The following is a 121,896-nucleotide window of genomic DNA, read 5'->3' as shown; positions in this document are numbered from 1 at the left end:
AGGACTCAGGCCTGAAACATTGGTAATAATATCTTTACCTCTTATGGATGCTGTGAGACCAGCTGAGTTCCTCCAGCATTTCTGTGTTTTGATTATAATCACAGCAACCGCAGACTTTTGTGTTTGAATCTAAAGTACTTGTTATGTGTGATCAAATCGTTTCAGTGGGTTCACAGAGAAACGAGTCTATGCAGGCTAAACAAACAAAGGATGATCTTTATTGCACACATGGGGAAATCTTAACAGGGAAAACACAAAACAGCATTTGGTGCTTAAACAAAGCTCGCAGTCACATTGGATACAGTGACCTCTGATACCAATGGCGGCTTACACCCGTGCAGTAATATTCTGCAACTGGCACTCTTCTACATAGGGACTTCAACATGCACTCCTGGTTCCCTGTTCCAACGGGATGCGGCTTGATGCTAAGTATTCCCACACAATGCTATAGTCCACATTTTACCAACAACTCCTCCAGCAATATCCACAGTTTGCAAACTGGATTGAGCAGCATTCGAAGGCAGGACCAAGGAGCAAAGAGAAGGGGCTCCTGCACATGGTGGGCTTTTAAAGTGCAGTAAACTGGGGAATCTGGCTCAGGTAATAACAAAGTGATTCAAAGGGGCCAACAGTCAGGTGTCTACCAATAGGTGGGCAGAATTCAATCTTGATTGGCAGGTGATGTGACTTCCAACTTGGTTCCAGGTGGAAAGGTCAAGGGAACCTCCACAATCCACATTCTCACCTGGTTTCAGATACAATCCATATTCCCACTATGTTCCAAATGGAGAGGCCACATTACTCTCCACTATCCACACTACTTGGATTTTAAATCTGGAACTGGGAACTGCAGATATCCTAATTTTCAAAGTTATTTAATTTTTTGGAATTGTTCCTTCAGATTGTTAAAGTACTCTGCTATTTAGAAATGCTAAAGGAAAAGACCAGTGAATGATAAATCAGAAGCCTCACATGTTGTTGCAAAATAATTGGAGTATAATTAAGGAGACCTGTAAACTTCTCAAAATGTATTAGAAAAACAAAGCAAAATAACTATTATTTTTATGAACATCCAGAAATCTTTCTCTCTCATTATCTGTTATTTCTAATCTATGAATAGTTGTGGCTTAAGAAATCTTTTCCTGGTATCCCTCAACTCATCCCACCCATTGTCCCTGTATTTCGTTTCTCACTGTTTAGCTAATGCCCTAGTCACACCCACCTGTTCATCATCTGTTGAATAATAATCTCTTATGAAGGAGTTCATTTTGGCTTTTTGCTGGATGGCATATGTTGCCTGTGAAGATCATGCATATTCTTGATGCTGGTAACAGCAAGAATTTGCAACTCATCAAAAGGGAATAAGTTTAAACCAATTATAAGACATTCTATTCAGAGGTCCTGATGGTTTGTAATCCGTTTCGTTCATTAGCTTAGAATTTGAATTGAGGGTATGGAGTCAGAGTGCAGTCAGAGCTAAGGGTCCAGAGTGCATACAGACCTAGGATCGAGGTTCAGAACGTGATGGATCAGGAACATGGGTTGGGTTACAACAAGGACCAGGTCCAGAGGACTTTTTTTTCTGCTCCTTTTAAATTTTCTAGGTTCACTGGAAAATATATTGACTACTAATGAGGATAAAAATAATGAAAGAAGTGTTTTGAGGTGTTACTAGATTTAAAATCCAATGGTCTTGACACCACAAGTTCTGAGGGTACTCAATTATCAAGTTCAAATTTATTGTCATGTGTACCAAGCAGCAGTGATGGAGGTTTTACAAGCAAGGCAGTGACATTTCCTACATGGAATAACAAGCAAAATACATTACAAAAATGCAGAGTAACAGAGAGAGAGAGATCAGTTGGTACAGAGAGAGAGATCAGTTGGTACAGAGAAAAGACATCATAATTTTACTATTTTGGGGTTCATTCAGGAGTCCAATAGTGGTGGGAAAGAATTTGTTCTTGAACCTGGTGAAGCATGATCTCACACTTGCGAATCGTCTTCCTGACAGAAGGGGGAGTGCAGAGAGTGTGGCCAGGGTGGGTAATGGTTGTTTCTTTTCCAAGACAGCATAAGTTATTGATGGAGTTGATGGAGGGGAGAATGTATGAGGCCCTTGGAAAGGATAGATGGGGAGGGCAATAAAGATTTCCTGGAATATTATTAGGTTTAAAGTAGGAGAAAATATTATGAAATATAGGATTTAATTTCCTGGAATTTAGAAAAGGTTATGGGAAATATGACAAATTTCAAACTGACAGGGAAGAAATACTAATTGCTGGAATAGAAAATGAAAACTGAAAAATTGCTGATGCTGAGCAGGGAGCCTAGTGACCAAATTTAAGGCAAATATATGTGGATGAATATTTGAAGGGTGAGCAATAGGTGCATTAATATTGCTAACTGAGCAAATTTAATAAATTTGTGCATTGTGCAACTGTTCATCAGGAACAGACTGCAAGTAAATGCAGTATGTGCATTTTTTTTAAAATAATGTATTTAAAAGTTAATTTATCAGCCACAAATTGGCAGAATCATGTTAGGTCAACTTTTTCATTAACTCTTCCCCCCTCCCAGCCTTTGAGAATAGGAAACACATTAGACATTGGATAATAAACCCAGGGATTTGCATTATCTACAAATAATTGTTAACTATGACATGCTCACAACATTTGCTGTGACTTTTCACTCCTAAATGATAATGAACACCTACCGGAGTGTCTCTATGAAGAGACTTGGAGCCTTGTGTCATTGCAAATTAGCAGTGTGGCTGGTAATTAGTGGGTTGAAGCTTCCTACCTTTTCATCTCCAAATCAGCAGGTGTCAGAGAAAACAAAGCACTTATTAGACCAAGGGTGGAAGTGACAGGTGCTGATGAAGCACAGTCCTGTTGTGTGGAAAAACCTATTTTCCTCTCCATGTTGTCTTCGTTTTCTTAATTCAATAACCAGTTTTATAGCTCTCATTAATCTGGTCGAGATGGGCAAATACCAAATTGATCTCTGAATTCTGCTTTGTTAGAAGATATTCAATAATAGCAATATCCAATGACATGGCCTTTTAGATTTTAATAGAGGTTCAGACACTGGTTTCTGTCAGAGGGAAAACCAGTAACTGCATAGCATCACAGCTTCAGAGTTGTTTCAGTAAAGTGGCATTCAGCTCATTAAAACTAATAATCAAGTTTGGGGATCTGGGACTTGGTTCAACCCCTTTACAACGAGATCCTTGATTTTCTCATTGGCAGGCTCCACACAGTGCAGACTGGCAAAATCAATGACTATCAATACAAGGGCACCTCAAAGCAGTGTGATTAGCTGCACTATTCCCTCTACACTCATAAATGAACAGCTGATGTTGGCTACAATGCAATCTATAAATTTGCTGATGACACCAATGTTATTGATCGGTTAATGGGAAAATAGGACAGAGTTTGAGAAACTGGTTGAGTGGTAACAGAGCAACAATCTTGCTCTCAACATCAGCAAGACCAAGAAACTTATTGTGGACTTGAGGGGAGTCCAAGGAACCATGCATCTTCATTAATGGGACGGCAGAAGAGAGGGTTAGTACCTTCAAGTTTTTGGCCTCTCCTGTCACCAGTTCATAGAGGCATCTGTGAAGAAGGCACTTTCTAAGATGTCTGAGAAGATTTTGCGTGTCGCAGAATCCACCGAACTTCTACCGGTGCACTGCGGGAAGTATACTGAATAGTTGCATCAGAGCCTGGTTTGGAAACTCGAGTACCAGGAATGCAGATGGCTCCAGAAAATGCCAAACCTAGCCTAGCAAAGTTCATCAAGGGCACTGACATTCATCCATTAAAGATGCCTATGTGAGGTGCTGCTCAAGGAGGCAGCCAACATCATGAAGAGCACCCATCACCCTAGTCACATTAGAGTTAGGATTCTTTTATGAAATAAAGAGTATTGGCTGAAAGGAGAGGTTGGATAAACTTAGATAGTTGGAGGTTGATGGAAGAACAAAGGGTCTGTCCCTGTGTCATACCATTTTATGTTCTGTATTCTAGTGTCTATGTTCCTACATCTAACTTATAATCCATTTGCATAATTTAAATCTGAAGGACCAGCCGTAAATGGAGTACACAGTACCCATAAAGGAGCAATGAAGGAGGCACTGAATGATTAGGTTGATGAATGGAGTGGTGGATTGTATTTCAAACTCCTTTACAAACGAAGAGAATTTGTAGCTTTTTTTTTGTAGTTTCTCTATTTTATTTCAACCCACATTCTTCCAGGTATATTGGTTTACATATTGTCCCTCCAGATTGTGGTTACTTTTTGGCCTGTTGTTGACCAGTGGTGTTCTTGCTTTACTGTATTAATAGTGAACATTTTGTGATATCCACTGTAGCTTTTATCAAGTAAATCTCAGCAGTGGCATTACAGAGATGGCTTCTCTTCTTCCATTGAGGAATACCCTTCTCTGTCATGACCTGGCAACATATTAATTATGGTGTGTGTTATCACAACCTTTTGCCATATCTCACTGGTCAATTCTTTTTTTTTAAATTTTTTATTTTTCACAGCATAAATCACAATAGCCATGATATACACTTTTTCTTTTTCACACATTTACAGTGACTTTTGAGAATTTGTAGCTTAATGTTGACAATTATTTGCCAGGGTAGCCAGTCTTGGACATGTGACCAGTTTAGGAAAAACAACTCACTTTCCTGTTTCCAAGTGCCATTTGGAGGGAAAAAGTGATCAAATATGACTGAATAAAATTTAATGGTGATGATGTTTATTGTCATTCAAAATTCTTTAATGTATTTTTTAAAATTTTAATGGTACAGGTCAGTAGAAAGTCCTTCTGGCCATAACGTGTGGAGACCCATTACTCATAACTAATCTACCAACTCATATGTTTTTGGAGGATGGAAGGAAACGGGAGCATTTGGAGAAAACCCACGCAGGTCACAGGGAGAACATACAAGCTCCTTGCAGACTGTGCTGGTTTTGAACATGGGTCACAGACTTCCAGCTGGCAACTACATGGTGTAGGGGGTAGTAGTCGAGAGCTTCTGCCACCTTTCAAACATTTCGCATTCATTCAACTTAATTTTTTTTAAACCAAAGTAGGTTAAACTTTGTTCCTTCAATATTTTATATCTTTGTTTCTGAAAATGACGATGACTAGAGGGGCCAAGGCAGTGAAAAATGGTTTTTAAAAAAAGCAGCCCCTCTGACTTCAAACCTCATCTCAGACATGATGAAAAAAAAACAATCATGGGAGATAACAAAATAAATAACTGCGGCTATGAAAGAATGCCAACAAAAGATTGATTCCAGTTTTGAAAAGTTTCTATGATCAATGAAGATCGTTTGGATGCTGTAGCGCTTGATTTGGTATCTGTTAATAACTGAATTGAGAAGTTAGAAACTCGTTGTGAAGAAATGGCTGCGAGCAATTTCAAATGAACCTCCAGGGTGGTTGACTTGGAGAGCAGGAGCAGACATCAAAACATTTGAATTTTGGACTTAAAGGAGGATTCTGAGGAAGGCCAGTTAACTGACTTTTTTTTCTAAACTATTTATGGAGGTGTTTGGACAATTTTTTCATTACTGAGGCCATGCTTGATAGAGCACACCAGTGATTGATTCCAAAACTTAACTTGGAAAATCATCCACATTTGGTAATTCTTCATTTTCATTACTTTCAAGAAAAGGAGCGTGTTATCCATGAAGACCATTGCGACAGAAACCTGAGCTATCTCGATCAACAAATTAGATTTGTTGAAGATTTCTGCCCTGAAGTCATGAGATGCAGAAAAGATACAGAGATGTTATGGCTGCACTATACAACAAAGGAATCGGACCTGCTCTGTTGTACCCAGCTCATCTGAGGATCACTGTGGAAAATGGGAGCTAGAAATTCTTAGACTCGGTGGAGGACACTCGCAAATTCTGGCTGACTTTGTTTTAACTTCAAGTCCAATATGAGTTGATACTCTGTGTCTGAAGTTTTTTTTAATTCTGAAGGGTTTTTTTTTCTCTAGTAGGGGGAAGACTGAATATTATTTTCCTTTTATTAATTGAAGGGTAAATTGATCTAAAATTATGTGGGTTTTTAAAATTTTAATTTTGTTTATTCTTGATATTAAGATTTAAATAGATTGTACTAATTTTACTTTAGTAATTGATAATTTTCATCTCTTTTGCTTATTCATTTCTTAATTGTGTAAGTGATATAACATTGGTAGTTTATTGTTTGATCATTGGAAATTTGGCTTGCGCGGTTAGTTTAATTGTAGGACCGTCGGAAAATGCAGTCGGCGTCGAAATAATGTACGTGCATTTAATCTATTTTAAGTCTGGAAAAAATTTATAATAATCAAATATAAGGGTTAGTGTTTAACTTACTGAGTTTGGAAAATTAAATGTGGATTTTTATATTTTAAGGAGTTTTTAAATTTTTAATGAGTAGATATTATGAAAGTTTAATGATTAATGCTTTGCTGACATTAATGCAGCTGTATATGTTTTTTTTCCATCCTGGCTGATAGTGGAAATGAGACCTGGCTCTATTGGGCATGTACTTGCGGCAAGCTTGGTATTCTCACTTTGCTTAAACTTATTAATTATGCTGTTCTTTTTTTAATATGAGGATTATAAGATCTTCAGCAGAAGTGCATGGGGTTACAATATATTTTTGTGAGCTAGTTGCAACTTTGGCAACATTCAGACGTGGGAGGTTGTGAAGGAGGGCTTTTGTTTGGGTTTATACTGGATTTGCAAGGTTATTTGTATTTCATGGTCTACATATTTTGTGGTTTGAAGGTGACAGCTCTTTGAGTGGTGACAGATGCCAACTGGATCATTTTCACAACATTAATTAATATGAATTAGGACTCATGATGAATCCTATTAGGTTTATATTGCGGAATACGAAAGGTATAAATGGGGTAATTAAACACTAGGGCATTTAAAGGCTGATATTTTCTTCAAGAAACTCATAATAGGAATTCTGATAAAGATAGCCTTGTGACCAAATGGAAGGGACAACGTTTTCATTCTTCTGATGCTCAAATCAGGGAAGTTTACATTTTAATAAATCAAAATATTCCATTTATACTTCTTAAAACTATATCAGACAAACAAGATCATTATATTATTGTTACAGGTAAATTATATCATAAAAATGGTGGTGTTGGCTAATATGTACAGCCCGAACATTGCGGAGCCAGAATTATCTTGAAATAAGTTTTCAGTCCTACCTGATTTAAATCAATATTCACTGATTTTGGAAGGGAACTTTAATTGTTAGCGTAATACTATTCCAGACCGTTAATCCTCTAAACCAAGTAAATTTGCTCTGCAATCCATTCCTTTGAACAAATGTTGGTATTTCAGATGTTTGATGCTTTATATTAAACAGAGAATTTCTTTTCAAATGTGTATGGTTCCTATCCTAGGACTGATTATTTTCTATAGATAATTGATTTAATTGAACAAATTTTGTGATCACGCTCCCGTTATCTTGTCTTTGAACCTTTTTGATATTCCTTTTACAAAAAGGCATTGGCATTTTAATTCTACCTTACTCTCATATAATAATTTTTTGAATTTTATGGAAGGACAAATACAGTTTTTCTTCACTACAAATTCTTCTACAACTATTTCAAATTTGATTGTATGGAACATATGAAAGTATATCTGAGAGGGCAAATTATTTATTAGACAGCTAATATAAAGAAGAAGACTAATAAGGAAAGATTGGAATTAATTAATCAGATTAAACAAATTGATTTACAATACACTCAATATAAAAATCCTGATTTTATATAAAAGGAGAGTTGAACTTAAAACTTAATTTGATCTCCATTGTACTTTGGAATTGGAAACAATGTCTCCTCCTCACTGAACATCAACATTGGTGCTCCCCAAAGATGAACGCTTATTCACCTGCTCTACTCGTTGTACACCCATGACTCTGTAGCCAGGTTCCAATGCCAATGACACCACAGTTGTTGGCAGAATCACAAATGACAATGAGGAACTGTACAGGAGGGAGACCGATCAGCTCAGATTTCACTCCATTGAGGACATCTACATGAGCTTAAAAAAGCAGCCTCAAAGACCTTCTCCACCCACTCTGCTAACGTCGGGTAATAGGTACAGGAACCTAAAGATGAGTACTCAGCTGCACAAGGACAGCTTCTTTGCCGCTGCCATCAGATTCCTGAATAATCAATGAACCGAAGATACTGCCTTACTTTTCAAACACGATTGTTATTATTATTTTTTATAATAATGTCACAGTATGGTTATAAATATGTACATTTGCATTATGATGCTGCCACCAACACCAAATTTCATGAGAATAAATTCTGATTCTGATACTTATCCCAATGAACAGCAACTTTTGAGGAGTAAGAGTCAGTTCTATATTCATGGTGAAAAATCTAGAAAACCTTTGGCTCTCCAACTGAAAGGAATGGCTGCTAAAAGACAAATTAAAAAGATTCGGATGGGAGGGGGAAGTCATGTGACACGTAGGACGTGGGATCCTAAAACTCCCGGGAAAATAGAAGAAAATGATTATCCAAATGAAGTAAACAGAGATTAAAATATAAGAACAGTCCATTTACCTTTTAAAATGCCTCCAAAGAAAAGAATGATTGTTGCTGGAGCAATGAAGATATTGCTTTTAAATATGAATGGAGGCCTTTGATGCAGAGAAATCCCGGATCTGGAGTAATGGTTAGGGCCCATCAGAGAGTTGAGTTCCTGAGAATAGCAGCAAGTCTGACCAGCCTGCCGGCTGGGTAAGATGGTGCAGGGCCAAAGAAAACAGATTCTTTAAGCAAGGTCAGATCATTGAATTCAAGAGAGATGATTGATTTCGGTGATGAAGGGAAGTTTTCTTCATGGTCTCATCAATTTATGGAGAATTTGAAAAAAGACACCAAGAATTAAGGAAGAAGGACAAGAGGGGAAAAGTTACTTCAGTGTATGAAGATGTTAAAAAAATTAAATATAAATCTAAGGCTACACAAAGGATGAATTACAAGAGATGGTATGGGAAATGTGGAATTGTATGAAGATAATACAAAAAGAAATAACATATTTAAGATCTGAAGTTAAGGATATGAATGAAAAATACAAGCAGTTATCAACAAATATGATGTGAGTACAATAACAAAAGGGTGAGGAAAATCAGAAAGTTAATAAAATTCAACGAAAGGCTGGAAATGCAAAGGAGAAGCTGGAAAAATTAGAGTCTAAAGTTGAGAAAGAAATTATTGAGAGGAAGATAAATTCAGAAAAAAATGATAAGATGGAAAATTTTAGTAGGAGGAACAACATTAAAATTTTTGGTTTGGAGGAAGGAGAAGAAAAGTATGATATTAAGTTTCTCCGAGGATGGATACCTAAGGTTCTGGGGGTAAATCAATTTGAAGGTCCAATTGAAACTGAAAAAGCACACAGCCCTCAGACCATGCTGCAATCAAATGAGAAACCTCGCTGTGTAGTAATTAAGTGTTCAAAATATTGAGACAAAGAAAAGATTTTGGCCTCAGCAGCAGAAAAAATAAGAATAAAGAAAGGTCCACTTGAATATCATGGTTCGAAGATTTTCTTTTATCCGGGTGTAGAGTTCGTCGAAAGAACCAAAGACTTGTTGATCCAAACCAAGGCTTTTATTAGCAAAAGACAGGAGCTCTTCACAGGTGGCCGACCAGTCCGGAATGATCCGACCTGGCTAGGGACACAACCCTTTAAGGCCCAGACAGTAGGCGTGGCTTAGCTCTCAGCCAATCGCTGTAAGCTCAGTCTAGATACTGTAACTATATACATTGGTGATAGGTCTGTACTATCACGCAGGATATTACTACACAGTTGTTGGTTAAGAGGAGACAGTTTAATGAAGTCGAGAGAAGTCTTTGGGAAAAGGGATACCAGTTTATGTTACGTTATCCAGCGACGATGAAGATTGTATTACCGGAAGGCAAGAATGAAATTTTTTTATGGATTACAAACAGGCATCGGATTTTGTGAAACTTTACCTTTTGATAGGGCTGAGAAAACGAGGGGGAATTATTTGGAATGAGGCAATCAACTAGTACATTAGAGACTTTGTCCTGATGTAGCACCTGGGAGGTGAAGGGTGCTGAAGATCATTTGGCCGCTGTTCATGGGCTCGTTTCACGCAAACACCTTTATATCAAAACAAACTTTCCTTTTACTGTTAATAATCAAATTTTAAAGATATGGAATCAAATGGGGATTAAAACAATAGATGACTGTTTAGAAGTTGGTAAATTATTTATTTTCAATGAATGAAAGAAAAATATTTCTTAAATAATACTTTTTTTGTTATTATGTAGTAGGTTGTGAGTGAACGCAACGAAGAGACTGAGACAACAAGCTGTGTGCTCAAGTATCACAAATGCTATATTTTGAATTCCACACTGCAGCCTTTAAGCCTGTCTTTGGTCCTACCTGATGATGCAAGCAGGTACGTGACCTTCCGGTTTGGACCAGAAGAGACAGTCCCACAACGCCATCCTTGCCCCGCTGACCACGCATGACAAGTGGGGCCGGTTGGCCATAGTAAACGTGTGTGGCCACACAACCCCTCCCCCCCCCCCCTCCCACCCCAGAACCAGTACTGATGGTCTCGGGATGCATCAAGGGTGAGGTGTACTGTTTCAGTGTCCGACCCTTGTGCCCTGGCGGGGGAGCCTGTACTGGCTGGGACGCCCAAATGAGTTGGTTTTAACCGGTCCAGCATGAATAACTCTTCCTTGCCCCCAATGTCAAAGGTGAGCATCGATGCATTCCTGTGTAGCACCCTGTATGGACCTTCATAAGGTTACTGAAGGGGAGTCCTGTGCAGGGCGGTTGACCATGTCTCGATGGCAGGGATGGTGCAATGGAGCTCAGTTTGTCACGTAGTCTTTCGAGGACGACAGTGGTGTCGGTGTCTTGCTTAGTTGCTGGAGGGAGGAATTGGCCAGGTACTGCTATGATCTCTCTGTAGACTAGTTCAGCAGAGGAGACCCTGAGGTCATCCTTGGGTGCTGTGTAAATTCCCAGGAGAACCCAGGGCAGTTTGTCCACCCAGTTAGGCTTCTCGAGGCATGACATCAGTGCCGATTTGAGATGGCGGTGGAAGTGCTCAACTAACCCATTGGCTTGATGGTGGTAAGCTGTGGTGTGATACAGCTGGATGCCCAAGGGTCTGGAGAGTTCTGTCCACAGGGTGGAGGTGAATCGCACACCCTTGTCAGTTGTAATGTCTGCCAGAACACTGAAGGGGGAGGCCCAAGATGGCGCATGTCTCTGTGAAGGCATCCAGAATGGGTATGACCTCTGGCCAGTGAGTGGACCTGTCCACCACCAGGAGACTGGCAGAGGTCCAACTATGTCAAGATAGACATGTTGGAACCTGCAGGACAGGGGTTTGAACTGCTGGAGTTAGTGCTTGGTAGGCCGCTGGACTTTGGCTGTCTGGCAGTCTGTGCAGGTTTTGGTCCACTCTGTGACTTGTTTATGCAGGCCATGCCAAACAAATTTTTCAAACACCAGTTGCACTGTTGTGCAAATTGAGGGGTGTGACAAACCATAGATCACATTGAAGACTATTCTCCTCCATTGGACGGGGATGAGAAGTCGGGGTTGGCCAGTGAAAACATCGCAAAGGAGCGTAGTGCCATCAGGGTCAAATGGGAGGTCTTGGAGCTGCAATCCCGTGATTGCAGTTCTGGAGCTGAGTGTCTCAGGTCGTCCTGTTGTGCCCGAGGCAGATCATGGTAGTCGATGCCACGCGACGTAGCGTTGACTGCCAGCCTGGAAAGTGCATCTGCGACCACATTGTGCTTTCCTGATAGATGTCGGATAGCAGTGGTGAATTCAGAGAAGAGGATAAGTGTCTCTGTTGTCGGGCAGACCATGAATCGGAGGACTTTGAGAAGGCAAATATAAGTGGTTTGGATCAATGTAGACAGTGAATGGACACCCTTTCAGGAAGTGGTGGACGGCCAAGTAGAAAGAGATTAGTTTCCAGTCAAATGCATTGTGCTTCAGTTCAGGCGGCCACAGGTGTCAACTGAAAAAGGTGAGAGATTTCCATGAGTCATCAACAAGTGTTGCAAGACAATGCCCACTGCTGTGTTGGACGCATTGAAGCATTCATTCATTGGTACGTCCATTTGTGGATGTACTAGCATCATTGTGTGGGCCAGGGCCTCTTTGGTCTGCTCGAAAGTGCTGTGAGCCTCATCTGTCCATTCGAGCTCCTTCGACAAGCCCAACATTAATGTGAGGAGAGGGCGCATAATCTTGGATGCTGCAGGGATGAATCTGTTATAGAAATTTACTATACCATGAACTCCTGCAGGCTCTTCAATGTTGTCAGTCTGTGTGTGGCATCCATTTTGGTAAAGGGGTGGCACCAGTTTTGGTAATTTTGTGGCCCAGAAAGTCTATTTCTGTGAGGCCGAACTGATACTTCTGTGGGTTAATAGTGAGGCCGAACTGTGCGAGGTGAGTAGAACGCTGGCGGAGATATGCAATATGCTCCGCAGATGAGTTGCTGGATACCGGGATGTCATCGTGGTAGATGAAAAGAAAAGGTAAATCTCTGCCGACCGCGTCCATGAGGCGTTGAAATGCCTGCACTGCATCTCTTAAACCAAACAGCATGTGTAGGAACTTGAACAGGGTAAACGGGGTAATGATAGCCATCTTTCGACGTCATCTGGGTGTATGGGGATATGGTGGTATCTACGGATTAGGTTGACTTTGGAGAAAAGCTTTGCATCATGGAGGTTCACTGTGAAATCCTGGATATGGGTAATTGGATAGTGTCTGTCGTTGAGATGCCTGTAATCACCACAGGGTCTACAGCTGCTGTTGGACTTGGGCACCAAGTGGAGGGGTGAGGCCCACAGGCTATTGGAACAACGGACGATGCCTGAGCTCCTCCAGGCATCTAAACTTTTCCTTGGTGAGCTGGAGTTTGTCTGGAGCCAGGCGGTGTGCCCAGGAATGCGATGGTGGGCCAGTGGTGGCAATATGGTGCTGGATGCTGTGCTTAGGCATGGTTGCCGTGAACTGGGAGAGCAGAATGCAGGGAAATTCTGCAAGGAGGCGACTATACTGGCGTACACGACCTTCTGGTCTGGATTGGAAGAGATGGTCCCACGACGCCATCCTTGCTTTGGCTGCCCCGCCGACCACACATGACAAATGGGGCTGGTTCACCATTGCAAACCTGCTTTACCACAATTATCAAGTCAAAGCTTTTTTTAATTGATAAATTAAGTCAAAGTTTAAGATTACCTAGACAGACTGAATTAGAAATGTTGATTACTAAAGGAGGTACAAATAAATGTGTACTTAAAGGAAAATGTCCAAATCAGACATTCATAAATCAAGATTAAGATGGGAAATAGATTTAGATAGAAAAATAGATTCAAAATGATTGGAGAACATTATGTAAAGATAACAAATTATTATTGTAAGATATAGATTGGTACAAGATAATTTTTATATCAATTATATTTAACTCCTCAAAAATTAAAGATTTAATATAATCAGATTCATGTTTTAGATGTGGTAAAGAGAAGTTATTTTTTTCATCTGACCTGGCAATGTGCTAAGATCAAGTTTTTCTGGATACAAGTTAAAGTATTTATGAAGAAAATATTAAAGGTAGAACTCCTGCTTGACCTGATGTTATTTTTGTTGAGAAACATTAAAATGTTTAGTTTAAAATTAAGATTAACTATGTACCAAATTGAATTTTTTTTACGATTAGCTTTAGCTGTTTCGAGAAAATATTACTTGGAAATTCAGATATGGATTTAGGAATGCAAAGATAGTATATCAAAATGAGATCTTGTATTCCTCTTGAAAAAATAACATAGTTTACATGATAAATATTTTTTTCTGAAAATGTGGAGCCCATAGTTACAATATGTTGGTTTGAAAATTTCAGCTCTCAATAGCTTGTCTTGGTGGTGGTTTTTGGTTTCACAGTGGTTGATTTAAATTTGTATTTCTATTTTGATAATCTCCTTCTCTTTTTAGGGGGTAGATGGGAGGGAGGAGGGTGGTGAGGAGGGAAGGAGGGATTAGTTCATATACCACATGGAATATGGTATATGGAATAATCTCTTTTTAGGGGGTAGATGGGAGGGTGGAGGGTGGTGAGGAGGGAGGGAGGGATTAGTTCATATACCACATGTATTTCTTTTTATATATTATCCATTATTAATTGAAATGTGATTGTAGTTTTTAAAAATTCTTCAATAAAATATTCAAAAAAAATTGCTATCAATAGCTACTTTCAGGTGGAATAGCTGGGAGAATGCGACTCTGGAGCTGGTTGCGGGTGTGTGCGAAGCGACATCTAGGTGGCAGTGCTGAAGATGCTGTTCTGGCACCTGGAATGTCTGCAGCGGGGAGAGGCTCTGCGGAGCAAACGCCAGCTCCTGTCGACTGTGGCCATAGTTCCGCCCGCTTTCAAGTGCCTAGGGGGAGCGCTCGGAAGCGGAGAATACACCTACCCGAGGAGGGTTGGGTAAGTACTCCTCGGGTTATAGTTCTCTGCTTTCAGGTGGCCTCCCAATAGCCGCATTTGGGTATTTTAGGCAGCTTTACATTGGGGTATTCTGGCCACCTGATAGCAGTTAGCGAGGTAAAAGCTAAAATTTGCTTTTGAGATGGAGTCGGTAGTATTTCCGCTTCTTAAGAAAAACCAAATCAAGCAATTAAGGGACGTGGTTCTAATTTGTCCTTAAAATGACTGATAAAGTTTGAAAATATTTTAAAACATAATCTATTTTTAAAGTAAACCTAAAAAACTAATTTCAAGCCCCAAGGTCTAGTCAGTTGCAGAGGGAGAAAAAATATGAATTAAATGATGAAAGAAATATTGTTGCACAAGTAAATGGAGCAAGAATAATGAGATCATGTTTTATATCCTACAGATTCCTGCTTGTCACCATCCTCTTTCGTAAGCTGCATGAAAGAAAAACATCGCTAAGTTTGAGGAAAGCAGTTATCATGGCTTGTCTCTGTTTTGAATTGGAGCATGCGAGCTCTCCAACAGAGATAAGAAATCTTTCAGTGGGAAAGACAAAGTCCTCTTGCACCCTGTGGTGTTTCTCTGTGGAAGGTTTATCCAATATATTTGTTGCTATCACAACACTTGATTTTTGCCACTTAAAGATTCAATTAACAGAAAGGACCATGTTGAGGTGCTTGATTAATCTGATGATTTATGTTCTTAAAGGATTTGTTTGCATCCCTTCTGCAGGCATACTTCAACATTACCTCTTTTTTCGTTCAATAACACTGCAACAGACATCACCAGAACTTCATACTTTGGAAAATGGAATTTTAAAAGGACTTTCCAGGCCTTCATACAAGGTGCATTTGAAGTCACCTTATCCTATGACATCTGGATTATGATAGTCGAAATGTTACAGACTGAGACATTCACCCCACCCCCTTCTCTGAACCAGTGATCTGTGATTTTCTGGTAGGTGGTCCAAGACAAGTTGAGGAATATTGTAGATTGCCTGTCAGTGAAAAAAAGTTGAGAATCACTGATGCAAAGAATTCCAACCACAAATAACTGAGCACGTGATCGTACATTGTCAACATTAACTGCTGAGCATGTTACCAATGTAAAGGGAATAAAGAGCTATTTGTATTATCCAGTCCTTTGATAATAGACCTATACCACATTTTCAAAAGAGAGCATGTAAAAGATGTGTGGCTTGTCAAGATATACAGTAACTTGTCTATTCATAATGATTGCATTTAAATATTTGCATTATAGGATCAAGGATGTTTTGAATACAGAAGTGCTGGTTGTATATTCATTTATTGCAGATGACTGTAGTTTTGGTCTTTTTCCCCAATCAGTAATAGGATCTGAAATAAATTGTTAAAGCATATTTTGGCAATCCATCAATACCTGGGTTTATGCCATACACTAATGCAAGTTCCCTACTGTGAGAATATAATTTGTATTTAATTCTCTACGTATGCAGCATAATCTCAGAGCAATGACAGAAGGCCACATTTACCTGCAATTTGTATTGTGATACAAACAAAATTGCATTGCGGCTTAAAGCAAAAATGGGCTGTGGTTACTGGAGTAATAAATAGCAAATCCAAAACAGAAACTAAAAAATGTTGAATATCACAGGTTAGCAATCCTTCACCAGAACTGGAAAAACGTGAAAGAAAGGGGTATTTTAAGTTGATGGAGGGAAAGGTGCCGAAAAAAAGACAAAAGCAAATGTTTGTGATTGTCACAGGGCAAACTTATAAGTGACAATAAATCGAGATAATTAATTTGGTTTCCTGAATTAAACATTAGTAATGGGCCTCTTAGCCCAAAATCAGAAAATATTTTCCATTAATTCAGTCGTATATGGAACGAGTTGGCAAAATTCCAGGGTCATCCATTTGCATCTCCAGCAGGGGAGCTCACAGGAGTTAAATGGTCAGATGTTAGATCTGAGATCTTGGGTCTCAAGTACTCGAATGACAAAGCTAATTTGCAAATCTTAAAACAACCTTAAAGGATCAGTGGAGACAGCATTTATTTAAATCATGGTTCAAGGCTGTGGACATGATCTCCTCTCCCTGCAGAGCTTTGTGAAGACAACATTTGCAATAGTTCATTCCTTTCTGTGAACTCCGTTACAGTCCTCAGCAACAATTGAGAGGCACATAAACGAATGGGTTAAGTTTAGCGCAAAATTTATTAACAAACTAACAAGAATAGAATTAATCCAATAAACAACCCATGAACATCAGCCTTAATGGACACTCTACATAAGTAACATTATTATATGGCCTATGTGGGGAAAAAACCCCAGACCATTACAGTCCAAGCTGAAATTCCCCAAAAAAATCACCAAAATTCCTCAGTCAGTCTCATCAAGTCAGTCAGTCAAGAAGAATCAGCTTCCTGCCTCCAGGAGTGAAAATAAACTTACAAGTGTAATTACGGCTGTGAATAGAGGAAAAAGTGACTACCTAAAAATGTTAAGTTCATTAATGAGGGCTGTAATTTACCTAGATAAAAGATGAGCTGCTTGTGAGAAACACAAAAACTGTAGATGGTGGAATTTAGTGAACAAAGAGAAGCTGGAGGGTCTCAGCAGGTCAGGCAGTGTCAATAGAGGCAAAGAGTCAGTAACTGTTTTGGGTCAGGACCCTTTATTGGCCCATTAGCTTATGTTGACCAGTATTGGAAATATGAGGCCAAAGACCTGAGGTATATTCGTGGGAGTGGGGCAAAGAATTAAAGTTAGAGGCAATTGAGTAAAACATGCAAAAACTGTATTTACAAATATTTAAATTGGTATTGAAAATAATCTACACATTTGTTTAGAATGGAATATCCATTTACCTGGCATTTTTAGTTTAACTTGAATCAAAATAGCAATGTATCATTAGTTCCACCTAATGACTGATTCTGATCATGCACTTTAATTTTATTTTGTCTGTTCCTGTGGAGTTTGAATTTGAAATCAATATATCTAATTTATTCCGTTTGATATTCTCTTTCAAAATGTACACCTAATTTATAATAAATAAAAATGCCTGACAATTATATTTTGTACAAGCAACCTCTAGGTCAATCTCTCCCTGCTTCAGGTAGAAATACCCACCTGCTTCAAGGCACCATCATCCCAGGGCCAAAGAATAACATTGTGAAGAACTAAGTGATTATTGGTCAGTGACTCTGACATCCACCATCATGAAGCACTTCAGAAGGCTTGTCATGGCCCACATTAACTCCAGCCTCCCAGATACCATCTACCTGGCCCTACACATCTGGACAACGTCCACATCAGACTATTGTTCATTGGCTATATCTTTGAGTTCTTGACTTCAAGATATTGGCTTCAGCACCCCTCTGCTGTTGGATACATAGCTTCCTGCAGGCCACAATCAATGATGGGTTGAACAGCATTTATGAAGGAATTACTAACATTTCATGTCGAGACCCTGCATCAGGACCCTGAAAATTTTTGTTGTACTCTCTCACATCAGAGACAATGGTTAAGCATTCAGGTATGTGTTTTTTTTTAATGTTTAAGCAAAGAGCAGCATTTTCATTTTTTTTAAGATTAATTTCTATTCTGAATGCAGTAACAGCCAATAAGGAAAATCATAAACATGGTATAGAGATCTCATCTTGTAATTTTTTTAGGAGGTAAAAGTAGCATACAAAAATGACAAGGGACCCTTTCAACCAAACCACTTCAATTTTACGTAACCGAAGGTTTGTGAAGTGATAATCTTGTTGACAGTTTACGAATTGTAGAAAGACAAAGGAAAACAAATCTGTAAGGTTTCTGAATTTTGGAATGCATTTAATTTTAAGATTGTTATCAACAACTGTGTTAACCAGTCTTCTAATTCAAAGTAAACATCAAGTACTGTACTCCATTAGTAAATGATCACCTAACAGAAAATAGATATTACAAAATTTTGCAATTCAATTGAAATATGAGCTTTGCAGTATTCAATGTAATATACATCAAAATTTATAGCACAACTGGTGTTGCACATTTTCCAGTTTCTCCCCTGGAGAACCAAATACCTTTCAGTGGACAATATATAAAAGGTGCCGGAGAAACTCAGTAAATCCTGCAGAGACCATAGGAGGCAGATATATAACCAACATTTTGGACCCAAACACTTTGTCAGAGTATGAACAAAAAGCAAGCACCTAAATAAAAAAAAACATAGGGGAAGGAGGAAAGAAAGGGCAGGGAGAGGAGCACAAACCAACGGCCAAGAAGCCATTAGTGGACATGGATCGGAGGGCAGGATAGAAAAGCATTGGGGCAGGGGGTTGTTCTGAATGCAGAACTGGAGGAAGGGTAACAGAAGGAGAGGGATAGCGAAAGAGAGGGACAGAACCAGAGGAAAGGTGACATTAGGATAGGAAAAGGGAGTGTTGCGGGGGGGGTCTAACAGAAACCAGAGAGGTCAATATTTATCAGAGGTAGCCCAGACTGAATATGAGATGGTGTTCCTCCAATTTGTGTCTCAGTCTAGTAGTGTTTGAGACCATGGTCAGCCATGTTGGTATGGGAATGGGGCAGGGACCTGAAATGGGAGATGCCTGCTATTGCAACAGAGAAAAGATGCTCAATGAAGTGAACTCCCATTCTTTCTGATGTAGAGGAGGCCACAATGGGAGCACCAGATGCACTTCCAAAAATACCTTGATGAAGAGCTTGGGCCCGAAACATTGGTTATATATTCTTGCCTCTCATGGATGCGATATACCATTTCAGTGGCATACCACATTCAGCCTTGTGTTTTTATTTAGAGTCCAAGCAAGGTGAAGTGATGATGATGCAGTTACAAATTAAGTCTTTCAGGTGGTCTGGTTTTTCACTGTGACCATTGTAATACTGGCTGCAATTGCAGCACAGTGGTGGGGTCTTGGGCAATCTGGGGTGCGTGTTTGCAGTTGTTGGCATTGGGCTGGAGCGTATGTGGCAACAAGTCTGGGGTGTCCTCTTTTGTGGGTGAGATAATGTGCCATGGCCCTGGTGCATCATGGGTGGCTAGGGGGGAGGGGGTGTGGAATGAACAGTGGAGGTCTCCAGAGCCCCTGAGGGCACCAGATCCCTAACAGAGAGGGTCCTCAAGCCCAACAGGTTACACCACTTAGGAACATTGGGAGTTGGCGAGGAGGAGGTGAATCCTTTTGATCAGAAGGTCAGACTTGTGGCTCCTCACATGGTTCCGGTATAGGACTGGCCTTGGGGAAGTCAGCCATGCCTGCAACATGGTCCTTGTCACAATTTCCTGGGAAAGGAAAACGTATATGTTCGTGTGGTGTAGCACCTGATGGAGTGGAATGCCTCTGGGAGGACCTCTTGCCAGTGGGAGACTGGAAGGGTTGGTAGGACAGCCTTCCAGACCATGGCATTCTCTATTTCCACCTGGTCATTCCCATTGGTGGACCTTCTCAAGGCAATGCCTCAGGCAAGCAAGTATTGGTGTAGCTTGTTGTTCATAAAAGAGGCCTCCTGGTCTCTATGAATATAGCTGGTGAAGCCAAATAGAGTGAAGAGACTGAGGAGGGTCTTGATTATGGTGGCAGCTGTCATGTCAGAGCAGGCGATAGCAAATGGAAAATGGGAGTACTCATCAATAACATTGAAGAAGTACACATTGCGGCCCGTGGAGGGCAGGGGTCCTTTGAAATCGACGCTCAGGCGTTCAAAGGGGAGGGTGGCCTTTGGCCAGTAGAAGTGTGGTTTGCAATCTGCACAGACCTGGCAGTTTATGGTCAGTGACCTGATCTCTTCAATGGAGTGCATCAGGTTGAGGGCTTTGATAAAGTGGAAGAAACTGATAACTCCAGGGAGGCAGAGGTCATTGTGAAGGGCTTGTAAATGGTCAATCTATGTGCTGGCACAGGTCCTGCAGGATAGGGCATCAGGTAGCTCATTGAGTTTCTGGTTCAGTACAAGGTATCATAATTGTAGGTGGACAGTTCAATTCTCCACCTCAATATCTTGTTGTTTTTGATTTTACCCTCACTGCTGATTGTTGAACATGAATGTAACTCCACGTTGGTCAGTTAGCAGGGTAAATTGTTTACTGGCCAGGTAGTGTTTCCAGTGCCGCATTGCCTTGACAATGGCTTGGGCCTCCTTCTTGACAGAATAGTGTCAAATTTCAGGTCCCTGGAGGGTCTGGGAAAAGAACGCAACTGGTCTACCCGCTTGGTTAAAGGTGGCAGCCAGAGCAAAGTCTGACTCATCGCTTTCCACTGGAACGGGGTGGATTCATCATGGCATGCATTGTGGCCCTGGCAATATCTGCCTTGATGTGGCTGAAGGCTGCTCGGGCCTCTGGTATCAGAGGAAAAGAGGTGGATTTGATGAGGGGGTGGGTCTTCTCTGGTTAGGGACCCATTGGGCATAGTAATAGAAAAAACCCAGGCACCTCTTCAGGGCCTTAAGACTGTGGGGGGAAATTCCAGGAGCAGGCATATGCAGTCAGGGTTTGGACCAATGATTCCAGTCAAGGTTGGCAAGGCAGGTTGTGCGAAATACGCATGGCCTTGTATGTGAGATTGAGGGGCTTAGAGGTTTGGAAGAATTTTTGAAGGTTGGCGATGTGGTCCTGCAGGTCGTGGCCACAGATGGTGACATTGTTGCGATACGTGAATGTGGCCTGCAGCTCGTACTGATCCACCACGCAGTCCATCTCCCACAGGAAGACCGAGACTACGTTGGTGACACAGAAGGGGACCTACAGGAAGAGGCAGAGATGACAATCTGCCTCAAACTCAGTAATATTGGCGGTCCTCTAGGTGGATAGGTAGCTGATAATATGTGGACCAGATGCTGTGTGACTTGGTTCATCGTATCGGATATATGGGGAAGGGGATATGCGCCTAGTTGTATGTACCTATTAATGGTGTCACTATAGTTGATGACCATTCTGTTCTTCTCCCCATTCCTTACTACCACCACTTGTGCTCTCCAAGGGCTGGTGTTGACCTCAATTATCCCCTTCTTAAGTAGCTGCTGCACCTCCGCCCCAATAAAGGCCCTGTCTCTGGCACTATGCTGTCTACTTTTGGTGGCGATGGGTTTACAGTCGGGGGTAAATGGGGGGGGGGGGTGGATGGATGTGATTTTGAACGTGGAGAGTCTGCAGATCGTGCACGATGAGTGACTGGGTTGATAGCTGTGTTCATCTGGGGAGGGAGCTGAAGTGTGGGTGGTGTGCAGTGGGCAAATTGAGAACTGCTGTTTACAGATAGTGAAGGGTGGATGGGGCCCATCGAACTCCATAATTGCACTTTTAAGGTGACATTGAAATCAAGTCTCAGTAGCACAGAGCTGTGACATCACAAAAAGTTTAAAGTCTTTATAGTCTGTACCCCACACGATTAGAGTCACTACGCAGTAGCCATGTCCTGATTAATGGTGATGGATGCCAGTGTTAGAGCATTACTTGTTGCTGCAGCGGAGACATTGCGTGCTGAATCGGAAGATGGCAGTGTCCAGGATGACATCCCCCACAGCCTGCGCAATGCTGCTGAGTATCCAAGATGGCAGCCCCATGACTCGTATGTGGTGCTGTTAGTTTCCGGTGATGGTGGCATCCAAGATGGCAGCTCCCATGGTGCACACGTGACACTACTGGGAAGGTGTTGGGGTCTACACACCTTAGTGTAGTGTCCCTTCTTCCCACAGCTGGAGTGGACAGTATATTTTGCTGGGCAGGTGCTTCCTCAGGTACTTTCCCAGACTGCACGTGGTACTTCGGGTGCTCCCAAAGTACAGTGGCCTTGGTTGGGTCACTGACGGAAACCTTTGATGATGCGGGTGTTTGGATCATTAGCGGAGCGAGGGAGTGGTAGCACATCCAAGATGGCGGCCCCTGGGGCAACCACGAGACAGCCGCATTGTTGGTTGAGTAGGCCTCCATATTCTGAAGGGCTACTTCCAGTGTACCTGCCAGCTCAGCTCGACTGCTCTCTGCAGGCTGACCTTTCCTTGCTCCAATAGTGTTTGGGAGATGTAATTCAACCTGATCCCTGTAACATAGGCACCCCTGATCAGGTCCTCAGTGTACTTTGTAGCTGAAATGGCCTTGCCTTCACGGGCCCTACCGAGGGTTCGCAGAGCCCGGAGGTACTCGGGTTGCTGCTTTTGGGTCATCAGGAAGTGCCTGGTGTAGACTTCGTAAATCTTTCACAGGTACTGGCCCTTTAGAATGTCCATAGCCTCCTGATACGGTGCAGCATCCCTGATCATTGAGTACACAAGGGTGCCAACTTGGGAGGGCAATACCTCTCATTTGTCAGTCTCTGACTGCACGATGCCTGCAGGAATGCCTTGAAACAGTGTAGCCAGAGTTCAAAGTTGGTAGATGCCTCAGGTGATTGAAGGTCAAATTCCAATTTCTATGGCTTCAGGATCTGCTCCATTATATAAAAAAATATAGCAAATAAAATTGATGCACCATTAATGATTCCAAAAGTTGAGCAAATTGATAGGCTTTTATTTGCTATAGAACAAAGGCACGTCCATGCTGCTCGACTGTCCTGCTCTGGGGAGGGGGCTGTGGAAGTTACCTTTATTCAGGAGCCTGTGGGAGGGGCCAAAGGTACAGTCAGCCAATGGGTGTGCCCAAACAAATAAATATATACATAGAGGTTTATCACATATCACTCTTCTAATGGGTTTTGACACTGTTCAGACCCACTTGAGAGATGGTATCACCCACTTGCAATATTGCTGATTATATTGTAATGAGTCTGAACATGCTTTTTGCCTTTAGGTTACATACTAATATGTATGTAATATGTTGTCATACCCACACTCCTGTTCGGCTCCGAATCATGGGTCCTCTACCGGCACCACCTACGGCTCCTAGAACGCTTCCACCAGCGTTGTCTCCGCTCCATCCTCAACATCCATTGGAGTGCTTTCATCCCTAACGTCGAAGTACTCGAGATGGCAGAGGTCGACAGCATCGAGTCCACGCTGCTGAAGATCCAGCTGCGCTGGATGGGTCACGTCTCCAGAATGGAGGACCATCGCCTTCCCAAGATCGTGTTATATGGCGAGCTCTCCACTGGCCACCGTGACAGAGGTGCACCAAAGAAAAGGTACAAGGACTGCCTAAAGAAATCTCTTGGTGCCTGCCCCATTGACCACCGCCAGTGGGCTGATAACGCCTCAAACCGTGCATCTTGGCGCCTCACAGTTTGGCGGGCAGCAACCTCCTTTGAAGAAGACCGCAGAGCCCACCTCACTGACAAAAGGCAAAGGAGGAAAAACCCAACACCCAACCCCAACCCACCAATTTTCCCCTGCAACCGCTGCAACCGTGTCTGCCTGTCCCGCATCGGACTTGTCAGCCACAAACGAGCCTGCAGCTGACGTGGACTTTTTACCCCCTCCATAAATCTTCGTCCGTGAAGCCAAGCCAAAGAAGAACATACTAATAATCTTGTTGGTCTTTGAGAAGTTGTAACCAACTTTAATCAATACTTTAAAAATTGACAGGAATAAAATAATAATCTGTGGTGCATATTAACAAGAAAACAGATAGTTCTATTACTGAGTTCGAAATGTAGCTGATCATTCAGAATGGCAGAAGGGTTTCCAAGATTAGTCTTTGGTGGGATTATAGTAAATTAGAGCTGGTCTTGATAGTGAACAGCCAGCTCCTACACTCACTTTCAAATTTCATACTGAGAAGGGCATTTTTGAGTGGTGATGCAAGGTTGAGTTTGCATAGAGTGTTACATCTCAGCAGAACCTAATCCTGTTCCAGGGAGTCTTGAAAATTGTCATTTTCCAAAAGCCATTTGCTGAATTCATCGTGTTTCAAATGCAATATGAAGAACTATTTTAGCTTTTATGATTAAATTATTTACTACATAAAATTAAATGGATCGTGTTTGAATCTTCCACTTTTATAGATGACCAGTTTTATTTTGAAAGTATTGCTGAGAACGTTCACTTGATTTCAGTCATGGTGGTACAGTGCTTTGCCAGATATTTTGACTTCTCAAAGGGCTGATGAACGAAATATTCTGGAGTACAAGCACAAAGTTCTTTATCTCTTTGTTGACATTCACACCTCCAGTAGTGGGAAATTGGCTCCTGGTTTTTAGCTAAAATAACGCATTAAACTTTGGTTGGGCGGAAAGAGTGACTTTTTTTGAAAAATTAGAAAGCTGAGGAAAACAGCACACATTTCTTTATATGAGCGTGTGATTCTCAATTATCATGGTAGAAAACTAACAAAAGTATATCTTTAGTCTTTCAGAATCTGATGTATTCAAAATAAAGTTGACATAAATGAGAAGATATTTAATATAACTCTTGCTTGTAATAGGGAATGCAAAACTATTTTTAAAATTTGGTGCCTGTTAACTTTCACATTGGTCTCATGTTTATAATAAATGATTTGAGAATAGAGACGTGCAATATTTAATTACAATATATTCTTAGTCTACATATATTTCCACAGACAGTCATTTAAGATTGGTATCTATGAAGTGCAATGCACTGTGCCATTGACAAGGAAGTTTACATAAATGGAGATGACTAGTTTTTAAAAACTGTGCAAATATAATCAATAACGCTTTAAACTATAAAGTCACCATTAATTGGCGACTGAATTGATCAAAATGTGCAAGATTGCCTTCTGAGAAATGATAGCATTTGTCTTTAATAATCAATGTTGACTGAAGATTAAACATAAAAATAACTTTAACCAGAAATTCCTCCAAGTTTAGCAAAGGTAGACCTCTATTTTACATTATGAAAGTAATGTCAATTTGTTCAATGAATTAGCCTTGCCTTCGTGTATCAGGTAGTGACTGTAAGGTGCTATAAAAATGCTGATTGTTGCATCAGTCTTAAGTATTTCTACAATCACCTTCTGGTATATGACCATTAGCTCGACTCCGTCATCTTCAAGTAAAATGCTCTGATACTGAAACTATTGTTTCGAACCCCAAACGGAGTTTGTCTGCGGTCCAACTGGGGGCTGCTTTGATTCTGTCTTTTCTGCAGCAAGATCTTTCTCCTCTTCACCAATGATAGGAAATTGATGCTCAGGTGATTTGCCTGCAAAAATAGTAAATTAGAGCTAAGTAGGGTTAGTTAAAATTCTACTTTGAATATATAGTTGTGTGGTATTAAAAACTAACAAGTTAAACACTTAAATTTATGACAGATCTTTAAAAAAAATTGCAAACTTTTGCAACTGCTCAGCTTGTTCATAAAATTATTTTGATGTATGTAAGCAATTATTTATATGGTACAATTTTATCTGACTTTTTTCAACATTTAAGTACACATTAGTTTATAGTAAACACTATGCAAAAAAAAATCATTCAACATTTACAGCATTTTGAGAATGGTTAGCTGTTATAATAATGCAGGCTTTCAATTTAGGTGATCACTGGTGTGAAAGTACTAAACTCAGTACTACAATAATAAAGTGATTGTCGATATAGTCTCTGATTGAAGACAATTGGTATTTATGTACATCCAGTACTATTAAGTTGTCAGTTACATGGACCAATGCAGCTTTTGGCAAATGCTTTCTTTTCTTTTAGAGAGAGTGTGATTTGCTGACTCGCAGGATTCTCATTCCCTCTAGCTGCGCAATTTCTGTCACTCCTCCCACAATCTTTGTCTCCTATTCTCTGCACATTGAAAAGGAATAAAATGAAGCAGCTCATACCCAATGCTCCCCTCTGAGCCAATTCTTCTTCAATGGCTAGCAGACGGTTGTATTTTGCCACCCGCTCTCCATGGCATAGACCTCCCAGTTTGATGAACCTGGCCCCTAGACCAACAGCCTGTGGGGAATGAAAACCAACAAATGTGTTTAGTTGGAAGTTTTAAGAATTGAAAATAGACAAAAGCTGGTTAATGATGTGTGTGTCTGGGGGTGGGGTGGATTGTGGAATTATTTTTAAAGTAAGATTTCAACACTAGCCTGTTCAAAATAAGTATTGATACATTGAAGAATTCTCCTTATTGGCACATATACTGTGTTTAAAAAATGTTTTTTTTAAAAAAAGGGAAGTCCTGTTTTAGTATCTTCCACAACAGAAGGAGCATAAAGGATATGGACAGATATTGTCAATAAATTAGTTCACTGAAAAGCACAATGAATTGCAAAGCTGGGAAACTATCTATTCATTCTATGCTTTACACTTGATTCAAATACTTAGCTCGTTTTAAAAAAAATTCTAAACATTTTACAGAAATTTGACAAAAATTACATGATATAAAATAGATCTAAAATATTAACATAGATGAAAGATTAAAGTACAACTTCAGCTGTTTTTTAATCTGAAAATGAAAGATATTTTATGAATGTAGATGAAGCAATTTAATACACCATTTAATTAATTTTGACCTTGCATGAGTTTTCACCTTGACTACCACTGATGTTTAAAGATCTATTATATTATCCCTAGTAAATGTAAAATGTCTGGTACTGCAATTAATTAGTTCAATTGATTTAAACCAGCCACTAGACTTAAATAAATGGCAATTTGTCTCTAATTTGTATAGACTCTACAATTTATTTATGTGGGCTTTGACAGAAGCACTTTCTCTGGGTGAACATCCTAAATGATTACCAGCTTAAAAACTCAAGGTGATCACAACTTTGTTGCAAAAATGTTGACTGTCTAATGTTATAGTGTCAGAATGTTCTTAAAATAAATTCATTCATTCTCATTGTTGGAGATGCATAGAAATCGAGTTCCAAAAGTAATGTCTGAGTTTAAATAATATAGATCATCACAGAGAGAAAAAAAATTAAACATGAAACTAGGCAGAAAAAAAACATCTTCCACTGATCAAAATCATGGAATATTTACAGACCGGATTAATATTTTGTACAAATGTTCGAATTTAAATTCTGGAAAGATGTGAGAAAAATCAAAAGAGATAGCTGAAAGACTGTAGTTGATTATATTATATGGAAGTTCATTTGCCTTACTATGTCAGCTATGCTGTCATCAATCGTCTCTTCATCTGTTAGACCTGGTATAAACCTGCACCCATGTTCTGGAAATGTGGACAAACTTTGATTAGTTATATAATAATTTTATTTCTTTTAACATACATTTCCTATAGCTGATAGCCTTGAATTACATGGTCATCAATTTGATCATCTTAAACATTATTTAACAAAAAATATGCATATATTATCCATATAATACTAAATTGTGTAGCACTAGAAAAAAAAAGATGTGAAGATTAGAACATTCAAGTAAGAACGGGACTCTACAACCAATGCAGGCAGTGTGCTATTTCACGACTACAACATTGGCTGTGCTTTTTTAAAAAAAAAATCAAATCAACTATTTTTTGAATGGCTAACATCAGTTCAAACCAGCCTGCTGTCTTCAAAAGTAAAATCCATACAAGGGAAAATGTTGTAGCAATTGGTGGTGGTGGACCTCACTGTGAAAACAATTCTGACTTGGTAGAAGCCATGATACAATGTAGTTGGGAGCTGGATCTAGAACCCTCAGCTGCTTCACTGCAAGCTTGGATGGAAAAAGTGAAAAGGAGAGTTGAATTTTATCCAACAGGTTTCATGAGAATATCTGACCTTTAGTAAAATGACAAGCAAGTACCTGGAAGTAGATTAACTAGCTAAATGCAGTGCTGTAAGGTCCAATTGACAGGTCTGCCTGTCCCGCATCGGACTTGTCAGCCACAAACGAGCCTGCAGCTGACGTGGACTTTTTACCCCCTCCATAAATCTTCGTCCGCGAAGCCAAGCCAAAGAAAGAAGAAGGTCCAATTACTTGTGCAGAGTCAAAGTCAGGTTGAATGCAAGCAATACATCCCATCAGTGGCACAGCTTGATCCAAAAGAAAGCATCTCTCTCAGATAAAGATCAAAATCTGCAGATGCTGGAGTTGAGTGTAATTCACAAAAATGCTGGAGAAACTCAGCAGGTCACAGAGAATCCATGGGAAGAAAAGCAATCAAAGTTTCAGGACAGCTGGACGACCTGCTGAGTCGCTCCAACATTTTTGTGCATTGAATCTCTCTCTGTCTGGTTCTGGATTTTGTGCTCAAGTCTAAACAAATTCTTGACACCACAATCTTCTGACTTGGAAATAACCAATCCACTCTACAACTATTCATGACAAACTACATCAATATTCCTGTTGAATTTTAACTGACACAAGGTCTAACTCAAACAGAATTAGAAACAATCATCCCATTTGAATCGGCAATTCTGTGCCCGTTTTTTTAAACTATTCTACAATGTGATCTCCTCCACATAAGAGAAATCATTTGCTTTGCTTCCTGTTGCATGTCTCTTTAATTATGAATCAGAGAATTTGCAACTTGCTGAGGACGAGAACAAGGGCATTTAAGGCCAGGGATCAGAATCTTTACAAGAAATCCAGGCACAACTTGTGGAAGGCCATCTCTGACGCAGTGGCAATTCTGGAGGAAGCAAGAAATAGAGGCAGATACATGCCAGCTATGGCAGGGAATGCAGGGTATTACAACCTACAAAGCGAGGGCGAACACTGTAGATGGCTGCGATGCTTCACTACCCGATGAGCTGAACACCTTCTATGCCTGCTTTAAGATGAACCAAACAGTGCCTACTAGAATCCCTGAAAAGGCTGAGGGAACCTGTGATATGTGTTTCTGAGGGTGGTGCCAGAACATCCTTCAAGAGGGTGAATCTTCACAAGGCATCAGGCCCTGATAGCGTACTTGACAGTGTACTGAAAATCTGCGCCAACCAACTAGCTGGAGCGATCAAGGCCATTTTCAACCTCTCATTGCGGCAGTCAGAATATCCCACCTGCTTCAAAAGGGCATCAATCATCCTAGTATTCAAGAAGAGTAGTGTGAGCTGCCTCAATGACTATCACCCAGTAGCACTAAGTTTTACTGTGAAGAAATGCTTCTTCTGGTCATGGCCAGAACTAACACGTACCTAAGCAAAGATCGAGACCTACTGCAATTTGTCTATCTTCACAATCACTCCACAGCAGATGCAATATCACTGGCTCTCCACTCAGCCCTGGATCACCTCGAAAACAGCAACTCATACATACGGCTGCTCTTCATTGACTACAGCTTGGCCTTCAATACCATTATTCCTTCAGAATAATGGTCAAGAAGCTAAAAACTCTAGGCCTCTGTACCCCACTCCTTGACTTTCTCATTGGAAGACCAGTCAGTACGAATTGGAAACAATGTCTCCTCCTCAATGATTATCAACACAGGCGCACCCCAGGGATGTGTGCTTAGCCCACTGTTCTACTCATTATACAGCCACCACTGTGTGGCCAGACACCACAGTTGTCAGCAGACTCATAAATGGCAATGAGGAAGCTTACAGGAGGGAGATAGATCAGTACATTGAATGGTGTAATGACAACAACCTTGCACTTAATGTCAGCAAAACCAAGGAGGTGATGTGGACTTCAGGAGGAAGTTAGGGGAACATGGCCCAGTCCTCATCAGGGGTTCAATAGTGGAGAGGGTCAAGAACTTCAAATTCCTGGGTGTCCACATCTCTGAAGATCTGTCCTGGAGCCACCATGTTGATGCATTCACAAAGAAAGCTTGCCAGCGGCTATACTTTGTGAGGTGTTTGAGTAGATCTGGTATGTCACCAAAGACCCTCCTAAACTTCTACAGGTGTACCATGGAGAGCATTCTGGCTGGTTGCATCATTGTATGGAGTGTGGAGGGTCTCAGGACAACTCCAGAGGATTGTTAACTCAGCCTGCGGCATCACAGGCACCAGGCTTCACTCCATCGAGGACATCTACATGAGGCGGAGTCTTAAAAAAGCAGCCTCTATTCTGAAAGACCCACTACCCAGGCCATGCCCTCTTCACTCTGCCAAGACCAATGCTAGACTATTTTGCGCCCTAGGCAAAGCCTACTACTTGCAACCCCCCACCCCACCGATTTGCCAACTTCCACTTTCAAAAACAGATGTTTTGCAGAAAAAAATGAATCTGCTAAATTTATTTTAAATTTCAATAATAAAAATAAGTAATACACCAATACTTAAACCTCCCTCCCTCTTGCCCTGTGATGCTTGGGCTCCATGGCTTGGGAATTTCTCGGGGTTGGCCAGACAGGAGTGGTATAGGGACCCGCGCCTTCACGCTCATTGCCCCCTGCGACCAAACCACAGGAACCTCCAGCCAGTCAGATCCCAGCCAAGGATCCACAATCCAAGATGACCTTTTGCCTGGGCTGATAAAGGGGTTATTTATGGTGCTAGCTAATGCCAAGCTGCTACACAATAATATTAGTGCTATTAAATTTAATTAATGTATTTTTCAGTTTGCAAGTAGAGTTGTGAAAGCCTAAAATATTTCTCAAAAGGGGGGGGGGGGGGGGGGGGAGATGGGTGGTCAACTTATAAGCTGGATAATCATTTGAAACTTTAAATTCACTGGAAAAAAAACTTGACGTCAATTCGGCATATAAGTTGTTGATGGAAGTACCTCTCGGCGCGGTCGCTCCCTGACACCTCCCCACTGCTGGGTGCCAACGTAACCATTCCTACCTTGGATCCTGAATTGCTGTCACCGCTCCTGCCTGGTAGGCCGAAGTTTCTGCTCCCACCTGGAGCACAATGTTGCTGCTTCAGCTCCTTGGGCCAACTTCATTGCTGCCTGGTACGTTGAGGTGTTTTTTTACTTACTTAATTTACAGTTTTGTTATTTGTGATTGGGGTGTTTAAAAAAAAATAAAAAAAATTGGGTTGTTTCTGGGAGGACCAGACAGCCTGAAAAATGGGTGTCGACTTATATGCTGAATATACCATAAAACCCTTAAAATTAGGCTGAAAAATGGGGGTATACTTATACGCCAGTCGACATACATTGAAATATATGGTATTTACAATCTTTTCAGTCTGCCCAGTTCTCTACTCTCTGCTGATGGTGCCTGCAATTGCTTAAAGGCTCCAGGGCTGGCAGGTGGTAGCATGGAGGGTGTCTGGTCTCTGGCTTCAGAGAACAGGTACAAGCACTCGTCCAAGACATCAAGCAGCACGTGGATGATGGCTGCAGCCAAGCCGGTGTCGCCAGCCAGTGAGCGCCAGATGTGGTGGGTGTTGGTGTCAAGAGGCCACAGGGAGAAGAGGAGGCAGGGGACTGCCTTGGCTAGGTTGTGTGCAGCCAACAAGGAGATGAAGTGGATGATGATGATCTGCTCTCCTGCCATCCACTGCAGGCACACGGGCAAAGTCTTGTAGATGTTGGAGACCTGGCCCCGGAGAGCAGAGCTGAAGGATGGGACAACGGCGTTCATGACAGTGGATGTGGCTCCAGAGCAGTCGGGGTAGTGGTCATAAAGAGGAGAGAGCCGTTCTGGTGGCAAGGGAGGAGCTCACCTGCGGCTTTGGCCAGGTTGGTGCAGAGCTGCAGGAGGAGCGGTCCGTTGGGTGGTGGAGTTTGGAGCCAGTGGCTTTTAGGCGTTCCACCAGCTTGTCGGGCTGGCCCTCAGTTACACCTCGGCTGCGCAGGTGGATGTGGAAGAGGGTGCTGATGCTAGCTATCACCAAGGCTCTCACCCTGGTTGCTGGGTCCGGTAACGCACTGGATGTCTGGCCACCCTGGCTGCGCCCTGAAGTCCGCTATCATTGGGTAAAAGGGATAGGAGCCTAAAGACGAGCATTTAATGGCACAAGGGCAGCTTCTTCCCCATTGCCATCAAAGTCCTGAATAATCCACGAACCAAAGACACTGCCTCACTTTTCATGCACTATTATTTTTATTTTTTTAATAGTAATGTTGGAAGATGGTTATAATATGAATGTTTGCAGTATGTTGCTTCCGCAGAACACCTAATTTCATGACTTGCTCATTACAATAAATTCTATTCCAACCTCCTTTCAGCAACTTGCACTGTCTTCATGAGGTCCAATGTAAATGAAAGGAACAGCTTCTTACCTTCTAATTACACTTTTCAGTCTTCTAGAAAAAACACAGAATTTTCCATTTGCACTCTCATTGTTTCCTATTATGCTTGATTACCTTTCTCACTTCATTTCTATAAAATCATTCCTTAATGTTCAGTATTCATGGTCCTAATCTCCTGAACTGTCTCGACTTATCTCCATATATCTTTTGTAATCTTAATTTCACTCTATTCCCCTGCTCTGTTATGAAAACTGTACCCCTTCAACCTTCTCCAAAATTTGAGGATCTCTGCCCTAAAATGTTAACTAGTTTCTTCTTCAATAGATGCTCCTTGACTAACTTTTGCCAGAATGTTTTATTTTTGATAGAATATTCCATTCATTTATCATCCAAGTTTTTCCTAACCTTCACTAAATTACAGGGCCTCCATGCATTGATTTTTAACTTTTGTAATCAAATATCTCCTCAATCTCACCAATTCTTGCTTTGCAATTTTAATCAGTTTTTCCCAAATCTGTTTGAAATGTCATGTAATTATACTAATAGCCTGAATACACCTGGGATTGTCTTATCTCAGAAGCTAAGCAGGTGCAGGACTGGTCAGTACTTGGAGGGGAGATTGCCTAGGAACACTCGGTGCTATAATTTTCAGTGAGGGGCACTGAACAAAGTGGCATCTGCCTCTTGATAATATAAACTTCCTGAATTCACTCAAATGCATCAAATGTATTTTCAATCATACTTCACTGTTACCTGGGAACATTTTACAAGTGCGGCATGAATTTCATTTGTTAATGTGTTGAATTTTATTGTTGGGCAGTGTTTTGAATTATTTTATAAAGTGTAGGCAACAAACTTGCTGGTACCTGTATGTTCCTAGCTCATAAATAACATACCTTCCATCATTTGAGCAACCCGAATTAAATTTGAAATTGTAGTTTGATTGGTGTGTTTCAAGATCAAACCACTGTATTGGTTTGTACACAGGCCATCTGACAGGAGCTTGTCTATTAACCTTGAGGCTGCATCAGCGAAGATATAGCACCGGGGACTAAGAAGACTGCATAGTTTACTCCATTGTTCAGTATCCTGAATAGGAAAATGAATGGATTATCATTTTGAGGTAAACACATAGATTAATTTTCTTAATTAGCCCAATTTTCATTATTTTATAATCTAATGTTGTAAGACATATAAAATGCTTCGAGGGAGATTTATCAAACTTTAGAAGAATGAGGAGTTATTTTATTAAAGAGACTAGAGGGGCCAAATGGCCTGTTTTCTGTGCTGCACCATTCAATGCAAGATTCCAAGAGGCAATTACAAGATAGATGTTCAGATGTTTCCACTAGATGGAGGACCTCGAACAGATTGAGGTAAGTAACATAGGCAGAAAAAGGGCAATTATTTAAAAATGAAGACAGTGGTAATTTCACCTCATTTCTAGATTTTTTTGCAAAATTGGGGTATTGACGCATTGATCATATTGGATGGAGGAGAAACTTGAGGGAGCAGGTGCTTACTTTCAATTCTACTTCCTTGTTTGTATTCACTTCAAAGTTCTGGCACTATTGTTCCCCCTCTTCTGTCCACATTCATTTCCTTTTTATATCCCTTTGGATCATCTGCAAATTTCAAGCCTCTACCCTCCTTCTTCACCCAGCAATATCAATATACTGTTATTCGCTTTGTTCTTTCCTTCTTTGTATCTTAAATCATGCTTGCTTTCTAAATTTGTCCAATTCTCAGGAAAGATTATCAATCTGAAGTGTTGATAGTTTTTCTCTCTCTATAGATGTTCATTGACTTGCTGAGAATATCCAGCATTTTCTCTTTGAGTTTACAAGATGGGAAGTCAGCCAAATGATAGCTCTTAGGGCAATATTGTGTTGTTTCTAAAAATTATGCATTTTTTTTCTTGAAATAAACCATGAGCTTCCTGTTGCCTCTCCTCCTACTTTGACCTATCAAGCAGGAATTTTGGTGCATCTATATTTTACACCGTATATGACACGAACATTTAATCTCATTTCAGTGTCTAGCCTCAATCCTATTAAAATAAGGCTTAAGAAACAGCACCCCATCTTCTGAATGGGCACCTTACAATCTTCTGGATTGTATGATAAATTTCTGAACTTCAGGTAACTTGATTTCTCTGTATTCTCTGATATCGGCTCATCTTATTTTTTTCTCTCTCCCTTTATTATCCTCTGAGAGGAGGACACATGCAGTCTGATTTGCTATGCATTTTTTCTCCTCTGCATTTTTCAACTCCATGCTCTTTTGTGTATGTCCTATCTTTCTAACTGTCCCCATTAATTCATTGACCAGATAACTTTGTTTACAGATTATCCACATAGTTCTGTCAGAGATATCTCCATCTATCCTGCATATTATCAAACTTCTTTTACCTCCTGTCCAGTTCTGAGAATGTCTTTAACCTGAAAGGTTAACATGATTACACTTCCAACAATATGCATTCTGACCTTAGTATTTCCAGCATTTTCTATTTTTATCATGGGGCATGAGTCCATTGTATATAAAGTTTGAACTGTACATGAAGTCGAGGAGATTATTATGAATGTAAAATTGTTGCATATTTTCATGTTCAAAGACAATAATTGTTTATTAATTAAAATCAGTAAATCTACAGCACAAAAGTGAATGTAGTTTTCTCAAGTGCACAGTGGAGTGTTTACAATTAGTTTTCATAATGGAAAATGACTGCAATTATCTACTAATTCTTTCTTTACAAGCAGCATATTCCAGGTCAGGGCTGTATTGTAGATGACTACCCTGTTTGGATGAAGTGGATTCTTGGACTGATCGGAATGTATTGGACTCTACCACTTCCTTTTTAATATTAGATTTGCAGAAATCATTAAGCAAGTTCCTTTTCATTCCCTGGTTTCAAAAATGAAAAAGTTTCAACTTTTAAAAGGACTTTCTTTTATAGAAGGTCTTTCATGGTCTCAGGATACACTGAAGAAAATATGGTGCTTTTTTAAATTGTTGCATTGTAAGAAATGAGCACCCAATTTGATCAGGTACAAACACTCCAGCAAATGATAACATCATTTAACACAAATCATCTGTTATTGTTGAAGGATAGATATTAGCCAGGAAATAGAAGATATTCCATGATTGTCTTTAGAACAATGTCAACAGATCTTTATTTTCCATCTGAATGGATACAAGGGATTTTAGTGTCTCAACTAAAGGAATTATGTCTGGAGTGAAGTGTAAATCCGCTAATCTTTGTGAGGTTTTTCAGTTGGTTGTTTCTCCAGACTCTTTTGTGTAGTCTTCCAAAGGCGCTATTTGCCTTGACGAGTCTGTTGTCTATCTCGTTGTCGATCCTTGCATCCGATGAAATGGTGCAGCTGAGATAGGTAAACTGGTTGACCGCTTTGAGTTTTGTGTGCCCGATGGAGATGTGGGGGGGGGGGGGGGGGCTGGTAGTCACGGTGGGGAGCTGGCTGATGGAGGACCTCAGTTTTCTTCAGGCTGACTTCCAGGCCAAACATTTTGGCAGTTTCCGCAAAACAGGACGTCAAGCACTGAAGAGCTGGCTCTGAATGGGCAACTAAAGCGGCATCGTCTGCAAAGAGTAGTTCACGGACAAGTTGCTCTTGTGTGAGCTTGCAGGCGCCTCAGATTGAAGAGACTGCCATCCGTGCAGTACCGGATGTAAACAGCGTCTTCATTGTTGAGGTCTTTCATGGCTTGTTTCAGCATCATGCTGAAGAAGATTGAAAAGAGGGTTGGTGCGAGAACGCAGCCTTGCTTCATCCCATTGTTAATGGAGAAGGGTTCAGAGAGCTCATTGCTGTATCTGACCCGACCTTGTTGGTTTTCTTGCAGTTGGATAACCATGTTGAGGAACTTTGGGGGGCATCCGAGGCGCTCTAGTATTTACCAAAGCCCTTTCCTACTCATGGTGTCGAAGGCTTTGGTGAGGTCAACAAAGGTGATGTAGAGTCCTTTGTTTTGTTCTCTGCACTTTTCTTGGAGCTGTCTGAGGGCAAAGACCATGTCAGTAGTTCCTCTGTTTGCGCAAAAGCCGCTCTGTGATTCTGGGAGAACATTTTCGGCGACACTAGGTATTATTCTATTTAGGAGAATCCTAACGAAGATTGTGCCTGCAATGGAGAGCAGTGTGATTCTCCTGTAGTTTGAGCAGTCTGATTTCTCGCCTTTGTTTTTGTACAGGGTGATGATGGTGGCATCACGAAGGTCCTGAGGCAGCTTTCCTTGGTCTCAGCAGAGCTTGAAAAACATGCAGTTTGGCATGCAGAGTTTTGCCGCCAGCCTTCCAGACCTCTGGGGGGAATTCCATCCATACCTGCTGCTTTGCCACTTTTCAGTTGTTCATTTGCCTTATATGTCTCTTCCCAGGTGAGGACCTCATCCAGCTCTAGCCTTAAGGGCTGTTGAGGGAGCTGGAGCAGGGCGGATTTTTGGACTGAGCGGTTGGCACTGAAAAGAGATTGGAAGTGTTCAAACCATCGTTTGAGGATGGAGATCTTGTCACTGAGGAGAACTTTGCCATCTGAGCTGCGCAGCGGGCTTTGGACTTGGGGTGAGGGGCCGTACACAGCCTTTAGAGCCTCGTGAAAACCCCTGAAGTCGCCAATTTCTGCGCTGAGCTGGGTTCGTTTGGCGAGGCTAGTCCACCACTCATTTTGGATCTCCCGGAGTTTGCGCTGATATTAGCGTATACAGAGCCGTTGTCATACCCACACTCCTGTTTGGCTCCGAATCATGGGTCCTTTACCGGCATCACCTACGGCTCCTAGAACGCTTCCATCAGCGTTGTCTCCGCTCCATCCTCAACATTCATTGGAGCGACTTCATCTCCAACATCGAAGTACTCGAGATGGCAGAGCCCGACAGCATCGAATCCACGCTGCTAAAGATCCAACTGTGCTGGGTAGGTCACATCTCCAGAATGGAGGACCATCGCCTTCCCAAGATCGTGTTATATGGCGAGCTCTCCACTGGCCACCGAGACAGAGGTGCACCAAAGAAGAGGTACAAGGACTGCCTAAAGAAAGCTCTTGGTGCCTGCCACATTGACCACCGCCAGTGGGCTGATATCGCCTCAAACCGTGCATCTTGGCGCCTCACAGTTCGGCACGCAGCAACCTCCTTTGAAGAAGACCACAGAGCCCACCTCACTGTCAAAAGACAAAGGAGGAAAAACCTAACACCCAACCCCAACCCACCAATTTTCATAGTTCCTCTAATGGTGTTAGAACAATCGTCTGCCTCAGGCTGAAGTTTCTCCTTTCTGCTCTGAAATATGTACTTTTTTTCCCCCTTCTGGGTGGGCACTCATTAAAACATCTTTCTTTGGGCAAGCTGTTAATTCCTTATCATTTCTTTCTTTTTTGGCTTCAGTTTTAATTTGGTATTTATTTGATCCTGAGAAGTGATTTGGAATATTTTATTATGATCTTGCCACAACATAAATGTAAATTGTATAGATTAGATTTAGAAATATAGCACGATAGCAGGGCTTTTCAGCCCTGTCAAGCTCTCACCACCCAAATACATCCATGTGACCATTTAATCTACTAACCAGTACATCTTTGGAACATTGGAGGAAACCCACGCTGTCACAGGAGGACATACAAGTCGTGTCACATCCCATGATATATCACTCTAGTCTATTTGCGACTGAAACTTCTGAATCTTATTACATGAATAAGAGTGAGGAGGGATATATTTGGATTAACTTCTTTATGGTATGTGTGCATATTGTCATTGGATCTGCAGTGTGTTTTAGGATCAGAATTAATTTCCATGAAACTTGTTGTTTTGCGGCACCAATAGAGGTGCAAATATTGCCATAATTTACATTTTAAAATCAATAAATTAGTGCAAAAGAAGAAAAAAATAGGTAATAGCTGTGCTTCATTGTCCATTCAGAAATCTGATAGCAGAGGGGAATAAACTGTTTTTGGGCTGTTGGGGTTCATCTTCAGGCTCCTGCACCTCCTTCCTGATGGCAACAGTACCAAGAGGGCATGGCCTGGATGGAGAGGTTCCTTGATGACCGAGGCTGCTTTCTTGAGATGCCGCCTCTTAAAAGATGTCCTCAATGGAGTGAAGAGTGATGCTCTTAATGGAAACTGCCATGATTCCTTCATTGTCGACATTAATTCCCCATTCTATCAATATCTCAAGAATCCTGTGCTTATTTCCAATGCCTTCTTTGGACTTGCTATTGTCTATTTTTGTATCTTATCCATGACCCATGTACTCACACTCTCTTTTCCTAATGTGTATTCTTTCTTTTTCTTTTCAACCAATTGTTGTCAGCTAATTTTTTCATGTTCTGGCAATCCTTTCATAAACCCTTCTATTTCTCAACTTCCCTTTGCACTTATAAATAAAGTGGATTTCTCCAGTTTCCTCCTACACTTAAAAAAACCAAGAGTTGGAAGATAATTGGAGTGTTTGGATGGGCTGTACATCTAAACTAAATTAAAATTTCCCAAAACAAATCTAGTTGTTTAAGATGATACTCATTTACACATGAACTATTATTATTTGTCTCAGTAGCTATGAAAGGGCAAAGGAATATTTATCCATGTTAAATACATTGCCATTATGTTGATTTTCTTTCTATCAGTTAAAAAAAAATTAGTGCTTTGGGCCAAATGAATCAGGTTCACATGCTACAGTAAAATCCCCATTATTTGGCATCAAATGAAATGGAAACTCAAGGAATTGGCAAAAAATTGTGGAAATAAACAAGCAAATAAATTTTAAAAATACATAAAAGAATGAATAAAGTTTAAATAAAAGGATAACATTGAAAAAGAAAATATTCTCTGAACCCCTTGGGAGGAAACATTCAGCCAGCAGAGCACCAAGGGGGTACCTCACCGCAGCAGTTGTTTGAATAAAATAGCAATGCCCTGGATGAAGAACTGGCTGGTGCTGGTCACTGCTTGGGCAACTCTCCCAAAGTGTCTCCTTATCCCTGCCTGGTAAGAATCTTTATTAGTATATTAGAAAGACTTTATCTGTAAACATGGGGGAGGGGAGATCAATTGTGACATGGTTAGGGTAGCGATTAGTGCAACACTGTTACAATGCTTGCGAATGGGGTTTGAATTTAAAAGAAGGTGTGCTGAGGGCCTGACCCAGACACTTGTGTAGAGATGAGTCAGATTGCGCTGAGGGTCTGACTGGGACGCTGGTGTGGAGGTGATTCGGGTTGCACCAATGGTCTGACCAGGACACCTGTTCACCGCTGGGGCAACTCTACCAAAGTGTCTCCCTATTCATGCCATAAGATACCTGTATATCTCTATATTAGTAAGATATATATTTATATCTTTTTTGTATTAGGCATATTTGTAAGGCTTTATTTGTAAACTGGGGAGTGGGGGTTAATTATGAAAGTGGCATGGTTAGCTTAGTGGCAAGCACAAAACTATAACAGCGGCACCAACTGGGATTCAAATTTAAATTTAGTAAGTTACAGAAATCACTTGATTAAAGTCAACTTTACATAATTAAAGACTACAATACTGATTTTTTTTCACATTACTTTACATTTTGTACTGTCTTTTGTCTTCTATAATGGTACATTCTTAATGCAGGTGTATTAGTTAGGCATTGCAAGAGCAAGTCTTGGTCAACTGGAAAATTCACATTTCTGGCATATGCAATCCTATAGGGTGTTGGAAAAGGATTTCACTGTATATTCACAATTAATGTATCCTACAAAAATTTCTAAAATTGTAATAATCTTTTAGATTTATAGATATTATAGTTACTAACCTCTTTCCGAAGAGGGTCTATCAGACCAATAATTGATGGGTATTGTTCCACCAAGGTTGAGTAAAATTCTATCATTTCACCAGGATGTTTTAATATTCCAGTCATAACTTCATATTTCTGTTTTTCCTACAACATACAAAATTGAAAGGTTCATTTGTTATCTAAGGGCAAAAAACACACTGAAAGAAAAGGAGAACTCCCAGCTTCCTCCTGAAATTTCCTGAAAAATAATTCAGCAAAATGCTACACAGTGGCAGCTACTTACTAATAACCTAACAAACTCTGATTTTTGACAAGGATAATTTGGTTCCAAATCTCATCACTGGTTCATTCCAAACACAGACCAAAGAGGTGAATTCCAAAGGTTGGATGACAATACCATTATGGCAGAATTTGACCAAATGAGGTCAAATGAAGTTGTCTTAGAAGAGCCAAAGTCACCAAAGAGAAACATTCCACACACTAAGAAAGATGGTTGTAGTTAATAGAATTTTATCTACCCTGCTCCATTAAAGGAATCTTTTGGAGTAGTCCTGGACCCTACATCAATATATGCTGATAATTACACAACATTTGAATTTATCAGCGAAGAAAGCAGCCTAACATGCCATCAAGGCATGGGGTGCAAAGTTGCAAGCAGCTTTCACAATACGAAAGTGCTATGGAGTGACCACCTGAAATTAAGTGGTATACTACTGACGGGACTCTGCCATCAATATTCCGTAGGGAGGGAGGGATAGCATTAATCAGAAACTGAATGACTAGTGGTTACAAGAGTGGATGACAGGCTGAGTATTCTGTGATGAATGACATGCCAAACTCTTTCCTAACCTACAGAGCACAGTGGTAAGGTGTGTCTTCAATTGTCTGGAAAGTGCTGCTCGAATAATACAAAAATTTGATAGCATCCAGGATTGTAAATGTTCAAAGACAAAGAGTAGGGATAATAAATAAACAATTTGATGATCACAATGGATAAAAATTTAAATAAAATGTCAATTCAGTCATAACAGTGAATAATGAATACCATTAGGTACAACTTTAAGAGGAACAGAAGGGTTCATGGTACCTCAGCCAAATGTTATCCAAGATAACAACTGAATGTGGCATTATAGAGCCATGAACTCCAGTTCAAAATTGAGGAAATGTGAGCTTAAAGAGGTCTGCATATGGAGGAAAAGAATGCCCAATTAACAACCATCAAATTCTGGCAAACTTATTTAGTCAGAAGGCCTTTGACACAGTTTTCCTTGTTCTGAATGAACTGTGCAAAGAATATTGATTTACAATGAAAAATATTAAGGTACAAAAGGCAGACTAAAACATACTCCAGATACACAAAAGATAAAATTTGAAAAGAAAACAAAGAAGACCTCAGGACGAGTTTGTGAAAAGGCCAACGAAGGAGATTACGAGTAGTATAAGCACAGAGCCATAGAGTTGATTCCACAGAAGGGCCAAATGACACCATTAAGTGATGTGTACACAAGAAAAATTTTGATGATTTGTATGAATCATAATATATATTGTAAATCAAAAATAAACTCACATAATCCATTAATTCATGTGCACCACAGTTGAGCATCAGATGCAGATCTTCCCCCAGTGTTAACTGTAGTTTATTACAAGCCTCTTGGATCACCTCAAAAGGTTGCTCTATGCCATCATATCCTTTCTTCCAGCAGCCCGAGTGAGATATTTCTGCAGACTGAATGCAGAAATAATTCTTTGGTTTGTTTGTTTTGATCTGCATATACCCCTCCTTCCATCAACAAAAATACAGATTAGGCTTGTTTAATTTTTACTTGACTCCTAATATTTAGCATGAAAAATATTGAGTGCTAAATTTGAGTAAATAGACTTCTCTTCATTTTTTTTCTTACTCCCGATTTTGGTGCAAAGATCCATTTGGTGATTTCTTGCTGAAGGTCTCTCATCATTTTGAGACTCTGCAAGACAATTTCAAACAGCTAGAATTATAATCTCACATCATGCTCAGGTAGAAATAACAATAATCTGTTTTTTTATTCATGTCAAATCATCAATCTTTTCAGTTCTCCAACAATGTTTTTTTCTCTTGGTTTTGGAGGAGGCACATTTAAAAACCCAGTAATTTATGTAGTGATCCTGGAAATTTATATTTATTCCGGTGTATTCCCAGCATAATTACAAGAGGAATAACATGAAAATGTTTTTTTTTTAATCTAAAGGCAAAAATCTTAACTTCTATCTGATTTCTTCATGACAAAGCGGGAAGGTTGGTGTAGCCTTGACAGTGCCAGTGATTGGGACTGGAGTTTGAATCATGTACTGTAAGGAATTTGTACATTCTCCCCATGTATGTGTAGGTTTTCCCTGCAGGCTCTGGTTTCCTCACAACATTCGAAACATATTGGGGGTGTAGGTTAATTGGGTGTAAATTGGGCGGTATAGACCAAAGTGGCCTGTTACCGTGGTCTATGTCTACATTATGAGACTTGGATTATCAGAATATACAGGACCTTCACTGAAAAATATATTGAGCAGGAGAATTATTAAGGAAATAACAACTCTTCAACACCTTTACAAACAAAGAAAAACATTTGATTGTTTAAGTCTGGACTATATACCTGTCTTTTTGCCTAATGAAGTACAAAAATATTTTACAATGCATAGTCTGATGTCTTACCTGTTTATAATTACGACCAGGTTTTGGAACTGCAATAACTTCTTTCAGCAATCTTAATTTTCCCCCGGATGTCTTCCCACAGTCAAGTAAACTTATCAAGGGAAGTGGCATTCTCATCTCTGTTGGGAGTTCCTAACATTTAAAATGAGAGTTTCAGGCTGTATTTAAAACCTGGAAATATGAAGTTATCTTTACAAAGTTATAAAGTACATTTCTGGTACACACATAGTTTGGATTGAACATGCAGTAACTTAAACTAAATAGGAATCATAACTTACTGTTTATTAATTAGATACTGATATAAACTACTTGACAATATAAAAAAAGCACAGGAAGCATATATAAACATATTTTCATAAAAATGGAAGGATATATGGTGCTCTACAGTTGAGGTAACTTACTTTATTCATTCCCAACAACTGGATCACCTTGGAATGGCTGGCATTATTGCAAAATTTGTAAGCTTGAATTGAGAGGGTTTCTTGTCCACTTCAGAAGGTAGTTAAGATGTAACCAAATTGTGTAGTGTCAGAGAACTGGACAATTGCAAATTCTACCCTTGTGCTCAAAAATGGGAGTTAGGATAATCTAAGCAAGTACAAGCAAATCAGTTTAACCTCAGTGATGGGAAAGTAAATAAAACATTGATCTGAGACATGACATAGTCACCTGGAGGAAATGGATTCATTAAACCAAACTGATTTATTTTAGGTAAATAGTGTTAAACTAATCTGATGAAAATTTGATGATGTAATTGATATAGCTGGTGAGGTTATGTCATCAATGTGGTGCGTATGGACTTTCAGAATGCTTTTGATAACAGCAAAGTTGAAGTACATGATACAAAAGTATCTGAAATTGTATGGTATGAAATTGGCCAAATAAAAGACAATGGAGGGTTTTGGTTTTTCAAACTGGTGGAAGGTAAACAGTGGTATTTCCCAGGGAGCATTCTATATCCACTGTCTTTTTTTGGTGAAAAGGGGATAAACCATAATTTCTAAATTAGGAGTAATGAACTGCAGAAAAGACAGTGGCAAATTGCAACAGAACACAAACAGGCAGCATGGTTGGCATAGCAATTAGCGCAATGCCTTTACAGCACCAGCGATTGGGACCAGGGTTCAAATCCTGCACCGTCTGTAAGGAATTTGTACGATCTTCCCCTGTCTGTGTGGGTTTTCCCCAGGGGTTCCGGTTTTCTCCCATCATTTTAAACACACCGGGGTGTAGGTGTAAATTCGGCAGCACAGACTCATGGGCTGAAATAGCCTGTTACGTGTTGTACATCTAAATGTTTAAAAACGGGGAGAAAATGACACTGTGTATATTCAAGAGGGAAATGTTTGTGTGTATTTTGATTAATAGTGTGAAAAATAAAATTTTTTAAAAAACATGCATTGTTCAAATTTACCCTTCAACGTTAATGAAAGGTTTTCAATTCTCATCTTGACGGAACTTTATGTTACAATAAATGAGTGAGCTGCAAAGAGATGAGATGGTAATGACAATGTAATTACAAACTTTCATGACATTATGCTTTATAAATCTAAACCCTTTCTCCCATTACTTTTATATCTCCCTCAGATGCCATCTTCACTTCCTTTCATCATTCTGGATTAATCTCCACAAGATAGTCATTCACCTCAGTTATCAAGAATTCTGTAATACTAAATAATGAGCAGTGTGCCTGACAGTACTAGTTACATTAAAGTCTAACCAATATAACTCTCAAAATTATTAACATCTAATAAGTTAGTGGTACAAATGGGTAAAACCTGATTGCAACAAGGTAAACAACCTTTTGCTACTTTGATGCAGAATTACAGTTTTTTCTGTTGCAACTTTTAGCTTTTATATAAAATAGTAATGAGGAAACACAAAACACAAAGAAAATCCTCCTACCTCAGTTTGGTTCAGTGAAGCAATATGTAAATACAAGAAGGTGTCCTGTAGTCTGGCTGCAGCCCTGGCGATTGCCAGCGATGCCACTCCAATTGCTACACTACCAGGAAATGATGGTTCTGGTGGGTCACGCAGATTGATTGGTTTTCCTGGAGCAATACTTTTTTTGCCTGTAATATGAATTATCAATATGGTAATTGTCACTACTTTTGATCATTTAATTAGAGCTACCATGACCCTTGGGAAAATGCAACAATATCTTTCTACAAATGGACCCGATTTCACGGACCACTCAGCTTTGCACTTATTCATTTTATCAGTAGAAAGCAAATGCTAATGGACATGAAAGAAGATCGAGAAATACCATATAACAATTACAGCATAGAAACAGGCCAACTTGGCCCTTCTAGTCCATGCCAAACACTTTCTCCCACCTAACCCCACTGACCTACACTCAACCTGTGACCCTCCATTCCTTTCCCGCCCATATACATATCTAATTTCTCCTTGAATGCTAATATCAAGCCTGCCTCCGCCACTTCATCAGAAAGCTCGTTCCATACACCCACCTCTCTCTGAGTAAAGAAGTCCCCCTCACATTTCCTCTAAACTTTTGCCCCCTAACTCTCAACTCATGTCCGCTCATTTATATCTGCCTCTTTCTTAAAGGAAAAAACCTCTCCACATCCACTCTATCTATACACCTAATAATTTTAAATATGGTACCTCAATCAAATCCCCTTTTAACCTTGTATGCTCCAAAGAATAAAGACCTAACTTATTTAACCCTTCCCTATAACTTCGGCCTTGTAACCCCGCCAACATTCTAGTAAATTGTCTCTGTACTCTCTCCAATTTGCTGATATCTTTCCTATACTTTGGTGACCGAAACTGTACACAATACTCCAAATGTGGCCTGACTCATGCCTTGTACAAGTTTAACATAACATCCCAGCTCCTATACTCAATGCTCTGATTTATAAAGGCCAACATATCATAAGCTTTCTTCACCATTCTATCCTTTAGGGAACTATGTACCATTATTCCTAGATTCTTCTGTTCTACTGCACTCTTCACCATTCTCCATGTATGTTCCATTTTGATTATCCCTACCAAATGTAATACCTCACACTTACCTGCATTAAATGCCATCTGCCATTTTTCAGCCCACTCTTCTAACTGGCCTAAATCCCTCTGCAAACTTTGAAACCCTTCCTCACTATCCACAGCTCCATCTATCTTAGCATCATCCGCATACTTACTAATCCAATTTACCACCCCATCATCCAGATCATTTATGTATATGACAAATAGTAATGGACCCAATACTGAACCCCAAGTCACCAGCTTTCAATCTGACAAACAGTTATCTACCACTACTCGCTGGCATCTCCCATTCGACCATTGTTGATTCCATTTTACTACTTCAATGTTAATACCTAATGATTGAATCTTCCTAACTAACCTTCCCTGAGGAACCTTATCAAAGGCTTTACTAAATTCCACTGCCTTATCCTCATCAACTTTCCTTGCAACTTCCTCAAAAAATTCAATAAGGTTTGTCAAACATCATCTTCCCCTCACAAATCCACGTTGACTGTTCCTAATCAAACCCTGCCTATCCAAATATTTGTATTTACCATCTTGAAGAATACTTTCCATTAACTTACTCACCACTGATGTCAAACTTAACAGGCCTAGCATCTTTTTTAAACAAAGGAACTACATGAGCTACCCGCCAATCCTCGGTCACCATTCCTGTTACTAATGACATTTTAAATATCTCTGTCAAAGCCCCTACTATTTCTACACTATGGATGGAATTGATAGGAATGTTCCGGAAAGCCGACACAGACATGATGGGCTTAATCACTTCCCTCTAATTTATAAGAAAATAATATATAATAAAGTTCCCTACCTCTCAACAGAAGGGAGGTTAAAAATCTGCTGCTGCAAAATGGAAATGTCTACGTAACCTGCAAGAACATGTTTCTTGTTTTTACACAACAAACTCAGCAGGTCACGTAGCATCTATAGGAAGTAAAGAGTAACCAACGTTTTGGGCCTGAACCCTTTGCTGCAAGACTTCCTGAGATTTTCCAGTACTTTTGTGTGTTACACCACAATCCCAGTATCTACACAATCCCAGTATCTTCAGACGTTCCTGTTTAACTTCTTGATTTTACACTTAAAAAAAAACCTCTTCTCCTGTTCCATCATCATCAGCCATGAAGGTGGTTTATAAGGTCATATGAGCACAGCTATGTGCTGTGGTGTGGGTAGCTGGAGCATTAGAGTCATCCAATAATCATCAAGCAAATTAAGAATGCACACATTTTTGTGTAATTTGTTGATGCAAAGTGTCCCTACAGAATGGTAAAATTCAAACTCCTGCACATGCAGTTCAGTTTGTACAAAGTCCTCTAAAGCAAATGCCAAACAAACCTTTAGGACTTTTCTTTTTCTTCTCTCCAACAGGAACACTGGCAGCTGGTGGGAGCAATTCAGGTTCAGTTCGTTTTTGTTCTTCGTCATGCTTTTTTCTTTGCTCTTCATCTTCTTCCACTTTTCTCTGAAAGTAGTCACTGTGCAATTCAAATTCAGAATTGATAATTGGTATGTTTCATATATTAGTAATACAGTATCAAATTCTACATTTCAAGTGATACACAACTTTTAAACTGGTGCAATGCCTGGACTGTACATATCTTATACATTACATTTTATTCATTTTCCTAGTTTTCAGTTTTATTGTTATCAGTTGCCTACAGGAAAAGGAAATCTTAGGCTTGTATGTGATGTCATGTATGTACTCAAACAATAAATCTGAATAGTCCCAAACACTATTCTGCATCAATACAAAAGTGCCTGTACATTTTTCATTGTGTCAAATTACTCCACTAATATCATCACCAATACTTCACTCTGGTATTTATTGAACAAAATACCCTTTTAAAATACATTTCAGTTTAACAAGAGCAAAATGTATTTGTATATTTGTGTTGGGATACTTTTCACAATTCAATTGCATTGTTTTTCCAAAATGTAACTTGAAGAAACATTTTAAAAGAAGTCCATTCCATCTAAGATGAAAATTTCAGGTTTTATTTTTGGATTTTCATTAAAATAAAGAAAATTTCTAACCATTCACAATCAGTGGCATGCTTTAATGTAGGTAAGTAGGATCATTCGTTTCTAAGTCCCTGAAGTGCCAATCTCTTTAAGGAGGGCAAAATGTACTAGGCATAGTTATGAGATTTGGCAAGAAGTTGTCATACAGGAAAAAAAATTGAACATGATAGTCCAAGAAGATCATCTTCAGAAAATGACATATCATCTGTCCAAATATAAATGACAAAAAGATCTAAAGGGACAGAAAATCAGGAATGATATCCTTCAATTGATGCCAATATCATTCATTTTAAATATAAATCTGCTACAAGGCAGGATCAAAGGACCAGAGACTCAACCGCTCCTAAAATCAGATGGAAACCCACAAATTCAGATTTCACATCAAAATATAGTCCAGAAAAGTCTCTGCCTCATTGCCACACACCCTGGTCTAAAAAAAAAATCACGTCTCTATCCTCCCTCAATCTGGAAACTTCTGAATCTGATTGTAGGTTTACAGTTGAAGAATGATCAAATTTGAAAATCTAATTTAAATAAATAGGAAATGGTTAATCACTGGAAGAATAAAACCAGTTAATTCAGAAAGCTGGGTTTTTTTTCTAGATATTAATGTGAAGCCCTGGTACAAATCATTTTATTGTAAATAATTGGAGAAACAGAATACTCAAAGACTAGTACCTCAGCAGTTTGTCCACATGTGTCTGGTCAGCTGGTAAAAGCCCTTTCAGGAGGGAGTTCAGAGGTTCATTGATCCATTCTAAGGCAATTGTGACAGATTGATTTTTTTGTTCATAATCATCACCAGTAACTTTGCTTTTATAATTCGGGTCACTACAACAATTCGACATTGCAGCAAAACATACACTCTGGAAAGAAACAAGAGATGTTTTAAATATATTTAAATGTATTTTCAAGTTTGTTTTATTAAATAACAGGCATAGCAAATAAGATTTTTCTACAGAGTGCACAGAATGACCACAATAACAATCTCTAACAAAAATAGTCTAACCATCTTTTGTTGGCGTTCAACGATGTGCCCAACACAGAGTTCTCCACCAGTAATAAGAAACTCACCTGGACCAGCCACATAAATAGTGAGGCTACTAGAACAGGTCAAAGGCTGCATATCATGAGGTCTATAACTCACCTCCTGACACTCCAAATTCTTTCTACAAAGCACAAACCAGGAGCATGATGGAATACCCCATCATTAAAAAGTCACTAACAGGGTTATAATTTATTTCAAAATAAAGGGCTGATCATTTAAGACCGAGGTGCATAGTTTTTTTTCTTTCAGAGATTAGTGAATCTCTGGTATTCTCTGCTCCCAAGTGTGGGGAAGACAAGATTATTAGTTATTTTCTTAACTGGCACCCCACCTACTACCTTAAAAGTAATTTCTTCCACCACCGCCATGTCATCTATAAAATTTGCTGCAACAGCATCCCTCAAATTCATTGCCTCACCATCAGAAAGATAAAGGTGGCATGCACATGCAAACATGATCATCTGCAGGTTCCTCTCCAAGTAATATACCAACAAAACTTGAAAATAAATTGCTCATCAATGCTTTGTCTAAATCCTGTCTATTCCTAAGAGCAACATGGAAAGACATTGACCAGGACTGCAACGAAACAGGATAATTTATAAACTTTCCAGGTTTGGATGAAAGTTCAACAGTAACTTGAGCTTATTTCTCTTTCTGGAGATGTTTCTTGATTTGCTTGGTATTTTCAGCATTTTCTGCTTTTATTTCCAGTAGCTGTGCAGTCATTTGTTTCTTAAAATGAATCTCCTTCCTTGAAAGTGCCAGTTTTTTCTCCAAATACCATTGTAAAAATATCTTAAATGGCACACGTTACCTCAAGCTTCATGTCCAGAAGCAACTTTATGCGTTATCTTGCTCAAATGCAACTGTTGCTATGGGGTCCACTGCCTGGAAGAGTGGCAGACATAGGAGGAGGAATTCTGCTACTCTGATAAAGCCAGAAGGAGCACAGAGGCTGAGACCAAAGATGGGGATTGGGCAGCCGAGGGGCTCAAAATATTGAAAGCATCATCTGAATATAACATACATTTTATTTTGTTGGAGTTTTGTTGTCAGTTGCAATAGATTCCAAATAAAACTGCAACTTGTGTATAGTTCTAAATATTACCGGGCAGAATAGCTACCGTACATTTCGGCATATAACTTGACCTTCAGATAAGTCAGGTCCCCATTTTCATGGTTATCATCATATATCGGGCTTACAAGAAAATCTCCCATTTTTTAAAGAAATAAAAAAAAGTTTTAAAAAATCTTTGCTTCTGGCCAGGAAGTTTGCCAAGTGGAGCTGGGTCCAAGTCTTTAGCATTAGCTCCAGCTGGAGTCGGCGACTCCATACTCAACATCAAAGAAGTCACTTCGCTGCCTAAGTGTGCTTGATACAAGAGCCATGGCTATATGTCGGCTCCTGGGACAGGAGTGGAGAACTTGGGCTCCAGGCGGGAGCAGGGACCTCGGCCTACTGGGCAGGAATGGGAATCTTGGGCTCTACAATTGTTAAATTTCTGGGTGGGTTTTCGCGGTGCTTTCAGGATCATTTTATATGCTGAATCTACATCGAGTGGTTTTCTTGAGTTGAATTTAAGGCCTCATTTTTGTATTTGGTGTGCAAGACTTAACTTATACACCAAAATATATGGTATTGTTACGGGCCCAGAGGACCCCAAAACCCAGCAGCAATAGAAATTAATAGAAAGAAATTAATTTCCTTTAAACATAAAAACAGGATCAAACTTTAACTTATTACTATTAACTTAACTTAATCCCCTTCTGATTCTAAGCACAAGTATATGTAATGTGTGTATAAGTTCAGAAAAGTTCTTCTATTCACAGTCCAATCTCACTCTTCCAAGTATCAGGCAATTCTTATACTGTGCACAGAATTTAACATTTATGAATCTTCACCAGGCTTTGGTGCTTGAAAGGTAAATGGTTACTGCTCAGGAAGGTTCTTGTGGGTTTTCAAAGCAAGATTTGACACAAACTGATTCCTTCCGATCATTGCTTCAGTGTCTTGCTGAAGAAACTTCCTCCATCAGGGTTTTCCAGACAATAACCTCTTTCTTTCAGGTCACCACAGAGTTCCTTTTCGTTTCCCTTATTTCAAGTAAAACTTTATGCAGCCAGTCCTCTCCTCTTGTATGGACCACAAGGCCTTCGACGAGGCTAAACTAAGAACTCAGCCCATCTTCAAAATGGGGTTTTTCCACAAGTTTGCCTGCTTGTCATGTTCCAGACCCAGCTGCTACTGCTGAACTGTAGAACTGAATTCTCTCTTTCTCTCTCTCTCTGAGAAAACCACATTAGAACAGCAAACTGCAATCAGACAGACTATTGCACCAGACCCATTCTTCTGAGTCTGTTCATCCATTGCTTTCCACAGCATGTCCAATTAACATCTATTTGTGAAGACCTTCAGCAGAGCAGTTTCCATTGTACTTAAAAAGGCATAGGGAGCCTGGAGTGTTTGGCTTGAGATCTGTGTTGTGAAGTGTTTGTGACCTACAATTTAAAAAAAAACCCACAATCTATCTTCCAAAAGCATATCTATATATAATATAAAATATAATATAATCTGTCACACTTTCCCCTGCAAAGAAATTTTAACTCGAGTTAAAATTCAGTTATAACTAAATTGACTTTACAATCATTAAAAATACACAATATATAACATGTTATAACAATGTAACACAATATTGAGAGTATATATTTCTATATATGATCAATTTTGACAAACAATCTGCTATATTATTTGTACCTCTGATATGATTAATTTTCAACATTAAACTCCAGTTTAACAATCTTCTGTTTTTATTCTTCATTTTATTTGAAAACACCAGAGAATTGTGGTCAGTAAATATCACAATTGGTTCATGAATGGTACAGAGATATACATCAAAATTCTGCAAAGTATTATAGATGACAGTTCCTTCTCAATAGTGGAATAGTTCCTTTGATGAACATTGATTTTTATTTTGAAAAATAGGCATCTGGATGGTCAATTTCATATTGTTTTTTGTAATAAAACTGCTCCTGCTCCCCCCTCACTGGTATTCACTGCTAAAGAAAATGGACTATCAAAATCAGGAGATTTTAAAACAGGGTAATGGCTTAATAGCTCCTTTAAATTTTCTAAAGATCTCTGACAAATTTTTGTTCACACAAATTTCTCCCCTTCAAAAGATTGGTTAAAGGTAGAGCAACTTCAGCAAATTTCTGCAAAAATTCCTATAATATCCTGCCATTCCTAAAAGACTTCTCACCACTTTCTTGCCATTGGAAATAGGATTTTCAGAAATTGCATTCACCTTAGTTTGAATAGGTGGAACTTTGCCATGACCTAGGTATGTCACAGTAGCACGTCCAAATTCATTTTTAGCTAAATTAACAGTTAAGTTTGATAATATTGCGAACAATTTGTCCAATTCCCTCAGATGGTGTTCCCATGTGACACTTTTTGTGACCAAGTCATCAATATACGCATCTGGATGTGCCAATCCTTGGATTACTGAATTAATGATCTTTTGGAATGTTGTAGGGGCATTTTTCATGCCAAAAGGTAACACATTATAAACCAGATGAAGTTACAAAATCCGAAATATTCTTTCCTCTCTCAGTTAGAGGCACACACCAGTAACCCTTCAACAAATCCACCTTAGTAAGAAATTTAGTTTTCCCTATTTTATCAATACAGTCATCGATTCTCAGAATAGGATAAGCATCGGTTTCAGTTACTGAATTAACCTTCCTGTAATCTGTACAGAACCTAACAGTTCCATTTGGTTTTGGTACCAGAATACAAGGAGAACTCCAATCTGAGTTCGAAGGTCTAATAATCTCATTCCTCAACATATATTCCACCTCCTGATCCATGATTTTACTCTTCTGAATGTTTATTCTATATGGGTGTTGTTTTATGTGATGAATTGCCAGTTAATGAAGTAGGCAAAGACGATGTAGTCAAACAATAATCATGGCCTTTTTGGCACATCAGGAAACAAATGTGCATATTTCAAAATGAATTCTTTCAACTGCATCTGTTCTTGTGACTAACGAAGGTCCAACTTTCCTCCAGATTTTCCAAAATTGCTGAGTTAGACAGCACCGGAACCATGGTTTCTTTAAGGTTACCCTTACAAGATTCTATTTAGAGAATCTTATGATCCATAACTTCCTCAACCCTGTCAACAACGAACACCTCTGAAACAGACTGTTCTCCACTACCCTTATGCTCATAAGGTTTCGACATATTTATGTGACAAATCTGAGTTTTATACCTATTATCATCATTTTCTTAGACAAAGACCTTGTTACAGCACATACAGGATATATCTCACAATCCTCTTCAACGTCATCCTTACTGGGATGATTTGTTAATCTCAAAACTGACCCAACTTCTTTCTTTGGCTTGGCTTCGTGGACGAAGATTTATGGAGGGGGTAAATGTCCACGTCAGCTGCAGGCTCGTTTGTGGCTGACAAGTCCGATGCGGGACAGGCAGACACGGTTGCAGCGGAAAATTGGTTGGTTGGGGTTGGGTGTTGGGTTTTTCCTCCTTTGCCTTTTGTCAGTGAGGTGGGCTCTGCGGTCTTCTTCAAAGGAGGTTGCTGCCCGCCAAACTGTGAGGCGCCAAGATGCACGGTTTGAGGCGATATCAGCCCACTGGCGGTGGTCAATGTGGCAGGCACCAAGAGATTTCTTTAGGCAGTCCTTGTACCTCTTCTTTGGTGCACCTCTGTCACGGTGGCCAGTGGAGAGCTCGCCATATAACACGATCTTGGGAAGGCGATGGTCCTCCTAGTCATGGTGGGGAGCTGGCTGATGGAGGACCTCAGTTTTCTTCAGGCTGACTTCCAGGCCAAACATTTTGGCAGTTTCCACAAAACTGACCCAACTTAATCCTCTATCAAATCATTCCCTCATAAAAATGAGACACCCTGGATGGGGTAAATTTGAAATTACTCCTACCACAACAGGTTCTTTAACTGAATTCAGCACTATGTTGTTAAGAGATGTTGACTCTACCTCACCTCCAACACCTTTAATCAAAGTCGTCTCCTCTGTGGCAGCCTTTTAAAACATTTTCCAACAACAATGACTGGACAGTTCCAGTATCTATCAGAATTTTAACTGGATCCTGTGATTCTCACTCCTTTACTGAAATCAATCCTTCTGACACAAAAGGTTTGAAAATGTTAGAAATAGAAGTACCTTTAAAGAAATTGCTTGAGACAAAAATTGAGAACAAAGAACATTTATTTTACAACAATGCAAAGTTGGGTGCTTCCCCTTACCCTGGGAATACACACATACACTGGGGCTCACCCAACTTTTATACAGTTGATTTCAGTATAGGAATACCCTCCCCCTTACATTCTTCTGCCTCCTGCTGGAGAGGTTTGGCATTAGGCAATCCTTCCTGCCTACTTGCAGTTTCAGTATACTTGGAGGACCAGGGGGTATCCTGTCGGTGTCCCTTCATGTTATTGTCCTTATTCACACCTTCCTGATTCTCGGGGCTACAGTCTCTTGGTATGCAGAGTTGGCTCATCCTGTCTAGGGTTGGCTAATTTAATATGTATAAATCTGTGTAAGGTTAGCTAATTAGATATGTAGGACTTGGTAGTTCTGTCCAGGGCTAGGAGACCCTTATCTGATCCAGACTACCTCAACTTCCTACATTCTATTGTTCCTTACCACTCCTTATCTTAGTCTTATGGTGGCTCTTGTCACAAAGACTAGAAGATTCTTATGTTAATCGTGCTGACTCTGCTTTCCTGCATCCTAATCCCCAAGCTCATCCTGTTTGTACTGGTTACAGCCATTAACTGATGTATGAATTTTAGTTTCCTTCATGTTCATAATTTTAGATCAGTTTTCCCATCTCTCACAAAAACATCCGTAAAACCCTTACCAGGTGTGGAACATCTGCTCTCCTTAAATTCAACTGTCTGAATATATGCTTCTGGTAAAACCTCCTTTTCTCATCTCTTTTTCAACACTAAACAATATGCAATAACATGACCAGGTTTCTTACAAAAATGACATACAAATCCAGAAGTTCTGTCCTTTCCCACCTTACCTTCATCTTACCTTCAAATTTATTTATGTGAATCAGAGCACCCATTATCCTTGCTGTTTGCTGCCACGCCCCACATCTCTCTAATCCAGGTATTAATTTAATCTCATTTGGAACACACCTTTTAATTTCCTCAATTAATATCAATTGTCTTATCAATTGTCAACATCATTATTTATTCCTTTTTGAGGCGCACCAACAGTCAAAACATACAGATTTTCCCAGAGCAAAATCCATACAAAATTGGATCCATGTTTTCACCAAACTCCTGAATTTTTGTCTATATGTTTCTGGACCAACTCATAAGCTTTCAATACTGCTTGTTTAACAGTATCTTAATTTGCCACTTGCTCTATAGTCAAACTTGAGTGTGCAATTTGTACTTTTCCCTTCAATAAACTTTGGAGCATAAGAGGCCATTTTTCTTTTGGCCATCTTGAGCTCTCAGCTTTTCAAAAAGCTGAAAGTATGTATCTATATCTCCCTCATCAAAAGGAGGAACTAGATTTACCTCTCTGCTCGTCAAAAACCTCTCCCCAGGAGTTACAGCCTCAATTCTCTTACCTCCCTCCATCTCAATTTTTAACCTCCAATGGAAACTGTCTGTCCCTTTCAATCTGTTCCAAGTCATATTTTATTTGTCTTTCATCATGCTCCCTCTGTTTTTCAGCTTCCTTTAACTCATATTTCCTCCACTTTTCATCCTCTTCTCTTTGTTTTTCAGCTTCATCTACCTCATGTTGTTGTCTCTGCAACTCAAAGTTCCTTATGATAGGATCTACTTTTCTGTGAATGGACAACACTTCTTATGACAGATGCACATACCAATATGGTTACAATGGTGATAACTGCCTGTTACAAGTTGATCGTCACTGTTAATGAAATTTATTTTGGTTACGTGCACTATACACATATGGAACTGTATAATAGAAATTTTGGTGTGTTCAGTATGTGCATCCTGTATCAGGTACCAATTTTCATTTCACAATTGCTTCTGTGCAATAATTTGATCCCTTTCAAATCACTCACAAAACAATCAGGTTTCTACCTCAATATCTTCAGTAGATTTTCTATTCCCTCGCCTTAAATCTTAAAGATAAAGCTTATTATATAAAAGCAAGTCATTATATATTAAGACTCCTGTAAACATCATTTCTAAATCCAACTTTTAAATAGATCAACAATGAAAACATCCACTCAGTTTTAACTTATTTGTTTTTCAACTTTCACTATCTGCAGTTTCTTGTGTGTCTCCAATTTATAAGAAAACCCTGTTTAGTTTTATTTTTTTTATTATTTAATGAAGACATACAGCAAGGTAACAGGCCCTTTAGGGCCTCATGCTGCCATATGACACCATATTAACCTACAACCCTCGGTACATTTTGAAGAATGAGAGGAAACTAGAGCCCCTGGGAAAAACCCATGCAGACTTGGGGAGAACATATAAACTCCTTACAGGCAATGTAGATTCGCTATAACAGTGCTGCACTGACCACAGTCCTGTCTACGTTATGTGACTCTAAAATGTCAATGCGATGATTGACTTGAAAAATATCCTGTCACTAGCTCTAAACTTACATTATAATGATAACTGTGCTTTATATTCTGTTTCTAACACACATTAACATTTTACTTTAATACAAGTGTATTTTGCCACTTTAGAACTTTATAAAATTAAACCAAAGATTTGGGGAAAAAAAACATACATGGATGTCATTTGACACATTTCATCCAACACTTCTCCCAAGCCCTTCTTAACAAAGCCTTCCTTCTCTACTTAATTGTTATATTACTCAACCTTGTTTGCTTAGTCCATTGCCATTTTCCATTTTGGTGTTTATAAAAGGTAATCTCTATCCTAATTATCAACACAACATGTCAGCTGTAATTTCTTTCTCAACGTTTTCAGATACAAGAGTGAAAAGATTTAAAGTACCTATCTTATCATAAATGATGACAATAACTGTTCATGAAAAGGACTGAAGAAAACAAGAAATCTGGATTGTGAAATTATTTTCAAGTGCTTAGTTTATATATCATTTTGTAAATGTAGTTCTAAATCAGAACCGTTTCGAATTAATTGAAAACGCATTACCTGTATACACCAATACTAACAATATTTTCAATCACTACCATGGCTATTGTCGAAAAAGTCAATTTCTCTTACTATAAAAAAAGTAGAGGATTTCAGTGTAGCTACACAATACAAAGCAATCAGTTTGATTATTTTTTTCTGAAATTGGCTCTTCAGCTGTGTTCACTTTCAAATATTTTATGACAGGCTTCTCTAAGAGGCTTTGCAAGATAGGCATGTCAGGAGGGAAATGCATATAGTAGACTATCTAGAGCAAAACTGTTACAGTACTTCACCTTTCACCAAGTGCTCTTCAATTCTACTGCCATGGTCCATTTACATGACATTAATACTGAACAATTACTTTCAATTATATTTTTCAATGGTACTGTATATTGAGCATATTATTGCACACATTCACAATGCCTAAATGCACTTTTTAAACCAGCAGTAGCAAATTAAATGGCAGAAATGACTTCCCTAAATTTTGTTTCCCTGAAATATTATAGACAGTGTTCAGGATGATTTTATGTAAACTCACAACCAATACATTTTGCAACACAGAAAAATCTGAGGTTCTAGTTCATTGTGTGGAAAATAGTTAAGGTAAGCTTCATTACACAAGCTTGGAGCGCAAGAAAAACCAAGTTTGTTGTAATTGGCAAGGCCACAACTTGTATATCAAACTTTGGTCTTCTTGTCGAAGGAATGACAACTTATAACAGATGCAAAAAAGTGAATTGATTTTTGGAATTTTGAAGCTCTTCCATGAGGAATTACTAAAAAAAAGAACTTGCATTTTAAAGTTCCTTTCATGATCTCCAGCTGACTCAAAGTGCTTCATACTGCAGTTAATGTGGCAAATGCAGAAAATAGGCCAAAATGCTTTGGTATTTCGTTGAAATGAATCAGTGTTTATGGTGCTTGATGAAATAAATGCTGAAAAACTATTTCCTTTGCAAGAAACTCGACAATTATGAAGTGCTAAAATATTGGGGGCCAAGATGAAAAATTCCTGGAGGCTGCACAAGCTGCAATCTGTAGCAGGAACTTATCTAGTCAAGCAGCATCAAGTGGTTTCTAACCAAAACCATTTATTGAAAAAAAATATCCTCATTGTGAATCTTTGAAATTCGCCTCCCTGGAGGGCTGTAGTTGGTTTGAGCCCAGGAACAATAAAGCCCCCAGAAAGAGGTTCAATGTTGGAAAACTGCAGTCAGACGAAGCGAGAGGAAACTTCCAGGCAAACCTCAAAGCAAAGCTCGACGTTGCAACCCGCCTCCCGGACCCGTCCCCTGAAACCCTCTGGGATCAGTTGAAGACTACCATACTGCAATCCACTGAAGAGGTACTGGGCTTCTCCTCCAGGAAAAACAAGGACTGGTTTGACGAAAACAGCCAGGAAATCCAGGAGCTGCTGGCAAAGAAGCGAGCTGCCCACCAGGCTCACCTTACAAAGCCGTCCTGTCCAGAGAAAAAACAAGCCTTCCGTCGCGCATGCAGCCATCTTCAGCGCAAACTCCGGGAGATCCAAAATGAGTGGTGGACTAGCCTCGCCAAACGAACACAGCTCAGCACGGACATTGGCGACTTCAGGGGTTTCTACGAGGCTCTAAAGGCTGTGTACGGCCCCTCACCCCAAGTCCAAAGCCCGCTGCGCAGCTCAGACGGCAAAGTCCTCCTCAGCGACAAGATCTCCATCCTCAACCGATGGTCAGAACACTTCCAATCTCTTTTCAGTACCAACCGCTCAGTCCAAGATTCCGCCCTGCTCCAGCTCCCTCAACAGCCCCTAAGGCTAGAGCTGGATGAGGTTCCCACCCTGGATGAGACATATAAGGCAATCGAACAACTGAAAAGTGGCAAAGCAGCAGGTATGGATGGAATCCCCCCAGAAGTCTGGAAGGCTGGCGGCAAAACTCTGCATGCCAAACTGCATGAGTTTTTCAAGCTTTGTTGGGACCAAGGTAAACTGCCTCAGGATCTTCGTGATGCCACCATCATCACCCTGTACAAAAACAAAGGCGAGAAATCAGACTGCTCAAACTACAGGGGAATCACGTTGCTCTCCATTGCAGGCAAAATCTTCGCTAGGATTCTACTAAATAGAATAATACCTAGTGTCGCCGAGAATATTCTCCCAGAATCACAGTGCGGCTTTCGCGCAAACAGAGGAACCACTGACATGGTCTTTGCCCTCAGACAGCTCCAAGAAAAGTGCAGAGAACAAAACAAAGGACTCTACATCACCTTTGTTGACCTCACCAAAGCCTTCGACACCGTGAGCAGGAAAGGGCTTTGGCAAATACTAGAGCGCATCGGATGTTCCCCAAAGTTCCTCAACATGATTATCCAACTGCACGAAAACCAACAAGGTCGGGTCAGATACAGCAATGAGCTCTCTGAACCCTTCTCCATTAACAATGGCGTGAAGCAAGGCTGTGTTCTCGCACCAACCCTCTTTTCAATCTTCTTCAGCATGATGCTGAACCAAGCCATGAAAGACCCCAACAAATGAAGACGCTGTTTACATCCGGTACCGCACGGATGGCAGTCTCTTCAATCTGAGGCGCCTGCAAGCTCACACCAAGACACAAGAGAAACTTGTCCGTGAACTACTCTTTGCAGATGATGCCGCTTTAGTTGCCCATTCAGAGCCAGCTCTTCAGCGCTTGACGTCCTGCTTTGCGGAAACTGCCAAAATGTTTGGCCTGGAAGTCAGCCTGAAGAAAACTGAGGTCCTCCATCAGCCAGCTCCCCACCATGACTACCAGCCCCCCCACATCTCCATCGGGCACACAAAACTCAAAACGGTCAACCAGTTTACCTATCTCGGCTGCACCATTTCATCAGATGCAAGGATCGACAATGAGATAGACAACAGACTCGCCAAGGCAAATAGCGCCTTTGGAAGACTACACAAAAGAGTCTGGAAAAACAACCAACTGAAAAACCTCACAAAGATAAGCGTATACAGAGCCGTTGTCATACCCACACTCCTGTTCGGCTCCGAATCATGGGTCCTCTACCGGCACCACCTACGGCTCCTAGAACGCTTCCACCAGCGTTGTCTCCGCTCCATCCTCAACATCCATTGGAGCGCTCACACCCCTAACGTCGAGGTACTCGAGATGGCAGAGGTCGACAGCATCGAGTCCACGCTGCTGAAGATCCAGCTGCGCTGGATGGGTCACGTCTCCAGAATGGAGGACCATCGCCTTCCCAAGATCGTATTATATGGCGAGCTCTCCACTGGCCACCGTGACAGAGGTGCACCAAAGAAAAGGTACAAGGACTGCCTAAAGAAATCTCTTGGTGCCTGCCACATTGACCACCGCCAGTGGGCTGATAACGCCTCAAACCGTGCATCTTGGCGCCTCACAGTTTGGCGGGCAGCAGCCTCCTTTGAAGAAGACCGCAGAGCCCACCTCACTGACAAAAGACAAAGGAGGAAAAACCCAACACCCAACCAACCAATTTTCCCCTGCAACCGTGTCTGCCTGTCCCGCATCGGACTTGTCAGCCACAAACGAGCCTGCAGCTGACGTGGACATTTTACCCCCTCCATAAATCTTCGTCCGCGAAGCCAAGCCAAAGAAGATTTCAATGTAATTAAAGTCAGGAATACATTGGAGCACATATTTCATATTCAACTATTACTTCAATATGCCATCCATCTCAAACACACATTCAACAATTGTCATCACTTTAGCGGGAACCTTGCTCCTGATGCTGGCCACAGATTTTTTTTATATTTGAGGGACTAATTTTGTTAGTTTCAACCTTAAATCTCCACGTTATGTAATTTCCAGTCGATTTCTCTTAGGTTGTAGCAAATCATAAACAGCACTGAAGCTGCATTCTACTAAATAAGATGATGAAAAATGTATCAATAGTTCCCTTGCTAAAGTAGTAGTTTGGGTACTTCTTTTCAATCTCGTTAGACAGCCACATCATAGTTTTTTCACTTTGAACAGTTTTCACAGATTCATCATGTTGCAACTCAGATAACTTCTCTTGGTATTGCAATGGAACTTCAGATAAATCCACCAGCAATGGCTGAGTTAACCTAGAGGAAAAATCCATTGCCTTTAAATCACAAAATCTATAATTGAAGTCAGTAACCAACATTTCAAATGATCAACAATGACGTTTGTAGCAGCATTAGTTACCTTACACTTATTCAACCAATTGAATTGACTGAAATTTCTTGCAGAAATATTCCTTTGTAATAATTCTACAAGTGTCATGAATCCAAATATCTTTGTTTTTGCATCAATGAGCACATTATATGCAACTCTGAGTTGCTTGTTCAATGTACTTAGTTTCTCAAAAATGCCCATCAAGTAACTCACATAAGCTTTGCCATCTATTGTTAGCAAGAACTTGATTTCAGGTTTGTCCTTCAAAAACTTGCTGAGGAGATCAAATAGTTCCCTAAACCTTTTGAAGCAGTTTCCCTTTGACAACCACCTTACTTCATTGATTCATTTGTCAGAGCCTGTTGATGCACATTCATAGTGTGCAGGTATAAACCCAAACTTCAAGAACTCCAATGAATATTGATGAACCTTTTGCTTGCTTGGTCTGCTCAATTTGAATATAAAACAGCGTGAGCTCCCTGAAACAGATTAATACAACAGCGCAAGCTCCTTGAAACAGATTGATCAATATTTTATTATGGCTTAGAATGAAGAATGTAATAAAAGTTATGATTGAATCAAAGGAAGAATACTGACCCTAAAAAAAAAACATGAAAAGAAGCACTAGTTGGTTTCGGACATTTTTTCCCCTCGCAGAGTACATCAAAACTGCGCTAGCCTCATGCTTTACTTTCTAGGGTCCCTATTTTTTTTTCCAATTTTGGCATCTCCTTTAGGCTGGCGCCTGGGGCGGACCCATCCCTCCCCCATATCAATATGCTAGTGCACAAAGATAGATACAGGTCTCACTCACTACTGAACTGAAAAAGTAAGAGTGTGGACAGAGACATTATCGTTAAGATCATTTGGAATCCTCATTGCCAATTAGATAATTTGGAATGAATGATAAGACCAGTCAGAAAAAATACAATTATCATGTTAACCAAGGATAACAACAGTTAAAGAGAACAATGGAGAAACATCAGAAGAGCAAAAACACATGATAGGAAAATAAAAAGAACGAAGTGATTTTACTTGAAAGTTACCACAACTGACAGTGTGGCTAAGTCACATCTTTCACACCAACATATAATGAGTTTATTTTTTCAAACCAATTTTTTAATTATTTCCCAAAACATTCCTATGCCCACTAAAATATTCTTAAGCCCACACACCCCACCTTGAGAATCTATATCTATCCTAAAGGATGAAAAGAAGCTTACTTCAGCCAATTCAAGGGCTTTGTGGGGAGAACCAGAGTCAAAGGATTTTCCCTACTACCGGATATTGAAGGCTGAGACTAGTGGGAAGGGAAGAGTAACTACCAGGGATCATATTAGGAGCAATGATGTTTTGTGGTAAAATAAAGTATTAGTACCACAATGTAACGTAGATATAGTTGCGGCTCACCGGAGGCGTAATCGAACCGGCTTGGGAGGTTCCAAGTGACTTCATGACATCACAATGAGATGATGTCATTTGGAAAGTGGTGGGGGGGGGGGGTTTCAAAAACTGCATGTGACTGTTTGCGTTAACAACTTTAACTGAACTTGACTCGACTACATCTGATCATTTTCTCGCTCTTCATTTTGCAACAATATGAATATGACACTAAGAATGTGAAAAATCTTTGTAGTATTTCTTTGTAAATACTTCAATTGTGAATAATGTTTATTTTTGGAAACAAAAAGTATTTATAATAATGAAACAACCTGAACGTTGTAAAATTGTTGATAGGTTCCATTAGGGAAGAATATCTGATGGTGGGAAAAGTAAGAGAGAAGGTGGTGAGTGAAGGTAGAAACAGAGAAGAAAAATGGACAGATAAAGCCAGGTGGGAAGAGGAGATGGGAATGATAGAAAAGATGCTGGAATTTTCTTCTGTGCATCACCCACACAAGCGTGCACCTGGACTACTTCTCCTCTGCCCTACCTTTCCTATCCCCTCTTCCATATAGTGACATGTGCCTACCATCCGTCTAACAGTCAGGGGGTGGCCAATCTTTAAATTTTTAATTTAGACATACAGCATGGTTACAGGCCATTTCGGCAGGCCCACAAGTCCGTCCCACCCAATGAACCCCTGGTATGCACTTACAAGATGAAACGGCCTGTTACCATGCTGTATGTCTTAATTAAAATTAAAATGTTGGCCACCCCTAACTAGTTCCACTTATCACTGACTCTTGTATATGGGAAGTTGTTCATGATTTCATTATGGATCTTTATTAATGAAAAGCATCATCAAGAATGCATCTCACCCTAACTATGGACAATGACAATAAAGATGGAATTTAATCTTTTAAAAAATCTATTGTCAGAAGACGTAGAGTAGAGGCAGGTTGGTAGTGGACATCATCTTGTGACTAAGAAGTGCAAGGCAAAATCTGATGCGTGATTGAGTTTGATCTGATATTTTTTTCCATCATGTCTAGATTAACATACTTTACAATTTCACTTTGCTACTGGAAAGTCATTTTTCCTCATGGCCTCTTGAATATGAACTACCACAAGACTACAAAAATTGAAATGATTGTTTAGAATAACACCTGGATAATTTTTTTTTACTATTGTTAAAATAATTTTCCCTCTCATCTCTGGAGAACTTGTAATTGAAGTTCAGAAACTTCCATTAAAAATGCTGTTCTATAAATTTTACTTTAAGTCTCACTTGACATTTCAGTATTACCCTCATCTTCATTGCAATCACTTGCCATGTGTCAAATAAATGGTAAAACTGCTATCTCTTGTCCTATGGAACTGATGACAGACATGCGCTTTTAAATTTTGCAATCTAGAAATTGCTGGCTGATACAAAATTTTTCTTAGTTAAAACTATTGAAATAGTGATGCCATATTTTCAGTGTGAGGAGGTGGAAGTTTTTGATAATATTCAGCTTTATTGTATGCAATGTAAATCAACACTTCATAGAGAGCCATATCACAGTTGCTGCTTAATAACTTTCCCAACTCTGAAAACACCAATTTACATGGGTGGATTCTTTCCCTTGGATAAAACATTCAAAATTTAAAGGATCTGAAAGAATTTCTATAATTCATAAAAAATTGGGATGGGGACCACCTGGGACGGCCATCGACCAACCACATGGGACAGGGACAAAACCCGCGCTGTTATAGTGTTAGATTAATTTTTGTTTTAAATTTGCATCATTTTTCACTCTCTCAATTTAATGTGCATTTTCCAAGCCATTAGTAATATTGAACTTTTACTTTATGGTTTACTAGGGATGAGAATTTTTATGAGTGATTATCTGTTTGCACTCCTTGACTCCATGTAGATCTTCGTATTAGCATTTGACAACTAACCTATTCTCAGTGAGAGGAGGTGATAAAAAACAAACTGTGGTTTCCTGGTGGTGAGAATTGTGTCAAACTCCTTTCTCCAGATTACTAGTCTAAATATTAGGCTAATGGTACTGCAATTTAAACCACTATTGCTAATATACATTTTAATGACGTTGAAGGACTTGTAGGGCTTTACAAAGCAATCATCAGCCAGTGATTTTCTGTTATTTGAAGTTAAAAGGCAAAACCAGATACCCTCATATCTGTAGCTCTGGAAAATACAACTACAACACATCAACACTTCTCTAGCAGTTTAAAGATATATATCTTTTGCATTAATTTTAATTTCAAAATCTAATACTTTGCTATTCCAAATGAATGCTGATGGAATTCTGGAAGAATTCACACAGTTATGTGAATAATTTTAGCACCATTGGGATATCCAATGAAAGGTAATACAGTGTATTTCTGAAAACATTTAGTTCAGCAAAATATTGTAAAGATTTGTCAAAAATGCTTTAAGGGAAATTTTAGTTGTCCAAGGTTGCATTGCAAAGTAATTCTTTTGAAAGGAATTAAATATGAAATATAACAGAAAGTGCTGGAAAGATCAACAATGTTTCTCTTTCCACAGATGCCACTTGGCCTGCTGACTATTTCCAGCATTTTCTCTTTATAAAATCAGCTGACTTGTTGCCCATAGTTAATGAATACCTTAAATTTCTTGACAGATCACATTTTCAGGAGTTTTAATGAGAGAAAATTGCATGTCAGCCAGCAATTTCTAGATTGCAATGTTTAAAACCACATGCCTGTCCTCCAGCATAATGGCATCAATTTCACAGTGTAAGAGTTGGTACCGGTAGTTACCATTGTTGCAGCTTCAAAATCAAGGCTAGTAAAGTAATGACTATTTCTCATCTCTGAACCACATTACTTCTAATAATAACAGGAGAATTCTCAAGGTTACAACATACAAGCTGAAATGTGATTAACAATGGGAAATTGATGATTAAAACCCCTGCATTTGCAACATGGCTAAATTTATTCTTCATTTACTTTAAAAGTAGAAAGAAAAAAAAATGAAAGAAAATGTGTCACAGAACATTGGCACTATTTCAGACATAAAAAATCCTCTGTAATTTGTCTCCCATACATGGTTCCAAATTACTTAAGTTCAAGTTCAAGATTATTATCATCCAATTGTACAAGTACAACTGGACAAAACAGCACTTTACGGTCCTCAGTGTAAAAACATCCAAACACATACTGTGTATTGACATAGCACACATATTTACAAGCAATTTATAGGCATATACTGACAAAAGGCAAAGGAGGAAAAACCCAACACCCAACCCCAACCAACCATTTTTCCCCTGCAGCCGCTGCAACCGTGTCTGCCTGTCCCGCATCGGACTTGTCAGCCACAAACAAGCCTGCAGCTGACGTGGACTTTTACCCCCTCCATAAATCTTCGTCCGCGAAGCCAAGCCAAAGAAAAAGATATATATATATATATATATATATATAAATATAAATATATATATATATATATATAAATATAAATATATATATATATATATATATCTATATCTATAGAAATAAATATCATTAAATAAATAGTAGAGTCTCAGAGGGATTGAAGAAGCAGACATCATTCATGCAGCAGTTTAACTCTCCATGGGAAGAGGCTATTTCTCATACTGGTAATTCTGGCTCTGATACTTCTGCATCTTGTTCCTGATGATGAGCTGGCAGATTCTGTTTGTATGGGGTGGTTGGGGTTTTTAACCATTTTTCAAGCCCTCTTCAGATTATCATCCCAGTAGATCACATCAATGGGGGGTGGAGAGTGGGAAAAGACCACTCCAATGATCCTCTCTGCCGCTCTTATGGCCCTGTGGATTGAGTTCTGCAGCAATGGTTCCCAAACTTTTTCGGGCTGCCATCCTGTAGAGCTCGTCGAAAGAACCAAAGACTTGTTGATCCAAATCAAGGCTTTTATTAGCAAAAGACAGGAGCTCTTCACAGGTGGCCGACCAGTCCGGAATGATCCGACCTGGCTAGGGACACAACCCTTTAAGGCCCAGACAATAGGCGTGGCTTAGCTCTCAGCCAATCGCTGTATGCACAGTCTAGATACAGTAACTATATACACTATGTACATTGGTGATAGATCTGTACTATCACACATCCCCTTGACTCCCAGGCCACATCCCTAATGCCCCTCCACACCTCACGCCCCCTTGGATCTTTCCATTGTCCACTTTTGGGAATTACTGCTCTACAGCAACCATACCACACTGTGATACAGTCAGCCAGAACACTCTTGATAGAGCTCCTGTAGAAGTTGACAGGATGGTGGTCAGACACATAAAATGAACACAGATCTCTTTCTTGGTATTAGGTCTACTGCAAATTTAAAACAAAAATTAATCTAACACTATAAACAAGTACATGTATTTCACGGTTTTGAACAGCGTGAGTTTTGTCCCTGTCCCATGTGGTTGGTCGATGGCCGTCCCAGGTGGTCCCCATCCTGAGCGATCCCATCCTGAGTGGTCCAGTCCTGGCTTATCACCATCCCTGGCTGTCACCCCCACCTGAAGGATAGAGCATGATGAGTGTTGCAGGCTGAATTTACTGGAAACGTTCAGACTGCCCCTTTTTCTTCACTGCCCCGGACTGCTCCATTTTTCCTCACTGCCCTCTTTTTCCTCACGCCCCCTTGGATCTTTCCATCATCCACTTTTGGGAATTACTGCTCTACAGCAACCATACCACACTGTGATACAGTCAGCCAGAACACTCTTGATAGAGCTCCTGAAGAAGTTGACAGGATGGTGGTCAGTAGCCTTGCCAACCTCCATCTTCTCAGGAAGTGCAGTTGCTGTTGTGCCTCCCTGACAAGTGAGGAGATGCTGTGTATTCAGGATAGGTCACTTTTTAAGTAGACTCCGAAGAACTTTGTGCTCTCTACTCTCTCCACTACTGATCAATGTGGAGGGTGGTCATCCCTAGTACATCATAACATGAGATTTTCCACTTCTTTGTAGTGTGACTCATTGTTGCTGTTGATAAGGCCGTGTCATTTTCAAACTTGATGACTCTGTTGCAGTTGTGGGTCAGTAGCATGAACAGGAGCGGGTGACCACACATCCCTGAGGTTTGCCAATATCCAGCATAACAGTGACTGATGCCTATCTAGATAGGTTGTTGCCTTTCTGTTAAGAAGTCTAGAATCGAGTTGCAATCAGGGTTGTCAAGTCCCAGTGAGGACAGCTTCTCCATTAGGGAATGATATATTAAATTCCAAGCTGAAATTGAACAACTGCTGCCTGGTGTATGTGGCATCATTTTCCAGGTGGGTCAGGATGGTGTGGAAGGATAAGGCTGTAACATCACCGGTAGAATGGTTCAATGAAGCTTAAGCTCCATTTTGATTTTATTTATTCACTCCTTTTGAAACAAATTGTAGTATAACTAATGAAAAGACCAATAAACTAAGCAAAATTCATAATTGAATTTTCAAATCAATCACATTTTTAATAACTGGCAAGAAGAAAATCAGAAATTCCTTACATTTTGGCTTACTGCAAGAAAATGCCAGTTTCTGACAATAAAATGTATTTTAAATTATTTCTCCTAACTTGCTTTTCTACTTTTTTCCATTCCTCCACTGCTATAGACCTTGTGCCAGTTGCCTTACCAAATAATATTATTTTAAGAGTGTTCTTTAAAACTCGAGGACATAACAGAGGGTAGCAACAATGCTATTGCAGCATCAGCTACCCAGATTGGAATCTGGTTCTGTCTGTAGTAAAGACATTCTCCCCTTGTCTGCGTGAGTTTCCTCTGAGTGCTTCGCTTTCCTCCCACCTTTCAAAAAATTACAGGAGTTGTAGATTAATTAGAGTATTTGGGTGGCATGGGCTTGTGGGCTGAAAGGACCTGTAGCCATGCTAAATCTCTAAATTAAAACTAAATTGATACTGCAACTATCCACATACAAGGTAATTCTGTGCTAGGATCGGGAATGAGAATTTTAGTCAGAGATGTCATTAGCACAGTTGAGAATATCCAAGACCAAAAAAAACTTGGGAAATGTGTTGGAGGTATCCTGGATTAAAGAATAATTTAAAAAGCATTAATGCTTAGTTATTAGGAAAGTCCAAATATAGGGTAGTCCACAAAATATAGCATGTTAATATCTAGATAAAAAATTCTAACAATCTGAACACCATCAGTAATATATTAGCAGTGCAGATAAATTCAAATCATCCAAATTATGAAAAGATATATTCACACCTTCTCAAAATTGTTTATAGTACATAATACCTCCACCTCGACTGTTGGATGGCTGTTCATATCCAGTATTTCTCTTCCAGTGATTCTGCTTACTGCAGCTGGCTTTGCAAAGCTGGCAAAATAATTTGCCTGTTAAAACACAAATATAGCTTTACGTTTCTCGAATTAGATTTACAAAATAGAAAAAGCTTTCTATTTGAGTATGTGAATCTCAAAAAAATGCTAAAAAATATCAATACATGTGCATATTGGATCATTCAGCTGCATGAACTGTAATGCTTTTGCAAGAGTGGATCTTAGTTTAATATTATAATTATTGAATTATAGAACTTATAATTCAGACTTTGGGTATAGTTTTGTGCTGCCTTACATTGTGATATCATAGCAAAATAATGAAGTTTATATTAATTGCACCTATTTAGAGCACAAAGCTAATTTTCCTTTGGCACACAGCTAATTGCATACGTGATGGAAGCATTTGTTATTTGGTCTTTCTCCAATTGACATAACAAATAGAAAGCAAGAAACACACCATCTTTATGAAACATTCCACATTTGCAATATTACAAAACCTGACAATGCAAGCAATCAAGCAAGAATTATTTCTTCAATCAAAAAATACATTCAATTAAATTTCAAGCAGAATACACATTACAATTGATACAATGATCTCAATAGAGAAGTATCACAATGCTCCCTTCCTAAAACAATTGTCTTTATTTTTCCTTTAACAACAGGAAGTCATATAGTAAAATATTCAACTATGATACCTGCATGGTACTGTTACATTTGATTATTACTGAAGTGTAATTATTCAACATTACCAGATATCACATGCAGGCAGGATATGGCCTTCATTAAATATCCACATTAGTACATGTACATTGGGATTAAAAAAAACAGAACGGTCATAGATAGGGACCTCTTCTTTCCTATTTTTGTTTCACTCTGATTCTCAGGTACATACTTCAGATTCAGATCAAACTGGTACAACTGCAGTTTTTAAATGGCAAATCTTTTCTTCCTCACCCCCCACTCCCCAAATCATCGTCTTGCACCATACCTACACTAAATCATTCTTTGCCACTGACAGAAATTGTTTTAAATTGCTTTACTATCATCCACAGCTGTTGTAAATTATAGTAATCAAATCTTGTGTCAAATTTCTGATCTCCAATAGATGAGTGACAGCATTCTCATGTTTTAGAATGTTATTGTGACTGCATAAATATTTGGTAATATATAGAATGTTTAGCAGATTTAGTTCTTAAGGTTAATGAAAGAAATTAAATTTTGTGTTGAATTGCAAATAGTAATGTGACAAGTGGATTGGATCCAAACTAAATTCTCTTGTTGATACCAAAGGTGAAGCAGTAACAGTCTTAGAGAACATTCAAAATTACCATCAGCACATTTAAACTCCCCTCCTAAAGTTCCTGAATAATATTCCAATTGAGGCATTCATTTCTCTTATACTGCCCATGTGGCTTTGACGTGTCGATGTCCTCAGTGAGCATGAAACTATTGACCAACCACTTTGACAAAAGTAGTTCATTAAGTAATTTTAATTATTTTCCATTTTGGAATGCAACTCAACAAACAAAAGAGAATGTTTACATTTCACACATATGAGCAATGATACAGAATAGTGGGACTTCCTGTGAGACACAAAATATGACGCAAGTGTCAGGATACTTTGTTATTTTGATTTTTAACTTGGTGCCTTTTACATAAAGGAAGGGCAACCTATGGATTGCCACATGTTGGAGTATCTTAATAGGATTAGATTAAAAAAAAAGTTACTGAATTCTGGGGCTATGGTGATTCGTTGTGGCCAAGAAGACATATCTTTCTTTGTTGGCTCTGCGATATTTGTCATCAAATGGGATGTCCTTGGACTGTCCTTTCATGCATTTCAGAAAATGTTACAGTATTTCTTCTCACACATAATTGAGTACCTGATAGCATCATCTGAGAATTTAAAGTGTGCTCTCAAGATTGGGTGACCAAATTATGATATGGACTCCAAGTGTCATGTTATGGCATAGAGGACAGCTTGAGGGAATGAATTAGAATATATAGGTGGCAACTCTAATTTATTTAAATATACTGACACATGGGTATCCTAGTGAAAACTTAAATTTGGACAAAATACTTTCAAGATCAGTAATAGGACCAATCTTGATCAGTTATTTCTTTTGACAGCAGCAAAGTTTGGTTTAAATTAAATTAATGCCATTAAAATTTTAGACTCAAAAGCAGTCTTTTTATGCTTCTGATTCTTTCTGCATTCATTCAGAAGGGGTTCCTCCAGTTGATATCTAAAATTCAATCCAACACTAAAGAAAGGTCAGAAGGACTTGAATGGATTGCTGGGAAGCCTCTAACTTACACTGAATTGAATTGCTTATTGTGGCACCTACTAAGATATAGTGAAAAACTTTGTTTTGCTCACTATCCAGACATGTCAATCCATACTCAAGTACAATAATAAAACCAAAGTACAGGGTACAGTGTTACTCAAAACATGCAAGCTATAGAAAAAAGTATAATTAAGCACAAAAACTGCAGATGCTGCAATCTTGGTGAACAAATAGATGCCCCCCCCTCCTCCCTCCCCTCCCCCCCTCCCCCCTCCCCCCTCCCCTCCCCCCCTCCTCCCCTCCTCCCCCCCCTCCTCCTCCCCCTCCTCCCCTCCTCCCCCCCTCCCCCCCCTCCTCCTCCCCCTCCCCTCCCCCTCCCCCCCTCCTCCTCCCCTCCCCCCCTCCCCCTCCCCCCCCCTCCCCCTCCCCCCCTCCCCCTCCCCCCCCTCCCCCCTCCCCCCCCTCCCCCTCCCCTCCCCTCCCCCTCCCCCCCCTCCCCCCCCTCCCCCTCCCCTCCCCTCCCCCTCCCCCCCCTCCCCCTCCCCCCCCTCCCCTCCCCTCCCCCTCCCCCCCCTCCCCCTCCCCTCCCCCTCCCCCCCTCCTCCTCCCCTCCCCCCCTCCTCCTCCCCTCCCCCCCTCCTCCTCCCCTCCCCCCCTCCCCTCCCCTCCCCTCCCCTCCCCTCCCTCCCTCCCTCCCTCTCTTCCCCCCCCCCCCCCCCTTCTGGATAAGCTACCTACCAGGTGACCGTAGACGTCGTCAGGTTTCTGGCGAAACGTGGAGTTGAGCGCCTGCTGCATTCGCTGCGGCACCGCGTTGCTCCGGTAGTACTCGGCCGCGCTCTGCTTGAGCCGCGCTGCCCTGGAGTGCCCTTCCTTCACTGACATCCCGACGCCCTGAGTCAACCCGCGCTCGCTTCAAACCCCTTGCTCTCGCGCAAGTCTGCGTGCCCCGCTGCGGCGTCGCCGCGCGCGCCGGTTGCTGGGCGACCCGGGGGCGCGCGGCGCGCGGCCGAGGCGGGCCAGCAGATCATGACCCCGCTGAAGCTGCAGCCCGTCGACTGGGCAAATCTGGGTGGGCCCAAAAGTCTCCCCCTGGTCCTAGGATGCCGGTTGGCTTTGAATGGTAGGATTGACCAGAAGGGCTGCCATTTGGATGAGAGATCACACACAAAAATCTTCTTGGTTCTCATAGATTGTGTGACTAGCAGGGTTCATGGTTCATGGTTGGATACTTAACAGTAGAGGAACAGAAGGACCCTGGGGTCCAAGTCCATACCTCTCTCAAGGTTTTTGTGCAGGTTGATCGCCTAGTTTAGAAGGCCTAGGGGATGCTGGGCTTCAATAGCCAGGGGATTGAATTCAAGAGTCCGGAGGTGATGTTGCATCTATACAAATCTCGACTGGGACCACGCTTCTGGTCACCTCATTAGAGGAAGCTATGGAGAGGGTGCAGAGGAGATCGACCAGGATGTTGCCTGAATTGGAAATCTTATGAAGCAAGGTTAGCTGAGCTAGGACGTTTCTCTTTGGGGCGAAGAAGAATGAGCCCTGACTCCATAGAGGTTTACAAGATTCTGAAAGGCATTAGCCCCTTTTCCACTGGCCCATTGACCCAGGAATGAACTGGGACAGGGTCCAGTGGGAAAATCAGCACCCCAGAGTCAAGTGACGTCATTTCATGCCAGGGATTGAAGTGGAGGGCATACATTTAAGATGAGTTTAAGAGTGTCCGGAGGAGCATCGTTTTCATTCCGAGGGTGGTCCATATCTGGAATGAGCTGCGGGAGTAGAGTGTAGAAACAGTTACATTTTGGGCAGATGAAGGGTTTCAAAGATGAATAGACCGATGGATCAATGCTGCAATGACTCTGATGCAACAAATATGACTTGACTTTAGCAGCAGGAACAGGACTGATCTTCTGTACTTTCAGCTGATGCCAGCATGCCGATTAAACCAGTGGGAAAAGGACAGCAGAAAGTCAGTTGAAGAAATTTGCAGTTGAATATAGAACGCTCTGATCCCTGGGGATGAGTGTGTTCCTGGAAAAGTAGTCACTGTCCCAGTTAAAGGTGGCCCAGTGGAAACAGCTCAAATGGCTTCCTATCCTGGGACACTGCATGGCCAATTAACTGGCATGCCAGTTGAAAAGATGCTATACCCAGGGCAGGCAGAGCAAATACCAGAGGACATCTGTAGAAAATGAAGGGAGGAAAGTTTAGGGGACACCATCAGGGGTAAGTTTTTTTACACAGAGATTTATGGGTGCCTGGAATGCCTTGCCAGGGTGGTGATGAAGAGACTGAAATATTTAAGAGACATTTAAAGGATTCTTAGACAGGCAGATGGACAAAAGATAAATAATGGGTTATGAAGCAAGAAGGGTTTCGTATTTTTTTGGTAGGAATATATAGATCGGCGCGACCTCTAGGGATGAAGAGCCTGTACTGTGCTATAATGTTCTATATTGACCATTAGAATAACTACCCTGTGTTCAGGACAACATTTATCCTTAGAGCAACATTAAGGATCATTAGAAACAAGTATAAAATCCTGGAAGCACTCAGCAGGTCAAACGGCAGCCATGGGAAGAGGTAATTTTTAGGTCAAAGTATCTTCATCAGAAGTGGAAAAGTCTGAAAATAGTTGTGCTTCCAAGTTGCAGGGAAGACTGGAGATACAAAGAATGGAGGAAATGGCAGGGAAATTATTACAAAGGCTCAACTGTTTGAAGAAACTGAGTTATTCCATTCAACGTTGACTTCCTTGGGCTGCAATATGCATGGATGGAAAAAGAGGTTCTGTGCTCTAAAAATATATTTGGCCTGCAATATTGCTCCAAAACAGAGAGATCAGAGTGAGGGTGAGTAGAATGAGGGTTATTGACCACAAATGTAGTTACAATTGTAATTGTATTTTTGTTTGTCATTGTATAGGCCAATGGTTTTCAAACTTCCCTTCACTGTAAATAATCCCTTACTAATCATAGAACATTTATGCCATGGGGATTACTTAAGATGGTGTGAGTGGAAAGAAAAAGTTTGAAAACCATTGGTTCAGCAATTTATAGTGGATTTATCTTTCTGTCTTGGTTAAAGAAATTTATTTAATGTATCATGAAGAACTTCACCGATGCTTTTCCATAATTTCTATGATGTTGCACTTATGGCAGAAGAGAGTTAGGCATTCTCACAGTTCTGCCACATTAACACACATGCAGAGAGTCATTGGTAAAGGTATGTTAGAGCACTTGTTGAAAGAAAGACAACAGAACTCAATATTGTTGTAGTTTGACATTTTAGCTAAAAGGAGCATGGATGGAATAAATTACAGTACAACTCCGATTATCCGAAATGGTGGGACTGGGCCTATTTCAGATAAACGATGAGGGAAAGCTTTTGAAGCATGAAATAATATTTAATTCTCACCAAAAAACAGACTGAACAAAATAAAATAAATCCAACACCAAAAACTTGAAATTGTATTCAGAGTTAATTTACCAAAATTCAAAATTTCTTCAACCTGTGATGTCAGTTTGACTGTGAAAAAAATTTTGGATAACTGAAGATTTCTAATTGTTTCGGATATCTTCATTTATCCAATATTTTTCCGAGGTGAAATGACATCATTTCGGCTTCCAATTTTTTTCGGATAAATGAGGATTTCTGATTTTTCTGAAATCCTCAATTATTAAAAAAAATTATTTGGAGCGGAGCAGATGTCACTTCCAAGTCCAAAAAAATTTGGATAACTGAGGATTTTGGATAATCTGATATTGGGTAATCGGAGTTGTACTGTGGTTAATAAATGGAACATTTTCCACTTGGGGTGAAATATGAACTTGAGGACATGGGTTAAGGTTGAAAGTTGAAATGTGTAAGGGAAACATTAGGAGAAACCTTAGTATGTGGAATGAACTGCCGGTGGAAATGGTAGATGTGAGTTCTATTTCAACATTTAACAGAAGATTGGATCACTACATGGGTGTGACGTGTGCAGAGGACTATATTTCAGGTGCAGGTTGATGGGACTAGTTTGGCACAGACAAGATGGGTTGAAGTACCTATTTCTGTTCTGTCGTGCTCTTTGGTTCTGGCCAAGGAAATGGCTGGGCAGTGCTTGAAAAATTGTAAATTTTTTTCTTAAGCTATTAGCAGGACCTATGAGTTTAATTCAATGAACTGTCCCTATCCAAAGTACCTTTGATTCCATTTTTTGCTTCTCATTACAAATTAATGAATTGTTCTGTTGTCATGTGTACCGAAGTACAGTAAGTACATTTTGTTTACTATCCAAACAATACAACTTATACAGCAGATAGTCCAAGAATAACAAGTAAATAAATAGATAACTAAGTAGGACAAAAGTATAAAGGGTAGTGTTACAGTTATCAAATCGTGCAGAATATAGGGACAAGTGCAAAACCATAATACAGAGAATAGGAAAAAGTCCAGGGGATCATCTTTTGCCAGTGTGAGGTCCAATGCATTTTCAATGTGGATAATTTTGTCATGTTTTTAAAAGTACAGAATATGAAAATTAATTAGAATGTTTTCTGAAATTACCAGTATATCGACCTCAATTATGGAGGGTGGCCTGGAGACCGTAAAAATTACCTATAGGAATTCTGAAACAGCAGATTATTAGATTATATCCAGAAAATATCCCCTTCAACAAATACTTTCGCTGAATATGTTGTAAAATGTATTGTCCATCGACACACTTGATTTTGTTTGGTATTTATCCATTTAAAATCAATTCTTGTGAAGTTTTGACATACACATTACACATTTATATAATGATATTCTGTACTATAATATCTGTGTTGTAATCAATTCTTTTGTTCACTTTCCTTTGTCTAAATTGTGTTGATTTCTAGCCAACATTGCTAAACAAAAAAAAAATTTTACAGATATTGAAAAAGTATCAGAGCTTAAAAACTATATTTTGATACTATGTTATTCAGCCATTTTTTGTCGTTTTAATATAAACCTTTCAAAGACAAGCTGGCATCAATCAATTAAGAGAAACACTTTTCCTAATAGCTTTACTCTTACAATTTCCAATAATTTGTTCTTGATCACAATTGCTGTTCTAATTAAGGATTATTGATTTTCTTTAACATAACATAACATAACAATTACAGCACGGAAACAGGCCATTAGGCCCTTCTAGTCCGCACCGAACCAAACACCCCTTTCTAGTCCCACCTCCCTGCACAATGCCCATAACCCTCCATCTTCTTCTCATCCATATACCTGTCCAACCTTTTCTTAAATAATACAATTGACTCCGCCGCCACTATTTCTCCCGGAAGATCATTCCACACGGCTACCACTCTCTGAGTAAAGAAGTTCCCCCTCATGTTACCTCTAAACCTCTGCCCCTTAATTCTTAACTCATGTCCTCTTGTTTTAATCTTTCCTCCTCTTAACGGAAATAGTCTATCCACATCCACTCTGTCTATCCCTTTCATAATCTTAAATACTTCTATCAAATCCCCTCTCAACCTTCTACGCTCCAAAGAATAAAGACCTAATCTGTCCAATCTCTCCCTATACTCTAGATGCTTAAACCCAGGTATCATTCTGGTAAACCAGTGATTATAAATAATGGTATTAGTTCCAACAGCTTTAGCAGGTGCATCATTAATTATGTTCCAGGCTGAAATGAATTTTTATATTACAGGAAAATTTAAAGATCAAGCAAGAAAATAAAGTTGAGGTCGATGTCAGGTTATATTAAATAGCAAACTTTGAGAGACCGAATGGCTCACACCTGTTTCTGATTTTTTTACGTTCTTGTATAAACATTTAATTATTTCCAGAGGATAATTGGTTGAAAGGAAAAGTAAGGGAATTAGGACTTTTTATTCAATCTGGAAATGTAATCTTTCCAAACAATATATATTGTCTTCTGTCTTGAAAATATGATGTATTGCTGCCTGCTTAAATTGGTATTGGATAAAACAACATTGCTTTTAGATTGATTCAATATTCCAGTTCTATGTAAACCTTGTTGCAGGGAACTGAAGTCATAGGTAAGTCAGAGGAAGGACAAAAGTTTTTTAAAAAGGCAGCGAGTTTTATCAGCACTTGATGTTGTGATAGAGTTTGGCTTATTCTTGACTTCATCTTTGATAGACAGTTTAACATCTTAGAAATTGCAGGGGTAAAGGAAACTAACCCATTTTGCAGGGAAATTGGTACATTGCTGGGGGTTTTGAGGTGGGGGCAGAGCAGTGCTACTGCATTACTTTGAAACCATGGACTGCAGCTGTTTCAGGGAAGTGGGCACCTACAAAAGGTCACGTAAACATTGAGGAGGAATGAGCACCTCTAACGGACGTGTAAACATAGGAGTACAGGAGCTCGGTGACTAGCGACACCAGCAAGTGCATTGAGGATGTCACCAAGTTCAAATGCTTCCAGAAATCATGCCAACCAGAGGTCCAGGCACTTCTCAGAGCTTGTGATGCTGCCTTCAGGACAGAAAACAAGGTGGCACTAAGATCATCCAGCGCTGAACTCTCCAATGCAATCTGGAAAGCAAAGCGTACATATGCTAGGAAGATCCATAGATAGTTGTGTGATACCGGTGACATGAGGCACATGCAGGAAGGGATCTAAACCACAACAAATCACAAGGAAACCTTGCAAGTCAAATATGATGCCTTCCTTCTGGACAGACGGAATATCTATGCATGGTTTGATGAGAAGAACAGACTGATGCAGAAGAAAGCTCCTTGTCTCCCTAATGAATGAGCCCCCCTTCATAACCACAGCTGAGGTGAGGAGAGCCCTATCCAAGGTGAACCCACACAAGGAAGCAGGACCAGACAACATACCTGGTCAGGTACTGAAGGACTGCACAGACAAACGACATCTTCAATACCTCACTGCTGCAATCCATCGTCCCCATGGGTTTCAAGACAGCTACCATCATTCAAGTACCAAAGAGGGCAACTATGGCAGGTCTTAATGACAACTGCCCTGAGGCACTGACCCAGGGTCGGCTCAGAACATATGTCAGAGAGGGGTATTGGCAATTTTATGGGGGGCTTATTCAGCAGAGCAGAGGGCTAGTAGGGACCTACCTGTCATTAACACCATCCACCCCTCCGATGTGGGGCACGAGGACACTCTTTTTATTGCGTCAAGCATCACTAGACACTGCTGACACTTGATACATGCTAGTGGCACAGCCGGGGGCAGGTGGAGAGTGTGCCAACCTAGACTCTACTGACGTGGGAGGGATTGGGGCAGGTCTGACGACCAGGGGTTAAGGATGGCTGCGACCGTATGGGGGGGGCATAGCACCTTGTTTTGGGGGGCAATGCCTGTGGATGCCCTCCCTTGGTGACAACCCTGCACTGACCTCCACCATTGTGAAATTCTTCAAGCATCTGGTAATGGAACTCATCAAAGTGCACCTTTCAGAAACACTGGACCTATTTCAGTTCACCTATCGAAGAAACTGTTCCATTTATGATACTATAGCCTTGTCCCTCCACTCCATCCTGATCCACTTGGAAAATGATGCCTCGTACACCAAGCTGCTGTTCATTAATTTCCGTTTGGCATTAAATATGATCATTCTGCAGAGAAGGATGGGAGCTTTCCTCGCTGGGACTCAAAACCCCTCTCTACAATTCAATTCTAGACTTCATAATGGAAAGACTAAGTCTTTCGTTGGCAGCAGAACATCGAGTACTGTCATACTGAGCACTGGAGCACTGCAGGGCTGTGTGCTCAGCCTGCTCCTGCTTATTGCTAACCCACAACTGCAATGCTAGATCTAGCTCCAACAAAGTCATCAAATTTGCAGATGACACAACAGTGGTTGGCCTCATCAGCAACAACGATGAGGCAGAAAATCTCGTTATACGGGGCGAGAACAACAACTTAGGTCTCAACATGGACAAGAACAGGAATAACCATCCTCCACTACACATTAATAATTCAGTAGTGGAGAAGGTAGAGAGCACAAAGTTCTTCAATGTCCACTTAACAAGTGAGCTATTCTGGACACATGACATCTCACTTATCAGGAAGGCACAACAGTGACTGCACTTCCTGAGAAAACTGAAACGGGCAAGGCTACCAGCCACCATCATGTCATCTTTCTATAGGAGCTCTATTAAGAGCATCTTGTCTGGCTGTGTCCTGGCAGTGTGCTATGGTTGCTATTGAGAATTAGATTGGAGGTCAACCCACAAGACCATAGGAGCGACAGAGAGGATCACCGGGGTCTCCCTTTCCCCATCTACATGATCTACCATGAATGTTGTCTGAAGAAGCTGCGCAAAATTGTTGATGACTACTGCTATCCCACAAACAGCATCTTTCAGCTACTCCTGTCATAAAGAGATGCAGGAGTATCATAGCTAGTACCACCTGACTGAGAAACAACTTCTTCCCATGGGAAGTGAGAATGCTGAATGACTAAATGATCTGCTCACATTAATTCTCTGTGATTCTACTATTTATTAAACAATATTTATTTATCTTTGTATGTGTCTATTTGTTTAGTATATGTATTGCTTGTGCGCATATGTGTTATGTCCGGTCGTGTGTTTGGATATTTTTACACTGAGGACCGGAGAACATTGTTTCATCAGGTTGTACTTGTGCAATTGGATGATAAATGAACTTGAAATAATGCTAAAGAAAAACTGAGAACAATTACATTATGTGTAAAAGGTTTTCAATGTGTGCACATATGCCATTACAACAGAATGAAAATGAAAAGGAGGAAAGCTAAATATAGTTCTTTCAAGATTCAATAGGTACATGGCTAAAGGTAGATTTTTGGATAGGTGCACATCGATACATTCTGTTTTTATTATAAATGGACGAAGTTTTTATTAAATGTATTTATGACGATGTTCCTGGTTAAGCTTTTTAGGTTTTTGATCTAGCGCTGGAGCAGTTCAATTCAGACGGCTTGGCTGAAACAAAATTCAAACTTCAGATATATTGTCAGAGTTCATGCATTACATCATATGCAACCTGAGATTCCTGCAGGCTAGGCAAAATTTCTATTTATCGGTACTGCAAAACAAAAGTACTCAAGAAAAGATAAGTGTACAAAAGAGAGAAAAGTAAAGAAAGAAATGTAAAAAACTGTGCAATACAGAAAATAAATATTCAATAATAAATAACATGCAAAGTAAGAATCCTTAAATGAATCTCTTGCTGAGTTTGTTGTTTAGAAATCTGATAGTGGAGGGGTAGCAACTGTTCCTGAACTTGATGGTACGAGTCGTGCAGCCCCTAAATCTCTTTCCTGATGGCAGCAGTGAGAACAAAGCACATCTTGGTTATCCTTGATAATTTCTGCTGCTCTCCGACAGCAATGTTCCATGTAGATATTCCTGATGATGGGGAGAGTTTTGCCTGTAATGAACTGGGTTGTGTCCACTACCTTTTGCAGAGCTTTCCACTCAGTGGTATTGATGCCCCATACAAGGCCATGTTGTCGTTGGCCAGCACACTTTCCACTACACTCCTGTAGAGGTTTGCCAAGGTTTCTGATGCGGTACTGAATCTCCACAAACTCCTGAGGAAGTAGAGGCACTGACATGCTTTTTTCATGGTGGCATTAGTATAATGGGTTCAGAAAAGACCCTGCAAGATAGTGATTCCCAGGGATTTAAATTTGCTCTCCACCTCTGATTCCCCATTGATCACTGGATCATACACCTCTGGTTTCCTTGGTTTTGATGACACTGAGTGCGAGGCTTTTGTTGGTACATCATTCAGGCAAGTTTTCAATCACCCTCCTGCATGCTGATTCATCACCCTTTTTATACAAACCACTACCATGGTTTAATCATTCTTAAATATATTCTACATTGTTAAGTATACTCCATGCGTTTTTCTACTTTAGTATCTAATAAATAAATATAGTAGGAAATTGGGAGAGACGCTGGCAATAGTTGCAGAATTTTGATGGGAATCTAGTGCAAATCGCAGATTTCCAGTTCCGATACATTTACCAGGTTCTCTGTTCTGAATGATCAAATCTAGAATATACTGAACAGATAGCATTATTAATCTAAATGTATTAGATTTTTGTCGTCACTAAATATATATTTATGAATTAAGGGCATAAGAATTTCACTATCAATTCAATTATTTGCATTAAAGTGCAAATTTTACTGTTATTGAAATATAGATATGAGAATAAAAGAAAGATGTTCCATGTTTCTGCACTAAATCCACATAGCGTCAAAAGGTGAGAGCTTCTTTAAATGGATCTTCCACTGTACATTTGGCTTTTAAACAATGTGTTACAACACAACATCAAATGTTGCCCTTTTCTTGCTAAAACGCTTTTCACACCTTACAAACAAAACATCCCTGGTGTGATTTTTTTTTCTCTAATTGGCTTTCACCTTGGCTATTGGTTGCTTTTAGTATGGGGGAAAAAGTAATTTGCAGGGGTATGCCAAAAATATCACTGAAGACATTGACAAGTAATTGACTGTTATTTTACAGTTGAATTAACAAGACTAAAAATAACACATTTCCATCTTGGTAGCACAATGGCAATGTTTCTGAATCACCACCCTGCAATGCACATTGTGATTCTGTTTTCAAATAGTGAGGATTATTTTACCAATCACTTGGCAGCAATAGAACTGAAGAGTCCCAGAGCCAATAAAAGAACCATTCATGTCAACTGCTTTATTTTACCTCCAAAATGGAGTCTGATACTTTTGACCACATGGAACAAAGTGCTGTGCAAATAGAACAAATGAGATCAGCTGGTCGTTTTTAGGAACAAAGAGGGTCCCCTCATTAACAAAACATCTAATGAGAGTCAGCGGCAGAAAGGTGTTTTAATATTCAACACATCTGGAAATTAGCACTGGACAATGAAGGTTATGGTTTCAGTCTTTCCAATCTTCAGAGAAATATGAGACCAGAAATAGGATAAGTTGGCATTAGATATAATTAAGTTTTTCATAAGTAGTAAAATACCAATAAAATCACAAACATTTTGCCAATCCTCCGCCTAGGAAGTCTGTTGAACAACTAGTTTCAGCTTCAATGCAATGCAAAATATTCATTGCTAAAGCAGGAATAAGGTGTACATTTATTTGAAGGTTGTAATTAAACTTCTTCTGCTTCACGAATACTAGTTCACTATTTCTTAATAATAATCTGTAAAGTGTAGAAACTTTAAGGTGGTTTTGGATGGGCTAGAATCTCCAATCTTACATTACCATTTTGGTATATACAGTAGAGAGCTTCATTTGACAGCCGATTGATGATATTAACATTTCACTCGCATTTCATAATGCATTTTCCATCTGAGAGATGTAGAACACTCACAGCAGGTATCACTTTTGAACAGATATCTTTAGGATAATGATGCTGTGAAATCACATAGTACACTCAGTCACTTCTACATCACTGCCTTAGTGCGAATGTCGTCTTTGGACTATTGACAGACTATTTTACAAACTATTGAAAACATAGACATTTTAGATAGGAGACAAATTTATGCAATTGCATCCAGCCATTAGCACTAAAAATTCTGATACAGCCATTTACTGACATGGTTACTTCAGTGAACAAATGTAAAAGATTGAAAAAATGGAGAAAAGCAAAAGGTTTTTTTTTCTGTGAACCTCAATGATAACATTAATATCATAAACAGTAGTAAATTATTTTATTTGGTGAAAAAGCAAATATAGCCCCCTAAAATGACAATGCATCTTTGATAATTATCACTCTTGTATTTGAATTTCTTTGAGTTATACTGATGTAATTATGGCAATCCAGGATATTGTGTTAATTGTTTGGAAATATTGATCTTTAATCAATATTTCAAATTCAATATTTTCTAAAAACTTTACACAATATCCTGGATTGCCATAATTACATCAGTAAAGCTGAAGGAAATTTAAATACAAGAGTGATAATTATTGTAAATTAAAAAATGAATAAAATATTTGGTTGACCATTGAATTCAATTAGTAAACATTTGTGTAAACATTAGTAAACTATTATATGAAAGGTGGCAACTCTTCACGTCTGAACTGTATGGTAAATGTAATTTTCTAATTACTTCAATAGTTTATGGAGTATTTTTGTTGTGCTCTTTAGTAATTGTTATGCCAAGTTTTTTTTAGCAATGATTTCATAAAGATCATGGGTGTTATTTTTAAACAGAAAAATTATGTTATTGCTCCCATCAGTGCCATTATTGATTCCATGCCCTGTACTACAAAGGCAGAGGGGAAAAAATGCTTAATCATACATAACCAGAAAAGAAACTTCAAAGAGCTCAATAAATATAAGAAAATTGGGAATTCATGTCCAAAATTACATAATTTGGTTGGCAGAATTCAAAGATTTTTTTTCCCTGAACTGCTCAGAGTAGGAAAGAATATTTGGGAATAAAATTACTGAAATAATTATAGCAATTTGGTTTTGTAATTTTGCCCGAAAATTGGTGGGGAACTCCTGAGAAAATGTATTTGTCCAAAAGAATAAGAAAATATAGGAGCTTATTTTTTCATGTAACACATTTTTAGCATTTCATTTTACACAATTTTAATTCGATAAATACAATTAAATTCCAGACAAGAAAATAGGTATCCTGTATACTTTCTAAGTTTCTGAGAAAATGTAATAATCTCCACTATCAAGCTAATTCTAAAATCTACATTATCAACCATAAATATATATCACATATATATATATATATATATATATTTGCATTTCTCAAGGTGAGAAAAACTATCTAGTTTAGTTGAATATTGGATTATCTTTTTAGGAATATATTATCTTTGTTTTTTTTTCTAATATAAATTAATGATCAAGACCAAAATGTGGGGTATATGTTGAAGAGTTTTCAGACAATACAAAAATGATTGTCAGTGAGGAGGAACATTTTGTCCCCAACAGAGAAGTGGCAAGTGAAATTTAATCCATAAAAATTCAGAGTAATGGATTTGAGGTGATGCAGCGAAGCAAAGGAAAATACAATGTAGGAAGTTATCAAGTGGAACAGAAAACAGATGGATGTTAGAATTTATGACCACAAATCCACAAAAGTAGCATCTCAAGTCAAATATCTTAAAAGGGGTACAGAATGATTTCCTTCATTGGCTGGGGCATGGCATGTAAGTACAGTGGGGTCATGTTAGATCTGTGCATTACACTAGTTAGACCTTTACTGGTCAGCATATGACAGGAAGGATGTACTTGATCGGAAAAGGGGCAGAAAGATTTATGAGAATATTGCCAGTGCCGGAAATTTTAATTACGTAAGAAAGAATAGCAGGGTTTTCTTTGGAACAGTGGAGTAATAAGGAAAAACAATTGAGGTATGTGAATCATAGATAATAGTAAATAAAAAGACCCATTTCATTCAGTAGAAGTGTCAAAAACCAGGAGCATTGATAGAAACTAATTGGGCTTAGAGAGAAAATAAAGAATTTGATTTTCACCGAGAGGGCAGGGGGGTTCTAGAATTTATTAGATAAAATCTTAGCAGGTTAGACAGCATCAGTGGGTAGAAATAGTCAGTCTGTTTCAGATTGTCACCCTTTACCGAGAAAGGGTTCAGATCTTAAATGTCGACAGCCTATTTCTAACCTTAGATGCTGTCTAACCATTTGAGTTCCTCCAGAAATTGTTTTTTTTTCCACAATACATTGTCTGAAAGGGTGACATGGACAGAAACTTTCAGCCCATTTCAAATGAACTCGGGGATATTTCAAGAGACACAACTCACCCGGATGCTGATACGGACACATTGGGCCAAATTATTTAATTTTGTGTCATAATTTCTGTATAAGTCTACCAACATTTTTCTTTATCCTCATAAACTTCTTTCCTGCTTTTGATCAAATATTAACCCGAATGTGTTAACTGTGCCTGTTAATTTTTGTGAGGAAAAAAACTCAAGCTTAGTTTAAGACTAGTCATATTCTGTAATTATGTGTTGGTTGCAGCTAATTTTTTAAATCTTTCTCATCATTTGGAAGACTTGCTTCCAATTTATGCTTGGATAATATTTTACCATAAATTTCACAGGCAAAAATTCCAGTGTAATGATTGTTGTTTTCTCAACTCTCATCAGATTTTGAAGCCCAATGTGCTTCTCATATTCAGTGTTTCATTGACCCTTTGGATGGCTTGAAATAGCTTTAAGGAACTATGGTGATAATTTCACATTAGTTTACTTTTATTATACAACCAATTATTCTCTTATTATTTTCCTTATACATGCTTAACAAGTCAATGATTATTGGCATTAAAGATCAATCCATAATTCTACCCCACAAAGGATATTTAAAAAAAATATTATATTTAATTTGCAATGATCCACCTCAGGAGTGGAATTGGTGCCTATGGTGTTCTGAAGCAGATTTGCAATGTCAGCCTGCAGTATTGAATCCTAGTGAAACCAAAACCTTTGGGGTTTTTTGGCAGTTATTAGTGTAATGGATTGTGTTAATATTAATTTTTAAAGTTAACTTATAGAATTATATATATATTTTAGTGAGGGAATTGTGGGCTGCAACAGGTTCACTCAGAGACACACAGTTGCACTCAAAGAGAGAGGTCATTTTCTGAGTCGACGAGTCTTGAAAAACAGAACCATAAAAACTGAAGTAGCTTCTTAATTGAAACTCAAGAACAATGTTTGTTTGCTTAAAAGCATTTGTGTGTACACACAACATTCTGCTGGCAGCAGTTCAAACAAGCAAATTCTTCCTTAAGTGACCTGCGCAGATTATCCGGAGTCATATCCACATAATTTTGGTCGGAGATGAGGTCAGATGCTTTTAGCATATGGGTGTGAAATGGCTTTGAAGGAACAAGGAAGAGGCCATCTGCCATGATTTGTGCTTTTGGAGAAATTAAACAAAATTAGTGATGATGTCATGTCACATGATTTTGAGAAACAATATTACTGAAAAAAGAGACATTTTGAAACCAGAAGAAGTAAGTTGACCATCCTGTGGAAGGCAGGATTGAAGATATAGTAATCAGAAAATGTACTGTTGCATGTCACTCCTAGTCAAAGGAGAACACAAAATAAGTGGGGGGGGGGGGGCTTTTGAAAGACGAACACTACTTCTGACTGTCTCTTTAAAATAAAGAGGGCAGGCTTGTAGTGACAATGGAAATGGTCACTTTTGATCTTGCATTTGGAACATAACCATTTTAGATGGTTATCAACATGGAAGAAAATAGCCACTCCACTGTCTCTTTGGAAAAGAGGACAGATTCATCCTGTGGAACACAGATTCCAAAATTTCCATGCAAGTGAGAGGAAAATAATTCATATGAAGAAACAATGCTCTTGAGCAACAATTTAAAGAAATCTCACCTTACTCCATAATTATTTTTAAACAGCATTAAAGACTTTGAGTTTTATCACAAAAGCTTTCTTAGACTGAACTTTAAAATAATCTCTTCAGAATCAAGCTTAAACTGTAATGGTTTGGATTTTAACACACACATTTGCACATAGTGGAGTTAAGTTTAAAGTAAGAAGAGTTATGTCATTAATAATTAATAATAAAATTGTTTTGAAAATACCATTGTCTTGGTGTATTCCCATTGCTGCTAGTTTAGTACATAACATTAATGATTCTCCAAGTCTTCATAAAACCTATAATAGTTGACTCTGAGAAAGGAACAAGCTAGACATTGGTAAACATGAATGGCAAGTTATGTTTTTTCATATGTATTTATGAAATTGTGGAATTTGCTAGAACTTTGCAGAAACCCTTTTTTCTGACCTTTTATTTTCATTCCATCGTATTAAGCATAGTTACAATTGCATAGTCATAGATAATGTTAAAGAATCTAACTGGACCTGGAGTTCACAGTTATATAACATTTTTATGCTTTTTGTAATTGCTTTGTTGAACTTTTTCAAACAGAGGTGGTGTGCATTATGCTGTGGCAGTAACATTATATTTAATAATAAACTCCAAATTTCATAGTACTGCTTGTGTGAGAAAATAGTGGTAGCTGGTGTTCATTGAATGAGATGTTAAAGACAATTGTGATTATCATGCAAGTTGGAAGAATGCAGATAATAGATGAGCTTTTTACACAGCCATTGAGTTCCAGGAAAATACTCCCATTTTCCAGGAAAGCATGCTGCGCAAAAAGCTTGGAACGGGAATGAGGGTGCCATTCCTCTTCTGACATTTTACCTCCTCGACCCCTTGTCAACTTCCCGGAATGTTAGCAATCTGAAGTGAATTCCAGGAATTCTATGAACAACGGGCTAGTAAATAGGACATCACCATAAGGGCATTTCAAGTCCCACCTCTTGACTTACCACACTTCCCGTATGCTGTCATATATGAACGACCAATGCCAAGATGCCAGACATTCTTCAGACCGGTAAAATCATACAAAGTCTATCTAAAAAACATAAATGACACAGAGACTGCAGATGTTGGACTCTGGGGCAAAAGATAAACTGCAGAAGAACAGCATCGAAGAGGTAAAAGGATGGAGAACGTTTTGGTTGTCGGTTGAAGTTTTCTAGCAGTTTGTATTTTCTTCCTGTAAATAGAAGGTTGGAGGGAAATTAATCCTGTGTGACAGACTTGCCATCCAATTACAGATGTAGCCATTTGTGATAAATGACTCATTGTACTTAGATCCACTATAATAAATTGAAATTAACAATTCATCATTAGCTGCTTTCCACCCAACAATCTACTTGTTAGGATGGCCTTAGACCGATCATAAGTTTGAAAATTTCCTAAATTCCACATCTAGAAATCTGCATCGGCGTAATTGGCTTTGTTCAACAATAGAGCTTCAAAGTGGATTTTACCAGTCTACAATTTAAACTGTTATTATCTGAAAATGGCATGCAGGTTGCCTTGAGGAGGGTGAATCCAAGGAAAGCATCAGTCCGGATGGAATACCCAGCCAAGTACTGAAAACCTGTGCAGATTAACTGGCCAATGTATTCATGGATATTTTTAACATCTCACTCCAACAGGATGTAGTACGCACCTGTTTCAAACAGGCCTCAATCGTATCAGTACACAAGTAGGATATTGTAACCTGCCTTCATGACTACCAACCAGTGGCACTCATCCACAGTGATAAAGTGTTTTGACAACCTGGTGTTGAAGCAGTGACATCGATGCATTTCAATTTGCCTACCACAGATACCACCTCACTGGCTGCACACAAAACTGTGGAACACCTGGACAGCAAAGATGCATGCATTAAGATGCTCTTTATTGACTATAGTTTGGCATTCAACACCATTATCCCCTCAAAACGGATCAGCAAACTCCAGGACCTGGGCCTAATACCCTATTATGTAATTGGATCTTGGATTTCCTCACCTCCAGTCCCCAGTCAATGCGGATTGGCAAGAATATCTCCTCTACAATCTTCATTAGTACTGGAGCACCACTGGACTGCATACTTATCCATCTGTTCTACTCGCTTTACACTTATAATAGCGTGGCTTCACATGACAACACCCTTTATAAATTTGCTGACGATACTATGGCAGTGGACTGTATAAAAGGGGCAATGAATCAGCATATAGGAGGGAGATTGAAAACTGCTGAGTTGTGTACTTAGAACAACTTTGCAATGTTACCAAAGCAAGGAGCTGATTGTGGACTTTAGGAACAGAAAACCACGGGATCAGAGGTGGAGAGGGTGAGAAAATTTAAATTCCTGAGAATCACCATCACGGGAGGACTTTTCCTGAACTCAACATACTAATGTGATTGTAAAGAAAGCACACCAGCACCTCTACTTGCTGAGGAGGTTCTGGCAGTTTAGTATGGACATCCGTAACCATGGCAAACATCTGCAGACATGTAGTGGAAAGTGTGCTGAATGGCTGCATCACAGCCTGGCATGAGGGCTTTGATATCTCTGAGCAGAAAGCCCTACAGAGCCTAGTACATCACAGGCCAAATGCTCCCCACCATCCAGAAAATCTACTCTTTCTGCTGCCACTAGGAAAAGGGGTATAGATGGAACAAGACTCGTGCAGCCAGATTCAGGAAGAGTTGCTACCCCTCCACCATCAGACTACTAAACAAACTCGATCAGAAAATCATTTAAGGACTCTTACCTTGCAGCTATTTATTACTGAATATTTATTTTTTTGGGATGCATTGTCAGTTTGTTTATATTTGTTTGCGTTTCTCTCTTTTGCTTTGGTATGTTTTTTTTTCTTGAGTACCATGTCCAGTTAACTTTAAGTAGAAATTCTGCTTGGCTTGCAGGAAAAAGAATCTCAGGATTTTATGCAGTCATATGTACTCTTGACAACAAATAAATCGAAACTTTGAACTCTTGAGTTAAATTGGGGGATTACAATTTCTGTTTATATTTGAATTTTTTAAGCACTTTTGTGGTTTTTGCGCTCAGCAGAAGAAAATAAAATGCCTGACATGAATGTTATATAATGTTGTTTTATTTATCTAGCTGCATTGATTTATGGTATTCACAAACCTGCAATATTACTGGTGAGGAATTCATAATCTTGGTTTCCTTTGGTTGGTGCAGCATCGCATGAGAAAATGTTACACTTTAGGGCCGAAATTCCCCATGGCATGAGTCCGAGAATGGATGTGCGCTTGCGAACAGAAAACATGGCCCTTAGAAGTAAATATCTAAATATTCACTGACAGATCTGTTTGTGGTTTTCACTCCAGTTATCCCATTCATTTGCAAAGTCAAATTAGTTGTTGACAAAAACAAGTTATTTGAATCTCTTTGGCTCGACGCTATAAAACGTGAATAGAATGACATGCATGACCAGTGAACCCTGGTGATTAAACAGTGCCACGTTTTCACCACATTCTAAGACGCCAGAATGAATAAAAACGCCTCGATTACATTCATTTACCTTATCGAATTTTAAAAAAAGATACTGTTCTACAAAGAGTAGCAACAGACATTTTACCGCCCAAAATACTTAGGTGCCGTTTTGTTTTCTGAGATACAAGTGGTCATTAGCCTTTTGCAATATTCTATTTCTAGGTCCAGGCTATCCAGAGACGCATACCGTTATTATTCGAAAATGCAAATTGGGTATTATTCTCAGCCTAGACCTCAAAGTAGCGCTGTAAAATATTTCCCATTGGCGATTTTCGATACATGTTTAGAATCGTTTTTGTTCGACATTATAGTTGACACCGCTTGACGAGTAGAATGATGCACAGTGTCAATCTTGTCGAGGGCTTTTTTTTCCGTCCAAACACCCGTCTTTCGATCCCTGTTTCTGAAACAAGGAAAATCAAACACAATGGGATATTAATCTGTAATAGTCGAATATATAGGTTGTATTATAATCTAGCGAGCAGAAGCATTCAACGTTAAAAGTACGATTGAAACAATAAAGGCATTCACTCGTGCCTTTGGTGCATTTCTTCCGCAGTGTAATCCAAAGTTTATGACCTTGATCACATGGGACGTGTCTTGAACTTTTAACCCCTTATTCTGGGCCATCTTCGCGGCGAACGGAATGCAAGGCACCCCATTCTCGTATCCTCGCGAACACGGTTGCGCCATGAGCAAGCTTGTCTTTTGGAGACTTTTATTTAGCAAATTCTAACAGCAGTTGTCAGTTCTAATAACAGTAGTCTCGATTACATTTACTCGCTTGGACTTGCGAGAGGGCAAACGGTGGGGAGATGTCTGCAGGCAATTTTAGGTTCGCAGCATTTCGTGGATCTCCCCACGTCCTATGATTGGGATAAATTGGCATTTAAAATAGATCTTAAGCAGTTTTCAAATGTAAATTATGTGATTGTAATTTAATGGAAGACAATCCCACCAGTCATGGCAAACCCAACTCTTATTTCAAATAGTCTTAAAGATTATTGAATGGTTAATATTAAAACCACGCGGTAATTATTTCCCTTCCACGTTAACAGAACTTCTACTTTGTATGGCCAGCCGTGCTTATTAATAAAATTTAGGACTGCATCCCGTCTTAATTGCTAATGGGATCATGGTCGGAATGGCGAGGGTGATTATTTTAATGTGAAGCGACTCGAAGTCCTGCATGTGGAAACATGTGAACAGCGATTTGGTCGTCAATAAATGGCAGAGCATTAGTTTGTTTGGATTTTGTTTTGGAATGCCACGCTGCTTTCTCGACGAATGGGTGAAAATTAAAACTGAAAGATGGCTGAAACTCTGCCAACCTCGCCTCGTTTTAGCGCCAGTACCACTTCCCTCACATACCCCTCACCTCCAATTATATTCTCCAGAGTAGACATTGAGCATCCTGAAACCTATCTCCGAACAGATTGTAGGACAAATATTATATCATATAAGTAACACGATTTGGTAGGTTTGAGTGCTCATAAGCAAATTGCATGGTCTCTATTTTCATTTTATTACAGTAGAATGACAAGATGACATTGCATGGAGCTCCTTTCATTTTCCTTATCTGACTGATTATTTATTAGTATTAAAATCAATTGTAGTAATTCTAAATTATTCCTAATATATAACTCGAATTTGTTTTTCATGGAGCCACGTGGAGTGCACTAACCTATGATAAATTGGTCCTTGTATATGCTAGAATTTGAATGAGATAAGATCATTTTTCTTTACTTTAATGGAAATGCCTTTAAAGCATTGACGATATTACGACAACCGGCAATGTGAATGAGTGCTGCAATAAAAGGATCGCAGTAGTAAAAGGTTAATATATCTCAGTACCAGAATATTATATAGCATTGACTTCATTATATGCCGGAACTACAGAACAACGGGAGAAGCAAGTTTTAGTCCAGGGCGTAAGCACTGTGAATTGTCTCTTACCTTGTTGGACAGCAGCGAAGCAAAAGGCAGGAAGAGATAGTTATTCTGCCCCTTTTGAAACAGTAAAACATAAAACATGTGCCCCGTCCAAAGATGCTGAAAGAAAATATTTGTCTTTTCAATGCAAGTCAGGGGATATGTGTAACTTGTGTATGAAGGTGATCATCCACATTTGATCTGCGATTAAGGTACTGGACAGGTTTTTTTTCTCTCTATGTATTGGCAACGTGCGTGTGTATACTGTTGCTCCTCTATTCATTCTTCTTTTGCTTGGAGACTTCTTCGAAAGCAGCTGGTCTAACCTGTTTGTGTGTATCAGTGGTCCTGCGGGTTGATTATTAAGGGCATCGTAATAAACAATAGGAAAAAGTCCGGTTAAAATGTTCATATGCACACGACGAAGTTATCCCACTACAATAGAAATGATATTTGATTTATACGTTATGTTTTCTGGTGGGTTATTTACCTAAATCACCATATATTTATGGTTTTATTCTGGGTTTGACTATTTATTGTTTGATGTTTAATCAAATTTACTCTCTTAATTGTCCTTACTAATATCCATTTTAATTACATCTATCTCTCTGTATCACCTCAAACAACAATAAACATTTCTGTACAGTTTCAGTAGTGTGTATGGAATATAACAAGTCGAGATACTTTATTTATGATTTCATAACCTGGAATGCGGATGCATTCAAATTTCTAATATCAGCAAGGTTACTTGAAAGCAACTGAGAGCGAGAAGAAAAAAATGAAAGTCTAAGACTACATCAATTCCTTAGTAACTGCAAAGAAATGTATGGTTCCCAACATAAAAGTTTTCTTTTGAATATTTGTGTGTCAATTACTTAACTAGGCATTCATTGTTAAATTGTCTCATGCGTCACTTTTGGAGTCTGGGTGCTATGTCTTAAGTTTGAAATGGACTCCAAAGTTAAAATTATTTGGGTTAATTGTGTTTGCAGACCATTGAACTATTTTTCCAGATCTTTTGGGCATAAATATGACAGGGAATGGGGTTACTTATCCAGAGCCTGTCTCCGTTCACTTTATCATCCCACGCCGATTGAATAGCGAAGGGTATTGAACACGTTAATATTATAGGCTTTATTTTAAATTTATCGATTTTGTTTACTTCGTTTCCATTTTCCACCGAAATGCTTCTGAATAGGGACAAAAGGGTTAGGGAAATAATGATTCTCAGGTGCATATTTTTATATAAACAAATAGATGATTTCAGTGTTTTCTCCTTGTTATCTCATCTTACCTCTGCATTTGAGATTATATAGGCCAATATTTCATCTGTGACCTGTGTTTTGTCAATTTTCAATCTTCTTTAAATTCTTTGCTCATATTTTTGTAAATTTCCCACAACGCTGTGGGATTTACGAAATAATCTACCCAAGCATAGCATATTAAAGTGATGGCACCTTGTACAATTCTAAGAACAATGAAAACCTTTCGTTTTCGTGAACAACTGGATTCGCATCTGAGTTTGTTCATGAGATCCAAAGCAGTTCTTTATATCGTTAATAAACCTTATAGATTTGCACAGGGCTTCATAATATATGTATAACGTAGCGAATAGAATTCTCTTAGACTAATTGACATTTCTCCTTTAAAAGATCTCATTGGGCAAGATGGCTTCATGGGATTTTCCAAACTTTGTAATCAGAAACTTCCTAGTCAGAAGTTAACCTTTTAAAATGTGGGGACCAGCGTGCAATACTATCAACGTAATACTTTTGAGCTTTTACATGAGTTTCAGAGGAAAGCAATGTAACACGGACGCCTCGTTACTAATTTAAACGATTTACAATGTATCAGAGAACTTCGACAGGTTCATTCCAAGAAATAAGTTAGGGTATAATTCGCATTTACACTTTGCAACTGTGAATAATTGAAATACTTTAATAAATAATCTGTAATGAATATTTGACCTATAGTAATTATGCAGTTATCACAGTTGAGCAATTTACTCATTACAATGACAAAATATCAGTTTTTATTGTATTTAAACATTCCATGTTCTTCTGAAAATTTCCTTGAGAGATTGCAAGTTGACCAGTGGTTCACGATGACGAAATATCAAATTTAGGCCATCTTGGTCGGAATTACGGGACATATTCAGAGTAGTGATGGTCCTTTCTTTTTTCCTGCTCAATTCGTGTTGATTTTGAAATAAGGTTACATTATATTAAATTTATTGATATACTTTTAAAATATTTTCCAAATTATCAACAATTTGAACACGGCAATTGTTGTTTGAATTGTTATCTCGAACTATTGCTATAAACAAGTCAAATATTTCACACTACATCAAATAGAGTGGTATTCAATCTTGTCGTCATAGCTAAGACCCCAATTCCAAGTAGGAAACAAATTTATGTTTGGGGCGTGGCGCCCCATGTGGTCGACAGGCAGCACCAAATTTAAATAATTAGCACACTGCACCAATTGTTTCAGGTTGTGAATTTTAGGGAATTTCGATCCAGCACGTGAATAAACTGATCGGTTTCTGTATATTTTCAAAACGTTCTGTTAACTTTAATGAAAACCTAATTGCATTAGATTAATAACAAAAATAATGAAGCCCATACACATTATTACAAAACATTTTTGCCCTCAAAATATTTATAATTATGGTATATTCATTGCCATTTTCGGGAAAAAAATAACCAATATTGCCTGAGACACAATTATAGAATTGTCTATTTTACCCTTCCAATGTGAAGCTTTAAGCAAGAGAAATGCAAAGATATGTGGATGATTAAATGTGAGAAATGTAAGGTCAAGTACGTGGTGTTGAAATAAGTATACACTGAATAATTTGACTTATTTTTTTTGGTACTGAAGATTACATTTCTTAAGAGTACAGGTTTAGCGATCAAATGCTATATTATTTAAAACTTTTCAACACTTGAATACATCATAAGTTCTTCATTAGTTACAAATACTTAGGGCTCCGAGCAATTGTGAAGGCATCATACGTTTCCACCCCCCCCCCCCCTCCCCCTTCACTAACTAACTATTTTGGAGCCAAGTAAGATAAGAGAGTGAAGTTAAATGAGAAGTATTTTACACGTAATTCAAATTATTAATTTTCCTATCCATAAACAGCCACAAATTCTTGAATGCACGTGATTTTTAAGTATGTCTAATCTGTTCTAACCTGAGTGGAAATAAGACGTGTACAGATAAATGGAACGTTTGTGAACGACGATGCAACACAGTTGTACTGCCATCCCATGGTTCATATTAGTACTGTATTTGGTTAACCCTAGTACTGTATTTTAATCCCATTATTTGCGTGCAGGACGCACAATTCAGACTGGGAAGAAAATACCAAAATTTACATACATGATTCAAACTTGCATGCTTTACTGTTGTAGAGCTGTTGTGTCCTCATGTACTTCATTAAGAACAATCAATATAAACTTCTATAGAGATGGTTCGATTAATGAATAAGCGCTCTGAATCCAATCCTGTTACCTTTTTTTCCCCCTTTAAAAGACGTATTGTAAACTCATACAATAAGAATGGCCATAACTTCTAAAGAGTGCTTCAGAGCGTGCCTAAATGAAAGATGTGCACTTAGATGGGAGTCGCTTGGAGCTTCTTTAAGTTTTGACTAAGTGCTTTTGAATTACTGTGACATTTTCAGTCGTGGAATGGTTATTGGATGAAGGATTTACAGGCAATTATTATCTGATCTTTCGAGCAATCACATGTAACCAAAGCGATCAACTTAAATCTCTGGAAGAAAGACTTCATCTCATTAAGGGAATATCGGGGCTGCAGTGAGTAGCTCCACACAATGATGCAAGGACTTTTAGGCTGCGCTGGTGTCTGCCCCAAGCAGTTAATAGGCCTAAATCTCCCTCATTGTCATTGTGGCCACAGTGGGGGCACCAGCAGAAAATGTGTCAAGGCGCTGCAGGAAGCAACAGCTTTTCAATACTTAACGCAGCTGGAAAGATTCTAGGCAATACCACACAACTATACTTGGGAGAGACATGTGATTGGAAGAGGTCAAGACGGCCACCTCCCATCAAGGTTCAAGCTAATGTGTGTTTCAATTTCGGTCCCATCTCTGACAACGCAGCTCTTCCCTACCCCAACCCCCTCCTCCATCCGCCAGTCGTGGGCTAATCCTAGACTGAAAGCTTTGATTGCAGCTGTTGGTGTCTCCTCACACATAGTTTGAGCAAAGTAAGGGGAGGGGAGCAGTGTTTCCCGTGGGCAACGCGCTGTGTCGACATCTTCGGGAATATACAAATGCGATTTAAGTTAAAAAAAAATGGTATTTTAAGCTGTAATACCACTTTCATTCTGTGAGCAAATGCCAGGCAGAGTGAGCCAAGGAGACGCACTTCGTCCTGGTCACAGAACAGAATCCTGAGATCAGATTTATTATACCCGACGCTTCGATGATTTCAGCACCCCGTCTCTAAAGATGAGTGAAAGTGAGTTTGTAAAATTCAGGAGGGGTCCAGGTTGCCCCTCCTGAATTGCGAAGAGGTTAGATTTCATATACACATCGGTAGATAGTTGTGTTCATGCAGCAATCTCAATACGGATTGCACTGACAAAGTCCTTCATTGTTGGGAAGACGAATGTGGTGGGAATAATAGAGAGGATATGGAATCCACAGTTCTCATTGAACTCTTGTCAAAATTGGGATTCTTTTTAACATAGACAGAAAGTTGGATCATTATACACTGCTTTTAGCTTGACAACGCAGTGGAACCAACTCTTCTGCACGATGTAATACATCCGGTCTCAAGGGAAATGTTTTGAGAAATGAGGGAACTTTCTACCTCCGTGTTCCAAACACAACGCATATTCTAAGTGTGTCAGTTTTCACAGCTGAGAGCGAGCTAAGTTCACCACTGTATCCTTTCAGGCACACATCTCTCCAAGGCTAGTTACGTCCAGGCGGGCAGATGTCACGTGCACAAAGCCACCCCAAAAAAGGAATTGTTAAACAAATCAGGCTGCGTCTGTGGAGAGAGATTCCGTCTATTTGCCAAATAGTTCCAGAAATTTCTAGTTTTGAAATTAAATTCCAGCAACTGCTATATTTAGTCACATTTACAGTTCCATTGACGCCCGAGACGCGCACTATGTAATCCACAGCTAATAAATTGTTAGCAAACAAATTTTACGCCATAAAGTTTGTCTTATTTGCATTTCAACAAATCGTCAGCAATATGTTTCGAGGTGACGATGTCACAAGAATTAAAATCGATATAGTGATCAGATTTGGAAGAAACCATTTGAAGTTTAAATTGGCTCTTCAAACAAGGACAATTGAGGGAGAAAAAATTGCGGGCTTCAAGGGGTGTGTGATTGATCTGCCAGGAGCAGACAAAGATGGGCCGAATGGCCTTCTGTAAAGTAATAATTAAAGAAGGCTTCCAAGCGGTTCGCGACGTGGGGAATTAATGTGTTTTGCTGAATTGCATTATTTTCGTATAGGCGCACGCCTGTCACCACATTTGTACCAGAACGAGTGTAAATAGATTTATTTCAGCGTTGAACGGAAACTGGACTTGCGGCAATCAGAGGTTAAGCTTTTCTAGAACACAAACTCATAGGCAGGGAAAGATTTACATCCATTTCTTTGTCCCCCACCCCCCCCCCCCCCCCCCCAATTTTTAATATGTAAATCTTTCACATTTGGAAGAGGACTTTGTTTTGGCACATTCAAAGGACTCCGAAATAGTTAATTTCAAATTTGGTTGACAGAATGCATTCAGCATCAACAGGCCAGAGCTCGGTGTCTTCAACACACAGGCCCCCGAGAAATGGTGGGTGTATATACCATATATCCATTTTCATTAAATAGGTTTATTTTCTGCAGGTGATAACATAAGGAGCGCGTGTGCTCTCTGAAATAAGTAGAATCAGCGGAATCAAATTTGAAATAGCCAGTTTCGACGAAAACTTTGAACCTGCACTCCTACAAAGAGTATGCATATGCAAGAGAAGTTGCAATTTGCAAATGTGAGCGATTCGAATACAACCCAGTCTTCACACAAATAACCAAACTGTGAGAGGTGGGAGACAAATATTGGAAACTATCTTATTGTTTCCGTATATTAAATTATGGACAACAGATAACAAATACAATGTAATGCAGATAAGAATAAACACCAAACCTCTTCCTGATATGCTGCTCGGTCATCTATAGATACGTACATTTTAATTATTTAACTAATGATCTTAAATGCTCTTGGAAAGGTCGTGGTGGGTCACGGACACAAGGAACGACAAATACCATTTCTACCTAATTACTGCTCCTCTCACACTCAATTCCCCTCCAGATGATGTTAGTGATGAGCTGACAATTGACAGATTCAATTGGTCACAATGAAAAGGTTGTGTCGGTCATGTTTTCAAACTCGCAGCCAGGTGTTTTCTGAATAGTGCATTGCGAGCTTGTACTTCTTGGGGTTCATTCCTTTAACACCATTTCAAGTCCTTTCATTGTTATTTCGACTGATTTCAAGGTCAATAATTACAGTGCAAAATCTCGCGCAGTTCTACACGTCAACCTTTTAAGAATTAAAATTTAACAAATCGTTTTAAGATTGCAATAACATCTCATGTTTGTTTATATTCAGTTAAATGTACCTCCAAGCGATTAAATAACTCAAATCAGTTGTTAAATTACGTCCTTACTTCGTTTAAATAAACTACACTGCGGTGGTTTTGTTTCACCATTTTGAACCAACGGCTTTAATAATTTAAGTCTATCTGTAAATAGTGATTTAAACATCCTGATTAGGAAAACGATTCATTTTTCTTGCAAGGGAGCAAAATGATCTTTCAGTCTCTTTCCTGTTTAATTAGTTTCTAATGCTAATAACTTATTTTTCAAAGTTGGTTCCATGGATCTTCTCGTTCGGGAATCTTTAAAGTTCACTTTTTGCAGTAATCGAAGCGAATTTCCCAAGAGCATGACGCAGCTGGTTAATTCATATCACATCTTCAGCCAGGAGAGTAGAATTTTATGGTTATCCAAATTATTCTAACAATATGCAGAAATGTTTAAATTAGCGACAGGTGCTATTTGCAACCCCCATACTTTAAAATCAGTTTTACACAGCATTGATATCTTCACGCGGTCAAATGGGAATGACTGATTCCTCAAGGAGCGAAGTCAGAATCTATCGCCGTTTATTAACTGCTAAACCTTCCTGGCAAATATACTGAAAACCATCACATTATTCATTAGTTCGTAGCTTTTCACTGGGAAAGATTCTAAAACAAGTTGTGCCATAATCAAAATTGCGACATTTCTACGGGTATGTAAATAACACTCACTTATTTCTGCAAAACACATCTTCAGGAAGTGAAAGCTGCCAGGAACTGTTTACATCTTTTCTTGTGATTGCTATAATGGCGCTAATCAAAGCTTTCGCAGAATATTTCTAAAATTATATTGAGTTTCTTCGATATTTTCTATTTAAATCTGACTCTTTGAAGATGTAATAACATATCTAAGAATCGCATGATAATAACCGGGCAGAAGTCCATTTGGCCCGTCGATTCTGCACCGGTACAATTTTAAGAATAATTCTGCGGTTCCCATCGCCCGCTTTCTACATATAGCGCAGCAAGTTCATTTTGAAAGCTACAATTGAATCTCCCCCACTGCTGTCACAACAATGAATTCCAGGTTCTCAGAACTGGCTTTTAATTGGATGCCCCAATTTTGCACCCAATTCCTAATCAGAAAATGTATGACTATACTCTTTATGATTTTGAGTACTCAGTAACCTCCTCCTTGGCAAACGGAACATGTCCAGTTTCTCCATCCTATCTCCACACAACTAAAGTACACACACACACTTCAATATTTGTGCTTGTTCTATACTAATCTATTTAAAGCTCAGACTCCCGTTTGCTTTTTAATTGCATTATCAATTCTGCATGCCATTTTCATTGGGCAAATATCGCAGATCTCTTTGTTTTAAAACCCGTATTTCTACCAAAATGTTACCTTCTACAGCTCCCACTATTAAATCTCACCATCTCGCTCTTCCATCAGCCTCTCTATAATTCTGTGAAATCGATGACTAGCTTCCTCCATTATACCTCCAGATTTTGTCATCTGCAGATTTGAACATTTACCCTGTACATCAAAGTCTAAAGCATTACAACCTGTATATTATGAAAAGCAATGGCCTCAGAACTGAATCCCAGGGATCTCGCCATATATATCCTTCCAATCGTAAAAAAAATATTTCATTCTATTCTTTGCTTGCTGTTATTTAGTCACATTTCTATCCATTTTGCTATAGCCCCATCTTGCTCTGTGGCTTTTGATCCTGATGGCACTCTATCAAATAGAAACCACATTAAGTACATTACCCTCACTAACTTTCTTTGTTACTTCAACGGGAAGCTATCCTAAGTTAGTTGGATGTGAGTTGCCTTAAGCGAATCCATACCGGTTTTACCCATCAATTTTGTCCACGTGATTTTTAGTCTGTACTTTTACAGTTTGTAGAACCGTTCTCACGATTGGGATTAAACTGAGTGGTCTTAGTTATTGGATTTACCCTACAGCCTTTTTTTTCGAACATGGTGTAACATTTGCAATTTTCCAATTCTTAGGCCAAGTGTGGTGCATTAATGTGTTTATACTCCAATCCTCTGGCAGCGTAAAGGCATTTAAAAAAGACATAAAATTGAGCTAGACGGAGACACCAATTGTGTTAAACATGAGTCCATTCATATCATTAAACGACGGTTACATTCCAGATAGCTCAAATACTTGTCTGTGTATAGGATACATAAATGCATTTACACATATATTACTTATTCACAATTGTATGAAACTCAAAGATATCTTCTCAGTAATGTAACCTCTTTATTTTAAATTTCCATCTTAAACAATAGATAATCCTTACAACTGATCTTATTGTAATTTTGGATCTGGGAAGGTTCGATTTTTGTGAAAACTGATATAATGTTGTTACTGTGCTTTTCAAGTATATCTTCATCCGTGCTAAGTAAACAGTATTTTTACAAATTGCATAATTAACTACCCCTGTGCCCGACTTAATTTAAACACAATAGTTTTATTTAAAAAAAACAGGAGAAAAATAAAATAACGCTTTTTGTGTTGTCATATTTTCTAAACTTGATTATCTCCCGCCAATGTAAAAAAATATAACATTTACCTAATCGCTACATCTTCCCGTAAGTTGTGTGTAGGTGATGCAGACATTTAATTTATATCATGTAATAATATATAGGTGGTGGGAATATAGTGCAAATTACTTCACGGTTAAATTTTACCCATCGTATGATATGTTTATTTAATGCAATTCTTGAAGTATAAATATGCAGAGATGCCTTCACACCTATTCATAGTTTATCCTATCGACAATAAAATATTTCTGAAAGGTGTAAGAAAACTAAAATCTATTTTACTTCCGATAAATCCACTAGCAATAAAACATCTCAGTACCTCTTGCTCCCTTCCTTAGTTTAAAAAAGAATATTGTTTAATATTTCTTGAAATAAAATATTTATTAAATTAGGAGTGTGGGGAAGTTGTCATATGTTTTCAACTACAGATATTCAGAACTTTTTCGTTCAGTGAAACAGTTGAATTGATTTTTTGCCATTGTTTTTTAAGATTTTGAAATTCTGATGTTGTTAAAGACGGTGGGAATGTCACCGAAAACTTTTAATACAACAAAAGCGTACAAATACTAACGTAGGGGAAGAAAACTACAGATTAAAATTAAAGAAGATAAGAATTCTAATTGACAAGTGTGCAGTATTTCTGGTCTAAAGAATGTCACTTTTGGGAAAGTACCCTGCATTTTTTGCAACAAAAAAAAAACCACAGGCTGTTGTAATGGAAATGGTAAAACCTTGGGTATTATATATCATATGATTGTGTTTTTATATATAGTTAGAGTTCGCAAATAATCTGTCACCTATTCGCTAGATTACTTTTAGCCATATTAAAATATATTTTAGACTTATACCACTTGTCTTATTAAAACTGGTTTACTTCTGCATTAATTCATATAATTATGGAAATCAATGCAATACGGATTATTTATATTATATATGGTATAACACAATGGTTACATACATTGTGCATTTATATGATTAAGACTGAATAGAAGTTTTAAAAATTCTTCCCGATGGAATCGGACAACTATGTCAAACTTTATCTGCAGCCGATTACGTCATACTTGTGATTTTTAATTTAAAAAAATGGTCCAATATGGGGGTAAACAACGGTCACCTTATAATTAATGTTTAGAGACTCGAATCAGTTATGGATTCAATTCAGTTCTGAAAAATCACGTTAACTTTTGCCCCCACCCCCACCCCAACCACCTTTACTAAGCATAATTCCTCGTGGTCAAAGAACTCCCTTGTACAAGAAGGACAGATAACAGTGATCTACTTCCTCTTCACTTCTGGAATGTTGAAGCAAAAAGACCCTAAAATATTTCAATGCTGTTTAATTTTTGTTTAATAATTATTTATTAATCAATGGTAAGGTAACATTTTAACTCTCACTTGGTCTGTAATCTTACTTATGATCAATTTTTTGATTTTTTTAGTACTTTTTTTAAAGTTGAAGGTTTTGCAAAAGAAATTAATTTGTACATTCTAATAATAAAATAAATCTTTTGCCTCTTTAACAGTGTCTGTAATGGTGTTTTTAAGGCCAATTGACGCATTTATGAAAAGGACGAATCTTACTTCAAATATTACGAAGATGATTCAGTAAATATATTTTGCGTGTATACCATCCATAAATGTCAATATTTACGTGCGTGAAATGATCATTAACAAATAAATGCTTGTAAAACACAAAGCTGGAGAAACTCAACAAGTCAAACTGTGCACTTGATAGAGCAAAGACGTTTCGGGTTTGAGCCCTTCATCAAGGTATGAAAAAAATGTTCGTGTATTATAGCTCCAATTACCCTAAAGGGGTGGATTGCGTTAAAAATTAAAACTACACGGAATCTATCTCAAAGAGGCGTCAGACATATTTCAATGAAATTTATCCACCCAGCATAATAAATAAAAACAGTTTTAGTCTGCTAAGATAGCCGCGCCGCCAGAAAGCACAATATTGGCAAACGATTGAACAAAAGAGTCCGGAAAAAGCCAACAGGTTAGTGGTGGGTAAACCCTCTGGGATTTCTGGAAATAATTGAAGCAACCGACGACTATGCATTTTGTTTTTGATAAATCGAAATCCATATCTTGAACAAATTCATGACCAATTGTTTCTCAGTATCACTCGCTACATCACTCCCTATATCGTACTTGTTGATATCATGGAAGAAATCTAGGATCCGACAAAATCAACAACCTTGACCGAAATTCCTGTATGTGCTCTTTCAACCTAATCTTGGAGAAGACGCCTTTACCCTCTCATCGTCTCACCACGTTATAGTCAATTCATTAAGAAACTGGCATTAACCGCTCTCAGGTTTTTAATCCAAGAAATATTTCCATTAACTCGCGGTAAAATACTGTCGAACCGGATCAAGAATTGCATTGCAACGTGGACGGTTGAAAATAGCCATCTGTTTGTCCTGTGATCGTAGCTTAATGTATGTATCCTAGTGCGGGTAAATTAACTTGCTCGAAATAAACCTCATGCTTGCACTAAAAGGTGAAGTTATTATTCCTGATCGATATTTTCATTTACCGCTTTGTTGCCCTGCTTTGGAGCCTCTGAGTCGCAATTGTTAATCGAATTCGATTTTTAAAAATATTGTGCTTATTAGTTAGATACATGTTTTCACATTTTATGTTTTTACCTAAAATTTCACTTTAAAACACAATAGCTCGTTTTAATAACCCACTTAAGATTCAATTTTATCTAATATATATACCCTAATTAACTGGGAATAATCTCAAGTGTTTCAAAAATTAAAGGATTAATTTAGACAATTTCTGACATCATTTTTGGAGGCTAATTCTTGGTGTAATTGAATAAGCCCAGTGTATACTACTATTTGAACATGTTTGTATTGGATGTTATAAGTAGATCTACGAGTTATGCAACAAAACGATGTCACTGCTCGACTGAAAATGCTGGAAAATACATTACATTTTGTATGACTGAATTCAGAAAAGCGCACTTCCAGTCAAGTAACCTGTCGAAGGTTAAGAAACTATATTTGTAATTATTTAAGAAATGCGATTGCTGTCGACTAAGATCGGTGTTATCGGAAATAACTATCTTTCACTAAATGTTATGTTTTGGCGAACATCCATTCTTAATTTAAATACAAGAGAATACTGCCGATTCATACAGAAATATTGGGACATATGCAAGCTTAAAAGAACGTCCCGCAAAGTTATTGCTTTCTCCCACTTTTTTATAAGGTGAGACCTATTCTGGTTGAGCACAGATTGGCACTATTCAATTAAGATGCGAAAGTGGCAGATTTCTAGCCAAGACAGTGCTCTGTCGAAGTTTAATTAAATGCATCAATTCATAAAGAGCATATTTATATTTAAATAGACACAAAGACCTAGAACACATTTATGATAGATAATACAACGTGGTCGTCTGGGTAATATTAGGTGGGGGGGGGGGGGGGGAAACGAAGGCCAGTTGTTTTCTTTAAATGGTGCTTTCTCTGGTCACCATTATACTGCAGCCAGATTGGAGCACTTGGATATGATTATCTCATCGAGGGTTTCTCACATCTCTTGCCAAATTCAAATTGCTCTCATTACCATCAAATATCCACTACACACAAAAAAAATTGGGACAGGCAACCTTACCATGTTTCATAAAAAGTACGCAACTCATTGATCAGTAGCATTAGAAATTGACCAAGACAATGACATTTTCAAAACAATTGTTTTTATTAATAACTATTAATAAAATAACACTCCTTTCTTAATTCTAAACTTAACTCCACTATGCACAAATGTGTGTGTGTATATGTGTGAATGAATGTGTGTGTGTGTGTGTGTGTGTGTGTGTGTGTGTGTGTTGGGGGGTGGGGGGGGGGGGGAAGGACAGGTCCAAAAACCATTACAGTTCAGGCACAATTGTAAAAAGAATCAATTTTTAAAGTTCAGTCAGTTTATGTTGAAACTCTAATTCTTTATTGCTCAAAATAATTTTAGAGTAGGTGTGAGGTTTTAGACTCAAAACTCACAAAATTCTTGTAGAGTTGTTTTCAGAGAATTGTTTCTTCATACGAATGAAGGTTTCAGAACTTATGTTTTCTTCCTCGATGATTTCACAAACTTTGGCAAGGGTTACATGAAGTGGCCATGTGAAAATGGACACAATTGAAACTGTCCTCTTTTCAAAGCAACAGCCGAAGTGCCTTTTTCTTACCACTGATTTTGTGTCTCTCCCATGATTAAGAGAATAGAACATGAACAGTCCCTCTCTGACCGGACGCTACTGCATTTCTGACCTCAGATGTTTCTTGATGCAATATTAAAACGCAGCTTTTCTGGAGTGTTGAAATCACATGACATAACTTCATTGCTGTCTTTTAATTTTCTTCAACCCACTTCAAACGTATGAATCATGAGCAAAGGACTCTGGCCTGTCTGCGCATATCATTGCTTGTTTGAATAGATGCCATCTCTCAGCAAACACTATTGTCTTAGGTTCAATGAGGAATCACTTAAGTTTTTATGACTGTTTACACAGCTTCAGCCAACAATGGAATAGCTTTTAAAATGGTTTCTGTGTGTAAGGATCTATGGTGTCTGTGTCCCTGTCCACCCACAAAATTCCTTTACTAAGAAATATTAATAATAACAAAAGATTAATAACACAATTCCATCATACTTCCTTCCAAAGGATATTTTGAGCTTTTTTAAAGATCAAAATTTTAAACTGCATTTATCTCATAGATTTTACATTCTTATGCTATACAATATAATACAAACAAATATTGCAGTAACAACATGAAAATTCAACATCTTGAAAGGCAATCAACAATCACAGTATTATCCTCAAGTCATATTCCTGCAAAATCAAACTCCAATTTAATAATCGTCTATTTCTATGTTTCATTTTACTCAAAAACATTAATGGATTGTCATCATGTAAACCACAGTCAGTCCCATAGCATTGCAAACATAAACCTCAAAATGTTGCAAAACCCATGCAAGGGACAGTAGCCCTTTTTCAATAGTAGAATAATTCTTATGACACTGATTGAATTTCTTAGATACATAAGACACTGGATGTTCAACGTTATCATAGTCATTTCTTTTTGTTAATAGAAGAGCTCCTGTCACTTCATCGCTAGAATCATTTGCGAAAGAAAATGGCTTTTCAAAGTCAGATGACTTAAGCACAGGTTTGTGATATAAAATGGCTTTCAGTTGTTTGTCCAAATAAACATTTCACCTTTTTTAGAAGGCTATTCAAAGGAATTGCAATCTCAGAATTTTTTTTATTTTTTACAGAACTTTCTATAATACCTACCATTCCTAAAAATCTCCTATTAGCATGGGTATAGGAAACTCAGAAAATTTTCTGAATTTTCAACAACATAACCAAGATAAGTAACTACTGTGACAGAATTCACTTTTTGCTAAATTAACAGTAAGGTTTGCTTCTTTAAGTTTATTGAACAATTTCTTTAATGCAAACATATGCACTTCCCAGATATCAGTCCCCATGTCCAAATCATCAAATTAAGCATCTGTCTGCTCTAAATCTTGAGTCACAGAATTGATCTTCCTTTGAAATATTCCTGGAGCATTCTTCATACCAAATCATAATACATTGTATTCATATAAAATGACAATGTTATGAATGCAGACATTTTTCTATCTCTGTTAAGGGAACAAACCAGTAATCTTTTAATAAGTCCATCTTCATAAGTAATTTAGCTTTTCTAACCTTATCCACACAATCATCCACCCTAGGAATAGGTTAAGCATCTTCTTTCGTTACCACATTAACTTTTCTATAATCTTTAAATTAAATTTAAATATTTATCATATTGAATTTGTGTTAATTGATTTAGCAGTTTCTCGAAAATGTATAGCAATATCATGGAAGTCAGAGATAGATTTAGGCATGGAAAGAACTTTGTAGTTGTATACCATTAGAGAAAATTACTTATGGTCTGTGAGAAAAATATTTTTTTTGGAAATATGGAGCCCATATTTACAAAATTTTGGTTTGCAGGTATGATTGACTTTCTGAAGACCTCACTTCTTGGTAACCTCCAATAGATTTTTCTGTAGAAATGTTTTATTTTCTTGGCATTCTCCAGTTTTTTTCTTTTTTTTCTTTTTAGGGATGGGGGTTTGGGAGGGTGGGAGGGTAGGTTGATGGGATGGGTGTATATTACAACATATAATATTTTTTGAAATAATTTACAATTGAATGTAATGTAATTATATTGCGGTTAAAAATGTATAAAGTATTTAAAAAAACTTTTCTATAATCAGTGCAAAATCTAACCATCTCATCTGATTTAGGTACCAGAACACAATGTGAACTCTAATCTGAAGTAGAATGTCATTCTTTAACATGTATTCAGTTTCTTGATCTACCAGTTTACTCTTTTCAATATTCATTCTATATGGATGCTCCATTTCCAACATCAACATCATAACTAGCTATTGATGTTCCCTGTGACACATCTGGAAACAAATTCCTACATTTTAAAATTAACTGTTTCATTTGGTCCTTTTTCTGGGACTGCAAATGCGCCATCTTCTTGTTGAAATTCTGCAAAATATTTGAATTAGAGAGACAAGCTGGGACAATGTTTTGTTTCAAGTGACTCTCACAAGAGTCAGCTTGTAATCTCTCATTTTCCACAAACCGTTCAGGTTTATCAATAATTAATACCTCTGGGGTAGGCTGCTTCTGGCTAACATCCAAATTCTCAAAATAAGATTTAACATGTTGACATGGCAATTCTGTGTTTTACGCCTCCAATCAGGTGTTTTAACTACATAATTCACTTCATTTACCTTAGATTCTATCTCATACGGTCCTGAAAATTTTGCCTGAGGATGAGAATTTATTTGGAACAGAATTAGCATTATATCCCCTGGTTTAAAAATTCTCTCTTTTACTATTTTTTTTAAATCATACTAGACTTACATTTTATCTTGAGCCATTTTCAAGTTCTCCTCAGCTATTTTAAATACTTCTTCAAAAGATCTTGAAATTTTGAAACATAATCTAACAAATTCAACTGCATATCCTTATTAATCCATTGTTACTTCAACATTAAAGGTCCTCTAACTTTATGTCCAAATACCAACTCAAAAGGACTAAAACCTAATGATTATTATACAGACTCTCTCACTGCAAACAAGAGCAAATGGCACCTTTATCCCAATCCTTCACATTCTCAAAACAGTAGGTTCTCATCATGGTTTTTAGGGTTGAATGGAATCTCTCCAAAACCCTTGATATTCTGGATGATATGGAGATGACATGATTTGTTTAGCTCTTAATTTATAACCTAACTGCTGAAACAATTCTGACATAAAATAACTCCCCTGATCTGATTGTATGTCTTTAGGCAAACCAAATAAAGTGAAAAAAATCACAAGAGCATTTGACAGTCTTATCTTTAACATTTTAAGTGGTATGGCTTCTGAAAACCTGGAAGCTGCACACATAATAGTTAACCAATATTAATTTCCAGCTTTTGTCTTGGGCAATGGAGCAACACAATCCACAATAACTTTAGAAAAGGTTCTCCAAAAGCAATAATAGGTTTTAAAGGAGCCACTGTGAGACCTTGATTAGGTTTCCTAAAAATATGACAAGTGTGACAAATCTTTCAAAATATCACAACATCTTAGACTAGGCCAATAAAATTGTTTCATAATTTTATAGATAGTTTTCTATACCCCAAGTTAACCATCTAAAGGTGTACTATGGGCTAAGTTTAAAATCTCACCCCGAAAGGCTTTAGGAACTACAGCTTGGTGAACAACTGCCCATTCTTCCTTGAAATAATATCCAACTGGCACTTTCTTAATTTTATCAGCACTTATCTCTCACTTCAGTAAGATCTTTTCTGCCTTTCTATAAGCTCCTTTCGAGATAATAACAAATCTTTTGGCAGGTCACTACAACCTGATTTCTTCTGTTCACTGTCACACACTTCTAACCCTTTTAAATCATTTTGTCCATCACTGTTTTCATTGGCAAGCTTTTCCACCATCACTCTTATTACTGCACAAGCTGGGTATATATCCAAATCTGTCTCTGTCTCATCAATGACTGGCTCAACCTTATAGGGACAACTTTACCCTCTGCTAAATCATTTCCTATTAACAATGAAATCAAACCCACTGGTAAACTTGATCTGATTCTTATCATAACATGTCCATTAACTAGATCTTAATCCTAAAATATCTTTTGCAGAGATACCAATTCTGAATCATGCCCCAAGCTTCAAATCAAATTCATATCACCCGTGGCAATCTTATCGCTAAACTCTAAAACACGGTATAACATGAGTGACTGGGCAGCCCCAGTCCTTCCTTTACCCTCTGACACAAAAGATATGAATTCCTTCCTAATTTTACCAGCAGAACTGGCCCTTCCTCTTCTTCCATGTGTTTCATCACTTTAAATACAACCATCTGGTGCTCCTTGTTATTTCTTTTTATTTAACACAAGACAATTTGCTATTATGTGACCAGGTTTCTTACAATAGTTGCACAAGGGACCTGAAGGTTTTCCTTTTTTTTTGCCTCCCTTCTTCTTTAACTCTAGCACTATTAACCCATTTGATTTCTACCTTAATTGGGTACTCTATATTATCTTTTTGAAAAGGTCTATTGGGCACTAATCTCACCTTGTGAATTAAAACGTACTCATCTGCAAATGTAGAAGAATTGTGCCCCTTTCGGAAAGTTCCACTTGGCCTTAACTTAAGCTTGGAGGTTAATTCCACAGAATCTGGCCAAGTTTCCACTCCCTTCAAATCTAACCACGTAGGGTAGAAAATTGGCGATGCCAAAAAATTATCAATATCAATTTCTGGTGATTCCATACACACAAGCCTTTTAATTGGCTTAAAAAAAATTAATCAATACTAAGCTCCAATTTTGGCTAAATCCCATACCAACAGCAATAGAAATTCACTAAAACAATGGTATTTTCAAAATAATAGTTTTTATTAATAACTATTAATAATGACATTTCCTACTTAACTCTAACAGCCCCACTATGCACAAATATATGTGTGTGTGTGTGTGTGTGTGTGTGTGTGTGTGGTGGGTGGGGGGAGTGGGGGGGAGGTCCAAAAACCATTACAGTTAAGGCACAATTGTAAAAAGAATAAACTTTTAAAGTTCAGTCAGTTTTATGTTGAAACTCTAATTCTTTAAATTGTTGCTCAAAAGTAATTTTAAAGTAGGTGTGAGACCTTAGACTTCTCAAAACTCTCAAAATTCTTGTAGAGTTTTTTTTTCCAGAGAATTGTTTCTTCATACAAATGATTTACCTCTCTTGCATGGAGGTTTCAGAACTTATGTTTTCTTCCACGATAATTTCATGAACCCCAGCAAGGGTTACATGAAGTGGCCATGTGAAAATGTGATTGTTTAAACAGATGCCATCTCTCAGAAAATACTATCGTGTTAGGTTCAATGAAGAATCATTTAAGTTTTTATGGTTGTTTACACATCCTCAGCAAACAATGGAATAGCAGACATTTCGACTTTCAAAATGGTTTCTCAGTGTAATGATCTATGGTGTCTGTGTCCCTGCCCACCCAAAAAAATCCCTTTACTAAGATATGTATATAATAACTAAAGATTAATAAAACAATTCCATCACAAGATTTTTACATCACCCGTAAAAGTGAAGAGAAAGGCCTTTGAACTCATCAAATCTGGGCCAGAGATGTAGCCACATGTGCCATCTTATCTGATTTATCAGATATGTTCATTACCTTTAATATTTAACTATCTTTAAAATAAATTATAACCTCTGTTCAAGTAATAATGCATGTCATTGTCATTATTATGGTAGATCAGTGGAAATGATCTGTCTCCCTTAAAATCTTGAATATCTCTCCTTATCTGACCTAGCTTTAGTTCAAAAAGGCTTCAGTTTCTTAATTGTAATGTTAATCTTTCATTCCTGGTGAGATCATGGAGTGGCAATGCAGCACTTTAACTATTTTAACTATCATCGATTCTCCTAAATAAAATAATACCTAGTGTTGCCGAGAATGTTCTCCCAGAATCACAGTGCAGCTTTCGCGCAAACAGAGGAACTACTGACATGGTCTTTGCCCTCAGACAGCTCCAAGAAAAGTGCAGAGAACAAAACAAAGGACTCTACATCACCTTTGTTGACCTCACCAAAGCCTTCGACACCGTGAGCAGGAAAGGGCTTTGGCAAATACTAGAGCGCATCGGATGCCCCCCAAAGTTCCTCAACATGGTTATCCAAATGCACGAAAACCAACAAGGTCGGGTCAGATACAGCAATGAGCTCTCTGAACCCTTCTCCATTAACAATGGCGTGAAGCAAGGCTGCGTTCTCGCACCAACCCTCTTTTCAATCTTCTTCAGCATGATGCTGAACCAAGCCATGAAAGACCCCAACAATGAAGACGCTGTTTACATCCGGTACCGCACGGATGGCAGTCTCTTCAATCTGAGGCGCCTGCAAGCTCACACCAAGACACAAGAGCAACTTGTCCGTGAACTACTCTTTGCAGACGATGCCGCTTTACTTGCCCATTCAGAGCCAGCCCTTCAGCGCTTGATGTCCTGTTTTGTGGAAACTGCCAAAATGTTTGACCTGGAAGTCAGCCTGAAGAAAACTGAGGTCCTCCATCAGCCAGCTCCCCACCATGACTACCAGCCCCCCCACATCTCCATCGGGCACACAAAACTCAAAATGGTCAACCAGTTTACCTATCTCGGCTGCACCATTTCATCAGATGCAAGGATCGACAACGAGATAGACAACAGACTCGCCAAGGCAAATAGCGCCTTTGGAAGACTACACAAAAGAGTCTGGAAAAACAACCAACTGAAAAACCTCACAAAGATAAGCGTATACAGAGCCGTTGTCATACCCACACTCCTGTTCGGCTCCGAATCATGGGTCCTCTACCGGCATCACCTACAGCTCCTAGAACGCTTCCACCAGTGTTGTCTCCGCTCCATCCTCAACATTCATTGGAATGACTTCATCCCTAACATCGAAGTACTCGAGATGGCAGAGGCCGACAGCATCGAATCCACGCTGTTGAAGATCCAACTGCGCTGGGTAGGTCACGTCTCCAGAATGGAGGACCATTGCCTTCCCAAGATCGTGTTATATGGCGAGCTCTCCACTGGCCACCGTGACAGAGGTGCACTAAAGAAGAGGTACAAGGACTGCCTAAAGAAATCTCTTGGTGCCTGCCCCATTGACCACCGCCAGTGGGCTGATCTCGCCTCAAACCGTGCATCTTGGCGCCTCACAGTTCGGCGGGCAGCAACCTCCTTTGAAGAAGACCGCAGAGCCCACCTCACTGACAAAAGCCAAAGGAGGAAAAACCCAACACCCATCCCCAACCCACCAATTTTCCCCTGCAACCGCTGCAACCGGGTCTGCCTGTCCCGCATCGGACTTGTCAGCCACAAACAAGCCTTCAGCTGACGTGGACATTTACCCCCTCCATAAATCTTCGTCCGCGAAGCCAAGCCAAAGATATGACTTCACATGGGTTTACATTGAATCGTATAAGCCCTTTTGTTATCTTACACTGTTTTGTTACTACTTGGGTAAATGTGTCACCACAAGTCATACTAAGCCACAAAGATGAGAAGATATACAAACTCTCTGAAAAAGCAGCATACAGGGGCTGGATATCTGAACCAAAATCAACCAAATGCGAATATTCCCAAGGAGTCAGGCAATATCTGTGGAAATAGAAACAAGTGTCATTGCATTCAGCAAAGGAATACAAAGGGATAATCAATGCTAAAGTGAGAGGAAAATGCATGGAGATGAGGAAGTAAGAACCTGAAAAATATAATGTGATCAAGAATGTAATTTGAACAATGTGATAATAGTTTGACATTTGTTGCTGGGCAATCCCTGCCCATTTGGAAGGTGGTTTCAATGACCTCAAGCAATTCTTTATTTTCATGCACATTTCTTGCAAGGGTTCCTCCTGCACTAAGGAACCCTTTGCTAGCCCAAACCTTATCCCAGTTTTGAACTACTCCCCAAGGTGTACACGGAATCGGTATAGTTTACTAGCCCTTCACACCATATGCATCCCCCTGCCAATGCTTAGAGTTCAGCTTGTTGTTCAATATTGGCAGAGTTAAATGATTTTCTTGGGGAGACAGAAAATACAAAAAGCTATGTTTGAAAAGGCCCAATAGAAAAGACTAAAATGATAATGAGTTTATCCAATCTACATATGCACCTTGTTTAAATATAAATAACTTAATAACAACTACAATATTAAATAAAATTAAAAGGGATAGTATTCAGGTTAGTGAAGTTTTCTTGTTTTGAACTCTGGATTTCAATATGGCTTTTTAAAATGTATGCTTCAGAATGAAATAGGATGAGTAGCTGTGAAAGGAAAGAAGAAGAGAAGGCGTTTAGGAGAATGGGAGATTGAGAAAGGGAAGATTGGCATTTCTCATGGAGTTGCTGCACAATGAAGATCATGTCCTTTTGGGCTTTAAATGGTTGAGGACAAAAGACTAAGGAAGAGAATGCAGGCTGGACCATGCTTGTGTGTTTTCATTTTAGTCTCCAGTCATATTAAATCTTACAGTCATTGGACTGTGTAGATCATTTGGAACCTGCCCTGCAAAGGCAACCCACATGAAAAAAAAGATTCTTACTTATTTCCAAACCTCAGAACTAGAGTCATCATTAAGCACCCGCCCCCCCCCCCCCCCCACAAATGCAAAAATAAGGAAGAATTTCTCAGTTACGAAAAACATCTGCTTTGAGCTGGAATATTGTAAGTTCGGATTTCAGTCCACAGAAACTTGACACTTCACCAAATAAGTTATCCTCCTTCTTCCTTGTCAAGCTTCATTGGTTTCAGGATGACTGTGCACCTGTGAACTTCACTTCAGGTTCAGAAGAGGAACTTGATGGGACAAGCAAAGTAGGCAGTTTGGGAGTTGGTGCATTCCTTCATTTATGTGTGCTCCCAATAAAAGGACTCAAGGTTCTCAATGCTATGCTAAATGGTCTTCCTCTTTGTTGACCAATGATTTCCCTGAGTTAGTGAGAATGCAACACTTCTTCAAAGAGCCTGTGAGAACATCCAAGATTTGTTTCCTCTGTTAGATAATCTCTTACTGTGACAGAGCTCAGAAAAGTGAAAATCTTGAGTGAATAAAGAGAAGCTGGACAGACCTAATGATTCAGGCAGCATTGATGAAGAGAAATGATCAGTCAATGTTTCAGCTGGGACCTTTTATCGAGACCAAAATGGAAAAGGAAGATTACAAACATAAAAATTGGAGAGGGGTCAAGAGGTAATACAATACTGGATTGAAGAAGGTAGGAAACAGGTAGAGGAGGAAGGAAGGGGAGGTGAAAGAAATAAAGGTTAGAGAGAAAAGTGAGAGTGGGAGCATGTGAAGGAGAGATGGAAACAATGGAAATAGATGGGGTTAGGGATAATCTAAAATTGCAAAATTCAATGAATTTGGAGCAGTGCTTTGGAAATCTGGTTCTGGGAATATGAACAATGTGTTCTTGCTGTCAGAGCTAATTGGGTATTAATAAGACATGCTGGGGATGAGAGCTTGGCAGAGCATACTTCTGTTGGTTTGTTTAATCTGCCAGTGGATTTGGAGGAACTTGCAGACACAAGGTTAGTGGTGCCTTCTTGAGCCCTTTGAGACATTTGCTGCAGCAAGGTTGTCCGTGCCATATCGGAGGACAGACTCTGTCCGGGAGACCGAGCTTTCTGCCAGATTTGATGTCTTGATCTCACCAGGGTTCCCCTCAACTGCCCTATTCCAATGGAGAAGAACAGCTTCCTGATTTCATCCATTTAAAGCCCAAAAGGACATGATCTTCATTGTGCAGCAACTCCATGAGAAATGCCAAGTTTAACATAAGCCATATATAAAGCCTTTGACTCCATCAATTGAGAAAAACTGTTGATTATCCATCACAGTTTGGCTGCTCAGTGAAATTCATCTCCAACTTAGATATGTTACAAGGTATCGTGCAAGTCATGGCCTTAGCCAGTAGCTCTGCAACCGAACCTGTTTCAGTGAAGCTTAATGATACTCTAGTGCTTTTATCAGCCAAGTGAGTTTCCTGTTTCTTCTTATGCAGTTGGATCAAGGGTAGCTTAATTCCACTGTTTGTGGAAATACAATGTGGAAACTGCAGACTCTGTTCAGGTAAGCAGGAGGTGGCTGTTGGTGAGGGTAGATAGATTGTGAGGAAGTGAGCTCCTTTCATTGCTTATGTGGGACTTCTATGTGCTCATGATACATGCCTCCAAGGTTCTCAAATTTCCCAAATGCTTTTTCTCAAATTTGAGTGGTCTTAAGTAAAAGGTACACAGGAGTCAGTGGATATGTCAGATTTCTACGAAAAAGCTTTGAACATTTATTTTAATCTCCATGGCCTAGGCTCTCTACCAACCTGTTTCTGCTGTAAAACACTCCAATACAACAATGACTTTCCTGATAAAATTCTCAAAAACAGAACCATTTCCATTATCTAAAGAAACACCTCTTGTAAAAGGAAAGCAATTATAATGGATTTCATGTGCCTGCGTGATATTGAGTCAATTGAGCAAAAGGGCACGCTACAAAACTCCTGACCTATCAGGTGCCAGTGATACTGCCCTTCAAATGCTTCCAAAACATGTAGTACCCATACCAGACATTTCAGGGTACCCGAAAACTACATACAATATAGCTATCACAGGAGAAAGAAATGATCCACAGCTGCAGAGATTGAAGATAATATGTACAGGAGTTTATTTACTGTCTTTAAATTTGTTCTTTCGAGTCTTCCTGCAAAACCTCACATTCTTGAACAAAGACAGGACACTGGAGAAAATAATGCCATCGTAAGGATTTATTTCAATAGATTTATAAAATCTGTAATATTTATGAGATGTCCAAAACTTTAAATTACTTAGAAGAATAATGCTTCAGAATAGTTTCTCTACAATGAGAGTAAAAAAACCTCAAAAATTTTACACAGATGCAATCAATTTCTACTTGCTTTTTTTTTGAGAAAAAAAATCCCCATTAAGAGTATAGATTTGTTTATTTTCCCCATCATGGATAGGATCTGAAAAAGTGAATGAACGAGTTAAAGAATCAATAAAATCCTATCTTTCTGGAGATACTATGGTAGAAATTAATCCTTCATCATATGTTGGCTGCTATAAGTTGTTTCTGGTATATAGGTGAGTAACTAAATCTGCGGGTGGGGAGATTGTGTGATGGGGGAGTTAATGAAAATGCGGGAGAATAAAATGGCATTAGTTTGAATTACGTTTGATGTTCAGGGCAGACTTGGTGGGGCCAAAGGGCCTTTGTCTGCACTGACTGTGTCTATGCAAAGTATGGTGATTCATAAGAAGGGAGAAAACATGAATCCAAGGTTCTTTCACTGAAAAACTTGAATCCTCAACATTTTGTAGCTGAAACAGAAAATGGAAAGCTGTCACTATTGGAGGGACTGACTAAAAAAACTTTTCAGGTGGAGACATGATACAAAATATTTTGGAGTAAGAATAAACATAGAACAGCACTGCACAATCCCTTTGGCTCACAATGTTGCACTGATCTATTTAACTCTACTCCACATTCAATCTAACTCTCTCCCTCACAGCCCATAATCCTCCAATTTTTCTTATATATGCACAAAACCTTTTTTAAAAACTTTACACGAAAACTTCTAAATTGTTCTTTTCAATTAGATTGATATAGCCATCTGGAAATGAGACTTGAGTAAATAAGGTTAAAAAGCCAAGGTAAAAAGTTTTATTTGTAGGAATTATGTGAATTAACTGGAAATTAAATGAGTTAAAAAAACAAACAAACATAGCTTTAAAATCTAAAAAAGAACTACAGTTGCCAGAATATTGAGCGAACGAAGAGGTGTTGGTGAGTCGGGCAGAATCCATAGGGAGAAATAGTCAGTCAAATGTTTTGGATCAGGATTTTCTTTGTTCGCTCAACATGACTTTTGATCAGGATCAAAATGCTAATAAATAACAAGATGTAATTAATTTACCATGGCTATAGTTTTCGTTGCATAAAACTATATTACATACAATTGCCAACAGATTCACTTTTTTCCTCAATTTGTGTGAGCAAAAAAAGTTTATTTAGCACAATATTTATGCTTAAAAGTAAAACTGAAGACTGTAAAGTTGTAAGAAAAAAATGAAATTGGTGTTTTTGCCAAGACCCCTGGAAATAGAGTTGCGAATTTATTTTCTTTAAACTCTTTCACTAAATGCAGTGAAGTTATCATGTCATTCAGCTTTAAGTATTACGTTGTTGGTGGTGAGAGGAGGTAAAATATGTTTGAGGGGATGATGATTTTGGGGCTGATAGTGAAGAGTGAAATTTGTACAATATAGGAGAATATAACTTGAAGGATAAATGCTGAGTGCAACTTCAATTAAATGTTTGAAAAGCGAATAATCAAAATAATTTTACATAAATTCAATACATTTAGGCAAAGCTATCTAAAGCCTTTGAAAAGAAATTTATCAAACATTTCCTCTACTAGTACAGACATGGTTTGAGAGTTTATATTCATACAATTGTTTGTTCCACCTACTTCTCCACGTTGTTTTCACTAATGTTCTTGGGTGAGTTTTGCAGTTAATAACATTTCAGCAATTCCCCCTATGGGAATGTCTCATGTTTGTCTGCCTCATTTTGATATGAGCATTTATCAGCCAATATGCCCTAACAATGGAAGCTACTAAGAAGTACTTCCGTTCTGAAAAAAAAATAAAGACCAATATCCTGGAAGAAACAGAATGATTTTGGTGGGTGACTTCAATGCTAGAGGCAAAAAGTTGCAACACTTTGGCAGGGAATGACTATTAAGAAAATGTAGGAAACCTAACTCAAAGTCCCTGGAAATGCTTCTTAAACAGTGTCTTACAAACAACCTAATGACCCGAAATAACTGGAGCTGAAAAATACCCCCAGTCTGCCCTAATGCTCAACATAATTAGTACTTGTGAAGAAACTCTCAGGTGCTCTACTGTAAAACTCTATCACTAATTTGAGACTGACCAGAAGATCTTGGAGTTAATTAAATGAATAACACAAGAGACCCTTGGATTGGGTACTCCATCATGGTCAAGATGGGAAAAATACTGCACTACGGGCAATTAAAAGTTGAGGTTCAACAAAAGCTGTGTCCTAAAGAAAAGATGATGTACAAATTCTTCTGCATGGTCAAGATAATCTATAAGACGATTGAATAATTTGTAACTATTTCAAAACTCTTTTTAATGTTGAGAATAGAATGAATTGAGTTGCATATCATTTCATTTAGGCAAGGCATCTTATTCAGTACTTAGATGATCCAAGGCACAGTTCTGGACTCATTTAAAAGCTGCATTTTTATGAAATACATTTGAATGGTTGTTTCCTTTAACTGAAGTCAAGCATAATTACAATCCAGAAGATATTTTATTTGCTGGCACTGATTGGGACAAAATGAGGATGCATCTTTCCACACATCCGACAGTCCTGCAACCCAGAACGAGGACAGACAATCTTCTCTCGAGCCTTCATCATTATAGTCATTCTGTTCTTCACAAGGAGGTCTCTATCAATGCCTGGAAGGTTTGAGATTAGATTCTCTTTATTGCATGCCCCTCATTTGGCAGCACAACTTTCAAATAGCAGCATTTCACACTCCCAAACTATTCTGCTACGAGTTATTTAGTTATGGTACAATAGGAGTGAAAGCTAATAAATTCTGACTTCAGTTAATCCTATTTGATAATGCATCAGTGACTGTTGATGAAGTAGACATACGTTCACTGCCGCACTGAAGGGACATTCCTATTTGTCATCAGAACCTGTGCAATACAAGTTCCTGCAATCCATTATGCAACTAAAAACAAAGCAGTTTCTTTCCAACTAACGATCAAAGCGAGTAGTTGTAAGTGAAAACCAAAAGTTTGAGGCAATGTTTTGACTTGTAAGTGAATTGAGTTGAAGTTCTGAAACAATGATTAGCAATAATAATCTCTAAAAAATGATTAGTCTTCTAAGTTGTGAATGAGTAATTTAACTACTTAATATCAATAAAGATGAAAGAGGGGTTATATATTATAATGATTTTTGTTTTGGAAGCAAACGGGAACCTCCAACTTTTAAATATTGATATAGAATTCAAGAGCAACTAAATCATGATTGACGTATGCAGAATACTGGCTTGACTACAAGTGGAACTTTATGTTTTTTTTCGATGCCAGACTTGAGGAACTAAATTAAGGCTTTGGAGAGAGTGGAGAATAGGTCAATGAAAATAATTCCAGGATGAGAGACTTCTATGCATGGAGTGGGAAAACCTTGGGTTGTTCCAGTGGGAGCAAAAGCAATCGAAGATAAGTATTTAAAATCATGAAGGGTGCAGACAGAGTAGACAGAGAGAAATTGCTCCATTGGATGCAAGGATTAAGAACTGAAAGGCAGAGGAAATCAATGACTAGCATTAAAAAAAAATCAATACATGCAATGGGTGGTAAGACTATGAAATTTACCACTAGAGTTATAAGTGGAAGCTGGTTCAATTTTGAAATTCTGAAAGAATTTGTAGGCTGGTCAAGAGGATAGGAGCCTAGGATGAAACTGGGCTCCTATCTATGTAAACCTGGTCAGTGAAATGATAGAGTTCTAGTGATAATCTTGACCACTAGAGAGAGTCAGAGACAAGTTGTTGCAGCTAGGAGTAGATTCAAAATGGATGCATGAGTGCTTGAGCTAATAATGTATATTTGTGATTAAATAACTCAAATTTATTTTTAGTAAAAGAAATATCACATGGTACCAGGAGTGTGCAGTGTGCACAGGAGTGGAAAAAACACCAGAAGTGGGCAGAGTGAGAATCAGTTAATTGCAGCAGAAAACATGGAGAGTGTAAGGGATCCACGAGTGGAGGTTGTTCAAACAATGATTTAAGCTGCACCTACCTGAGATCGTGTTATATGGCGAGCTCTCCACTGGCCACCGAGACAGAGGTGCACCAAAGAAGAGGTACAAGGACCGCCTAAAGAAATCTCTTGGTGCCTGCCACATTGACCACCGCCAGTGGGCTGATCTCGCCTCAAACCGTGCATCTTGGCACCTCACAGTTCGGCGGGCAGCACCCTCCTTTGAAGAAGACCGCAGAGCCCACCTCACTGACAAAAGACAAAGGAGGAAAAACCCAACACCCAACCCCAACCAACCAATTTTCCCTTGCAACTGCTGCAACCGTGTCTGCCTGTCCCGCATCGAACTTGTCAGCCACAAACAAGCCTGCAGCTGACGTGGACATTACCCCTCCATAAATCTTCGTCCGCGAAGCCAAGCCAAAGAAGGAGAAGACAAGGCATTGGACTTGATAGCAAACCTGATGCATGGAAGATTGCACTGTTACTAACTGTGGTTGGACTTCAAGCACAAGAAGTTTTCAACACATTTGTTGTTACCAAAGCAGTTGACCAGAACAAGTTCAACAAGGTTATTGATAAGTTTGATGAACACTGTTCACCAAAGAAAAATGAAATGTTTGAGAGGTACATGTTTCACTCACACACATAACTGCAGATAGAGAACTTTGGTACTTTTTTAATGGACTTAAAACTAAAAGCAAGATCATGCAATTTTGGATCGCTGTAAGATTGAATGATCTGTGATCAAATTGTGTTTGGAATTAGTGATAAGAAAGTGAGAGAGAGGTTGCTGTGAGAGGTGGAGCTTACCTTAGCTGGACCTGTGAAGTTATGCCACGCCAGTTAAATAGCTCTGCAGCAAGCGAAAAAGTTCAGTGATAGTGCAAAAGCCAGTAGCTACAGTGTCTGCTCTTGCACAAACAAAAAAAAACCCAACATAGGAGACAACAAAAAGGTGAAGAGGCATTCAATTGTAAATGATGCGGCACTCAGCATGCACTAAAACAATGCCCAGCTTATGAAAAAGACTGTAATAAGTGCAAAAGGCAGAATCACTATGCAAAGCAATGTCCTTCCTAAGGGAAACAAAACAGAAGTGCAAGTGTGCACACTATAGAAGAAACTATTCTCAGTGATGCATGGTAGTGCAGAAAGACTATAAACCAACAGACACTGAATAGCCAAGTGTGAACAGAGTCGAGAAGGATAAGTAGACTGTGTCATTGCATACAAATGAAACAAATATTCCTTTCAAGCTAGACACAGGCAAAAGCCAATTTGATCTGTGAGCACAACACCAGGTCAATGAAGATAATGCCTTATATCCATGCAAATCCTGTACAGTTCAAAGCCTACAATGGACAAAACATCGATACAAAAGGTACATGTAAGCTCAAGGTAAAAGTTAAAGATAAAAAGCACCACCTCAGGTTTACAGTAAACCCAGATGGACATGAATCACTGCTTGGTGACAAAGAATGTGAAACTTAAGCCTAGTCAAGAGGGCGTACACACTAGGGAAACCTATTGTGTTAGTTGATGCATTATCCAGAGCAACGACACCAAGTGAAGCACACAATGAGAGTTCCACAGAGACAGATGTAAATCTCCACGTGAACCTGATCACTGAATCTCTTCC

The 121,896-nt window shown here is 38.9% G+C and overlaps 1 protein-coding gene and 1 long non-coding RNA gene across 3 annotated transcripts; one reads left to right on the top strand and one right to left on the bottom strand.

Moving 5' to 3' along the window:
• Positions 1 to 24,058: 24,058 nt before the first annotated feature.
• eno4 (enolase 4) lies at positions 24,059 to 72,273 on the bottom strand. Of its 2 annotated transcripts, XM_069900036.1 has the most exons (13): positions 72,037 to 72,272; positions 68,936 to 69,064; positions 48,657 to 48,844; positions 47,292 to 47,431; positions 44,847 to 45,016; positions 42,942 to 43,073; positions 42,157 to 42,222; positions 41,823 to 41,981; positions 40,274 to 40,399; positions 33,370 to 33,562; positions 27,541 to 27,608; positions 26,266 to 26,383; positions 24,060 to 25,643 (listed from the first exon to the last, which is right to left on the bottom strand). In XM_069900036.1, exons 1-13 carry the CDS (start codon positions 72,181 to 72,183, stop codon positions 25,516 to 25,518), a joined length of 1,764 nt encoding a protein of 587 aa, XP_069756137.1. In that variant the 5' UTR covers positions 72,184 to 72,272; the 3' UTR covers positions 24,060 to 25,515. The 2 variants fall into 2 exon arrangements, with proteins under 2 accessions (XP_069756138.1, XP_069756137.1); XM_069900037.1 differs by lacking the exon at positions 42,157 to 42,222 and having other exon boundaries at positions 24,059 to 25,643; positions 72,037 to 72,273.
• On the top strand, positions 72,273 to 77,064 carry LOC138744222 (uncharacterized). Its single transcript, XR_011345372.1, has 3 exons — positions 72,273 to 72,421; positions 73,956 to 74,159; positions 76,985 to 77,064. It is a non-coding gene; the product is annotated as an uncharacterized lncRNA (long non-coding RNA).
• Positions 77,065 to 121,896: the final 44,832 nt, after the last annotated feature.

The sequence above is a fragment of the Narcine bancroftii genome, chromosome 10 (assembly GCF_036971445.1).
Source record: "Narcine bancroftii isolate sNarBan1 chromosome 10, sNarBan1.hap1, whole genome shotgun sequence".
NCBI lineage: Eukaryota > Metazoa > Chordata > Chondrichthyes > Torpediniformes > Narcinidae > Narcine > Narcine bancroftii.
This window is presented reverse-complemented; position numbering and strand designations above follow the sequence as displayed.

What these genes read in the sequence shown, in the direction of transcription:
- eno4 (XM_069900036.1), bottom strand. Translation starts at nt 72,183, where the DNA reads ATGTCAGTGAAGGAAGGGCACTCCAGGGCAGCGCGGCTCAAGCAGAGC. An exon ending in CTATAAACAATTTTGAGAAG is followed by an intron (nt 48,845 to 68,935) that starts GTGTGAATATAT and finishes GTTTCTTTCCAG; the next exon opens with AGTGTATGTTTTGCTGCAAT. An exon ending in CTTCACTGAACCAAACTGAG is followed by an intron (nt 43,074 to 44,846) that starts GTAGGAGGATTT and finishes TTTAAATGTTAG; the next exon opens with GAACTCCCAACAGAGATGAG.